Source organism: Zeus faber (assembly GCF_960531495.2).
Source record: "Zeus faber genome assembly, chromosome: 1".
Lineage (NCBI taxonomy): Eukaryota > Metazoa > Chordata > Actinopteri > Zeiformes > Zeidae > Zeus > Zeus faber.
In genome coordinates this window covers 34,285,455-34,421,876 of record NC_137193.1, presented here as the reverse complement: position 1 = coordinate 34,421,876, position 136,422 = coordinate 34,285,455, and the positions used below count along the sequence as shown (strand labels likewise).

The following is a 136,422-nucleotide window of genomic DNA, read 5'->3' as shown; positions in this document are numbered from 1 at the left end:
TTATGAATAACTCCTCTTGCAGACCTCGGAAAAGCACATCGATCATCGGGATTGAAGACGAAAACACAAAGTAATCAGACACTGCCTGTTGAAGGGTTTATTCACCAAATAATTTATGTACATTGTACAAACATTGAATATGTGAAATGTAATGGCTAGTTGCACAAAAGAGCATTTAATTGTATTTTCAGTGTGTGTTTTATGTTTGTTTATGTTAATTGCCTGCACCTGTGTACTGTACAAGCATATATGACTCCAGGCAAAGCAATGTACTGCTGGATCAACCCTGATGAAGAACGCTTTGCTGTCAAAGGATGTTTTTTTGTTTCATATCTCTATCAAAGCGTTTTTTACATTTTGCATTATTTAACAGCTTAGCTTGCGGTGTAGGGTTTGTTTTACCTGCAATTGCACTTTGCTTTATATCCAGACAGTTTCCTATTTTTTGTCCATGTATGGAATTGGGGTGCATGTGATTATATTGTATGATATGTATTGGATTGCATCCCAAGAGTCAAAATGTTCAATGTGTTTCCTTGTCGTGCTTGTTCTTTATCGATGCCAAGGCCATTCCATTGCAAGGATGTACCATCCTCCAACATGTTTTAGTATGCAAGTAAAGATAACAATGGCTTCTTGGGCATAACTACATTGTAATAACTACTACTACATTGTAAATGTATTTTATTGATTTATTTAGCATCGTTTCAGTTTGGGCATCTGGACTCTACTGCTCAACACTCCCGGTGAGGTGTACGGGAAACATAGGCAAACAAAGGCAAAGGTGGATGCAGGGGAGGTGAAGGGAGCGCAGCAACACAGCAAGCAGGCAGCAAAGCAGGTACTGTAGGGCAAGAGGGATTGGCTGCTTAAATAGGCCGGCCCAGGAGGGCGTGGAGGTGTGTGGCACCGTCGAGCTGTCTGACAGAACTAGCTGCCCCTCATTTCTTACCTTTGGGACTTCAAACAAAATGCAGCTATTTTACCGTAGGCCAAATATGTTGTGTGGACTTTTGGACAACAACAAAAACTGCATAGGCAGTTTGGGAGTTGGGAAACCTAGTATGGCCTAAATAAAAGCATAAAAATGATTTTGTCTCCTTACTGCTAAAGATGGCCAGCCCGCTCTCAAATAGAGGAAACAATAATGAGTGAGAGCTTTAGAACAGGTGACAAGACGGGAGTGCAGTGGAGCAGCAGCTTTGTGGGATTCGGTTGCCAGAGTAGTGTTTGCACTGGATATAGTATGTCATACTATAACTTTTCACATAATATTTTAGCATGCTATTGTTTTGAACATACTGTACTAAACACACTCATTTGTCATCTTCCAATAATATCGTATTATCCTAAATGAGAGAAAATTTACCTATCAATGACATAATTATTATTTTGCAATTATTAAACAATTACATATCACACAATCACGTATGATTTTGTCTTTGGTACAAAGTTTCTCCAACATTGACAGCAACTTGTGCAAACTTCAAAAAGAACATTGTAATGGCACAAAATTACAGGCTGCCTAGAAGAAGGAACAAAACCCCACTGGAGAAGAAAAGTGGTGGCACCTCGAAAGCAATTTAATGCAGTGTAACAACGAGAATGATAAAAATCCATCAGACACACAGGGTGAGGAAGAAAGATAGTGGTAGAGATGGAGACGGAAACGGAGAGTGAGAAGTGGCAGAATCGCTTAATTAATGCAAACACCTGCAAGGTTGGAGCTGTGACTGCCTTTACGTCCTGTTTTGTCAGTAAGCACATTATGCGTACAACCACCATGCCTGTGAGAACTCAAATGCCCTGTTCAGACTACACAATATTTGACCCCATCTGGGGGGTTAGGGTTAGGATTAGAGCCGTTCGTTAAATTTGAAAGGCTCAGCAACATGCTGTGAGCTGTCCCAGATGGTTTTTTTAGTCGTGGCCAATATCTAGACATCAGCTGCACAAGATCATGTAGGAAACCAGGGGGAGGTTCTCCTCCCCCTGGTTTCCTACGTAATATAGAAGTGTATATGGAATGCATGGAATTCATTATTTAGGACTTAATTTATAATAATAGTGCTCGCATCTGACTTAAGCCCACTAACAGTGACAAAAAGGAAACGTGAGTTTTAACAATTGTAACTGATCACCTCGTATTCAAGCATGATCCTACCAAAGAGGAACTTAGAATTACAATAAAGAGTGACTGCGAGGTTAGCTGGCAGGCATGGCAGCTCCAATGTGGATTTTTTTTTTTTTGAGACCAGTCATTTTGAGGCAGAACAGTTTCCTGGGGGGTGGGATAGGATGGGGGCTCCAGGGCCGGAGGACCACACAAAGTGCCTCTGACAGGAACAGTTCATTGAGCGTGACACTGCACCCGATGGTACCGCAAAGAGCATGACGAGAACAAATTCAACTCTCGTAGCAACGTTGCACGTGAAGCGCGTCGACCCCTGGGGTTCGTCATTTAAACACAAGCTTTACGACGCAGAGAAGTAAAACAAACATTCTCTTTTTTTTTTAATAAACCAATAGACATGTGAGTATTAAGACCTTGAACGGATATGAGACGGTTTCCCAGGCCTTGGAAAGAAGGAGGTCTAGTGCAGGTTGAAGGGGAATACCACAAAATCTCTGCACATACCCTCCACCATGACCTCGAGAATAATTGGCGCCTTTGGTTAAAAAAAAAAAAGGTCACATGGAGATTAATGAGAGTAACGATCAGCATCGGCAAACACCGTTAAGTTTTCACTCTCACAAACATCTAGTAGTCAAGTCAAAGGAAGTCACACAATGCAAGAAATTAACAACTTTGGTAATGGTTAAATTACCTGCTGCAACACAGGAAATATAATACAGGTATATGTATATGTAGCCATAGGAGTGGTTCTCAAACACTTTATCATATTAACCGTCTTACCTTACTCAAGTAATGCATTGTCAGCCTTGCTTGGTGACAGTTGTGACGCCAACAGGCCAGCGACAAACTAGCCAAGCCCCATCAGTAGGGCCTACCGAGCATAGACCAAGGGATTTTGTAAATTATTTTCGAGACCCAGGAAAACTTTCAAGATCTTAGGAGAGTCAAAAAAAATCTCTTGTCTTAAGTAGGGATGTGCGCAATTAGTCAACTAGTCGATTAAACTTTGCTACCTTTGCTAGTTGCACCAGAAATAGTCGGTAACACTTATTAGGCCCCATTATATTTTATTATTGTAAACATTTAAATTACATATTGTGAATGTAATGTAAAACAAGGCTGCGATTAAAAAAAATTGGGGTTTCTTTTAAGCAGCGCTATGTAGCTTTTGGCATTTGGGATTTGGCCCCCCTACAGTTTCTGAGTGCAACTGCACTGTTACACCACTGTCGTAAGAATCGGTACGGTGTCCAAAAATAATTTATTTCACCGAACAAATTTGAGCCTTATCGGTCACATTTCAGTAACAGTCCATGTTACAATGTACACCAATGTATGTACACCTAGGTTACAGCGCCCCTTGCACAGACCTCACTGCTTCGGCGAGCTGTGATCGGCCCACAGGGATCGGCCCCCTGCTACTGGTGTAGGTACCAGATGAGCTCGGCCTGGCAGATCAGCGCACGTGCGTGAGGGTGAAACAAACCCTGGGGCTCTTTTATATGGCTCTTTAAAGTGTTATTTAAAATTAAATAAAAACATTTCTAAAAGACTATTTAAATGAATTTTTGTCTGAGACATTGTCTGCAGTATTTAAAACTGAATTTCCCACATGACACATCAGCCTATGACGGCTTGGCGAGAGAGCAATGATCTTATTAACTGAGTGATCAATGGTTGATCACCTAGTTTCAACTGCCAATTTACTATTAATTATTCATATTTAATTATATTATTATTATTATTATATATAAGTAATAAGCAGGAGCTGCGCTAAGCAAGACAACCGTGTCCGACTCCTCTAACACAGCCTACATGCAATTAATAAATAGAAAAAACAACTTTTATATCAATCTACAGTTTTTGTTTAAGCTTTTGTTTAAGCTTTTGTTTAAGCCATTTAATCGAATTTAAGTACGACATTCCAGAACACAGCATCTACCGCTGCAGCGCAAAAACCCGGCAGGCACAGCAGACATGCGCAGTGGAGTCGGCTCATCGCTTTCTCTATGAAACTTCCAGGTTGCCGTCTGCCTGTACACATTTTAAAGTAATTTTTGTATAATTATACATAATACATTTGTGGTTGCAATAATAATAATAATAATGATAATAGTAAGAATAAATGGCAAATATTGCATACATCATACTTTCCATTCCTTGATAACATATCACCAGTAGCCTTATTGTAAAATACATAATGGTCTGATGGAGGAAAGGGACGTTTCCTGAAATTTGGCTCTTCCGAAAATATATATTTTTAATGTGGTTCCTAAACTGGGAATGGTTGAGTACCACTATTATAGAATAATTTATTTGTATTTAAGCTATTTTGCTTGTATTTATTGAATAATACAGAAGATAAGGAACTGATAAGGAAAAAATGCATACTAAATCGCAATTGCAATGTTGGTCAAAGAAAAACAAACGTAATTCGATTATTTTAGATTATTAGATTAAGTCTTGGCTCCTATAGTGTGTGCACTAAAGGCTTGTAACATGTGTGATGGTGGTAATGTTCAATTAATAAAGTCACTTTTGTACTCACACTTTATCTTTTGGAACAGCCCGTCGATTATCATAGTTCATTATGCCTCTCAGGAGCCGCATGGTGTGTCAACAATGTGATTTTACTCCAGCAGAGTAAAAGTAATATGACAGCTCATACGCGGAATGGATAATACTGATGCAATTTTGTGTGATGCAGGGGCCGAAAGTAAAATTCTCTGATTGAACTCAAAGGATTTGTGATGACATAAGAACACATTTGCATATTAACGAGTCAACAACATAAGCATATTTCAACCAATACAATGGTCTTGATGTGTATAAGCGGACATTACATTACATTTAGTCATTTAGCAGACGCTTTTATCCAAAGCGACTTACAATTGTTCAAACACCGACGGACGCAGCCATCAGGAGCAATTAGGGGTTAAGTGTCTTGCTCAAGGACACTACAGCATGCTAGCAGGAGGAGCCTGGGATCGAACCAGCAACCTTTAGATCACTAGACCACCAGCTCTACCGCCTGAGCTACCATCCCCCGGACTACACTATCAAGCATTCTATAGGGGAAAATCCATGCGACATAGGTTTTGTATGTACTGTAAGCATGTATAGACTTCTCAGCAATTTTCGTATTCAAACTGTATTTTATCAAAAGGAGGGGGCAGCGAATTTGAGCCTCTGACACATAAATCTTCTGCGCTTGTTGTGTTTCATGTTGCCGCTGAGTTGCTCATGAGGCTCAGAAAGCAAATAATTGTCTGAGAGAAAAACCCCGAACAGTAGTTTCCTCCCATTAGTCTGATAAGTGTGAGCTCTGTCTCATGGCCAGCCAACCCAGACTGGGTACATTTGAACTTGAAATAATAAACAGTGACCAGCGAGTTATTGTCTTCAGAGTCACTGAAATGACAGGGTCTCTTTTTAAGACTCCCCCCCCAATCTTCCACTTCACGACCCACAACCTACTTTCCTTAGTTCTATGGTACAGCAAGTTCTACAGCATGTAGAGAGTATTGAAATTGGTTAATGAAATTAAACATTGCCCAAATATCATTAAGATACATATAAACTATATTTATTAATATTAGGTACTTCAAAAACTCACTTTGTCTTGGGATGACACAAATGAATCCTGAACTCACTGCCCATGGTCATGACCTATTCAAGATTCAAGATTCAAGATTCAAGAGGTTTATTTGTCACATACATATACATACTTTCATACATACATGCAGTGAAATGTAATGCAATGGTGGTAATACGGTGATAACACACAATATGTCCTAGGAAAAAAATTATTTCTAAGAGACCAACTAACTGATTCCTAAAACCTAATACAGTAAGTCGAATACTTATAGAGTATAGTAAAAATATATAGAATAAAATAAAATACAATAAAATAAAATGAGATAAAATGGAATAGATGGAAGGAATATGCGTATGTATACGGAATAGGCAATTATGTATACACAGATATGTGCATTAAAGTGGCATGTGAATAGACCTTGACTATTTTATTTAATGGAAGCTTTCTACAAAGCGCATCAAAATAAAGGTCTGTAGGAGAAAAATATAAACAATTTCAAATGTGACAACTTTTAACATTATATTGATTAGCTGACATTTTGATGCTAATATATTTTGTGGCTCACTCAAGTGTTACATGCCGTTTTTTTTTTTAATTTTGATAACTGTAACTAATAAATATGTTAACAGAAATCTCTTTAGACTCCAAAGGAATTAGAAAAAATTGTGAGAATTGTGGATTATGAGTGACGGACATGTGGGTCATGACTGCTGGAAGACAACAGTGTTGTCATGAGCTGTCGAATGAGCCTTTCAATTCACAACAGCTGTGAATGTGTACGTCATGGTGCCCTAAACGTGTTGGTAGTGATGGAGCATCAGACCAGTAGATTGCGATGTTGCTGGGACCTGTTAACAAAAGAGGTACACCAGGACCATAGGTGTGTAGTTTGCATTTACAAATAAGGCGAGAGAGAGCTACGTCACAGTCAACATCCCAAACTGCCAGCCATGGCTGCAGGCTAGTCGTGTTTCCCAACATGTGCTTTATTTAAATGGGACCTATTATGGGAAAACTCACTTTTTAGTGCTTGGGAACATACATTTGGGTCTCTGACGGTCATACAAACACACAAACTGTGAAATAAGACCACCCAGCCAGTTTTGAGGGTTTTCTGTCTGTTTCATGAAACATAATTTCATTCACATCAAACGAGCCGTTCACATTTGTCAGGGTAGGCTTCAGAAGAATTAGAATGCCCTCCATATGAGTAAATCCACAAACAAATCTTTTAAAACAAATAAGAATTAATACCGACTGGCCGTGAAGAAACTGCAGACGATGGAAATGTAAGTATTTAAGTAAATAATTCTGCCGTGTGTTTCTTTCTAAAAAGAAAAAAAAACGTTGGCGGTAAATAGAATGTAGGCTGCCACGCGCGACCTGCGTTGCCTTTCTCCAAACAAAAGCAATAAAAAATGTGTGTTTTTATTGTAGATCTATTTATGCATTTAATTTATTTTATTTTATTTTGTTTTCTGATGCATACATGAAACAAAAAATTCCTGTGTTGCGATGCAGTGGTCCGTGTCTCCCACAAGCCTGGAGCGCGGCAACCAAAGTTGGAATCAACTTCCAGATGAGGCCTTGTGGATCTAATATGAGTGAAGATTCAGCAACTGGATTGCTTATTTTTCGCCTACAATTTGATAAGGTGACATCAGTGAAAGTGAGAGAGTAAATACAACGATACCTGGAAGCCATGCTCAAATACCCTTAGCTCACAGAACCCGGAACTTGTGCTCAAACCCCATTGGCTCACAGCGGCTCCTCCCACAAAAACGTTTTGTAACAAGAGTATTATAGAGGAATGTTAGAAAGGCTAGAATGCATAATCTGAGCGGTATTTTCAGCAAAAAAGATCAAAAACATGTTTTGGGGACCTCAGAGACCTACAGTATTAACTTGTTGAAAAGGAGCATAATAGGTCCCCTTTTAATAAAGGTCTTTGAAATGAGCCAGCAGTCTGAGTAATAATAATCATCATAATAATAATAATAACTTAAATTTGTATAGCGCCTTTCAAAGAACCCAAGGTCGCTTTAAAGTAAAGTATAGAGTATAATTGCTTTCATATGATTGATGTCAAAGTAAACACCGGCAATGGTAGTATAAACATAAATTTTCTGAATATTATATAACTAACAGCTCTGCTAATTATTGGTCACTGCAGTTTGGATTGTTACTGCGGATAAGGTGGCCTATGAATAATGTGGCCGGTGACAGTTTATGGGTGAAGAAATTAGGGAAGTTGATAGTCAGGTCAGTAAGGAAATGGTTGGGAGTGCCACCTTGTGCAAAGTATGACGGTAAAGGGATTTTAGAGCTGCCAGGGACTAGTCTGCCAGTGGAAATCAAGTGAGCCAAAGTAATGTTCGAGATGACATTGTTTAAACACATTTTGTGAGGTTGCAAGCTTAGTCTATCTCATGGGCGCTACATTAGCCGTCAAAACCAAGTTCTTACGTGTTTAAAAGAAAATAGAAAATTTGGCTTCCTACAAGAGGGAGAAAATGTCACAGTACAGCTTGTAGTCATAACTTTGGAAAATTGTGTGAAGCCAGGAATAAATTGTTGTCAGGTGTAAATTGGCGTGTTGCAACACAACTCCAAGTTCCACATATTACTGTGTCCACCATCTTGGGACCTGGCATTGGTACTGTATTCGGAGAGGGAGAGAATTGTGAATTTCATTGAGTTAACCGTGCTGTTTGAGGATGTAAGGGAAGAAGAATTTGAGGGGAAGGATGTCGATTTAGCCTCTGAAGCAAGTGATCTGTGTTGGCAGGCGCACATAAGACCAGTGGAGATAGGTGTTTGAAGGTTCATAGCCAAATCAACTAGTCATTCCTTTCACAGTTTTGGTATTCGAGCTTGTTCTCTGGGTTCAGCCCTAAATTATGTGGCTGAAACAGCTGTGAGGGCTACTCAATGGCCGTGGATGTGAAGAAAACAGATCAGTTGGGGGGGTAGCTCCATGGTAAGGATAGTAAGGGCCGGATGTCAGCGAGGAGACCCGTACAGAACCGGTGACACTAAGCGTGCACTTACACTGCCACTGGGTAGACCCAAACCCATGGACTGCAATTAAAAATTGGCCAGCTTTCTAACACTGGCACATATAGAAATTTTGATTAATGTGTGTTGTCCTTATGATAAATAAATGAAATACGGTACTGGTGGTGGTAGTCTGGAATGGAAAGTCTTGCGCACTGCCAGTGGCCGTAGTTAAGGATCATTACTATGTATGTATACATGGAATACTGGTAGGGGAAGAATCACTTCATTGATCCCTGTGGTGAAATTTTTCCTCTGCATTTAAGCCATCCTCACTATTTGGGAGCAGTGGGCAGCCACAGCTAACACAAGCTCTAGAGCCAAAGGATTTCGGCAGGCGTATGAACCTCATGTGCATGGTCCTGGGATGCTACAACCCACTGTTGAGTCTTCTGAAGGCATTTAAACCCTATTTGACATTTGTATTTTATTTGTGAAAACAGGGAAAGGTGGACATCTGTTTTTTCCTACATACAGGCCATTTAAGACCAGGTCTAGATAAAAAACAAATATACTTACTGTATACAGCAGAAGTCAAATCTGGACTACATTACAATAAAAAGTCTAAAAAGCATTTCAAACCCTATTTCAGATTTGTGAAACCTTTATTCTATTTATGAAAACAAGAAAAAAGGTGGATTTTACCATCTACTTATGGAACTTAACTAACGGAAGCATCATAACTGAGTATATAAATAGGTTAATAAGGCATTATAAATAAGTTATTATAAGCCAGGTTTAAAATGCAACATACAAACTTAAAAACATACAAACAACAACATTTTATTTAAGAAACTCTAGGGCTTTGTTTCTCTATCCACCAAGGGGGCCTTGGGCTGAAATAGAGAAAAAGACCCCTGGTCTAATCATCATTCTTAAACAAGCTTTGTAATGTGGCAATGAGAGTAATTACACAGTATCATATGTTTTGTATAATTACTTCTCCGGGGAAATGGGTTTTGGGAGTATAAATAAGCCTAATTGTAGCCGTCTAATAAGGGCCCCCAAGTCTACCGGACTGGATAATGCATCCATGAAGGCTGAGACATCTGTATGACACTGGATAAGAGTTGCAGGCTTTATTTTCTGCACAGGCAGCGTTATTACGATGGTCCACCTCGCACGTCACTCTCAAAGATGCATTTCGGAGATTTACAATGGAACAACAAAGAGACCGTGCCCCCCTAAACCCCCATCACCACTAATCATCTCATCACAAATAGCCTCCTCTACCTCTCTCTTAGTGGCCATTTCTCTCTTTTTGACATGATTTGCTGTATGCAGATAGGTGAACCGAGGCCATATGATGATGTATTTTTCTCTTTCTCTCTCTCTCACACACAAATACATGCCCTACGTCACAGAATAATGTCAGACGGATAAAGCTAGAAGTCATATGCTGCCGGCATTGCTCTCATTATTTTGTCATATCTAGAAGGTTGCTAGGCACACAGGTAGATGAATGAGCGTAAACACATCAGCAAGTTTATTGTCCGGGTAAGGGAGCCTATCTCATGTGGAGATTATGGGCAATATCAAGCTACAGATCATTTAAATTATGATGAGGAGGTTGCCTCTGTAGACAAGGTCATTTAAAATGTAGTCAGCAACTAGAGCTTAAAATGTTTTAACGGACAAAAACCCTCTGGGTTTTTTAACGTGTAATTATAAAATGTAATTATTCATGAAGCATCGCGTGATGCTTCATGAGTAAGGCTCTCCCAGATTAATTTGGTTGTACTGTACAATAGGGCTGAAGGTCAGACTGATTTATGTAGTTTTGACCAGAATTCTATTTGAAACTGCAATGGGTTTTTTTCCCTTGCAACAATATGGTTTACAATAACCTTCCAAATATTTCCTCCAAAGTATGCCTTCTTCTGCTCATCAGTTTGTTTTTGTTAACTTGGTCACTTGAGGCGGTGGGGATACTGTTTATCCGAGTGTGCTGTTCTTGTGTGTGAATGCTCATCCATCCATCGACAGTTTTCTGACCACAACTAAGCGGGTTTATCAAATTCATGCTGCCTCTCATTTCTTGCGCGTGTCCGTCCGATAAGTTCTCACCATGGAAAGGCGGACCCCGCCACCAACAATGGAAACAGCAAAAATAACACATAAAAAACGTGTATACATTTAATGGCCATTTCTTACAAGACGCCAGCTAAATGAAGTTCAAGTATACAAAATGGAACAAGAAAGTATACAATGCGGGACAAATACTGTACTCTGCTGCTACGGTGTTGGTTATCTACATATTCATATGCATACACATATTTTTTGTTCATACTTTTGCTTTGTTGCATATATTTGATTTGGATTTCTCTACCTACTTTGTTTTGCACATCCTTTGGAGTTGGCCCCTTTTATCGCAGTATGTGATAACAACCAAAAAAACGGATTACCACTTTAACAACATGGATCGTAAATCTGGATAAATGGGCATTTGGCATTATGCCTGAAACAAATGCAGAACGCAAGTACCGCCTCTCCCTAAAGTCAAATGTTTTCTGTCGGGAGAACATTGCATCGCCAGCGAGAGAAACTAACACCACTACTGTTCCAATCGTATTGGGTCTGTCGCGCCACACACGCAAAAAGGATCCTGTTGACAACACTTACCCGACGTGTTTCAGTCTTTATCCATCCGAGCAGCACCCCCCAAAAAAAAAACCTTTTACGTGACAGGTTCTACAGTAACGTCCAACGCCCCGAGTCTTCAAGGTTTGATTAAAAAAAAAAAAAAAAAAAAAAGTTGTGCCGTCAACACAACGCCGCGACGAACCAGACGATAGATTTGTCCAACACGCCACCCTCCCCGCCCCCCAAGAGAAGAAAAATATATATCTTCCACATCAAATTAGAAGGCGGAATCAATGAAAACACGCTATCTTTGCTTCGTTTTGGGGTTTTTTTGTTTTTTTTTTTACAGCCTCTTGCGCATGAAGAGGCTGTAGAAAGTACCCGGAGTGACCGGCCACACGCGCCTGGGAGCTGCGCGCCGCGCGTCTCCTGGAGAAGCGCGGCGCGTTAAAGTGGTATAAACCACGCCATCCTCAGTGTTGGGCTACACTACAAATCCCAGAACTCCATTGGAAACGGCAACGTTGTTGTTGTTTTTTAATGTACGTTTCGCAACGTGTCTTTGCTCTGGACGGTCACTTTCTTTTTCCCCCAAAGTGTGCCTTCTTCTGATGGATTGATTGGATTCAGGATTCATGTACGCAAAGTAAAGGGCTCTCTCAGTCAGTTGAAGTGGTCCAGAAATGTGACGCCGACAATGGAAGCTGCATATGGAGGAGCACAGGCATAAGCCAAACACATTGAATGCCAGCAAAATAAATATGTCATATATAAAATACTGTACAATTGTCGTTGTACGATTGTCCCATCAACTGAATGTTGCTCGAGTCATTCAAATTGGTGTGAGCATACAGATACGCAACATGCGTTTGATCACACATATTTTGGAATTCATTTATTATAATGGCTTATGTTTGATTGATCTCAAAGTGAACACCGGCAATGTTGGTACGAATATATTATAATAATATCATACGTGATCAGGATCTTATGTAACAGAGAGCTCTGTTCACAGTCTAGGGTTTAAGGAATGGGAATGCAGTAGCAATGAAAATGAAGAACCACACTTGGTCAAAGCTTAAAAATGGCTGATAAAAAAATAGATTATTGAAATTGGGTCATGAGTATAGCCACTCAATTGATAGGGGTGGGTGTGAAATAAATCCAATTATAGAACCTCAGCAACCTTTGGAACACAATAAGCTCATATCGTCAGTACAATTGGATGTGGTTTCGCCCTATACCTTAGACCTAATCTCACAATAAATACAATTTAAAAAAGACTTAGTACATTTGTAAAATTGTCCTCTCAGCGGTCACACCACGAGGGGGCAGCAAAGAAACCATGGTCACCCGGTCATCTCCAACAGTGCTGTAATTAGCCTTTAATTGAGAAACACACCCTAATTAGTCTCTGGGAGGGTTTTTTGGGTTGTGGTAGTGGTGGTGATGGGGGGGTCACCGTTGAATGACCTTTCAGAGAATCAAGCTGGGAAAATGTGGGTTGTATAATTTTCCGCCGTTCCAAGAGGCCAGAAAGAAAGAAAGAGAGAAGAAAGAAAGATCTGTGCTTTCCTATCCTCCTATGTATAGCTTGTATATAATGTGTAGTCTGTATATAATGTGTTGCCTTTAGCCTATATATAATGTGTAGTCTATGTAGCCTGTAGCCTATGTTCAATCAACATCTTTAGATAAATGAGTAGCGGTTGTAATGTGTGGCGCGCACGAGTTTCTGCTGCATGAATGCTGAAACGAAAGACCCAAAGAGCACAGATTCATCACGAAAAATACATATATCCCTTTGTTGTTCATTTTCATACTTTAATGGCTCACAAGAATAGCAGCTAGTTTTTTTTCTAGAGATGATGGATAATAGTCCTCAGAAACATGTGTGTACGCCTGGCTACCACATACCACAAACATATTGGTATTCAATAACCATTTTCGGCTTGCCGGAATTTGTTCATTGGTACAATCAAAATATTGGTATAATGATAATAACAGGGATTGCAATGGTAATGCTATTTCCTTATTGATGGAGTCAAGCAGATATACAGGGCTATTGACCTATGAGGAAACGAGCCATTTCAGGCCACGTGCACGTTGAAAAATAGAACAGCGAAGTAACTACCCAACGTGATTTTTCTCCCCATTTAGACCTGGAACGAGGAAGATGAGAACGTCCCCAATGAACCCAAGAAGTCATAACCAGTAGATAAAAGGAGTGACATCGCACCCTATCATTACATAGATGAGTACAATTTAATGAGATGTCATATTGGGGGGAAGATACGATATGTTACTAATTACGATTTCACGCAGCATCTGGGGGTGTCACGTTTGCATAACACGGAGGTAACATCCATGCACTCAAATCACTATGTCCGTATCCAAACGGGAACAAATAAAGGTGGGTAGCAGTAGACCATTAAAGCAATTAATCTCCTCACTTATCCAATAAAAAAAAGTTACCCACATGCAAACTTAATGCCGAATTTGGTAGAATGGTAGATGAGCATGAGCCGTTCCCTGACCTTTGCCGCATTCGCCACACTGAGAAAGGTATTATGTTTGATGTCATTATTTTCTCCTTGCATCCAGACAACACAGAGGGCGTCAGGTATAAGCTTACTTACTACCACCGCTGTGTTGTGTTGCTTTCTGGGATGAGCGTCCGGGCAACAGTTTGGAAGGTTCTCCCTTCTGATTAGCATAATTGCTCAGGACTCTGAAACAGTAATGGGATTTGGGGTTTACATCCACCCCCCTCCTCTACCTTGTTTGATTTCTCCTTCTCCGTTGATTACACACTGTATGAATTTTCTCTTACATGTATATGGGTGTTTTCCTGATATGGGAGTAACACCCAACAGCACACATACACGCTCATCCTCCCGAATTACTATTAGTGATGGGCGGTTATTTGGGTTTAACGTTTGGACAGCCCCAAGGGTATTCATTTTGATGATGGATGCTTTAAAAAAGAAACACCACTCCTCCCTGCGACTTTCAGAGTCTGATTTGTTGGGTGTGAACAAAGATTTAGGCATGGCCCCCCCACAGTTTTTCTTCCTAGTTGAAATGCTCTGTTAGTTGACATTTAAAATGTACCGCCATTGTAAATGTACACACAACCTCGCCACAGCTCAGATCTTTAGAGTGACTTTGGAAAGAGCTCTGAACTAGGTGTGTGTGTGTGACTTTCCCTGGCCCAGTATCTATCCCTTGCTCATCTTTCCTCCCCCTCTCATGCCAGACCCACAGAAATGATATGTTGTGAAATACACATACAGTATAAGAGACAACATCTTACCTTTAATTGTCACTCTGACGAGCAGGGAACTTCTCTCCCTCTCGTGCCTCGCTTCCATCTCTGACTATGCACTTGTCAAACTAATATAGGCTGATAGAGAGAGCGAAAGAGAGAGAGAGAGAGAGCGGTCTGCAGGATGCCTGCCATCATTATATATTTACTCTCTTCTCTTACACCGTATACACTTTCATGCCACATGCTACTTCTGACGGTAACAAAACGCACCAGAGGGTTTTTGTCTATTCATGGGTTTAGTCTATACATCCATCTATCTATCCCTCTAATTACAGTGTGTTTCTCAACGATGTATGCTAAAAGGCGTTTAGAAATAACGTTAATTCCTTCTAGTTTTCGAGCAGGTGTAATCATAGCTATTGCACCCTGACTATATTCTGTCAGCCTTGGGAAACAGTAAATGATTGTTAATTAATCACCCGGGTCCAGTGAAGAGCCCTCACCCTCCGTAGGCTCCGACCCAACTCCAAAGCTCTATGTTCTAAGGGTGACATCTCCATTGAGAGTATGCAAAAAGGTCATGATTCATACTTGAGCAATTTACTCTTGTATCTAAATGGATTAAGCTATCATTGTTCATTATCTCGGGAGAACTGAACGTCCAGCCCTCTTGCCTCCCCTAAGATCCATATTCTCTCCTGTGGGAAGTGCAATTAGCCTGGGAAAAATGGATGGCAGTAAACGTCATTGTCCATGTTCTGTAAGACATGTGGGTGTCTATCTATTCTATGACTGTTATACCTTGTATGTGCAGATGTGGTTATGTGTGTGTTGGTGTATTACTGACCTTTCCTGCAACAATAATTACATTTTGTTTGATCAATTATTTCTGCATGTGTAGTGTCTGTGTGTGAGAGGGAGAGAAAGAGAAAGAGAGAGGGAGAGAGAGAGAGAGAGAGAGAGAGCATATCTATATCTATCTATATCTTGTGTGTATGTAGTTATGCGTGGTTATTTTTTGTCTGATTGAGACATAAGTTAGCACAATAAATCTACCCTAAAAAGCTTTGGATATTGATCTCATAACAAAAGGGCTAATGGGTTCGACCTGGCCAACCCCGCTTGTGATCTGAAGTGGAAAGGAAGCTAATGATCTCTAACGAGTACATGAAAAGCCTTTTGTTTCTCTACATTTGCAAGCATCATTAACCCCTCACAAACGCTGTCTTCCAAGTTTTAAGTCCCGGTACTAAGTTAGAAGAAAAATGAGGCCTCTTGCTTTCACCCACCAGATAGGATAGGGTCACAGGTGGTCTTTCCATATGGCATAGTTAGACAATTGCCTGGATCCTCAAGTCCTTCAGCACCAAAGTTCTCATCCAGTGACTTTGTGCTTTCACCCACTGGGCCACTTATGGAGCGTGGCTGTCTCTGCCAATCATTTGATTCAAGGAACAGGGCTTGGATGGCAAAATCAAGACTTAAACCTGTGACATGCTCAGCTCTCTGGGTGCCTTTAAACACACCTTTGGGACTCTGCCTTTCAGAAGCGCTCTATATTTACATCCCCCAAATCTTCCTACAGTGACTTGTCACTCCAAGCTAGAGAGACTTACTGACATTGTCTCCTCCAGTCATCCAATTTACAAAACAATGGAAGTGACTTAGATGGTAAATTCTGGACTTGAACCCAGTATAGGAGAACTGATTGGCAGCATCTCAACCCATCATACCACAGAGTCCTGCAAAGCTGCTGCTTCTCTGAGATGATGAATTTTATCCCCTGACCCTAGACTGCTCTTTGCACCCCACTGCACTTGAGTTACCTTAAAGCCCATTGGGGAGCGAAGTCTAGCCCGTCTGGTCTGATGCCACAGAAGAGCTACTGTAGCCCAAATTGATGAAAAGTTCATGCTGGCTATGATAGCAAGGTGTCAGAACACACAGTGCCTCGCAGCTTGCTGTGTATGGGGCTCCGTAGCAGACTGCGCAGACTGGTCAGAGTGCCCATGCTGACCCCTGTCCACCGCCAAAAGCGCCTACAATGAGCATGTGAGCGTCAGAACTGGTCCATGGAGCAATGGAAGAAGGTGGCCTGGTCTGATGAATCATGTTTTCTTCAAAATCATGTGGATGGACGGGGTTAGGGTCAGATCCGATTGAGCATCTGTGAGATGTGCTGGAGCAACAAGCCCAATCCATGGGGGCCCCACCTCACAACTTACAGGACTTGAAAGATCTGCTGCTAACGTCTTGGTGCCTGATACCACAGGACACCTTCAGGGGTCTTGTGGAGTCCATGCCTCCACGGGTCAGAGCTGTTTTGGTGGCACGACGGGGAGCTACATAATGTCCGTAGTTATTAGTGGTGGTTTAATGTTCCCCGTAACATATTTAAATATAAAATACTGGCCTAATTGTGGCCATACTTATACAGGAATTTGAAATGGTAATCCGCATGATTTTGTTCAAATAGAGCTTTGTTGTTTCTGCTGTTATTCTATTAGCTTATGAGCTGTTTTGATAAACCTGGCCGACTTAATATCAACGGCAAGGATACTCTCAGCACGGCTGAAATAAACCCCCTCTAAAATAGCCTGGCTAACACCAGAGCCTTAGAGCTTCTTGATTCAAATCAGTGTTATTAGGTTTTTAAAACATCCGACAATTTCAACAGGCTGGTCAGAGAGAGAAAGAGAGAGGGAGAGAGAGAGAGAGAGAGAGAGAGGGAGAGAGAGAGAGAGAGCTGGGGGTTCACGACTGTTATAAATCACTTTCTTTGTTCTATCGGTATTGATTGTCACAGAGTTTGATTTACACCTCTCCAGTAAATCAAATTCTCCATCTCACCAGCCTTGAGAGACCTCATTAAAAATGAAGAAAAGGATGGACCTGGTCATCTCTTGTCAGGTCACCATAAAACAATCCAACAAGGGCCATGTCATCATAATTTCTAGACAAATGCACAGTGTTGTCCTGCACGCTCATCTTGTTAGTGTAGATAGAGAATTACAAAGGCTATATAGCTCAGCACAGCGGAGCTCCAGTACTTACAATGATCTGCTCAGAGAGCGGTTTGTGTGTGCAAGCAAGCAAAGGAAAATTCTAGAATGATTGGGATAATGAATTAAAATCTACTCAAAGTGTGCAGTATTTACCCCGGCATAAAATCAAAACCGGGTTCTTTCACAACCCCGTCATTGAAATATGGATACATTTTAACAAAACATTTGTTTTTATTATTGAAACAGGATATTGGCACTGGAGTAACAAAGATATTAATTTTATGTATGGTACTGATTTATTGTAATTACTGTGAACACAATTAGTTCACTGGAATGACTACTTCTGTGACTAACCCAGTCCATAAAGGTCTTATGATCTTCAAATTCTCAATACTTTACAACTTTTAGAAATTATACATCAATTTGGTTGTTTTTTTCTAGGTGGAACTGTTTTGTTAAGCCATGAAGAACCCTCCAAAAATGTAGGACATTAGATGTGGGGATATACTAGAATAGTACAATTATTTATCATGAGGTATAGAGGGTGTGAATATATACTGTGTGTGTGTGTGTGTGTGTGTGTGTGTATATATATATATATATATATATACAGTGGGGCAAAAAAGTATTTAGTCAGCCACCAATTGTGCAAGTTCTCCCACTTAAAAAGATGAGAGAGGCCTGTAATTTTCATCATAGGTACACTTGGACTATGAGAGATAGAATGGGGGGAAAGAATCCAGGAAATCACATTGTAGGATTTTTAATTAATTAATTGGTAAATTCCTCGGTAAAATAAGTATTTGGTCACCTACAAACAAGCAAGATTTCTGGCTTTCACAGACCTGTAACTTTTTCTTTAAGAGGCTCCTCTGTCCTCCACCCGTTACCTGTATTAATGGCACCTGTTTGAACTCGTTATCAGTATAAAAGACACCTGTCCACAACCTCAAACAGTCACACTCCAAACTCCACTATGGCCAAGACCAAAGAGCTGTCAAAGGACACCAGAAACAAAATTGTAGACCTGCACCAGGCTGGGAAGACTGAATCTGCAATAGGTAAGCAGCTTGTTGTGAAGAAATCAACTGTGGGAGCAATTATTAGAAAATGGAAGACATACAAGACCACTGATAATCTCCCTCGATCTGGGGCTCCACGCAAGATCTCACCCCGTGGGGTCAAGATGATCACAAGATGGGTGAGCAAACATCCCAGAACCACACGGGGGGACCTAGTGAATGACCTGCAGAGAGCTGGGACCAAAGTAACAAAGGCTACCATCAGTAACACACTACGCCGCCAGGGACTCAAATCCTGCAGTGCCAGACGTGTCCCCCTGCTTAAGCCAGTACATGTCCAGGCCCATCTGAAGTTTGCTAGAGAGCATTTGGGTGATCCAGAAGAGGACTGGGAGAATGTCATCTGGTCAGATGAAACCAAAATATAACTTTTTGGTAAAAACTCAACTGGTCGTGTTTGGAGGAGAAAGAAAACTGAATGGCATCCAAAGGACACCATACCTACTGTGAAGCATGGGGGTGGAAACATCATGCTTTGGGGCTGTTTTTCTGCAAAGGGACCAGGAAAACTGATCCGTGTAAAGGAAAGAATGAATGGGGCCATGTATCGTGAGATTTTGAGTGAAAACCTCCTTCCATCAGCAAGGGCTTTGAAGATGAAATGTGGCTGGGTCTTTCAGCATGACAATGATCCCAAACACACCGCCTGGGCAACGAAGGAGTGGCTTCGTAAGAAGCATTTCAAGGTCCTGGAGTGGCCTAGCCAGTCTCCAGATCTCAACCCCATAGAAAATCTTTGGAGGGAGTTGAAAGTCCGTGTTGCCCAGCGACAGCCCCAAAACATCACTGCTCTAGAGGAGATCTGCATGGAGGAATGGGCCAAAATACCAGCAACAGTGTGTGAAAACCTGGTGAAGACTTACAGAAAACGTTTCACCTCTGTCATTGCAAACAAAGGGAATATAACAAAGTATTGAGATGAACTTTTGTTATTGACCAAATACTTATTTTCCACCATAATTTGCAAATAAATTCTTTAAAAATCAGACAATGTGATTTTCTGGATTTTTTTTTTTTCTCATTTTGTCTCTCATAGTTGAGGTGAACCTATGATGAAAATAACAGGCCTCTCTCATCTTTTTAAGTGGGAGAACTTGCACAATTGGTGGCTGACTAAATACTTTTTTGCCCCACTGTGTGTGTGTGTGTGTATATATATATATATATATATATATATATATATATATATATATATATATACACACACACACACACACCGATCAGCCACAACAATAAAGCCAACACTAATAACAACTAATATTGTGTAGCTCCCCATCATGCCGCCAAAACAGCTCTGACCCATCGAGGCATGGACTCCACAAGACCTCTGAAGGTGTCCTGTGGTATCTGGCACCAAGACATTAGCAGCAGATCCTTCAAGTCCTGTAAATTGTGAGGTGCGGCACTCATGGATCGGGCTTGTTGTTCCAGCACATCCCAGAGATGCTCGATTGGATCAGGCCCAAACCCCGTCCATCCACAATGTAGAAGAAAACATGATTCATCAGACCAGGCCACCTTCTTCCATTGCTCCATGATCCAGTTCCCAGGCTCATGAGCCCATTGTAGATGCTTTTGGCGGTGGACAGGGGTCAGCATGGGCACTCTGAACGATTTGTGGCTACCCAGCCCCATGCGCAGCAAGCTGTGAGGCACTGTGTGTTCTGACACCTTTCTATCATAGCCAGCATGAACTTTTTCATCAATTTGGGCTACAGTAGCTCTTCTGTGGGATCGGCCCAGACGGACTAGACTTCGCCCCCCATGCGCATCAATGAGCCTTGGGCGCCAATGACCGTGTCGCCTGTTCACTGGTTGTCCTTCCTTGGACCACTTTTGGTAGGTATTAATCACTGCATATCAGGAACACCCCACAAGACCTGCCGTTTTGGAGATGCTCTGACCCAGTTGTCCAGCCATCACAATTTGGTCCTTGTCAAAGTTGCTCAGATCCTTACACTTGCCCATTTTCCCTGCTTTCAACTCATCAACTTCAAGAACTGACTGTTCACTTGCTGCCATATATATCCCACTCAATATATCCCATATGTATATATACAGTATATACTGTATATATACATATACATATATATCCACACGGTATGTACTGTATATATTAAAGCAAGATGGTTCAGGGACAGGGGGCCCTGGTCTCTTTGAATGCCTCATGATTTTTATTTTATTATTTATTTTATTTACCTGTGCTGTCAGCATGCTGGGCATACAACACAGAGTATTTGTATATCATTGCATCGAGGACAGAGTTAGTCTGCAAGTGGAGTTCAAGTTCTCAACCTGCAATGAAACTCTTTATTCATTCTTAAATCATCAAGAACTGCTGCAATAACTCTGTCAAGTGGACGACCTGTACGATGACAAGAGCACAGTTCTTTGTTATACAGAGCCGCCACCAAGCCCCCTCATTGGAGAACTATTTCACCATGTTTGGGTATATAAACAACTAATGACTAATCCAAGAGTGGGTGATTCACCACAGGTGAGACAATTAGACATAGAACCAAATAACATGTACACATCGAAAGACACCATGTATCGAAAAACAGAGTTAAGGAAAACTGGAACAGCATTGGGCACGTGGCCTCTTCCTGTCATAGTTCTGGCAGTAAATGAGGACGAAAAGGAGAAGAATGCAACCAGGAGGGTGTTGGGGTGCGTTCAAAGCAGGTGGTGTGTGGGTGTGTGTGATGTGACCGCCTGTATGTGTGTATGCGTGTGTGTGTGTATGTGTGTGTGTGTGTGTGTGTGTGTGTGTGAGTGAGGTGTCCACCGGTGAGTGTACAGGACTTATCCAAATTAGTTCTGATGTATAAGGTCGGTACTATGTCGTGGCGTGTCCAAGCAGCAGAAAGGGCCCAGAAGCCCACCCTAGCTCCGCAGCTGCATAGACACCCCAGGGCTGCAGTAAAGCCCCGAGCACCCCGCCCCGCAGCCACAGAAGACCCCTGGGCCTCCAGAGAAACCGGAAGTCCGTAGAGCAACACGCACGCTTCGTCCCGAGGAGCATAACCCAATCCCAGGGAGCACAAGATCCCCTGCACCCCTGGGGGATACACAGACAACCCACTTCCAAGTGCAGGCACTTGACACAGCCGTAGGTGCAGAACCCAGGCCGCGGGCGCCAGGCATGGATCGCAAGCACGGAGCCAGGACCAGCTCCGATAGACCGACCCCCCACCTGACCGCCCACCCCGCAGGCGAGCCGGCGGGACCCCCATGCCCACCCACACCCCGTGCATGGGCGAGGCCCATCCCACCATAGCGAAGCAGATGCCTCACCGGGTCGCGAGCCATGAGCGCCCATCCACGTAGCAGAGTATGCTCAGCGCAGGGCACCCGGATTTTAGCCCCCCCTGCTGACGGCAGCAGGCCGCCAGATATATGGGCACTCCACCAGAACCGGCATTCGCCACAGAGAAGCCGCGCAGCGGGAGAAAAGGCCGACCGCCGCCCCCCGCACCCCAACCCACACCCACAACAGCAAGCAGTCCCGCAGGGGCCCGGGAAGGCACCCGGCAGGGCTCTCCGCAGCCTCGCCAGGTTGCAGCACACCATAAACCACTAGGTGCAAGCCGCCAGGACTCCAGCCCAGCCGGCAGGGGGCTCACCCGACCAACCACGCCCCCACACCGCCCCACCAGCGACCCGCCACCCTGGAAAACTCCAGTGCTCAATGTGTGCTGTTGGCAATTGCAGTTAAAATTACAGGGTGTGCGCTTGTGAGTCCCCCAAGCAAGTCAAACCTGAATCACTCGCACCCCTCCTGCCCCGCAGATCCTGCTCTGGTGGTGCGGAGTAGGATTGGTGTGCGAGTGCATGTGTTCTAGGCTAATATTAGTGGGATTCAAATTTCAGGATGGACGAGAAGCACGTCGCAGCAGGAGCGTGACGGGCAAGATAGCAGCTGCCCGCCACATCCTCACCCACATACTGTAGCTTGCACCTCAACCATCCCACAAGCCCTTGAGCTATTGTGTGGTGTATGTATTGAGTATGAGGTTTGGCATTGGGAGAGATAGGCGAAGCGCAACCAGATCAACGCAGGGGTGCAGCAAGCCGATGAGTGGTCACGTGGACCCAACCGAGCCATAGCACGGCCACCTCCCATACTTGGAGGCACCCAACATACAGCGAGCAGCCACAGGTGCAGAGCAACCCATCATGTGCCTCTGCCATGCTGGGCAGCTCCACACCCCCAACTGGTCACCCTCCGGCTGCTGAACATCGGACGGCCCCCCAGCGACAAGCGCCCCGCTCACCCAGAGTGCCAGAGGACAGGTACCCCGGCAGCCCGGTGCGACAACAGGTGTCCACCCCCCACCTTAGGGGGCCACATGGTGAGCCTCGCGCCAAGCACACCTGGCCAGGCTCAGGCCCCTGGGTCACAGGACCAGACAGAACGCCTAACCAGCCCTGGCACGACAGGCCACCTCCCCCCCACGCAGAAGAACCCACAATCGCACCCTCTGCCAACCCGAGGCCCAAACCCTCAACTACGCCTCAAACCAACACACGGAGCCAGCTGCAGGCACTCCCCATGAGAATTATAAAATGCACTGTAATACAGTTAAACGGCGTACCTGGTACACTGAAGACTTAAAGCGGTTACCATTTCGCATTCTTAAAAACTTCTGTATTATAATAAATATCCAAGGCGACACCTTGAAGACCTTCAACATTGAATGACTCCATAAATATGCTTCATCTGGAGAATGTATGGTTGATATGACAGGATTTACTGGGAAAGTTAGGTTACCGATGTTATGGTTAAGAGATTAATTCATCATGACCCTGCTGATGAGATCATAACTAAATAAAGGCAGGCTTAAAACCATGGTGGGATTTACAGTGCTAAGTGACAGTAGAAAATAAAGACGAATGATGCTCTGAGTATATGGTGAAGACTGCCTCCTTTATTTCCACAGCAAGTGCCACCTGCAAACGGATTGAAGCAATAACCTTTGCTTGGTGATCAGCTTCTCTTTATTTTAAATCAGTAGAAGCTCCCAGGAGTTAGACCCCACAATTTACAACCGTTTCCTCGTTCTTACCTTGCAAGGGCCCTCAGCTCTAGGATTCCCTCTGGGGAGAGTCAGAGGCGGGTGGTGACTAGAATGGCATTTATAAATTTTTTAAACTAGATTCAATCATGATTGAACTAGATGTAAATATAAACTTTGATATAAAAAAACACATGGTTGATTTCAAAAACAGACATCAACATTTAAATTGTTGATATCAAGAAACGGCATTCTTGATATCAAGAGTTGATACTTGATCAGAAAATTGAAACCGCTTCCCATTTCTTTCAATGCAGAATCACAATTGTGACATCAAGAATGTGAATTGTTGATATGATTTTGTTTTATTACTGATATCACAAATTGTAATTGTTGATATCAGAAATGTACTACTGGATATCAAGAAGTAAATTGCATCTTTTTATGTCAAAACTTGAAATATTGATATAATCAATTACGTTTCTGATATCAACAATTCAAATTGTTGATCACTACGATACCAATTTTTTTAAATCAAAATTCTTGATATCACAACTGCAATTCTGCACTGAAAGAAATGGGAAGAGGTTTTACATTTTTGTTATGAAGAATGTCTGTTTTTGATATCAACAATACATTTTTTGATATCAAAGTGTACATTTACAACTAGTTCAATGAGAACTGCCACTACAGTAGTTTGAAATGATGAATAAATGCTCAACGACTTGTCATTGACCAGTTACATGTACTTTGAAACACGTAATTAAGTAATCTGTTCAAGAAATATTTCTTATTAAATACATTTTTTTACTTGTTTTTTACTTGACTCCTCTTGTGATATTTTAGTGACACTTGTTATTTATTGGGTCCCATCTGTCTCTCTCCTTGATGTTCACAATGTTGCTTTTATTTCTCCATTTATCAAATCAGTAACGTCACAAATTTACTGTAATCCAATAGTAATAAAACACAATAATAGTTTGAAATGTAGAAGTGTAGTTTACAAACACAGAGTACTCTGAATTATGAATATTGTTATACTTTCACCATGTGGATTTCTCACGACGAGGCAGCATGTTGGCAGCGGCTTTGAGGTTTTACATGGAGTAAGAGACTGAAACCGCTGTGCTTGCTGTGTTGTACTGTTGTAGACTGTACTGTTTATCTCCATACATACTATATTCACATGCACTTTACTGCACATACAAATAGCCTATCCCATGTACATAACTCTATTCCCTTTACTTTTATTTTGTATCCCCACTCTGTGTTACCGGAGTTTTATTTTATTTTTATTTAATTTATATTTCTTCTATTCACTAACTGCATTACGTTTTAGAAACCAGTTAGTTTCAGTTAGTTAGCTAGGTAGAATTAGGTTAGGTATTATGTTTGGTTTAGTAACTATTGTGTATAATCTCCAGGGGGCGTTGCAAAGACATTGCACTGCATATACAGTACTCACAAAAAGTTAGGGATATTTGGCTTTCGGGTGAAATTGATGGAAAATGTAAAAAGTTCACGTGACAGTGATATTATATCATGAAAGTAGAGCATTTAAGTAGAAGCATGCAATGGTGATTTCCTCATCTCAAACTATTTATTGAAACAAAAGCCAACAACAGTGGTGGGTTTACCACAACAAAAAATGTCAATGTTTCAATAACTTGTCATGTGCCCTTGAGCATCAATTACAGCTTGACAAGCACGTCTCATGCTGTTCACAAGTCGACTTATTGTCTGCTGAGGCATGGCCCCCCACTCTTCTTGAAGTGCGGCCCTCAGGTCATTAAGGTTCCGCGGTACGGAGTTACGAGCCTCTACACGGCCACTCAGCTGATCCCATAGGTTGGTCCCTCGTCCAGCCTAAATGCTCCCTGGCCCGTGCAAGACGCTAGCACGCAGATCACGCTGATGTAAATGGTTCACTTCTATGCCTTTCTGTGACTCTTCCAGTCTCTGTATCTCTGTTGCAACCTGTTGATGACACTCTGTGACACTCTAAGCTCAGTGGCCACTTCCCTCTGAGAACATCCTGTTTGAAGCTTCTCAATGGCGAGGTACTGTTGATCAGTTGTTAGGTGTCGTCTTGGTCTCATGATGTCAAAATGTGAACAGCATGATGAAGAGAACTGTTTAAATACCAATTCTAATTGAACCAGGAAATGTATTGGTAGATTCATGGATCAAACACCTGTTGTGAATTTTGCTGTTCAGCTCCTTGTTAGAGAACAGCAAGTTGTGCAAAAAGTACTGAAACATTGAACAGTTGGACATGTGCATTCAAAAGTTTAGAGGAGGTCAAATTAAGGTTTTAGGCATTTTAGGTTCATCCTGAAATTTCACCCGAAAGCCAAAATATCCCTAACGTTTTGTGAGTAGTGTATGTATGAACATAGCTATATGTATGTGACAAATAAACCTCTTGAATCTTGAAACCCCTTTAAACTTGAAGACACACCAGTCAGAACAAGGAGGGGATACCTTTGAGGAAAAGACAAAGGAGGTATAGCAGCCTTGAAAGAACAAAGGCAATAATGCAGAGGTTTCCTTGGGGAAAAAGTGCCGGAGGGGCCCTGGCGTCACTCATCAGTGATGGAAGCATATCTTATCCATTCTGTCCCATTATTTAGGGTGGGACAGCCAGGGGAAAGCATTGTAAAGCCACACTCCAGAGCGAGGGAGATGTTTCTGGATGCTTCCCCCCATCCCTCTGGTATTCCCAGAATCGCAAGGAAGCAGGATGTTTTGTAGGTAAATCAGGAATTTAATGGATCACAGCTGTGTCAGTGGGGGTGTCAGGGAAGCTCTGTATAAAGCTGGAAAAACAATGCTGCCACCGCCATATTGCCCTGGATCCTTCCACATCCACAACACAGGCATTAGAGCAGAGCATGTTGAGGACTTAAAAAGCGTTTGTCACATGGGAGGCCTTGCCGTCTTTAAATGTCTCTTGGACATTTAGACTGTGAATTTCAACTTTTGACCTTGGAAATGCATATGCTTCCACTGTTCCACACAAGGTGACCAAGATGATTCAAAAATTGGATGTTCAAGATACAGTGTACGGTTGAGGGTATCCATCGAAAATGGAGGCGGAATTGATATGTGAGGTTCATGGACAGCAATCAATGCAACATTCCTCCGCAAAGCCTCTGCTCATTTTGTGATTTAGGATCATTTTTCTCTCTCCATGTAACAAACCTGACTGCACCACTCCTGCCTAATGCAGAGGAACCTCTGAACACAATAAATGTCAAATTGAAAAATATTTCATTTGAAATATTCCTCTGAATGTCTCTTCCTTTCGTTATAACCTAGATGAAGAACAAAGACTATTGTTTGATAACAATTGAACAAATTGGATGTTAACAAGCATCCTTTTCCCTTCCTCGTTCAACGAGACCCTGGCCAATCGTGAAATGAATTTGATTCCATAAAGTCTGATACACACCAAGATAACAAGGCCCTCTGTCTCAGTTGTAATGAGTGCAAATAAGAGAGGTTCCTCTCAAGTTGCGTGCATTTGCTGCACATTAATCAATCCAGTGAACGGGACTGATTTGCATCGCACAAGGCCGTTAACGGCCGGGGGTATTCATTTTGTGAGTGACCACGTTGCATATTAACTGAGCGAAGCAGCCCCTCTTGCCCCTCGAGTATTGTTAAAAAACGTCCTAATTGTATTCAAGTAGCGTATGCCATTATGATGAAAATATAGGTAGCAATGAGCAATTAATGTGGGGTATCATTTAAAAGGACACAACTGGATTATGTCAAGCACATTAAAGGGATATGGGATTCAGTAACAGGAACTTGAGGCATTGACATGATGGGGAAACACTGATGCAAGATTCTCTGAAGGTAGGTGAAGGTACTGTATTGGTCTTGTTCAGGGCTTCTCAAGAACAAAAATGCAGCCAAGTGCCAGACCCCAATCTTAAAAAAAAAGAAAATCTTTATTATTATACGGAAAGTATCGTCTCTCTCAGGGTCAAGTAGGAAATATATTTGACAAATACTTTACACACTATTTTCTCTGTATTACAAAAACAAAATACAATAACAAAACAGAAAAAAAACATGGTTTTGATAGAACATTTTTTGGAGCGACAGTGGCCGAGGTGTGATATTGAAGAGCAATGTTTCATGTTGTGGACCAAGTGGACGTCTGATTTTAATTGCCTAAGGAAGGCAGTGTTTCCCAATCTTTCTTCTGCCAAGGCACACTTTGTACGATAAAATAACCCCACAGCACACAACTATCCCGTTAACCACTACAAACGTCAGAAATGTATATGTGCTTATTATTACAGCCCACTACCAACTTGGTGTAAAACTTGAGCTTGTTTTGATGAACATAATGCTATACTGGATGGAACCGATGAATTAGTACAGCCTTAGAATTTTGATGTTGCAACACAAGCTAATGCCCATTCTTTTTTTTTTTCCTTAAGTAAAGTTTTCATGGCACCCCCCCGGGAGCTCTCAGGGCCCACAAGCGTCTTGTGGTACAGCGGTTGAAAAACACTGGCCAAAGGCATTTTATGACCTTGAGTTTAGACCGTAGAAGTGGAGGAAGTGAGATGTTTCAAATTTAACAGGGCGCTAAAGACAACAAGACAGACTGAAGACATATAAGTGGCTACCTCACCTACATGACATCCAAATACTCAAATACTCAAGAGTATCATAATCAGGAGTTTGGGTCTACTGAAAAGGGGGGCGGCGGACTTCAATTATTGTGAATTATGACATTGATTTTACTGTCGAGACACTGTAGGATCAATTTAAAAGAACTACACATAGTATCCACAAGCTTCATGCCGTTCAGGACTAGTTGAAAACTTAACCAATGAACACACGGGAAAAAAATAAAAAACGAGAAAGTATGTTGCCAGTTCCAGTGTAAGCACATCGACCACTTAAAACAATGTTTTGTGACTCAATTCATCACCATATGGAAAACGGACATTAAATGAGTCACAGTGGTGTTTCTTACCTCATAAAACAGTTTCAAACATTACAAATACCGCGTTGGAACAGACTATGTGGTCCAGGCAAAGACATTCAGAAGCCTCAGAGTTGCTGGTTGGAATTTTGCCCTGTCTTCAAAAAAACGTTGAGAACAGGAGACAAAAATGAATCAAGTCTAAAGTAGACATTACAGACTAAGAGTCTTGACACCCCATCCAAACTCTTTGGCATGAAAAGACCAGCGGATTCAAATTCTCTCTCTCTCTCTCCCTCCCTCTTCCCCTCTCTCAAAAAAATCAAAGTAGAAAAAAAACGTATAAAAAAAGTATCAAACGTCATGATAAAATGTTAAGTTTTTGTCAATTTTTGAAACCCCCTTCTGTATCAACGCTGATAAAAAAAAGAAAGATCTGCAAGTCTTTATTATATTTACACTGCGGCGCATCGTAAAGAGAGTTGCTCTTTGTACAGTGCGTTCAGACGTCTCCGCAGCGCCTGTTTGCAGTTCCATCGCCGTCCCAATTACATACACAGGTTACAAAAGCCAATTAAAAAATAAAAAGGTACCGAGTGTAGGGGTGGGTGTATACAGAGGAGGGCCGGGACTGGCGGAGTTTGAGTTTATATGAGGAACTTTGAGGAGTTGAATGTCTCATTTCCAAGTCCTGGCGTCACATGAAGTCATTAAGCTCAGCCTCCAGGGCAGCGGCCATCTCATCTGCTTCCGAGCTGCTAACTTCCTCTTCCTCCTCCTCCTCCTCCTCCTCCTCTTCTTCCTCCTCCTCCTTGTCCTCTCTGTCGCCCTTCTCTCGACCAACTGAGGCATCTGTGACCACGTCACCTTCCCCTGTGACTTCCTCTTCCTCAGCCTTTGCTTCCTCCAGCTTCCGTTTATGTCCCCTGGAAAAAGGAAAAACAAAAGAAGAGAAAATTGAGGATAGGGAGATTTAGAAATATGATGCCATGACGCTTTTGTTTGTAGGACTTCTTATCTAGATTTGTAGAATTGGTTATGTCTGTGCGCAAAGTGGGTTGTGCACAAATCAATCTAAAACTAGATGACCCATTATTTGGTTGTTTCGCTGAGATAAATTTTCAGGGAGAAAGCTGAGAACAAATGACATTACAGTATGTATACTAATGCAATTCAGTTGCACATTACAGCATCGCGATGCATTAGCTGAAAAAAAAAAAAAGGGTGTACCACCATTTCTTCTACATACACACATGCCAACTATTATAATTTTAAAATTAGGGGGATAAGATAAACCTGCTAAAAATAGGCGATTGACACCTTTCCCATTGCCAGGAGAATTATTTTTTTTTTCCCCTAGTGTGTCACGTTCAACGTCATGAACATGTCGGAAAAGGGCCGTGTCATGGTTCCAGTGTGAACAGTGGCGGAGACAGCAACTTAAACAAACAACATAAAACTGTAAAACTTTGGATCGTTCATGAACGACCCAACACTACAATAGAAGCAGCATGGAGCACCAGCAGCACCGACACTCCATGCTGCCGGTGCATGCACCCGTCCCCTTTGGCGGCGGGGAATGGGGACCGGCTTGGGGTGATGCTGGAGCTTCCGGCGGGGAGCATGGAAGTTCTCCGCTGTGGTCCCCATGGTGCGATCCCCACACTCACAACATTTCACAGTCCCCCATGAGGAAAACTATTTTGATTTTGGATTCTAAACAGAATATGAAATGATGGAAAGATACATGGATATTCCTATTAACGCGGCAACGTCAGGATTCGCATCGTAAAGGGGCAATAATTTGCCGGTCAACCTGAGTTGACCTGTTCTCAGAGAGCCCATCGGAAGTGGAGCAAATTAAACCCTGTGTCTATTGCACTGGTACTGAAACCCAGGTTTTTCCTTACCCACTGATGACAAATGCCGGATGTTAGTGGGTGTTAGCGGGTTTTTGCTACAGTGGGAAAGGGGTATATTCCAACTTTTTGACCCTCCTCTGCTATGATCTCCAAAGCAAACCAACAACTCCTGCTAAACATTAGGTCAGTGATCTTCGACCGGGGGTCCGTGGCGGTTGGAATTTTCAGACCTTGCTATGTTGAACTTCAATAATAACACATGGTAAATGGTTTGTATTACTGTATTGATATTAAACAGCATGTAAAACACTATTTCAGATTCGGGAAAACTTGGATGGATTTGAGAGGTTTATTTTTCCCCCTCACACAGACCAGTCACGCTCCGTGACTGGTCCACTTAGGGAACAAAACTAACGGAAATAATAATAAATCAAAATCTAAAATAAAAACACACAGGAAACGTAAGCATCATTACGGAGTATATAAATAAGGAATTATAAATGCCATTATAGGGCAGGTTCAAAATCCAACACAACATTTCATCCGCAACTGCTCTGTTTCTCTATCGACCAAGGGGTCCTCAGACTGAAAAAGGTTGACGACCCCTGTATTAGACTGTTTGAGTGTTTCTGAATATTCCCCAACATGTGAGCAGACAGCAATCACACAAATTTGGGGATTTTTCTCCCCATCTTGAAAAAGAAACGGCAGAGGAAATAAAACACTAGTTGTTGATTATTGCAAACAAAATATTAACCATCACTGAACCACAACAAAACCAGAAATGGTAAAAGAATAATTTACCATTGCATACCAAAGCCTGGCCCCTGGGGAACGACATGATGCAATTCAGACGAAAGTAACTAGTAGCGCTGTGCATGTAAACGGTACTGACTGCACAGTCAGTAGCATCCCCCCAACCCCCCACCAACCCTGACATTCATAAAGGACTCCATACTCCCATGGAGGCTGCTGGGAGATGTTATGGCTCTGTGGTGTTAAATAGAGTCAAAGAGAGTAAAACAGAGAAGGGGTCCACAACAATAGTTTTATGAAGACGAGGGGAAGATGAGGGTATGGGATAGGGATGAAAGGGTGAGTTCAATCACTGTTTATAAAGCACTTGGGATGCTGGGTAAAGAGATCAGACCAAGCCAAATGGAAAATAAATGGCCTTGCAAATGAGAAAAGTGCTCCATGCTAAGTGCCTCCACTCTGACTCACTGACACCTCCTTGGTGAGGCCCCTGTTAGCATGATGCTAATGAGACAGGTAGGGGCATTTATATGGCTTCTTGCTATGTGTGGAATGGGACCAACACCCCGACACCCAGGAGTCCCCGCTTCTCTCGTTAGACCTGCACCGCCCACCTCTTGCTCCCCCATCCCCCAGCTCCCCAATCAGAACAGCAGCGCTCTGATCTGTGTTTGTTAAAGGTCAGATGTCGGCAAGTATTTGGCGAGGAGATGACAGTTAAGAGCTGGACCCCTTATGGCTCGCTGTGCAAGTGTGTATACTCTAGGCTGGTGTATCGCTCACCCCTCACTGCCTGTACAGTAAGGTGAGTGGTCAGTGAGTGGTTTCATCAAACTGAGGCCGGGGTTCTCAATATGCTAATGGTTATTGTTTAGTATTGACTCAGTACAACACTATTTGTTCAGCTGCGGGTGAAGAGAATGTTTGGTAAACTGATTACAGCAGTTATGTGAATGGCTGTTTGGAAGAGCAGGATATTTGTGTTAACAGGCAGGTGTGTATCTAATAGACTGGCCTTTGAGTCCAGTTCTGAGTGCTTCAGTATGTGCCACCCACCCTCCAAATCTCCCACTATAAACAGTGTTCCAGTAGACGGCGAGTTCTGTCATTGCTCTCTGCAGCACATCATTAAATTCCAATCTGAAGGCTTGTCTATTAATCCAACCACACACCCCTGCACTGAGTCTCAACCCTCCAGGAAAGCCTGAAACATTACAGTGGTAGCATTAATCTGCTATATTAGATTTCAACAGCCATTACAGGTACTCCAAATTGTTGTAATTGCACCTGTGGGGAAAGGATCAAATCTTGACAAAATATAAAGTCCATTGCCAGACATATTTGTCAAGAGCTGGGATCAAGTCTCTGATTTCTGGGTAGCCAGCCACCAAAAAAAAAAAAAAAAATACATTTTACTTGGCTTTACCTCACAGTAAAATATTTATAATAAATCTTGAAAAAAGTAAAACAAACGAAATAATGACCATAAATAAACAACCTGTGGCTGGGGCTCTGGCTTACACGTTTGATTTCTCCAGTGACATCACCTCCATCCGTACATTGGTTTTGCCTTCTATTGCCCTGATGGGGGACATAGGGTTTCTTCGCTTAAAAGTCACCAGTGTCTGCCACAGGGTGTGGCGCCCCAGGTGGTACCGTGTTCCCAGTGTGCCCAGGGGAAAGAAACTAGTCCATTTTAAAATAGCGCTTCAGGGAAGCGTGAGGAATTCCGTGCTTGGGGAACCCACTGCCAGCCTCCTGGCATAATTTGAAACCTTCCTCCCTACAAAATTTAACACGACTGAGAGTCGGATCAAGATGTACCAAAAAGACTTCGGAAGACAAGAATGAGGTGGAGGGCGGGGATAACCCTGTCTCAGACACTCACATACAAACCCACATACAAAGACTCGTGACAGACACAAAGTTTCAAAGGAAGCTTCCTGACTTCATTTCCTCAGGATTAGCAGAGATTGATCAAGATAAGAGCCATAGGCAGAAAAAAAAAATGATGTGTGATGAAGGTGCGTAGGCTGGCTCTGCTGGGGAGACGACAACTCTGGGAGGAGGAAAGCGTGTGGGGCTCCAAAGTGTCAGACTCTTTCCTTAATTGAGAGTCTCGTTACCTCACTTTTGCACAGAGTGCCTGAAAGTTAGGACTTAGTGAAACATTTTTGTTCAAAATTTACCTCATTTCCATTCTGACATCAGCCAATGGAGCCCTAATAAAAATGTGCCACCTGGTGAGCTCTACCGTGGAAGTGGATGAGAGAGGGACCTAAAAAGGGACAACCCAGAGGATGTCAAGTGATTCTTTAACTATTGACATTTATCTAAATTAGGTGAACGGGTTAGTGCCACAAAACTTCTCACTTCAAGCGGGTCGGTTTCTCTCAAGCAGAATCCATTACAGGTTGCTGACTGTAGGTAGCTGGAAGCTTCAGGGAGAGCCCTTTATATGGAGTAAACAATAAATTGATGTCCAGGGTAGGGAGAAGTTTAGATGAGCCTGTGGGTGGAGAAATTATCAGGTAAAGCTTTTTTCATTGTCAAACTACTTGTTCCAAAATCTGTCTCCAAATTGGGGAATGAGATAAGATAACACTACACAGCAGCAGAGAGATTGAGACAAGTACTGTAAATAGATGATTGGCATAGATCAACACAATGAGGTTAATCTAAGGTTAAGAAGTTAGCTTGCATGTTTGGTCAGTTTCAAAGGAGCGTGTGAGCACCGTATGCTGTTGGATGATCAAGCTGGGGAAATTCTAGATGGGTTTCTGGGATCCTAGCTGCAAGATTCATTAACTGAGTTGTGACATTATTGCTCTCGCAGACATGCTCCGTCACGAAAGTGTGTTGGCAAAGTGGTTGGCCAATTACATAAGTTAAAAAAGGTTGAAAATATCCAACTTTGAGTCTATATTTTAGCGAGACGATATGCTACACATGCTAAACAGCAACAAAAAGTAGCTCATGGTTGTTGATGTGTTTAAAACAACCACAACCTACTTGTGGGTGTAAAATATTTTGTCAATATAAAAAGGACTCTAATAGCAGATATCCAGTGTCGTGTCTAAAAGTTATGCCCAGAGGAGCTTTGCAAGCTGCCTCTCAACTCTACACTTATAAATGTATTATCTGCATTTCTAATTGCCTGCAAAATGAACAAATTCCTTTCTAATTCAGTTATCTCAGGGTACTGTGGGGAATCACAAATTGTGATTGAGTTAGGGTGTCAAGAGAAACGTAACAAAAAGTGTCTGCTATGAACCAACAGCCTGGAGCTAGCACCGGCGTTCAGCCAGTCATAGGAATATACAGTGACATAGTCATAGGAATATACAGTGTTCTACAATGACTGAATACTGCTCAGGAGGGTTCAGAAAGAATTACATTTTGCCACTGTACCCGCAACAGCATCTCGTGAAACTAGCTACATTGTTAAAACTATTATTTGCCTTGGATTCAGATGTTACTCTCAGCATTAGTACCTGGGTTCATTTTGTTACATTTCATTTTTGCTAGGGCTCTACCCCCTCAGAATTTTGTCAGTTTAATCGGATTTTGGTGCGAGTATTGGGCGAGGGGGCAGGGCAGGCTCTTCCTATAGACGAGATAGGTGGCCTCCTAGGGCGCATCCTGGGGGGGGGGGGGGCATTTTGCGCACCAAACAGTGTGTTTTTATATTAGATGTAGGTTAATTTATTTTACATCTCCTTATGGAATGAAACAAATGCTTATGGAACGAAACCGTGCGTAGTGGGGACACTTTCTCCAGGGCTCTCCAATCACTCTATCCATGCGTTATGCATGGAAAATAATCTTAACAAGTCTACAAGTCGGGTCCCGTTCCTCCATACCCCATCCCCACACTGTTTTTAGTTGTTTTATTTGGACAAACGAGCCATGGTGATGGGAGCGCACGGAAAGCTGTGTTCGCATACATTTTACAGACGCGAACACAGCTCTCCATGCGCGATTTGATTTCTCAAAGTTTGCGTACACATGAGGGCAGAATGGGAGTATAGAAATGCCTGGCACTGATGTCCCAGAAGCTCACAGAATAATAAGGACATGAGGCAGTGCGTCAACAGTGAGTGTCACTCTGTCGCTTATATCCACCATCACTGGTCCTCTGTGTATCTTCCTCCTTTCTCTCGGCCATCCATTGCTGGCTCAGTCTCTGGTGGCAGTCAGATTAAAGTGTCTACTTTCACACCAGCTGTTTCATCTCTGTCAGGCGCTGGCTTTCACCGGCCTGTGCGATTCGCAGAGGAGAACTCTGTAGGAGAAGTCCTGTAGGGTTTTTTTGCACTGCAGTTTGGTCAACAGTGAGGCAAAAAATATTCTCACATCCCCCATAGAGTATGTGTTTGAGTAGCAATTATCAATCTATTGATTTAGCCCGGACCTACAGCTGTGTTCTAAATCGTTAAATTCTCATATCTATGTTCACTAGGTTACATCCAAATGCTTCCAAATGTCACCAGGCAATATCTTTGGCATGCAGACGAGAAGAAGAAATTACGTCAAAACAATTATGGATAAGTTACCAATCAATCGTTAAACACCTTGATATCCCAAATCAAAGAAGAAGCGACAAGAGCTATTGGATCTCATGGGGAACGCAGTGTGCAGGGAAATTCTAGAGCTCAAAATGCATGGTAACATGTAAATAAACAATGACACTGATGTCAGATCATTAGATGAAATAAGATTACGTAGGCATTGTAGTAGGCATGTAGCTGCTGTTGCGTTGGCTGATCTTTGCTGCATTGACACTTGCTTAAAGAAGTGTTAAACCAAGTGACAGGCTGTCAGGTCCTTTGTTATTTAAATCCCTCACATGTGCACACTGTCCGATACACTTGAATGGATTGCTCAACCCTGCTGCTGGTGCATTTGTCCCAAATACTCAGCAGGCCACAGAGCTGGCATCATGTACAGGTACTAGGAGTTTCAACATTAAAATGCCATCCACTGTCAGGAACGGGCATTGCTTTTCATGTTTAAGGCTTAAAATCTAAAAGCAGCACATTATGTGCGAAAGGTTTTACAGAAATTGGTGTAGCCATAGTTGGAATGGGATCTTGTACATCCCGTCTTCCACTGCCCCCCCTTCCAAATCGTAGCCCTTCAATTTATCACCAAATGAGAGATCACATGAAAAGTGAGTAGGGTGCAAGCTCAATCAATGTCCAATACCAACCATACACACGTAAGTTGAGATAGTATTGGACTCTTTAATGCTAAAACTCAGCTTTGCATAGCAACAGAAAAAATAAAATTACACACACACACACACACACACACACACACACACACACACACACACACACACACACACACACACACACACACACACACACACACACACACACACACACACACACACACACACTTAGGGATATTCGGCTTTCGGGCGAAATTTCAGGATGAACCTAAAATGCACTATAACCTTTACAGGTGAACTTAATTTGACCTTCTCTAAACTTTTGAATGCACATGTCCAACTGTTCAATGTGTCAGTACTTTTTGCACAACTTGCTGTTCTCTAACAAGGAGCTGAACAGCAAAATTCACAAAAGGTGTTTGATCCATGAATCGACCAATACATTTCCTGGTTCAATTAGAGTTGGTATTTAAACAGTCCTCTTCATCATGCTGTTCACATTTTGACATCATGAGACCAAGACGACACCTAACAACTGATCAACAGTACCTCGCCATTGCGAGGCTTCAAACAGGATGTTCTCAGAGGGAAGTGGCCACTGAGCTTAGAGTGTCACAGAGTGTCATCAGCAGCTTGCAACAGATATACAGAGCGACTTGAAGAGTCACAGAAAGGCATAGAAGTGGACGTCCTTTGGCCACATCCCACACTGATGAGCGCTTCATTGTGAACAGTGCCCTGCGCAACCGGATGATGAATACCACTCAACTCCAGGCACATTTAAGCGAGGTGAGAGGCACCCAAGTGTCAAGTCAGACCATTCAAAACCGTTTACATCAGCGTGGTCTACATGCTAGACGACCTGCAAGGGTACCTGACCACACCACCAAGCACAGGCATCATCGTCTTGCACGGGCCAGGGAGTATTTACGCTGGATGGGGGACCAGTCGGCCTCAGTGCTGTTCTCTGATGAAAGTCGATTCACATTGAGCAGAAATGATGGCCGCCAACGATGTTGGAGACATCAAGGAGAGCGCTATGCATCAGCCACTGTTGTCACCAGACGAGCCTTTGGTGGTGGTGGTGTTACAGTGTGGGCAGGTGTGTTTAGTCAATACAGAACTGCCCTACACTTTGTGAATGGTGCAGTGACAAGCCCATACTACCTGAATAACATCATTAATCCAGTCATTGTGGCCCTGCATGAACAAAACAGGCCTCATTTCATCTTCATGGACGACAATGCTCCAGCTCATCGAGGTCGCATCATTAGGGAACGGCTGCTATACCTCAAATGGAGTGGCCTGCACTTTCCCATAGAAAACCTATGGGATCAGCTGAGTCTCCGTGTAGAGGCTCGTAACTCTGTACCCCAGAACCTCAATGACCTGAGGGCCGCCCTTCAAGAAGAGTGGGGTGCCATGCCTCAGCACACAATAAGTCGACTTGTGAACAGCATGAGACGTGGTTGTCAAGCTGTAATTGATGCTCAAGGGCACATGACAAGTTATTGAGACATTGCCATTTTTGTTGTGGTATACCCACCACTGTTGTTGGCTTTTGTTTCAATAAATAGTTTGAGATGAGGAAATCACCACTGCATGCATGTACTTAAATGCCCTACTTTTATGATATGATATCACTGTAGCGTGAATTTTTTCCATTTTCCATAAACGTCACCCGAAAGCCAAATATCCCTAACTTTTTTTGTGTGTGTGTATATATATATATATATATCTCGGCCTACAGTATATATACAGTATACACTGATCAGCCACAACATTAAAGCTCTGACAGCTGCCATCAGAACAATCTTTTCTCCAAACGAAGAAAATAAAAACTTTAGATGTGTTTAATTTACTCCGTCTCCTGGTTCAGTGTTGCTCCCGAAAAATCCCGCCCATGTTCTCTTGCGAAGCATTTCTGTGGCGGGCCGCAAATGCCTCCCAAGCCCAATCCATGGGGGCCCCACCTCGCAACACACAGGACTTCAAGGATCTGCTGCTAATGTCTTGGTGCCAGATATCACAGGACACCTTCAGAGGTCTTGTGGAGTCCATGCCTGATGGGTCAGAGCTGTTTTGGCAGCACGAGGTGGAGCTACACAATATTAGGCAGATGGTTGTAATGTTGTGGCTGATCGGTGTATATCCGTGTCACAAGCTTGGAAACTGAATGCTTGGAGGGAGAAAACTAGGTCACATTAACTTGCAGTTCCATTCTCCCTCTTCAAATATGCCCGGTCCTTTCCCACTTCCTTCATACCATGCAAAAGCCCTGAGTAAGCACTCCTATTCTGCAAACTATGCCGACTCCCATGTATGCTGGAGCTCTGTTTATCATAGATATGAGTAAGTAGGGATTGTTGCTCAATCTCCCTGCTGCGCTTGAGACAAAACAACAAAAAACAAAATAATTTTATATGTGCAGGCACACACACACACAACTGATTCAGTCCCTCCACAGGGGACACCTAATCAAGACCTAAGAAATTCAATGTTCCCTTGATGTTAAATCGCTTTTTTTATTGTCTTCCTCAGCCGTGCATGAAACTTCTCCACTGGGTTTCAGGATTTGAATGGCAGCTGTGGCTCTGAGATGTCAGTGTGTCGCATGTCTGAACTTCCCTCTGCGCCACCAAAAGACGTCAATGCTAATGAAAACCTAATTCATGCGTGCCTGAAGACCATCTCAACAAGCACGACTCTGCATTTTAGACAGCCAAACTCACGCTGACCACTGACCTATCCAGCTGGTGTGAACAACAGACCTCTGAAAAAAACATTCACGAACAGTAATAAAATAGAAAAATAGTTTAAAAAGAAATCACATTATCCTGGTGCCTTACCTTAAAGTAATTGCTACATGTCACAAAATAGCCTTGGATGTTGCCAGTTGCAAGGCAACCCCCCGCCGCCTTTATCTGTAAGGTACTGGGTTAAATCGGTTTTATGCAACACTCAATTCGATCAGTGCTCTAGCTTTCTCATGTCTCTCCTTCTACAGTTAAGACACCTGCAAGAAATGCTAGTTTAACGCCAGGCGTTTAATTAATCTTCCGGGCATCCCTGCACCCCACAGCAAGGTCTTTCTACGAAAGTCAGCGCCATGAGAGACAGAAAAAAGAAAACACAATGTAGCCTTGGAAAAAAAACAACAAAGCAACAAAAAACAACCCCCACCCAAAAACAACTGTGCCCTGTTTATCTATGGGTAGAAAACAACAGCTTTTATTGATGCTAATAAGAGTAATTTCAGTACCTGTTGGAGAATTACAGTGGCTTTTATAAGTCTTCCGGGTCTCTGCTCATAAAGAAAATACAATTATCTGCGATAGGCAAGAACACACCCTGGTACAAACATCTTAATTGGTAAACACAACAGCAGTCTAACTTACAGTACACACATTTTGACAGCAAATCTTTATTTTTTTATTAAGACTTGTCAAACCTGTTGCTGTACAAATACCATAGGCCTGTATTCATCAGGTATTGCACAGTCAACACAAATGTAATAAACGCCACCATAACATGCTTGTCTTGTTAATGCTAAGAGATGTTTAATATTTGAAATCCAAGGCTGACAAATAAAATTTAAGAATGTATACATAGGGCCTGAGTGGATCTTAGAAGTCAAAATTGAAGTTGTGGCTTTGCCGAGATATCTGTACTGTACACAAAATGTTGCAAAGACAAGATAGCAATAAAGTGTACAAAAGTACACATAGTCTAGCATAGATGAGTAGCATAATATATTAAAGCAGCACTGTACTCCTTTAATAGTGTAGTACAATATAGTACTACAATGAGTTTTATGGAATGGCTGTTCATTTATGATGATTTATCAAGACATTGTTGACTTGACCACTCGGGAGGTCACTTATCCCATCATGCTAGTCAACACTTACTGTATGTTAGAGAAGAGATGTTACCATCCTCCCAAATAAATTTGCATCAATGTTAAAGCGACCAAACACAATCTTTAAAGTACTATTATGTAACTTTGGGTAGTTGCACCCCTATAGTTTTTGAGTGCAATTACACCCTTGTCGTAAAACTCAGTGCAGTGTGAGTAAAGAATTTATTTTACAGACAAATTTAAACCTTATCGGTCACATTTCAATAACAGTCTGATACAAATGCAAATATATGTATATCTCGGTTACAGCACCCCTTGGATAGACCTCAGGAGAGAGGCCCCTGCTACTGGTGTAGATACCAGATGTGCTCGGCCTGGCAGATCAGAGGGTGAACCAAACACTGTGACGCATTGAAAGTGAGGGCTGGCACGTGCTGGCAGAGGTACAGGTGGCGCGCACATCACTGGCCCATCTCATCCGCACCGTTGGGGAGGTGGAGCAGCTACATTTCGCATGAGCATTATTACAAGATATACAAACCAGCAGGTTTGTAATTTAGCGTTTTTTATTTTTTATTTTTAATAAGCTTTACGAGGCAAAAAAAATTATTACTGGAGGCAAACATCAAGGAAGTGACGTAGTGCCGTAAAGCGTAATAATGAGCTTTTCCTGCAGTTTGGAACCTGAACACAGAAGTTACATAGCGCAAGAATAGGCGTTTCGAGGGGGGGTACCATCAAAATGATTTTTAAGCTGTTATTTAAGGTAAAAAGTTGCATAGTGTTGCTTTAAATCAAACCAAAATGTTGGATATTACTATGTTGCAATCACTATATTGGAGCGTGGAGGTAAATCTCTTGGAAGTTCAGGGACTGCTTCGTCCCAGTGACCATTCTGGCATGTCTTGGGCAAGCCAGTCACTACAGCATCCTCAGGGCCATCTAGGAAGTACTCCAGAACAGTAACAAGACAAACCTTCTGTATCATTGAATGGAGGAGTCAACTATTATGCTACAAGTTTTATACCGCACATTTCCATTGCCTGCGATAATCGTAAACAAATAATTCATAAATAAAAAAAATGTTAAAATATTGTTCTGGAGGACCAGGTTGTCACAGCTTAACACATGCCATCCCCAACACAACGGGTGCAGCGAATGACCAACTTCGCTGACACGGTCTAACACAACTGAGTGCTGCTTCTCCTCACTGATAACATTATAGTCCTGACTGAAATGGGTACTTTTTTGAACATCAAGTCTACAAACACGATTGTGTATTAAACCCCCCTGCAAGTGGGGAAGGCTGCCAGACTAGACTCACCAGCAGGACTGCAGCTTGGACAACAATTACACTGGGTGAGAGACAGATCATACAAATACCTTCACACACTCGCCCCCCAATACCAACAAACAAACAAACCAAATTTCAGGAAAATCGGTTCCGAATTAAGCGAGTTACCGGCGATTTGTTGAGAAGTCGGCATCTCTCAATTCACATCGGATTTGTTTACTACTGGCTCTTGATCGCTCCAATATGGCGGACATGCAGACCTGTTGCGACGACATACAGCAGCTCATTCACAGTATGTCATGAAGTAACAGCAACATAGCACGCAGTCTCTTCTTTTGGCTGCAACACCCATCGAGATTTATGGAATAATTATTTTAAAAAGTAACAGTGGCAGTAAAACTATTTCACTATGATAGTTACATTTTGCAATTGACAGTCCAGCAGCATTCACATGAGCCGAAACATGGGAGGTGATCCGTACGGATCACGGATCAACTACGTTCCGTTACACCACGAGCAAATAGTGTAGTTTGAACAGGGTATTAGGAGAATAGATACAAATCTAACACTTCTGTCGGTGGTAATGTTTGCATGTGGCTGTGATTGTTTTTGAGAACACAATATTCTCTGAAATCTCACCTTTTACGACCGTGTTGAACTTATAACTATATTCACGGTTAGAAACATGTTACTCTTTACACAACAAAAAACCTATATCCTTTTAGTCCTACATTTCTGGCCCACCGCAGCAAAACCCGCACTGTCACGCATTTCTAAAATCGCCAGAAGCAGTCAAATAAGTTGAAAAACCCTTTCGAAAAGGACAATTCGATTTTTCCAGATTTGTGTTCCTTTTTTTTTTTTTTTTTAACCTGTGCTGTCACCATTCATGGGCCTGTAGTCTTTTTCCCGAGTTATCTGAGAAACAAGAGCTTATACGGTGCTCTTCCGCCAGAAAAAATTGGTGGTGGCGAGTAATGGTGTTAGAGAAATTAAAGGGTCACTTTGATCTGCAGTTTGTCCGCCTGAGGTTTTAAATAAAGAGGCAGACAGACGCTGGTTTTTACTTGTACAAGGGTCGGGTCAGAGATGTGCTCTTGTGCAGCTCTCTGAGTCAACCTGTTTATTTTCAGGGAGTCAGAGAATATATGGTCAGTTTGGCGTCACAGATTTATAGGTGTTCCAGATAAGGTCTTGACACACCAAGGACAATGAGGTGCTGTTCTTGTTCTTGCAGCTGCATCGAAGGGAAGAGGCCAAAAAGGCTATACGTAAAGACACTTAGACGTTTTGGAAAAACATGGGAAAATAAGAAATATGTGACTGAGGACATATGAGGTTGTGTACTTCATTATGTGTGCGCATATATGTTTATGTGATTACACAGATTAAGAAATATTGTTACAATCTCCCCGCTGGGCGCAACCAGTCAGACTCTTATTCACTGCGCTTATTTGGCTCCAAGTCTCAGCAGGTGAGACCTAGATAGTGGCAAGCTTCTTTTTGTGTGAAAACCCTTTTCTTCTGCCTGCTCAACTACAGCTAAACCAGAGCAAAATACTTACCTTAATACTTTAACCTCAAAATTCTTGGTCTTTGAGTATTTCACGATAACGTTGGTTCTAGAAACAAAGTGTTTGTGGTCGCATTCCTCTGCACCTTTTTACAGTACAGAGTGTAGTTAATGGGGTCACAATCTCACTAGAAGAGGCGAACCTCTAACTCTTAAAATGACTGGCAAAAATTTCCCACTGACGCATATTTGTATTCATATCATAGAGACAAAGAAACCTGAGGGCTAATGTGGAGGAACAAACCACAGAATCAAATGTTTTTTGCATTGCAATAGCATAAGCTCTCTTCCACAAAAGTAAGGAAGTGATGTTTTTCCTCAGAGTTTTGCCATTAGTCCATAAAGTTCCGTACAGTCTACTAATTGCTAACACGAGACAGACAGACGAGAAAAAAAAATCGACAAGAGGGAAAATGTGACATGGATAGAAGACAGAAGATGGTTTGCCAGAGGCTTGCTCCTGCTGTCTGGTCTACAAATGTGTTTGAGGACAGCTTTAAGTTCAAGCAGCCACTTATTCACGTGCTTAATGAACACAGAACTTAGCACTGTTGTGATTACCAAGGCAGTAACCTTCTGTTCTACTCAGTGGAGTGACCATGGTTCTCTTGCACAATATGCCAACAAAACTTGTCTGGGTTAATATCGAAGGTATCTTTGAAAAGTTGTGTATCTTGTTTGCGTGAAGATGTTGCATTTAGAAAAAGCAATGAGTGAGAAACAAAGGTCAGAAAATACTAAGACCCAATGACTGAGAAAGAAAACCACACATTATGGTGTTTTTCCTATTCAAAGATATAACAAACAAGGGTGGAAATGCCCCTCCCCCCAGACCTGTCAGGGGCTGTTAGCATGTGGCTATTAGCGCAGGTGTTTGTGCAACTAAGTTATTTTGCAACAAGGCTCATTTACATAGAAAGGGACCAATTTTGCACCCAATGTATGCATAATATCTCATTTAAATATGCGCAAATAGCACCGGCATACTGAAACGCTATTTGTGTGGCAACAGTTAGCGGTACATTTCACCATTTTAGACGCTCCCCTATTTATTGCCGTTTGCTGCGCGTTCTGTCGCAATGAAGTGCAAACGTACGGTTGAAGACATCAACTCCCATGACCCCACACTACTTCACCACATCATCAAACTTCGTCTTTTGTTATTGTTTTTATTGAGAGACTCCTAGCGGAAGAAAATACATATTGTACCTTTAACGTTTGTGCATAATTAAATGATTTTGTTTACAATGAGAAAAATCTAAGTGTAGGAATCTCCACATCCACAGAAACTTAGGGCAGTGCTCAAACTCTGCCTGCACCTCTGTGGCATCCCCAGGTGCTATAGCAGGCCTAGGCAGGTACACATACGTACACTGAACAATGATGCGCTCAATCACAATGTGCTGCTTTAATTTCCACTCTCAGATGAGATGCACTACAGAAATACACAGCACGCCGAAAAGCAAGTAAATGTCAGCGTGGACCCCAGTGAGTCAGCCCCCCCAGTGAGAAGGGAAATTGACAGTGCTGTGAACAGACGATTGCAAGATGTGAATCTTGCTTGCTGCAACGATCAATGAGGCAAAACTGTGAGAAACGTAACATGTTTGGTGGTAAGAAAAGAAAACATTAGATTCAAAAGCAAGAGATAGAATGAGGGGGGTAATGAGGCATTGACGGCCAACACAGTATGATGCAGTATGATTAGAAAACCGTGTTAGTGGTTGTTGGGATTTTACAATAACCAGGTGAAATGTGAATGGAGTGGAAAAAAAAAATATATATTTTTTTTTGGGGGGCAATTCTACTATTGCCAGCCTGAATCCTTCAATTGAAGGTGATCCTAAACTGTTCAAAATCTCAATGCTAATTTTATTTTATTATACTATAGACGAAAGACTATGGAGCTATAAAACACAAATCATAGCAGACACCTGCAGCGCGAAAATATTAAGTGGGAATTGGATTTCAATATTGAGCTAGCAGTATCACAAAGCCTTGTGCAAACTGTGTCATGGCAAAGTTACTGTGGTGATACAATTACTATGCATATCAATCTGGCTCGTAGATTTGGTAGATGTGTATCTTGAGAATGTTGCACTATTATTATTGTAGGACTGTCACAATAATGATACTTGTAATACTTAACTGCAATGAAATGAATTTGATAGTATTTTTTTTTGTCAATTTTACACAAATATCTGTCCCTAACTTACCTCTTTTGCTAACTTTTTTTTGTCTATTTCGGCCAGTGATTTGGGACAGTTTCTCTCCTATATCCCAAAGACCTTGCTGACCTACTGTGCAGCATGAAACCTTCTTCAGTACGGGCATGGGCATATCACCAGAGACACGCTGAAGGGGGGGTATGGATGGCTCTGCTAAGCCTGAAAAAGTGGCTGAGTAAAGCTGCTTTCACACATCCGGACATTGTCCCAAGTTACCCTTTCACACGTAGCAAATAAACAGAGATTGTCCGTGGCCACGGGGCAGGCTGCAGCACTGCTTAACAACATCTGCCTGCTGCAGGCCTAGCAGATCAGGCTCCATTACATTATTACATTTCATTTAGCAGACGCTTTTATCCAAAGCGACTTACAATTGTTCAAACACCGACGGACTACAGCATGCTAGCAGGAGGAGCCTGGGATCAAACCAGCAACCTTTAGATCACTAGAACACCAGCTCTACCGCCTGAGCTACCATCCCCTGGCTCCAACAGGACTTGGAGAAGAGGTCACCCCCGAGACCTACGTGGAATTGCGCAAGCCACCGACACCTGCCTCACGATGGCCAAGGGTGCAGCGCAGACACCAGGTCGTGTGATGGGGTTTTCGGTCGTGACCCAGCCCCACCTATGGCTGAACCTTTCTCAGATATCTGAGAAGGAGAAGACCAGGTTCCTGGATGCTCTAGTGAAGGTGTCAGGCCTGTCCGGGCCCACTATGGATTCCATGACCCACAAGTTTGAGCAGCAGCAGAAGAAGGCAGTGGCTTTGAAGAGCATTCTCTGGCCCAGGAGAAGTCCCAGCCTCCCCCGGCTGACAGGATGAGGGGCTGGAACAAGAACCTTTCTGGTGTGGAGGACCTGAACCCCCATGGAGAGGGGACTCATGCTGCTGGACTGTCAGCTCGAAAATAGGGAAATTGGCACTGTTGATAAAACTAATCAGCCACTTAAGCACTACTGCTAAAACAGATGTCAGAAAATAAATGTATATTATAACGAATACTCGTTTTGCAGTTGTTTACCGAGCATGGAGGATGCATGGACTTACAACAAAATGTTTGCCCACCCCTGTTCTTGTTCTTTCGTTTGTTGCTATATATTTTAAACAAGATCGGTTCAGCCTCTCCTCAAAATAAAACTAAAACAAACTATTAGTTTCCCTGCCTTAAAACAATAGGACTATATGAGGCCCAAATAATTTGACATGCTAAGTATATTACTCGATATTTTACACTCCATTAAGGACTGGATGGCAAACAATATTTTGAGGTTAACTTTGCACCAGACTTGTCAGTATTGTCCAACAGATTAAACAGCATATCGGCTCCATTTCCCCTTCTGAAAGTAATTTGTTTTTCTCCTGCCTCAGTAAGCCCTACCAAGACCGTACAAGTAGTCCAAAACGTTGCTGCCAGGCTTCTGACTAGGTCGATTCACAGGTCCCGTATTTCTCCTATTCTGGCTTCCCCACATTGGCTTCCTGTGAAATGTAGAATTCAATACAAAATAATTGTTTTCAAATATTGACACATCTTATGAACACTTTTATAAATTAGGGATTACCATAAAATACCTACATTGTGATTAATTTACTCTGTACTACACAATACGTTTTCATTGTTCAGTGAGCAGTGTGTGAGTCAGCCCCTCATCATCTTGTACCTTCGACCAGGCAGACGTCTCATTATAAAGAATATCTCCCTGCATTGTGAGTTACCAAAAACAAACGTGAAGCACTTCAGTTACTGCCAGTAACAAAAATCGAATACTCAAGACTAAATCGTGGCGTAAATGTCAACAAAAAAAGAGAGGAGCTCAAGTTATCTGCTCTAGCTGAGTATGTGAGCTTAAGTGACATTTTAAACCATTTTAAGATTAATAAGATGAAGTGATCATGAATGTTGTCAAATAATCTCAATTGTAGTATTCAGCATGGCAACAGAGATTTAGATAAAAAAAAAACAAAAAAACTATTGTTTACTTCTCTCTCACACACACAAAATAAATCTTGCCTTTCATTGGTAGTCGTGGGCCTGAAGGAAAGGAGGGAGAAGTTGCCACAGCCAAATCAGTTGAACTACGGAGTGATTTAGCATCTGCAACTGAAGATACTAGGCTAGTAGCTTCTAGACTTCTCTGAGCCCATTAAAACAGGGCTCGTTTTATACACTCATTAGACTCAGCCATAAACGTTACAATGTGAAACTCTAAGGAGCTCAGCACAGATCTGAAAAAGCAGATAATTGACTTGAACAAGTCACGAAAGTCACTTGGAGCCATTTCAAAGGAGCTACAGGTCCCAAGATCAAACAATTGTTTGTAAGTAAAATGTGCATGGCATAGTTATGTCACTGCCACAATCAGGACGAAAACACAAGCTATCCCCTGCTGCTGAGAGAAAATTGGTCAGGATGGTCAAGAGTCAGCCAAGAACCACCAAAAAGCAGATCTGCGATTAAATAGAAGCTGATGGAACACAGGTGTCTGCGTCCACAGTCGAGTGTGTTTTTCATAGCCATGAGCTGAGGCTGCCGTGCAAGAAGGAAGCCCTTGCTCTAGAAGCGGCACCTTAAGGATCAAAGGAAGTATTTGTTGTATTATAGTCGGGGCCAGTGGTACTGGTGTTTTACAGAAAGTAAATGGAATAATGAAGGAGGAGGATAACCTCCAAATTCTTCAAGAAAACCTTAAATCCTCAGCCAGGAGGTTGGGTCGTGGACGCAGTTGGGTGTTCCAACAGGACAATGATCCCAAACACACATCAAAAGTGGTAAAGGAATGGCTAAATCAAGCTAGAATGAAGGTTTTAGAATGGCCGTCCCAAAGTCCTGACCCCATCAAGAACATGTGGACTGTGCTGAAGAAACAAGTTTGTGTCAGAAAGCCAACAAATTTAGTTCACCTGCACCAATTTTGTCAAGAGGAGTGGCCAAAGATTCAACCAGAAGCTCACCAGAAGCTTGTCGATGGCTACCAAAAGCACCTAATTGAGGTGAAAATGGCCAAGGGACATGAAACCAAATATTAGCATTGCTTTATGTTTATTTTTGGCCGAGCTGATTGTCACATCTTCAGAAGACCCATAATAAATTCATAAAAGAACCAAAATTCATGAACGTTTTTTGTGACAGAAGTATGTGCTCCCATCATTCCATCACAGAGAAATAAGAGTTGTAGAAATGATTGGAAACCCAAGACTGCCATCACATGTACTTTAAAAATGTATGTACATTTTTGGCCACAACTGTATGTTTTATTCAATGGGAAAAACTAAAAAACATAACAAAGAATGCTTGACCAAAAGAATATCAGTCGACTGATGGTATTTTGACCGAATATTCAAATAGTTAAATTTCAGGGGGCAGCACGAGAACATACAATTGCAGTCAATTCAGGCTCTATAATTTTTGGTTATACATGATTTTGAATTGCACACAGTATTGGAAATCCTCCATCAGCCAAAGATGGAGAGTCATACTGTAATAAATCTGCAAATAATACAAAGATGGTTAATTATTAATCCCCACATGAAAATAATTGATAACATGTTATACGAAACCACAAATATTCAAGGTTTATGAAAACCTTTTAAAATATATGCTATAAAACCTAAAAAGGGGAAGTCATGAAATAACAGAAATGACTTAGGTCTTCTAAAAAAACAGGCACAAAAAGGGAAAATCCAAATAGAGTTGAGACAAAGAAAATAGGCTAAGGTCATATGCCCATATATGGTGCAGGAGTTAGAGTAACCATAGAAGAAACCCTCTTCCAGGAAAAAAGGTGATGCATAGTAACAGGGCTGCAACTGGTTCACACCCCACAAAGACTGCGATTGGTTCTTTAAGAACCACCCCCAAAAGGAGAAGCTGCCTGGTAACAGGACTGAGATTGCTTAGTGTGATTGGTTCACATCCCACAAGACGGATTGGTTGTTTGGAAAACCACCTCAAAAAAAGAGAAAATCCCTGGTAACAGGACTATGATTGGTTCACGGTGCTGAAAGGGGAAGGACATGTAATGGGAGGAGATAACTTTATTGCTGTACTTGACGCTCAGCTACACAAACTTTTTGCATCAGACTTCCAGTTCAGTTACAGTGTTTTTTCTTTCAAGTTTTTTGAGGCCAGAATAGATAGAAATGTCGTTTAGAGATCCAGACTTCTTTCAAGGCCAGGTCTGGACCTTTTTTGGTCACGACAATATGGTGAGCTAGCCAGGAGAGAACGACGACCAGGACCGAGACCGAAGACCTGGGAGGGACCAACCTGCACCTTAGAGACACTACTGACCACAAAATTTGAAGGTAAATTTGAAGCTTTGTTCTGCAAATTCGGTTTTGTCTGAGTGCAAGACTCCAGCCAGGTTGCAGGTATTGGTAAAGTCTCTTCTCCAACAAACCTAAAATATTGACCTAGTTAAAAATTACTGTAATTATAAATTGAATCAAATAAAGGAACTTGAACAGAGGCTGATGTGAATAATCTATGTGCATGTGTGTTTATGAAAAATCATGTTGTGGAAAGTATGAGTGATCCTTTGTTGAATGTTGCTATAATGGGTTGGTGCTTGGTTTGTCTTGTGTATTCTAGGAGGATTGGTTTGGCTAACACTAACTTAGCACTGAGAGGAAAAGTTTGTTGTGTAAAAATATAGTCGTATACAGATGTTTGTTATAAAAAGATCAAGAGGAATTTAAGTCGACATAACTACAGTGGATACCGCTCTTCGTCCTGTATTGTTGCAGTCATAAGCGGAAACTTCCTCTGAAGGAAAGGACTGTACGAGCAGTGTGTTTAAATTTCCCTAAGGGATAGGCAATCGCGTGCTTCCCTAGAGAGCCTTAAAGGTGGTGACACTTGGCCAAGAAAGTGTATATAAGTGCTTGTAAATATTGCTATTATAACTGTAAAATAAGTTGTGTGTCTGTAATTTAGCTAGAATATTATCCATGAACCACCTGGAGTGGGTGAAGGGTCTGGAAGAACACGCAGAGATAATTAGAACAACCAACACAGGAAGGGATTCCTGGTGTTATTTGGATTAGCATTGTTCACACTGTGGACCGCAGCACTGCACCTGTCACTGAGGGAAAAAGGGGGATTGTAGACGCCGTCCCACCCTATTGTTGGGAGAAGTATCAATAAAAGGTCTGCGTATGCACGATTATTCCTTAATCAGAGTGGCTGTCTAATTTACAAGTTGAAAGATAGTTAATGGACAAAGAACACATTAGCACTGACAAAGTCTTTACACCAGAACACTATAACAAGGAGGGGGACACACACTTTTGGCTTGAACAAACATACAGAGGAGAGCGCGGAGCATTGCCAAGACACACAGATGATCAATCTAAAACTTGGACAGAACACCAAATTTGTTAATTTAACTCAAGAAAAAGAGGATTTCCGAAATGTTACCTGGGAGCAGGCGTTGCGTAACTGGTGGACCCTAAGAACACTCGCAAAAGTATTAGAACAGTTGTGCAACAATCTGAGTGCGGTAGCCACCATCCCGTTAAACCCAATATTTAGGGTACCGGAGGGGTTTGCTAAAGATGGCCGTGACAGACATACCCCAAATCCACGACTGGGTATCACCGTCAGTCCTAGGCGAGTGAGGTGGAAGACTGTCAGACATAGTCAGAAATCCCGAAGGAGACGGCTCAGTAAGGTTGGAATATAACCCCGCGGGAAGGAATGAATTCAAAGCTGGAGTCACCGCAGGGAAAATAATTGTACTAACTAGAACAAGGGAGCTAGACGAGGAACCAGAAATACTTCAAGCAGCGGACGAAAAGGATATGGGGGGTCGACGGACGGCAGGGGTCCCCAGCAGAGCTCATCATAAGGCGGATCTGGATCACAAAAAACTAATTCAAAACCGCATGGAGACTAACATTTGAAGCATTATGACATGCCAGGACTTCTACTATGTGAGGTAAGTATTGGAGGTAAGCAAAGGTAAGTTAAATTTCAGAGGATTTAAATGTATAGTTAATACAACACAGACAATTAATTCTATTATATAATTATAGAACCCAGAATCACGATTGTGGCGCCGCCCCTTGCAGCCCGCCTGCACGAGCACCTCGTATGTATATGTATCTGACAAATAATCTTTTGAACTTGAACATAAAACATCACAAAGCCAAAGACACGGGTGACAGGAGGGCAGAGAAAAGAGCAAAAGAAAGGGAAGTGCTAAGTTGGTTCAGATAAGAGGAAAGCAATCACCAACAATCTGTTGGAGCAATATGAAAGATAGTGATGGAGGATAATAATGAGCCAAGTAAAGGAGACAAATGAAAAGGGAAAGAAATAGAAGGTCAGAGGCCCCACCCCATAGACCCCCTTAATCAACTGACCATACCCATGTGATAAAAACCTGTTTAGAATAGGACAGTACCTACTGAGCCTTAGCAAAGACAAAACATTATAAGTAACAGGCAAGTTACAGGGAGATTTCACCCTAATACTAAGGGAGGGACAAATAGGCCAAAGAAGAAAATACAAGTAAGGGAATGGAAAACAACCTCCCCTGGAGCACAATACAGATGCTCCCAATCCAACCCAAACCTACATGACAGCTTCCAACCAAATAACGCGTGCTGGGGATGTGGGCAAACCGGCCACCTAAGAAGGGAAGGCATTATTAAATTGGTAATTCTAAATTAAAGGATATGATAAATAAGTAAACATTTTAGATTAGACCCTATACATTAAAATGTTATATTGCATGAGTGAATTGTCAGCTTTGGCATGATATACAGTAGTGTTTGTGTGTTCAAATCCTTACCGGTTACTTTTTTCGGTAAGGCTGGTAACCGTTTAACTATGATCGAACAGCATTATTTTTTACTCTAGAAGTTATCTTGGTTTGAGTTTGAATAAGGTAGCTGTTGATATACAGTATAAAACTTAGCAAGTAGGTTAACAAAGAGGGATTTGTTCTGTACTCTGGAGGTTAATGGATTGTGTGCGTTCGATTACTAAAAATTGAAACACTAAAATGAATGTGAAATACGTTTTAAAGTTAAATTTAAAGTTAAATTTTTTAAATATCTTGTGAATCGATTAATGTTGTAATTGTGTATTGATGAATATTAACCAGTCTATTCAGTGCTTTATTTCCGCAGTTTTAAGCATTTGAACAGGAATCCACTGGGCTGCAGTTTGACTTAACTGCGTCTGATTGGGAAGACCTAAAGGATTGACAACAGGACAATTTACCTAGTTGTCGAAGCAATGTTCAGAATTTGATTTAATGATTACTGTGATATCACCTAGAAACATTGTTGTCAGAGAACCCTGGAGTGGTTTTCTTTATGATACTGCCTGTTACTGTGGTAGAACTCTTCCTTCATCTTCTAACAATGCCTGTAACAAGCACATTATGCGCCCCGGGGCTTCAACGAGGCCCAAAGGACATTCCCATTTGCCTGATATTCTGCTAGGAGACACTCTACTCCTGCATTGCCGAGAAGGTCTGTGAAGACCTTGTGTACAGAGATATCATTGTTTATTGCATATTTAATATAAATCAGACTTTGCTTTTGATTTTTGATTCAATAGAATATTTTACATTATAAAACAAATGAAAATGGTGGGACCCTTAACCTAATATTTTGTCGCACAACCTTTAGAGGCAATCACTGCAATCAATTGATCGATATCTGCACCTGTAAACAGGTAGTTTGGCCCACTCTTTCTGAGCAAACTGCTCCAGCTGTCTCAGATTTAGAGGGTGCCATCTCCAGACTGTATGTTTCAGCTCTTTCCATAGATGTTTGATGGGATTCAGATCAGGGCTCAGAGGCCACTTCAAAATAGTCCAATGTCCATTATTGAGTGCTTTTAGCTGTGTGTTTTGGGTCATTAACGCTAACCTGTGGCTGAAACAGGTTTCTGACATGCAGTACGTTTCAGTCCAGAATGTCTTGATAGTCTTGAGATTTCATTGTGCCCTGCACAGATTCAAGGCACCCCCTGCCAGAGGCAGCAAAGCCTCCATGTTTCACAGTAGGTATGGTGTTCTTTTCTTTGAAAGCTTCATTTTTTCGTCTGTGAACATAGAGCTCATCAATCTGTCTGTCCGGATAGTACACAGATTATTAAATGTTGAGTATTAGTGAATTCAAATTAAATTATTTACTTAATTTTAGGAAATGGTTCAAATAGTTAGTAAATTAAATCATTAAGTAGAAACAGGATTAGGCACTGATTATAGACAAAAGGGATTGCTTCATTGATTGTGTTTACCAGGTTAATAATAGCCCTTCTAGAGTTTTACATGGTCTCAATTTGAATGCTGGCTATGTTGTTTTTCAAGTAAAGGTGTAAAATTGATTGGAAAGGCAAAATAATCACTTAAATATGACTTTCTCTCATCAAACTGCAGGATGATGTGACTTATAGTTGAATACTCCCTGGCCAAAAAGTAAGACTAGCAGTTCAAAGCTTAATGCATAATTCATGTGATTTCTTAGAAGTTAGGTGACATAAATTGACAATGAGATAATGGATAGTTGACCAAATGTTATTGATCAACGCCAGTCAAGCTTCTATTAGCTTGATGACTGCTCAGATCTCAGGTTTATTGTTTGCAGTTTTTAGTTGAACCTACAGACGTGGACACATTTGTTGGTATCCTTACAGCTCATTGAAACAATGCTTCATTTATCCTGAAAAGTGATGAAATTAAAAGCAATTTTCTCAATTATACCTGCATGCCTTTGGTATGTCATAGAGTTAAGCAAAGAAACTGTGAAAAGAGATTAATTATTGCGAAAGAGATCAATTATATTCTAAAATGGCTTGGACAGATTTGTTGGTACGCCTTAGAAAAGATTATAAATAATTGGATTATAGTGATATTTCAAACAAACTGTTTTCTTTGATTGGTATCACACATTTCTTCAATTTTATAATTAGTCATTCAGCCTATTTAAATGGAGAAAAGTAGTCACTGCTGTTTGGTATCGTGTGCACCACACTGAACATGGACCAGAGAAAGCAAATGAGAGAGTTGTCTGAGGAGATCAGAAAGAAAATTATAGACAAGCATGTTGAAGGTAAAGGCTATTAGAACATCTCCAAGCAGCTTGATGTTCCTGTGACTACAGTTGCAAATATTATTAAGATGTTTAAGGTCCATGGGACTGTAGCCAACATCCCTGGATGTGGCCGCAAGAAAAAAAATCGGCCCCAGATTGAACAGAAGGATAGTGCGAATGGTAGAAAAAAAGCCAAGGACAACTTCCAAGGGGGTACAAACTCAACTCCAAGGTCAAGGTACATCAGTGTCTGATCGGACCATCCGTCACTTTTTGAGTGACAGTGGGCTCCATGGAAGAAGACCCAGGAGGACTCCACTTTTGAAAGGAAACCAAAGCCAGAATGGAATTTTCTAAAATACATGTTGACAAGCCACAAGGCTTCTGGGAGAATGTCCTTTTGACAGATGAGTCAAAACTGGGGCTTTTTGGCAAGTCACATCAGCTCTACGTTCAGAGACGAAAAAATTAAGCTTTCAAAGAAAAGAACACCATACCTACCATATCATAGCCTGTGAAACATGGAGGAGGCTCTGTCATGTTTTAGGACTATCGAAGCATTCTGGAGTGAAACGTACTGCCAAGTGTCAGAAACCTTTCTTAGCCGCAAGTTAGGGTTAATGACCCAAAACATACAGCTAAAAGCACCCAAGAATGGATAAGAACAAAACATTGGACTATTATTAAGTGGCCTTCTCTGAGCCCTGATCTGAATCTTCTCGAACATCTATAAAAAGAGCTGAAACATGCAGTCTGGAGAAGGCACCCTTCAAACCTGAGACAGCTGGAGCAGTTTTCTCAGGAGGAGTGGGCCAAAATACATGTTTACAGGTGCAGAAGTCTCATTGAGAGCTACAGAAATCAATTGATTGCAGTGATTGCCTCTAAAGGTTGTGCAACAAAATATTAGGTTACGGGTCCCATCATTTTTGTCCATGCCATTTTCATTTGTTTTATAATGTAAAATATTCTGTTGAATCAAAAATCAAAAGCAAAGTCTGATTTCTAAATATGGAATAAACAATGATGGATGCCAATTACTTTTGTGAGTTTTAAGTTATTTCAGAGAAAATTGTGGTTTAAGGTTTAAAAGGTTTACGGAAGTTTATTTTGGCTGATTTTGAGGACTTCCTAAAATACTTAGAACAGGATGGTCACAGTTTATTTTTTCCTTAGAACTCTAGCCGGCACAAAAGAATGTTCACTATTTGAGTCATGACATTTATTTTATTATTTATTTTCTCCTCAGATCCGCACCCTGTCATGGCCTTTCTGGGCTGTTGTGGTTATTGTTGTTTTCCGATCGAGGAATGAGGCAACGTTTGCCGAGCCATTAGATGGGAGAACGTTTTTGTTGCTTTCAAACAAGCTTTTGCACCTGCTCCATGTTGGGTTTGCTGGATTACTTTGACTGTGGATGTGGTAGATGGGTTTATGTAAGCTGTGATGTTGCAATCTTATGGAGATGAAACACATCTTGTTACATACTACGCTCTGAAAACTTGGAGCCGGGGTTATTGGGTTGATTACATGCTGTAGCCTTTATCTTGCTACAGAGGAAATTGGCTCATTTCTCTCCGACAAGACCTCTCCATCATCAACATCTGCAACTTTCTTTGCTGATGTCACGTTAAGGTGGTGCACCACTTTTCTCCAGCTACTCTTCCTCCATCTTATGGAGATTCACATGACTGCTTGGCATTGTTGTGGCTTCGCCTCACCCAGATCTTTCTACTGAAGCTCTTGAAAAGTTTAACTACGATAATTTAGACTCATAAGTACAACTATTAGGAGGATTTTTGTTTTGTCGGTCTGTCGGTCATTTATTTTGTGCAAAACAGTGTTTGTATATTTTGTACAACGGGTTGTGTTTGTGTTTCTAGCTGTTGTTAAGTGTTTTTTGTTTTAGTTTGATTCCATGAATGTGTACGGGCCAATGTGATATGGTACAGCTGATTTTTCCCTCTACTCACAGGCATTCGGCACTGAGCTATTGTTGTGGCAAATCAAGCTTTTCTCGTGGCAGAGCTACTCGGTACTGTGTGATCCGCATCTCCCCCGCTAGTTTTTCATTGCTTTGCTTGTTTAACACATGTAAGTACCATTTGTCAAAAAGGGGGGATAGTTTGAGAATTAAGTAAAATGAATGATCACGCTAAGAACAGTGCAGGAAGAGGAGGCCAGTTGTCTGCATTCTATTCCAAGTGCTGTTGACAAAAGCCACACACAAATTACATCATGTAAACCAGTAGTGATCAGATTGTCCAGTTACTATTCATCACTTTTAGATTTACTTAATTAATGGATTGTGTAGACGGGATTATGTTCAGGCAATATTTGAGAAATACATTATAGGAAAATTTGAAACCCCTGCATGATTTACACACTAGTCTCTACAGTCTCAGCACCCTAGTGCTGAGACTGTAGTCGGCTATTCAACATAACTGTTTGGGAATCACAGAATAATTCCACGTACCCCACTTTTACAACTGTGGACCAAGATCAAACAATGTTGTCATAATGTGTCTCTCGCCCAAGTGTTTAAGTCTATGTACCAAGGTCAAAGCAACCCTACCCGTCCCACTTGAAGGACCACTACACGACCAGGTGACTGGGTGGTTTGCGACTTCTGGAGTGAAAGCTGTAACCCTGCTAAATTCCTGCGACTGTTCTTGATCCTCCTCACCAACCGTGCGCAGAAAATCTTCCGCCTACGTGAAATACGCATCAGGAAGCGTTGGCGGCTCCAGTCACTAAGGGCCCGCCCAAAAGCTAAGACTTACCGCAATTAGCTGGCAGTATACAAAGATCAAGTGGACATGCTCAATACCGCCAACAACAATCTGTATCAGCAGGTGACCACCCTCAATCAACAACCGCTGCATATTCAGCAGCTGCGAAAAGGAACTTGGTGAACTTCACAGATAAAGGCTAGATGAATGGTTTCTTATGTACCGGTTATATTAAGGTTGTTGTTGTATTAAGGTTGATATTTGGTCATCTTTTTCTGTTTATACCACAGAAAAGATTGGTTTACATATTTTTATCCGGCACAAATATTATCGAGTATAAACCATTTTTTCTGATAACCAAATATGACCACTCTGATGCAAAACTCCATTCCCGTATTTCTCACATAATTCACTGCATATTATTGGACGACATATATCTTTGTAGTATTCGTGCACTCACTACAGTTGTTTTATTATTCACATTTCCCACAGGTACATCTATGTTTTCTGCTTGTTTACGTACAACATACCCAGCATACTCATTGTTACAATCTAAAAGCCATATGTTATCCAGCAAACTCATTGTTATTTTCGAGCATCTTTCGTCTATCCTTGTTATTCTGTTAAAATGTGACTTTAGAAGTCACAGAGGGGCGAATGTTGTGATTAACTATTTACCTAGTGGAAGTCGGCTGCCGAGGCTACACTGGAGCATCCGCCAAGCGATTCCTGAGGTCTCTCGGGATCACGAGCTCCAAACTTAGGAAGGCCACAAAAGACCTGGCAGAGGAAGCTGAACAAGGGAGCTTTTGGCTCTGGTTTCGAAGAAAGAACAAGGCGTGGGGAAAGCAGGGGTCTTAGAGTTGGCTGCAAGGAGATCAGGGAGAAGTCCCTGCTCCACTACCTGGAGCCGTTCTGGGTTTAAAGGAGCAAAACACTACTGAAAGGTGGCCCCCAGCTGACAACCTTGCAGCCACCCCAATGGCACTGTTGGAGGTGCTTCAGGGAGAAATGCTCTACAGCTGAACCCATCTGTGCTCTCATCTAGTTAATCTGGCTTGCCAGTGATTACTGCGAATAGAGCAGTTGACTACCAGGAAAGTCTGGTGGGCTGCCAGGGAAGACTGGCTGGCAGCAGGAAAGACTGCACCAGAGGAGGAGGGGTTAGTTACCCAGCTCTCACACGTGTGAGAGGCAGCTGTTTCTTGGACACCCTCAATCAACTACAGGCAGAATAATAAGAAAGAAACAACCCGACGGTCCACCGAGAGGCGGGATGGAAGATGGACCATCAAGGATAGATAACATGGTAACAACTGGAACGACAACAACGAACCATCAAAAGACCCTGAGAGCATGCAGCTGTGGGTGGTCCAAGGTAACAACATACCAGGCCTCAGAATCCACCAGGGGAAGACTAAATGCGGCGGCAGCACCCAGATGCAAACTTGTACTGCAGCAGCAGATGAGATGAGGAGTCATGGCCAGGTTTATCAGGACAGTGCTACCGATCCCACCATTGCATCTGGACAGAGTAGGACCTTTCGCCCCAGGAGGATGTGCCGCAACATCAGCCTAACCCACAGCATGAGCATCAAAGAGTACCCACAAGAGAAACATCTGAGAAGCCAACCCGTAAACCCAAAGTCAATTGGCCAAACGCCAATGACAAGGATGCATGAGGAAACTTCAACCATCAACTCAGCACCATTCAGAACACCCTAAAAGGCAACATAACCGCCAAGCTGAACATCTCTGGTCACATATTCTATGAGGAAGGCAAAGGAAGATTCGGAGAGATGCACCGGAGGAGGGTTACTCCTAACCAGATTGGGAGATGAGCGAGCTGGTAAAGGAACGACGCCTGCTGCGGAAGTCATGGAGGAAAGCCACAGACGCGAAGGAGGGGTGGAAAAACTTGTGGAATCAGATCAGAGCCAGGCTTGCACACCTGAGAAGAGCTGAAAGGATCAGGAAATGCAGAAGTCGCCAGGAGAAGGCATGGACAAGTTTTCTCCAGGACCCATTCAAGTACGCCCGAGGCATCCTTGAGGAAAAGAAGTCGGGGACTCTGCAAGCCTCCGAGCAAGAACTGTAGGATTACATCAGAGACCACCTCGGCGACAACCAAAGGGAGTGTCCCCTTGGTTAACCCGGGCACGTACCCCACCCACCAGAGCCTTCGTCACTGTTTGACACCAGCCCCCCCAAATGGACTGAAGTCAAACAGGTGGTAGAGCGAGCGAGAGCTGCATCAGCCCCTGGACCAAACGGTGTACTCTACAGAGTGTACAAGAGCTGTCCAGATCTCCTCAGGCTTTTGTGGAAGCTGATGACAGCGCATGGAAAACCCAAGCCATTCCATCAGCATGGAGCAGAGCCATCACCACTTTCATCCCGAAGGAGAAGAATTCCTCTGACATCAGCCAGTTCAGAGGCATTGCCCTGCTGAATGTGGAGGGGAAGATCTTCTTTTTGATGCTGTCAAAGCGGATGATCTACTACCTTCTGGCAAATAATTTCATTGACCCCACTTGCCAAAAGGCAGGCGTTCCAGGTTTTCCCAGCGGTGTGGAACACTCTGCCATGATTTGGGAGCAAATCCAAACAGCCAAGAGCCACAAATCAGATCTCCACATGGTTTGGCTGGATCTTGCAAACGCCTACAGGTCGGTTCCTCACCAGCTCATCAACTTCGCCCTCGACTTCTTTCACATACCACCATGCATCCCGAGCCTTGGAGCAAAGTACTTTGACAACTTCCACATCTGCTACTCCACCCAGACGGGCTCAACTGGTTGGCACCAGCTGGAGAAAGGGATAGCAATGGGCTGCTCCATCTCGTCAATCCTCTTCACAGCAGCCTTTGAGATCATCCTGATTAGAGGTAGACAGATGGTCCGAGGATTTTACATTACATTACATTTAGCAGACGCTTTTATCCAAAGCGACTTACAATTGTTCAAACACCGACGGACGCAGCCATCAGGAGCAATTAGGGGTTAAGTGTCTTGCTCAAGGACACTACAGCATGCTAGCAGGAGGAGCCTGGGATCGAACCAGCAAACTTTAGATCACTAGACCACCAGCTCTACCGCCTGAGCTACCATCCCCCAGGATCTGAAAAAGATTTGAGGAACTGCTCTCTTGGGCATGGATAAAGATCAAACCTGCCAAGTTTTGCAGTCTCTCATTTAGGAAAGCAGTAAGGAGCCACAACATCTCCTACTCTGTCGAGGGTGAGAAGAATTGTTCTTGGCGGACCAGCTTGTGCGGAGCCTCGAAAGGCTCTACACAGCCGACCTTTCCGACAGGCACATGGCAGCACGTGTCACATCCCAGCTCTTGGAGGGTCTGAGCAAGATCGACCACAGCTTCCTGCCAGGAGATTCAAGGTCTGGAGTTACCAGTTCACCTTGTACCAACGCCGCTGAAGCTGTGTGGCATCACTCATCTACAGCCAAGAAGTTGGATGCCAAAGCCAACAACTACATCAGAAAGTGGCTGGGCCTCCCCTGTTGCTTGACCACCATGGTACTGTTTGGGAGAAACATCTTGAAGCTTCCACTGAAATCCATCAGCTTGGGCTACAAGCTGGAGAAGGTGAGGCTCGTGTTCGAGCTGAGAGACTCACGGGATCCTGGCGTCCGTAACGCCAATGCCCAGGTTCGCACCAGTCGTAAGTGGAGCACAACCCAATCAGGTGACCAGGCCATCAATCGTCTAAAGCACCGAGAGATTGTTGGAGGGCAGCAGCCGGGGAGGGCACGTACCCAGTGGAAATCGGCTGCCGATACTACACTGGAGCATCCGCCCAGCGATTCCTGAGGTCTCTCGGATCACGGGCTCTAAACTCAGGAAGGCCACACAAGACCTGGCAGAGGGGGCTAAAAAAAACTTTTGGCTCTGGCTCTGAAGAAAGGACAAGAAAGCAGGCGTCTAAGGGTTGGCTGCAAGGAGCGTCAGGGAGACGTCCTGTAGCTGCTCCACCACCTAGAGGTGTTCTGGGTTTAAAGGAGCGAAACACCAGTGAACGGTGGCCCCCAAGTGACAACCTTGCAGCCAACCCAATAGCATTGTCGGGGGTGCTTCAGGTAGAAATGCCCTGCAGTCGAACCCATCTGTGCTCTCATCTACCCCCACATGAAAAGAAAATGATTATGTGTTATACTAAACCACAAGTATTCAAGGTATCTGAAAACCTTTTCAAATATATACTATAAAACCCCAAAAAAGGGAAGTCATGAAATAACAGAAATAACTTAAGTTTTCTACAAAAACAGGCCCAAAAAAGGGCAAAATCGAAATAGAGTTGAGACAAAGAAAAAAGGCCAAGGTCATAAGCCCATATATGGCACAGGAGTTTTAGTAACCATAAAAAAACCTTTTCCCCCAGGAAAAAAGAAAGATTCACAGTAACGGGGCTGTGACTGGTTCACACCACACAAAGACTGTGATTGGTTCTTTCAGAGACACCCTCAAAAGGAGAAGCTGCCCGGTAACAGGACTGTGATTGGATACTGTGATTGGTTCACACACACAAGACTGTGATTGGTTGTTTGGAAAACCAACCCAAAAAAAGAGAAAATCCCTGTTAATAGGACTATGATTGGTTCCTGGCGCCGAAAGGGGCAGGACATGTAATAGGAAGAGAGAACTTATTTGGTATATAAGGATGTCCAAGGGATCAGTTTGTTAGTTGGACTCCGGAGTCCCTCTCACTGTTTATAGCTGTACTTGACGCTTAGATACACAATAAACTTTTTCGCATCAGACTTTGTTCTGTTCCAGTGTTTTTTCCAAGTTTTTTGAGGCCAGAATAGATAGGAACTTGTCCAGAGATCCAGATTTCTTACTAGACCAGGTCTGGACCTTTTTTGGTCATGACAATAACAAAAAGAACAATGTCTCCTTGGAGAGCCCATCAGTGTGAGAAGTCAAACAGCCTCATTCTAGCACAGGGAACACAAGAAATAATCTCAGACTGCAATAATGTTGTGAGATATACAACCCACCCACTTCTCATTTCAAACCTTCAACCTGTCTCTTCAACATGTCCGTTAAGGAGTGGGCTGAAAGATCGGTTTAAAGATTTTCTATAAGATCTAATTCTGGAGCATCAAGCCACAAGACCAACTGCCACAAATGGACTTGTCAGGCCAAGATCTCAGATGGAGCACAGGGAAAATCAGTTCAAGGGCAGTTTTGATAAGAGGTCATTGTTCTTATTTTCACTTAAAGGTAAATTATAGGGTAAACGTAATGGAAGGGTTTTGTCAGCACAGGTGGTTACCACAGAAACAGAATGGAACACTTCTCAGAAGGAAATGAATTTGATGAGGACTGATGAATGGTCTGTCAAGGGCTGTCACGTGTAGGATGTGGCAAAGTTATATAATCTATCCATGATTGTAATTATGCTTCAATCCCCAAAAAAGACAATGTTCAACACATAGGCCAGTGTGCTCCAAAACTGACCCCTAACAGTAACAATTTAAAAGTAGAGCTTTTTGTATAAAAGTGATTATAATGAGAAACAGAAGAGTAGAAAGGAACCAGAGTCTTAGTAACAGTAAGAACACAGACATTCACATCATTACTGTATCTTGGCAACAGTTCCATGTGTATTTTCTGGCCAAGTATAAGAGAGTGGTGAAGTGGTCCTGAGCGACAGGATGGCAGCTATTGTTTGACGAGTCAATACGATAAAACGGTACAAATTGCACATTGAGTAATAACACATGGGAAGACGGAAAGCAACATGTGAAATTAAATCCACCCATTAGCAGACCCTGTGAGCTTAAATTTATGAAAGACTGTTCAAAATACTATTTCAGTTGAGACCAATGACTGTGTTATAATTGCTATTATTATTATCTATCTACCTATCTGTGGAAATGATGGTTGAGTTAACTCGATAGGTAAATTACTTCACCAGACAACTCCTCTTCCACCCTGGGTTTACCAAAATCTTCACAAAATGGGAAGTTGTTATCCAGCAGAAGGAGCAAAAGCAATGGAAAATAACTAGAAAAACTTTCTGTTTGACCAGAACAAGATGAACCATTCTTTTTTGTGTAGTTTGATAATCAGCAAGTGTGCCTGGAAGTGGGTATAAAGGAGATGCTTGTGTCTTCAAAGAATGGCGCTGAATTAGATTCTTTCATGGAAAAACCAAACAATCGACTCAAACTACTAATATTTACTCAAACTTGTCCTTGCACCTAACCCTACATTCGTATATCTTCATTTCTAAACAATAACCCGATGTCATATTAACCTGGTTCAAGTTAAAGATGAAAGAGCTGCGTGTTTTTAACTAGACTTTTATTTAATTGAAGTACCCAATCCAGTGCCATTAATCCTCTTTTGTCCACTGTGATAGAAAATGCAAATGATTAATGCTTCTTTCATTCATTGTTGTTTCATACGTCTTACATAACGAAATAGCCTTTTATAACTTTTGCAGCTCTTTAGATACATCCCTTTGTTAAACTAAGCTCTTATGTCAAAGCACTGTCCTCTGAGTAAATGATTTTCGTTGTTTTCCATCTTGTGGCGGTCAGACCCATTCTATAGTTACTCATCTGTGTGTTAAGATCAGAAAGTATGCCAGGAGGTCTTCAAGGATTTTGCTGCATCTAGGAAAGAGGGTTGTAATGTGAGTGGTAAAAGTATTGCATCCTGCTCCTGAACAAGAACATTGTAAACTAACCAAAACAGGGTCTAAGGTCACTGTGTGCTTGTTACTCCACACCATAAGGTCCAGGCCTGTAGAGCAGCGTAGGCTGGCAGGCCAGCCACATGTTAATTATGGAAGTATGAAAAAAAAGGCAGCACTCTCACAGTCTGCCAGTGTAGCGCAAACACATTCCCTAGCAGGAGGCTCTCACGTGTCTCAAGTCTTCCAGCCTTCAGTGTACCTTGGATGGGTCTCCATAGAAACCAGCCAAACACTCTGTGCTCGGCGCAATGTCATAGGCTAAACGTTGTGAAGAGGTATTGTGATAACAGGAAAACTATGAATGGAAATAAACATTATCCTTCGTTTACATTTAGGTGGACACCCTACGGTTGATATTGTTGAAATTAGAAGAGTCAAACTTTAAAGCTTTAGGTCAAAAGACTCACTTTAAAGAGCTAATCAATCTCAAGGTTCAAATTAAAGCTTTGGAGTTACACCGATACCAAAATGATAGCCCAGAGAAACACAAGGTTCTCCTTTTGTTGAAAGCTAAGTATAATGAGCTTTATAGTAGTAAATTTGCCGCAAATCTCCATTGTTTGAAACAGTCTTATTATGACCAAGGTGACAAAGCTGGCAAGCTTCTTTCAGGGGGAAAAAATGCAATCAGACAGAGCTATAAATCAAATAAAATTAGAAAATGGGAACAACACAATAGCTCCAGTTGCAATAAACTCCTCCTTTGGAACATTCTATGAATTCATTTATCGATCAGAATATCCAGATAAAACACAGTTTCAGTCTGAATTCCTAGACCAGTTAGACATCCAAACTATGAGGGACCAAGATAAGAGTGAACTGGATTAACAGTAAACTGTTGAGGAAATGTCAGAAGTGTATGACTCCAGAATTGGATGGATGCCTATGGAAGTTTTTTAATTGTTTTCGGATAAATTGCTCCCACCCCTATGCTGTGGTTAATTAGTAACCCCACATGAAAGTAACCTATTACATGTTATACTAAACCACCAATACTCAACATATAGGTATAAAAATGTAAAAAAAAAAAAGGGGGAAATAATGAAATAAATAAAATAACCCAAGTCTTCTACAAAAATGTATAAAAAAAAACTTTTAAAAATATATGCTATAAAACCTAATTCTTCTACAAAACAGGAGGGAAAAAATGCAGCTGAAACAAAGAGGACTGAGCTCAAGGTCATGTCCCACAGTAGGAAAAGGAAATATGCCCATATTTGATAAAAAACGGTGCAAGTGTTCCAGGAACCGTGAAAAGGACACTTTCCGGGAACGGAGACTGCCCAGTAACCAGGCTGTGATTGGTTGTCTGGAAGACCACCCCAAAACGCCTTGTGACAGGACTGCGAGCTGGGATTGGCTCAACCGAACAAAGAATGCGGTTAATAAACTCCCCCAAAAAATAGAAAAACACTGGTAACAGGATTATGAATGGTTTGTGGCGATGAAAGGGGCAGAACATGTAATAGGAGAAGGGTGCTTTTCGGATATAGAGAAGCATGAAAGATTTGGTTAGTCAGTCGGTTCCGCAAAGCCTACTCCAAGTTTATTGCTGTATTAAGACTCTCTGATATAAAATAAACTTTTCCGCAACAGACTGTGGTCGGCTCCAGTGTTTTTTCTTCTAAGTTTTTGAGGCCAGAACAGATAGAAACGTCGTCCAGAGATGAAGACTTTTCACGAGCCAAGGTCTGAACCTTTTTTAACCATGGCACCTACTAGACATGCTTTACGAGGCATATGCCCCCACCCTTAAGGTCCGCACTAATCAGCTTGGTCCCAAAGCCTGACAAGCCACCTACAGAAAGGGGGTCCTATCGCCTCATATCCTTAATGTGCTGTGACACTAAAATACATTGTAAGGCTTCAGCAAAGAGGCTAGAGACATACACCAATGAACCACAACATTAAAACCACTGACAGCTGAAGTGAGTGGCCTCTTTCAGCAGGATAATGCACCCTGCTACACTGCAAAAAATGTTCAGGAATGGTTTGAGTAACATGACAAAGAGTTCAAGGTATTAACTTAGCCTCCAAATTACCCAGATCGCAATCCGATCAAGCTACTGTGGATCGTGCTCGAACAACAAGCCCGATTCATGGGGGCCCCACCTTGCAACTTACAGGACTTAAGGGATCTGCTTCTGGCAGCTTGGTGCCAGATACCACAGGACATCTTCAGAGGTCTTGTGGAGTCCATTCCTCGACAGTTCAGAACTGTTTTGAAGGCACGAGGGAGACCTACACGATATTAAGCAGGTGGTTTTAATGCTGTAGCTCATGTAATGTATAATGTATGTTCCGTCCCTCATTTCTAACGATTCAGAATGGCTTTGTTCTAGGGCTTTTCATAATAAAGATGACGAAATCCATCCAGTCATTGGATGCCGAAAATGCCCTAGACAGGATTGAAGTGAAATACCTAATGGAAGTCTTGGATTTGGGGTGGGTGGAAAAAAGGTCAAATGGTTGAAACTCCTGTGTTGAGATCTGACAGCTGAGATAATAACAAATAACCTGATAACCCAACCTTTCAGTCTACACAGAGGCATGCAACAAGGCTGCCCCCTATCCCCGCTCTTATTTTTGTTTGCTATTGAACCACTGGCTTTGGCTATCCGGCAGCATCCAACAATCTTGAGTGTGAATATAGATGAATCGGAGAATATTATTTCTCTCTTTGCTCTCTGCATCTCTGAATAGATGGAAGCCAATGACATTTTCTTTCTTTCTCTCTTTTCTGAGTGTCAACTACGCAATTACGTTACATTACGTTGGTATCAGGTTTGAGTATCGGAGCATTTTTACATGAGTACATGAGCACAGGTGTGTAAATTTGACCAGTACAGAATCAGAAAATATATCTGATCGGCTGGTCACGGTCGATCAAGCTGAAAACCGGCCGATTGATCGGTGCATCTCTATTACCGATGAACACTTTATAAGTTAACATTAGAGTCACATTTTTTGCTAATTACTCCCGCACTTTACATTTTACCTCTGCAATGCAGTGTCGGTGGATAATAAAGTACCACTGCGCTCAGTGGATGTTGAGTGAGAGGAGAGGGAGGGCAAGGCTTACAGAACCACAGGTCAAATCATCTGGTCCAATCCCAGGGATGTAGTTTAAATACCCAATAAATGTACAGTATAGTTTTGTATTGATTCATTTATTGTTTTCCATAACAAAATTACAATAACTATATATAACTATATATAACTATATATATATATAACTATATATATATATAACTATATATAACTATATATATATAACTATATAACTATATATATATATATAACTATATAACTATATATATATATAACTATATATATATATAACTATATAACTATATATATATATAACTATATATATATAACTATATAACTATATATATATATATATATATATAACTATATAACTATATAACTATATAACTATATATATATATAACTATATATATATATATATATATATATAACTATATATATATATAACTATATATATATATATATATATAACTATATATATATATATATATAACTATATATATAACTATATATATATATATATATATAACTATATATAACTATATATATATATATATAACTATATATATAACTATATATATATATATATATATAACTATATATATAACTATATATAACTATATATATATAACTATATATATATAACTATATATAACTATATATATATATATATATATATATATATATATATATATATATATATATATATATATATATACATACATACATACACACACACACACATACACACACACATACACACACACACACTTTTTTTTCTTTAATCAAATTAAAATATATATCTTTTGCTTATTTTCAGCTGGAATTTTGTACGTGTGTATTTTAAAGAAGAATTGCGTGGTTGGTACACAAAATGCATGCAGGTTGGCAGGTCTGCATTTGCTCTACAGAATAGGTCTGGCTTACTTCCCATTCAAACAGATTTCCACCCAACTTTCCAGGATTGGGCCAATAACAACCTTTTATCTAATATGGGGCATGTTTGATATGATATAGATGCAGAGGAGAGCCGTTGAGACATTTTTGTTAACAACCAAATGGCTGATGTAGAAGGGTCTGTTGAATCCACTATTGCGACAATATTAAATGAACTGGACGGTATATTTTTTCTAAAAAGCTTTTGTTGATAAGAAGGGTGTATTTTCCGTACCTCCGAAAGGATTTGGTAAAAGTTAAATTTGCCCACCTGGTTGATCACCATTTTTCCGTCGCTCAGTGCTACGTCCCACATTTTGTTGCTCTGATTGGTTGTAGGTTTGTCTAATTGCTTCCAGAGACATTTTGCTCTGTCCCCATTGGTAACACCATTGGAAATTGTTTTAGTTTGAAACCTCTAAACTCATATTCAGACACTTGAGATGTTTTATGTAAAGATGTTTAAGTTTTTAATAAAATTTGATGACTGTTATTCTAAACAAAAAATACACTAGTAAACCTGTGACTAAAACGTGAGTTCCCTATTGTGGAATTTAACAGGCGGAAATATTTGCCCTACAGGACTGCATTTAGGCACAGTGAGAAGCAGCAGTTCCTCAATAGTAAGAATCCAGTGAGGATGTGCTATGAACAGTTTTAAATGATGGAAACCAACATTTTAATAACGCCAGGATTGAAAATAGTGAACCTATTCCTTAATGGAGCTCTGAGTCTCACCTTTGGACACTAGCTGTCAGGATGGCCTCACTGGCTGGTGTTGGGATCCTTGCCTCCATGATGGCACATGACACCTGAGGACTGTGCCCTGCTCCTGTGCTCTGCCTGGCTCCCTGCTGCTCCTCCTCCTCTTGCTCTTCATCCTCCACCTCCTCGTCCCCCGGTTTCTCTTTTCCTCGCCCCTCACTTTCGTTGTCGCTCTCCTCACCAAGGATATCATCCACCTTAAAGGAAAAGAGCCTCCATGAGCTGCTATTGTGCTTTTGATAATTTTTTGTCAGGGAGGGGTCATCAGGCTTCATTGTCTTGCTTTCATTTCTTCCTTGAATAACTTAAACATACACATTACATGAAGTAAAGGTACACCCTAAAAATTTATCTTTGTGTTCTAGAGAGAAAAGCCTAATATATAAATGCACAAAAACAAACCACCTTTGTTCAGTCAGACTGCCGGCTGTTGGAATACCTGCCTTGTCAGTGCTTGGGTGTGTATGATTTCTTCATTACTATATCAGGGATCTCAGTTTTTGTTTGTGATTATTGTTGCCAAAAATGACTGAATTTGCAGCGGCCTATCTAATAAAAACTGCAGTACAGTAGTGTTGCATTATAAATATACAATCACCGGCCACTTTATCACATACACCTTGCTAGTACGGGGTTGGACCCCCTTTGCCTTCAGAACTGCCTTAATTCTTCAAAGCATAGAGTCAACAAGGTGTTGGAAACATTCCTCTGAGATTTTGGTCTATATTGACATGATAGCATCACGTAGTTGCTGCAGATTTGTCAGCTGCACATCCATGATGCCAATCTCCCGTTCCACCACATCCCAAAGGTGCTCTATTGGATTGAATCTGGTGACTGTGGAGGCCATTGGAGTACAGTGAAAATTGTCATCATTGTCATGTTCAAGAAACCAGTTTGAGATGATCTGAGCTTTGTGACATGGTGCATTATCCTGCTGGAAGTAGCCATCAGAAGATGGGTACACTGTGGTCATTAAGGGATGGACATGGTCAGCAACAATACTCAGGTATGCTGTGGCGTTTAAACCATGCTCAATTGGTACTAAGGGGCCCAAAGTGTGCCAAGAAAATATCCCCCACACCATTATACCACCACCAGCAGCCATGCTTTCATGCTGTTTACACCAAATTCTGACCCTACCATCTAAATGTCGCAGCTGAAATTGAGACTCATCAGACCAGGCAACATTTTTCCAATCTTCTATTGTCCATTTTTGGTGAGCCTGTGCAAATTGCAGCCTCAGTTTCCTGTTCTTAGCTGACAGCTGACAACTGAGTGGCACCTGGTGTGCTCTTCTTCTGCTGTAGCCAATCTGCTTTAAGGTTCGACGTGTTGTGTTTTCAGAGATGGTATTCTGAATACCTTGGTTGTAACGAGTGGTTATTTGAGTTACTGTTGCCTTTCTATCGCCTCAAACGAGTCTGCCCATTCTCCTCTGACATCAACAAGGCATTTTCGTCCACACAACTGCCGCTCACTGGATATTTTCTCTTTTTCGGACCAGTCTCTGTAAACAGTACAGTTAGTTTAAAAAAAAGATTTTCGATTTTACTGTTGACATGGAACCAGTTGGTTGTTTAGTCGGCACATTTTAACATCCCTAGTTTGTACATGTGTTTAAAAAGCATAAATGGAATTTCAATACAAAAATACTGTAATTTGTTTTTTTTTGAGGGGGGGGGCAGTCTCATTATATTAGGAATATCCAAAGACTTGTCATAGTTGGTTCAGTGCCCATTCATCTTTTATGCCATAATTATTGCTAAAAAACTAAAATATGTGCTGGAAGAAGGAAGAGGTACAATCAGGGAAACAGTGGTTTACAGAACTAACAAATACATTACACCTGGAGAGAATTAGGTATGTTCTGAAGGATAGGATTGAGGAATTTGAAAAGATTTGGCACCGTTTATATCCTATCTTGAGAGAGATTGTGACTGATCTTAATAATAAATTCCCCATCCGCAATTTGCCGTGCTCTTAGGGAGGGTTAGGGATGGAAAGGGTCTGTGTGTATGAGGTTTCTGAGGTTGCAGATTTCTTTTAAATATTTATTTTCCATTTTTTCCTTATGTTTATATTTACAATAAAATGGGGACATTTTGTTTAATTTTGTTTAGAAGCAGTGAAACCTTCAGAATGTCTGTAAAATACGATGCTTCTTATCAATAAAAACATTAAACATAAAAAGCTGCAGTGGATGGATTTGTGTGCATATTTTTGATGTGACAATTTTATGTGGAAATATTGGTAAGATTGGGCATAATTGCAAGCTCTCCCAGTCTTTGAGAGCACATGAATAAGAGTCAACCCTTGGAAGCATGAATGGTGTGTGCTGTAGAATTGCCATGGTGACCCAATTCTAATTGAGTGGTTCAAAGGTTGGACACTGCTGGGGCACAGCAGGTGACAGCCATTCTAAGATTCAAAGATGTAAGAGTAGGCGAGCTGAGGGTAGCTACATCTGAGATGAGTGCGTCGAGCATAAGAGAATTACACCTTGCTAGACATCTTTGGAAGACCTGACCTTAAATAGTCTCTCTACGTCAAATAATCTCCCTGAGGTTATCAAGCTTTGTTGTCAAGCTTCTACGGCCACGCATGGCTTGCCAGACCAATGAATGCTCAGTATACTTTAGTTGACACGACAGACATGTGGTCAGGATTGTGCCACATGTTTCGTCACACATAAAAAGGGAAGCACAGAACATCAGTAAGTATGATCTTTTTTGACTTTGAACAATGATAGAGCTGACCGATCTTCTGGGGTGTTTTCTCAGCAGCATATGGAACAAAAACAGCTCCTTATAAAAACATTTCTGTAGTATTGTTCAAAAATAATAATTAATTAAAAATAATTTAACAAATACAAACAAAATAAACAATCAACTCAATTTAAAATATATATATATATATATATATATATATATATATATATATATATATATATATATATATATAAAGTTAACAATACTTAAATGACGGAATTTTGCACGACAGCGCAATAAACTGTAGACACAGCTATCAGGATGTGTGAGCCAAAAATACATGTTCAAGTTAAAACAATATTAATAAAACAAATAATTATTTAAATATTAATTTAAGAAAGAAGGTAAAATATTTGGATAACGAAAATATCTTTATTATTTTAAACGTCACTTAAAATTCGCAAAGTAAATAGTATTAACTAAAGGCAAGCAAGAAGACAGCCCCAGGGTCCTTTCCCCAACCCGGAAGTGTCAGTTGCGGTAAGCAAAGCTGTAAATGACAATGCTATATCAATAATAAACGGTTTAAAATGAATTAACGGTGTGACTGGATTATATACTGTATCATTTAAAGTAATGCGATTCAAAAAATAAAATGGTCCCTGTATTATCGTGAACGGATCAGTCCAATGAATTGCTCGGTTTGCAATGCGTACTGGACCGAAATCCTCGTATTGAACAGTTCAATACAAATGTGTATCGTAACAACCCTACAAACTATTAGCAAAAGTCAGATAAATCTTTTTCCAGCTATCCATCATCTATCTATTCAACTATCCATCCAGCCATCTGTCTGTCAATCTTTTCACAGGACCTGTGAGAACCTCACTATAGAATGAGTGATGGTATATTAATTACGTGGGGGGACTGTAGCTCAGGCGGTAGAGCTGGTGGTCTAGTGATCCTAAGGTTGCTGGTTCGATCCCAGGCTTCTCCTGCTAGCATGCTGTAGTGTCCTTGAGCAAGACACTTAACCCCTAATTGCTCCTGATGGCTGCGTCCGTCGGTGTTTGAACAATTGTAAGTCGCTTTGGATAAAAGCGTCTGCTAAATGACTAAATGTAAATGTAAATGTAAATTACAAAAATACTCGCACAACAATAATTCAACAGCAGCTGGTAGAACTTCATGGTGGCTAACTATGGCTTAATTCACCACAGTACATCAAAGCGCTTGGCAGCTCTGACAATGGGAATTTCATGGAAGTCCTCATTGAAGTTATGAGTGGGCTTGATCGCTCCTGGAAGGCCCATATAAAAAAATATGCTGGGAAGGTAACACTTTCAATATCTTCTATATCTTACTTATTTACCAAAGGTAGGTGGAAAACGTCCAGCCTCAATTTAAACCCTGGAGAAGACTGTCAGGGAGATGATGCCAACACCATAGATGTCATTGTCCCATTCTCTTGAATAAAGAGGAGGGAAATACAAATTATTAACTTAGCTTATGAAAAAAAATTCATTACAAACTCCTACTATTCTTGATCTTGCATTTTCTTTTTAAAACACAACAGTAAAAATAAAAAATAAATGACTAAACTTAAACTTTGTCCTCAAAAGCCGACAGTAATGCATTAAAATAGCAGATCAATGCAGATGGTAAGGGAAGCAGTGGTGAATCTGAGCCGAGCAACCATGCAGTCTCTCATCCATTAACTCATTCAAAGCACATGCCCCCTTGCTAATGGCCATGGGGAACCGGTGATAAATGCTCTTAAGACACTTTCTGCTTGGGGGCTGTGTCAGGCTCGTTGTTGGTGTCAAGCTTAGCTCATTAAAAGCATGTATTTGTCAATTTGGACATGCAAAGAATGCCTTTGTGGTAGCAACAATGCCAGAGATACAGGAAGAAAACACAGGGGTGAATACAAAAATGTCAAGCGCCTCCAACTCAACACCTAATTTGAATTGGATTGGATTGACCCCCATGGGCACCTGGTGCTAGTAGGCGAGGAACAAATATGAATAAAAAGATGGTGTTCAGTACTGTTGTACTGGGTGGTCAATACCAGAAAAAAAGACACTTAGGTAGTAGTATTTGAAACAAGTTGTTTTCCCTTGTACAAAATTTGTTTTCATATTGCACCCCTTATTAACCCTGAAATCCTAGCAGCCATTGTGAAAATGTGGACTATTTGTGCAAATAGACTATTGTACGTTTAACAAATGGATTACTATACTATGAAAATGGTGTTTGTCTAGACTTAACAGGTTAACTGGATCAACCCTACTACTAGCGGCCAACAATATAGAGGTTTAATGATATATTGGGTAGATATAGTGCTACAAACTTTCACAGTACAAAAACATACCGATGGGCATAGTGGTACTGAAAAAACACAGTATCAACTTTATGTACACATTGTTCATCTATATAATTCAAACACCAGGAGGAAGAATCACCATATAGGAATCAAAACCATAGGCTGGCTCTGATGTTCCAGTCCAAGTAACACATATCAGCCATAGGAAGATGGACAGCAGAGAAATTGAAATCGGTGGCGGCTGTTAAATTGGCAAAACCAAACAACTTTGGCAAATACATATGCAGCTCCATTTCTTGCAATGACTCAGTCAAAACTATAAAATAAACTAATAGAATAACCTAGAAGAAAAATCCAAACTTCAAATTGTTATGCTTCGATGAATTCAATTGTTTTTGCACATTTGGTGCTAAGGAAATAAAGAAGGAATCTTCTAGTTATAATGTCCATAGTTGCTGTTTCCAAATTAAAAAATATGTTCTTGTTTAAAATTGTTGTCAAACAATCAAACTGTGCCCTGCACCGTATATTGTATTCAACCATAAGCGGAATGTATTGTTGCACCCCTAGAACAGCGTGACTACTCAGACAAAATACATTGTTTTCTTTCACTGTGAGTGCATGTACCACTACAATAAATCACATTTGGCAAGGTACCATTTTACCAAGAGGTGGAGATATTGTAGATGTGCAGCTAGAATAAAAACCCCATTAAATTGCAAAAATGTATGAAACACAAATATCCTTAAAATAACTCTTAAGCCGAGCTTCATAAAAATCAACAAGCAATTCATTGCTTCTTTGATGTGAATGGGGTTGGCTGAGAAAATGCCGGCTAAACATGGCCTGTTCGGAAAAATAACAAAATATAATGCAAATTGAGGTGGGCCTATTGTATTACGAAAGAGGCCTGCCTGAAGGTTGAACAGGGAGAGAAAATACACATTGTTGAGCATTGAAAATGGAAAGCTATTCAATAGAGAGCCAAGGGTAAACTTGTTTTGCTGCTGGCATAAATCAAACCGTCTTCTTCATGTCTACCATAAGACAAGTATCCTTGCCTACAGAAACTGACCCAAAGCGATGCGATGCTCATCTCATTACTCAGCAATGAAGTCCAATTCCACAAAGTGAGAAAGGGTTTTGTGCAACGTTCATCAGAATATGATGGTTATCTTTACACATTGTCCTTTTCTTGCCTATACTTAAGAGACCAAACTGAGAGAACCTTCCACTACTAAAAATAAATAAACAAAAAATAAAATACCAACAGAGCACTGAAAGCTTATTCACAGTCGGGTCTTGCAAAAACTTTAGTTTCTTCAGGTGTCAGATGCGAAACCTTTCCAATACATTCTTCAGCCGCAACTTAGTAACGGAGTGAAGCTACAGCAAACGTGTTATATGGGGCTTCTTTACTCAAACTGTGAGCGATCCTAATTTTCACCTTAAAACAACAATCAACAATTGTCAACAATTTGTCAACTGCTCCACCAGGGAAAATAAACCACTGAACATACTTTATGCAAATTTGAGGGATGCATACAGCTCCACTGCCCTCCCCCCCATGGCAAATCAGATCACAATCTGGTATTTCTCAGCCCCACCTACACACCCATTGATCAGCAGCAACCTGTGACCACAAAGATTGCGAGGTGGTAACAGGAAGCAAATGAGAGTCTTCAGGGGTGTTTTGAGGCCACAGACTGGGAGGTACTCTGTGAGTCCCACAGTGATGACATCAACTTCATGACTGACTGTATAACAGAGTAAATCAACTTTCGTGTGGATAAAACCATCCCCTCCAGGACAGTGCCATGTTTCCACAATAACAAATCCTGAATCTTTAACATCAGCCTAAGCCATGGGATGGTTCCAGTCCTGTGAAAGACATCCTGCCTTGTTCTGGTACCTAAGAAGCCTAAGAAGTCCTCTCCATCAGCCCTCAATGAGGACAGACCAGTTGCTTTAACATCACACATCATGAAAGTCCTGGTCCTATCACTGGTGGACAGGAGAATGAGTACAGGGAAATGGTGGACCGCTTTGTGGCATGGTGTGGAAACAACCACCTCCTCTTAAATGCGACCAAGACAAAGGAGATGGTTGTGGATTTCAGGAGGACAAGAACTAAGCCAAACACTATTTCCATCCTGGGAGAAGAGGTGGAGGTAGTGGAGGGTTACAAGTACCTGGGCGTTCACCTGGACAACACACTGGACTGGAAATGCAGCACTGAGGCTGTCTACAGGAAGGGACAGAGCAGACTCTCTCTTGAGGAAGCTCATGTCCTTTAATGTGTGCAGCAAGATGTTGCATATCTTCTACCAGTCTGTTGTGGCTGGCACAATTTTCTTTGGAGTCATCTGTTTGGGCCACAGTATTAGACTTAGAGATTCCAAGAAACTGAACAAAATGAGAAAGAAGGCTGGCTCTGTGCTAGGGACTGCTCTAAAGCCCCTAGAGCGGGTGTGGAGAGAAGGAGGTTGCATAAGCTGCTCAGCATAATGGACGACACTGCACAACCCCTACACAACCTACTGGTCAGACAACAGAGTGTCTCCAGCCAGAGGCTCCTTCAGCTCTGCAATAATGACTGTTACAGAAGGTCAATCCTGCCCACAGCAACAGCCACCTACAATGACTCCCTCTGTGCCAGGAGAGGAAACCCCTCCTCTGAATGGCAATGCACAAGGCACATTTTCACTTTACATTAACTTCTAAACTTTACTTTTCACTCGGTTAAATTCAATTTTACTCTATTTATATATATATATATATATATATATATATATATATATATATATATATATATATATATATATATATATATATATATATATATAGTAATTGATTCAGAAACAATGTGTGTTTGTCACGTATGTCATTGCTGCTGCTACTCTAGAATTTGCCTTTGGGGATTAATAAAGTACCTTACCTTATCTTTAAAAAGCCAAACATAGTACGCAATAACAGTTACTTTAGACACCCCACCCCAAAAAAACTGTAGTGTAATGCATTTAGAAAGTTAACAGCTGTATCTTTGAGAGTGCATTTATTCATAAATTCTGGGGCTGCCCCCTACTAAAGATTTTCCTCGTCGACTCTTAGTCAGTTCAAGCAATTAGTCGACTAATCGTCGCACTTTTATGATATTTATGTAAATATTTAAATATAGCGTTTTGGGGCATCAGAAAATGGTTTGAGTTCCAGGACTGAGAAAGAATCTTATAACTAACAATGTTAACACATTGCTACATTACAGACACAAAACCTAATAACCAGCCTTTAAAATGTAAATTTAATTTACAAGTGCTGCTTGCACGAATCGAGCCGCCTGTGAATTACACTGGTTAAACATTACATCGGTTAAACTTATTAGGCCCTATTATTATTAATATTATTAGGCCCTATTATTAATAATGTACACATTTAAATAACATATTGACATAATTTGCACTGAAATATGGCGGACAGAAGATCATTTTCCCAGTGTCGGCGTCCCCTCACGGATGCCCTGCTAGTAAATCCCCACTGTAAAACCTGCACCTTTCAAGGATCCCGCTGGACACCGGCATCGCTGCACCTTCTCAGTCCCCGCTCCCCCGGGTCTCATTTTAGATACGTTTTGGTTATTGAAGAGTATAGTTAACAGTTTAAAATGGCTCTTATAATATTTCTTTTGAATTTTAGACTAGTCAACATCATGCAGCAAGCTGCCTGTAAATTACCGGCAAGAGGAGACTGGAGAATATTTGGAGGACAATAATTTTTAACATTTAACATTTATTTTTGTTAAAATTTGTTTCAATTAAAAGCCCTTTCGCATTTCACACACAGGTCCAGCCATATACTATAGGTTTTAAGGTTAATTTTGAAAATGCGCAGCTGCTGAATGGAGTGATTTTTTTCCTGTGACTAACTGAAAAAAAGTGTGAGTCAGTCAAAGCTAGAGTACTGGCCCGCCGCTGTTTGTTTCGGATCATTTGAGAGAGCTCCTGTCTTTAGAAGGATTGTGATTGACACTATACTGTATATGGAAAGCATTATGACTCGGCAACATGACAAAATATCACATCAGACCAAGGAAAGTGTGGTAGATCGATTGGCTGTCAATCCATTCAAAACGTACATGATAAATTGAATTAAATTACATGATCTGTAATTAATTAATCCAATCATTCTCAAATGTAATCGCTTATATCAATATTCGCTGGGAAAAACCCACAAATGAAGATATTTCAATTCAAATACATTACTGCGGCTTTAGAAGTCAATATATTGTTTTATTTCAATATCTTAAGAGGTTAAACGAATACGTGTTCTTTTTTTTTTTTTTTTCCTCTCTCTCATTTGCAGTTTCATTTTAGAAAATCTTGCAATGAGGGAGAGTAATAACAGATTCGACGTTTTCACTTCGCAGGAATTTTTTCATGGTTCTAAGAACTTTTGGAGGAAACTCTTTTTTTGTGTCCGCACTGCAAGAACTAGGAACGATCGTAGTTGTTGGAATACTGTTTTGAGGGACTGTTAGCTCCTACTCCAGGGCAGGGACTAACCGGCACAAGAGCAACCTTTAGCATTTATTTAAAGGTTCAACCCAAGTTGACTGGCAAGGTGAAATTTAGATAGGTGGTAGGAAGTTAAGCTGGCAACCTGCCATGAATGCTCAACCAGGCAGCAGAGACTTTCTAATGCCAATCCTCTGTTTTTCATGTGGTTGTTGTTCACCAGGCCAGGCTCACATTAAAGGATGCCATATGTAGCCCGACTTTTAAAAGCAAGGGGCAAGCCTCATTCTGAAAGGAGCAATTATTACAGCAAATTATGTGAAATTCATCATTAAAGCTTTAAAGGTTCTCTTGAGTCATTCACATACCCTGCATCAGGGATAGTTTCTTCTGGAATGTTTAGAGATACGTCTAAATGTCAAAGGACGTGTAACGCCGCTTCCCTGACTTCTCTTTCTTGCGAGACTAGCTAAACAGAAACACTGAACCCAACCCAAAATGTTTCAGCAAGTCATGGCAACGCAACCAAGGTAAGCCTGAGAGTTATTGTTTATAAGACTTAATGAATACTAATTTTAAAAGGAATCGCTTCTAAAATTCAATGACAGGAGAATTGAATAAGCACTCAAACTTTCAAAATGAACACCTCTGAAGCCCTCCTTTGAATAACCAAGACTCAGAGAACCCAAAAGTAGGATAATACAAGGGCAATTCATTCCCCTGACGAAGTTACTCTCAGTAAAGTGTATCCTAATGTGAGAACGAGCGAGACAAAGAGGGGTAAAAAACCCAGTCAGTCATCTCTATGCTGCCAAGCTACCAGTCAGTTGGCTGAAGGTATTTCTGTCAGGCTGCCAGGTAATGTGTGCAAATTGGAAGCTGATCAGAGAGGAATATTCAGTAAACTCCAGGTTTTGCGGCTGATGATGAAGTTAAGTCTGCAAAGGGACTAGCTTGCCCAGGTTCACTGGCTATGTCACAGCGTTACATGTGGTCATTTCTGACCCGTGCATTGCAGGCACGAGCCCTCATAATGAAGTCATAGAGAAAAAATGAAGTAACCTATGACGAACTCAAAACCCATGGACAGCAGAATGTATCTTGTTACACTATTCTCTGTCGCAATGTAGCTTGAATGTTATTCTCCCTTGTAAGTCACTTTGGATAAAAGCGTCTGCTAAATGACTAAATGTAATGTATCTTGTCGTCTTGCAGACATTGTTAACAGCTAAAATAATATTGGCTTCCAACTGCTTATACAACCCTATTCTAATGACACAGTATCTATATCCATGGTACTCTTTAGATAGCAACAGGTAAATTGATAGTTTGTCAAAAAGCAAAAATATGCAACGTTTTGCCATTGGTGGTAAATCATTTAGGCAGGTAACAGATATAGAGCTGCACTCAAATGATCAAATCCAATTTGCCTGGTGTGAATCGCCTTGATGTTGGTTGTAGATCTGAGTGAAATACAAGGCAGGAAGCTGCTTAGTTTGTGTGACTTTTGACCAACACTATTTCAAACTGTCGGAATTTCATTCAGCAATCTCACAACATCTACAGTCAACGTCTATAAACTACAACTCATATCTTTATAGCGCTGCATATAAATCTGGCTAGTGGCTTTGGACTTCATACTGAATGAATATCTTGGTAGCTTCTGGGCCTGTTGCCTACCATAAATAGCCCATTCAACAAACTCTCTGGACTTTATTTATAATGAAGCCTTTGAAATTATAAGTTAACGAGAACTCTTATCGGAGCAGGGCAGCTGGGTCACTACAGGAGGATGCTTTGATGGTCTGAAAAAGGAAAGTTAAGGCTGTTATAATGAGAAGGCTGATCAAATGTTTCAACTAATTTAACTGCAACAACAAGGAACACCATCAGCAAAGGGCACTTCTTTGGACCATCTGTCATTTTGGAAGACAGCAACTGGAAATTTTGTCCGTTGCCCCTGGAATGCACAGCATGAGCAGCAATCTCACTCTTGCGTCCAGTGTGTGTGTGTGTCTGTGTGTGTGTGTGTGTGTGTGTGTGTGTGTGTGTGTGTGTGTGTGTGTGTGTGTGCGCAAACCTCTTGTTCCAAAGAAAGACCAGGATCGAACGGCAATGATATGTTTTAATGTTTGGAGTATAGGGCCAGACAGATGTTAATCATGTCGTCATCTGAACAGCCCTCATCCCCGTTTCAAGATATGCTTTTCTTGTCAATCTCTCCCATAGAAATCTCTCTGAACAGAGGAAGAATAGTCGGTGCATATAAATACATTTAACTTTCCCCTGCTGGGCATTGCAAGCACACACACTATTAGTTATTCCCATGTTGCTACTGCTGTTCTCCAGTATTCAGTGTAAGGCCATTGCAAAGACAGTTTGCCTTCACAGGGGTAAGATAAAAACACACAAATAAGCTCTGGTGTCACAAGTTGCTCTTTTGCTTTGAAAATAATTGTCAGAGACAATCCTATATTTAAGGGTTTCTACAGTAATGAGAGATGACAGAGGAGAAAGGTGAATGGATGACTTGAAGCGCAACTTATATAGACACAACATTTGAGAACAGAAAAACCAAATAACCTTTTTTTTTTTTTTTTTTTCCCCATAGCATTTTCTGAGCAGCCTTTTTTATTGTAGAGAGCAGTGCAGAGAGACAGGAAACGGGGGGGGGGGGGGTCACGCAGCAAGGGAGGGACACAAATGCAGGTCGCTGCAGGCGTTTTGCATATATGCAGGCGTGCGCTTATCCGGTTGAGCCACCAGGGGGAACCCCAGAAAAACAAAAAAAAAAAATCTTCATCAAAATCTATTTAATGGCATTACAAGTACTACTCCCTTAACAACCAAGTTCCGTTCCTTGGACCAGGACATTAAGTAAATTGTGGCCCACCACGTACTTAAGGGTCTTCGAGATTTTTTTTCCCCCGCATCATTTGAAAGTGGAGAATCAGAGCTTCCAAACAAGGTGTCACTTGTGCAAATCAAGAAAATATTTTTAAAGCTATGACTTGTTAATGACAAGGGTGTGGTAAACTGTGATTCTGAGATAATCACCTCCAAAGTTTCCCCCACACCAGGTTCATTCAGCCAGCTCCCAGAATGCAAATGGTGTTGGCGGACAAACAAAGCCTCATGGCTAATTGACATACTGCTGAATGGGCCAATCACGAACAGCTCAACAACACAACTCATTTTGCTTTTTAAAAAAAAAAAGCTTTTATTTAACAGTAAGAATATACATGTTTTATAAAAGTGCAATTGTTTTAGTGTTTGAAAGTACGGACAACACAACAAAATGTTGAGTCTATCAATATTATGAGTCTCAGAAAATCTGAAAATCTGTCACCAACCTCAACGGACTTCATTACGTCATCAACTTCGTCGGTCTCAACGACCTCTTCTTCTTGAAAATATTTTGTTTCATTGTCACATTAAGTTTGAAATCTGCTGTTTGAAATGTTCTCCAAGTCCGGAGTAATATCAGATTCAGCATCGCTGTCGATCTCTGTGTTGCTGTGGGAGAACTGACTATCATAGTGGAAAATGAAGTCTAGTACGCGCCGCTCACACTGACTTGGATCTATCGCACTGGTCAGATTAAGGTCCGAAATATGATTCAGAGCTTCCGCCACCTGCTTCGCATAATCCATAACGATACGGAGAAGAAAGTTTTAAGAATATTTAACTCCACGGTTTAACATATTTCTACTATTTATATATCAAACTCGGTTTTGAAAATACGTTGAGAGATAAAAAAAAGAAAAACACAAAGGAACACGAAAAACCTCATTTTCCTTCAAGAAAGGTTTTTTCAACTTATTTGGCTGCTCCTGGCGATTTTAGAAATGCGTGAGATGGCGAGTTTTGCTGTGGTGGGACAAAACTGGTCGATAAGCAAGGACCCGCATTATTTCACGGTAAGGTGGCGTGGCGATTGCTAACGCTAGTGTAGTGAATACTGACAGACTGTGGGAACGAGACTGACTGAGAGCGGTGATGCGCGATGAGATGCTTGACGCTGAGACACCGCGCACACAGCACGCACGCCGTGGTATTGTACGCAGCACACAATACCGTCCGAATGGTCGTTAAAAAGGTAGGTCGTTAAGTGAGGAGTACCTGTATTTACATCAACAAGCCACCATCATTTTACAAAAGATAAAAAAGAAAAAAAAAATTATATATAGTATTATAAATATAATATGATAAACATATAAATATTAAATAACAATTTTGCTGCAGACACCCTGCAATTCCTTTGGGACTGACAGGGGGCAGCAGACTGGTGTAACGTGAAGGCTTTCGTATTAAAACATTTGTAATTTGATTGTTGGTTTAAATGTATTGTAGTCAGAGTTATTGTATATTGAAAACTGTGTCTTGTAAAACTAACAAGCCATCGAAACAGTGACGCTGCTGCTGTCCGTATAGCAGCAGTGCATTCAGCAGCAGTACAGGGTAAGTGAGCAGCCACTCTCGCTTGCGAGTTAGGTGTGTAAATAGGAATAATCGTTGAATATTTGTAAAAATCTGGAGTTTATCTGGAAATGTGAGCACGACAGTAAAGCTTTGAAAAACGAAAGGAAAATAGAGAATTTGCAGCAGGTTGCAGCTGCTTTCTCTGGCATTCAAACATAGAAGGTTTAAATAAAAAAAGGGTGCGCAAGCGTTTGGTTTAAGAACTACAGAAGGTTAAATCTACTGTGGGAAAATGCAGTAATGGTATCAAAAAATGAAGAATGTTAAAAAAGCATCGCAACAGCCCTGATACAGGTAATGTGGGGTCAGTCCCAAGGAGTGTACTTCAGCAGGAATGTTGTGGGCGGATCAATAGCTTGGGGCGTAGCGAGATCTTGGGATCAGTTTGACTGATGGCTTATCCATATCCCTGGTGATCCCGGGCCTAACAAGCTAGTTCTCTGGGGGAATGGTGTGGCCACACACACTTTTTGCACTGGGAACTTCTGGTGTCTTAATCATGACCTTATTCGCGTCAGTTGTCAATCGTTCCATTAGACAAAACAATAAAGAAGGGTCTTTGAAGCTGCTGAGATCCTGCCGAGGCAGCAAAAACACAGGCTCCCATGGGTTGACTTTACAGTCCTCTTGCGCTCCAACAAATGTATTTATGGCAAATCACACAAGTCAACAAACTCTAGACCGTGACCTACCAACAGCAGACTAAAGCTCTGCACCATTAGGACTATGAGTTTATTTTTTTATTCGGGTGCAGCTAGTCTTTGGAAATGTGAATGAACTATAGACTTTCAGTGCTTCAAATGCAAACGTGTATGTGCTTTGCTTTGATTTAATTTTTAATTCCATAAAACTGTGGCTATTATGATGAGTATAATCTGATGCTCGTCATGTAATGGTTTCTATTCCAATAAGCTTAAAGTACTTACAGTGCCTGTGTTATACAGTTCATATAATTACAGTAATTATATGCAGAAATGTCACCTACGTCTGAAGTGAACCAGTGTCCAAACCTATCTAATTCAATTTTAAGTATCTGTCAAGGAGAGTAAGATGGCCCCGCAAGACAGTTAAATAATCTATAGATGTGGGTAGAAGGCAAAGAACACGCGATAATATACAGAGTTCTGTTGAACTTAGGTATAAAATCTTAAGAGCAACAAGAAACAGTTAACACACCTAGAATGATTCATCATTGGGTTCAGAACTATAAAAAAAAAACAAAAAAAACAAAACTGAGCACATATAGTATCGGGGGAAGTATGTCCATTAGCAGTGGAGATAAACATGGATGCTGACTGTTGTTATCGCACAACCGTCAATGGAAAATTGGATTTCAAAGAAAGGTCACCCAGTTAATGCGCAAGCTGTGTAAGTCTGTTACTTCTTTGCTGGGTTAGCTCTGCACATGTTGCTCCTGGAAAATCGCCACATTCCCCAATGTAACCGTTTGACATTTACAATGTCGGCCGTCTACCTGACTAAGTACTCGGCTGCAGCCAGTTAAGGCTGTTTCTTTTCGCTTTGGCCTAGAGATCTGCAATGTTTTATAATGTCACCCGGCAGCTCTTTAGACTGCAGAGGGTGAAATTTCAAATACCTCGCCTCTTAATGCTTTTGATGGTACTTCAGTAAAAAGAATGTCAATCACAATTTTTTGAGGTTTGCAAGAAGATAGCTGCCTAATTTCCTACTTCAAATTTGACGCAGCTTCACAGAATTGACAGTTCACAGGGATTTGCTTAAATTACTTTGCTCAAGAAAATTCAACGCAACTAAGCATTTCAAGTTCCCATTTACCCAAGGAACCTATTTGAAGCAAGTAGATAAGCTCAACACATGTGCACATGCACAGCAAATAGATAGGGTCTACCTAAATCAAGTAAAGATACCGTAGAATGTTCTGAATTCCACAGATTAACACAACAATGCTCATTATGAGTGCTCCATGTCAGATCGTGAGCCATCACTGGTTGGATGGAAAACGTAGACCTACAAGCCACACTCTGGCCTTTGAAAAAAGAATGAAAGTAAATGGAATGTCTACGCCTCCATGTGGCTGTATAAAGGCACAAGCATATTAATTAGTTTAAAACCGTTTAAACAAATTTATGGGCGGGAAGCTTAGTGACCCTAAGAATGCTGAGAAAAAAATAGAGAAAAGAAGGGAAGTCATTGTACCCCCAAAATGAACTACAGAATTAGCAATAATGCATTACCAATAGCGATCATACTATTGTTAAAGTACCTGTTAAGTGAAAATAATATTGTGTTCCGAGTTTGTCACACCACAGAATGTGGAGGAGGAGGAGGAGGAGGCGAAGGGGCGGAGGAAACCTGGCCTGTAATGTAACCAATTCTTATGCGGTCAAACCAACAGGACGGTTCTTTATTGTTTCGGGTCATAGGGGCGGATTTGTTTCTGACGGTTTGGGGGGGGTCAGCGGCGTGGAGAATCTCCACTGTGCGTCTTGCTGTGCTGGGTGTGAGTGCTGGGGAAACACCCGGAGGTACCCACGGGATCAGCGCCATGACTTGGCATGAGTTCACGGTCTCCCTGGACAGGCCTTTTACTCCAGGTGTTTATTCCCAAAACAGCATTTTATCCTAAACTCCGGGCTGTTAGCTTTGATTATTTAATTACTGATGCTCTGTTTCCGACGGTCCAACCTGGTGTTTATATAGTGTTAGGGGCCAATCCGAGTATGACCGATTTACGTCATCGAGTCATGATTTAGCTTACTCTAACTCCACAATTCAGTACTACATCATTCAGTCTTTTCACATGTTTTCAGCAATTACTTCTAACATGTATAATGTGTTTAGGAAACAATATCACCGAATTCCCTTTACAGAGAAATTTAATGTGTTAATATAGATACGAGATGCCCCCATGCCATAGACCTGCAACCTTCCAGTGTGTGAAGTGACTGATGATGGTTCAATTGATGGATCATCTCTCTCTCTGTAGGAGCCCACTGAGGATGGGTAATTACCCCATTAGGAGGTTAATTTCTCAGCTTGTCTGCAGACATACCTCGGCTTCCGAGGTATGTCTGCAGAGCAGGCTATTAAAGCAATGTAACCTCAACACTGTTGACATCCACAAGTGCGTGCGACATGCTCCGATTGCTTTGAAAAGTGGCGACAAAGTTGTGAGTAATCCACTTGTGTAATAGTTTACAGGCCTCCTGGCTGGTAATCATTTAAAACAAAGGGTGAATAACTCCCCACATCATTCCATCCATACCGTACAGTAAACTTAAGTGTTCTCACAGTTTCTAGGTATGGCTTTAGTGATGCATTGACAGTGACGTATCTTTTGTATTCACCAATTATTTCCCCTGCCTTTGGCATGAACAACCTATCGTACACGAGGCACTTACACAATCAAATGACGACAGAAAACCCATTTCTTGCCCAACAACTCTCTCCTGTGCCACACAACACGTTATTTCGAGATTAATAATAGAAACAAAATTTCCTGCCTGCTTCCTGCTGCAGTCATGATGACGTCTAATGGACGCAAAAAGGGAGTGATCTGGCCAACTATGAGTTGTGAGAGAAAGGGCAATATTTGCATTTCAGGATCACACTTTGAGCTGACTACAGTTTGAGTGATTGTCCGAGGATGGATCCTATAGGATCCTGTATTAGACAGTCTAAATTACCAAAATTTCTATGAAAATGAACTGCAACAGGAGGAGGTCAAATAGTAAACAGCAACTCTGCTTTAAATTCTGAGTCAAACAGTCACCTTTGTACAACATTTAATTTGTGTATTACGAGGTCTTGATCCCCAACATCCCAACATGCGAGTAAAAGAATGTGATGAAAGATATTGATGATAATATAAATAATTTGCTTGGGTAGACTCAAACCAACCAAATGACAACAAGAAAGCAACATTGTCTTTTACTTTAACAATTTGCCTCACAAGAATTTACAGCTGCTGCAATTTCAACACACTTAAAAGGCAAAGAGGCTAAAATTAGACAAAAATTCACACAGCATTTATAGGTCAGTTATTCTTTTTTTTTTTAAGTGGGAATGTGCAGCAGCCTCACTCCTTTTTCACAAGACAAAGAAAGAGGATAGAAGGTCTATTTACAGAAAACACGGCACAGCACTTTCTGAGGGAGCCACAGATATAAACCTGTTTCCACAGGATCGAGAAAAGTTGCTTTTCCACTAGACCTGTATATCGGGGTCTAAAAGCCCCCCTCTTAATAGCAGCACTCAGTCAGTCAGTGAAGGCGTAGCCAATCGTACCGATACCCGACTCATTCAATCAACAACTGACCTGACCCAATGCGCTTGCAGGCTCTATGACCTTTAGTGGACTGTCAAGGTTACTTAAGAAAAGATTTCTGCACCCTTACTTCCATGTAGAAATCAGGAAACTGAATAGGGATACTGAAGCGATAATGACGTCTTCAAACAGAAATGTGATTAAAAGGAAAAAATGGCTCCAGCTGTGTGCATGAATGGCTAAACAGCGTTTGTATAATTTCTGGACAAAAAAAATAAATAAACAAACAAAAAACAAAAAACCCTTTCAAATGAAGAAAAATAAAATACATGACCATGACTGTCCTCTCTAATGTTTATCTACAACTTTACTCTAGATATTAATAATTAGACTGGGGAGAGCATGCCGACCCTTTTGTCTGAGAGGGGTAATAATATACCAGCAGTCCCAAAAACAGCTGAGGCTGCATTACAAATGCTCGTATAATTATCCCATCTCAGTTTAAAGCTTCATGGCAACAATATCTAACAAGGAACAAGATACCAGTCAACATGGAGCTCCCAACATGGGAGAAATGAAAGAAATGTGATCACTACATTTAATTCCAGAAGCACACGTCAGCATGTGTATTTGTAGGTGTGGACTGAATTGATACAGTAACAAGTAGTGTCGAGTCAAAAGAATTCCAGCTTAAGGGTTTCCTTTGAGCGACCTATCTCCCTTTTCCATTAGTGCTGGTACAGCTGCTGTAGAATCTGAGCCGCGCGCATCCGTGTTCAGAGTACGGGTTGTGGGCACTTTTCGGACTGCTTTCCCATGACTTTGGGCAGCACATGGAGCAGCACAGGTCCTTTTTCTTCTTAATGTTAAGTGCATATCCTACTTAGAATTTACAATAAGAATAGTATAGGCAGTGTCATTGATTCACTCTAATTTCAAGAAGCTACTGTATCTGTATTCAAACGGGTATTGGAAGATGATACCCAGCTCCAGCTCAGTGGTAGGAAATGTTGACAGTTATTTATCAATGCAAATGCATTTACTGGAGCGAACTGTATATCTTGTTAGTCGGCCAGTAATTGAAACATAAATATCTTCTAACGTCACTTATCACTCATCAAGATTTTCAAGCCAGCATGCAGTCTTTCAATTGGTCCCTTTGAAAAGTTACTTTTAGAAAAAGGTAGAAATTCGTATTCATCTATTTCTCTGACACTCATGATGTCATCGGATATACTAATTTACATACACCGATCAGCCACAACATTAAAACAACTGACAGTTGAAGTGTCAATAAAATTGCTAATTTAATTAAAATGGCACTTGCCAAGGGGTGTGATATATTAGGCAGCAAGTAAACAGTCAGTTCTCGAGGCAATGTGTTGAAAGCAGAAAAAATGGGCAAGCGTAAGGATCTGAGCAACTTTAACAAAGGACCAAATTGTGATGGCCAGACGACTGGGTCAGAGCATCTCTAGAACGGCAGGTCTTGTGGGGTGTGCCGGGTATGCATTAGTTAGTACCAACCAAAGTGGTCCAAGGAAGGACAACTGGTGAACTGGCGACAGGGAAGCGGGTGTCCACGGGCTCATTGATGCACATGTTGAGTGAAGAAGTCCATCTGGTCCAATGCCACAGAACAGCTACTGTAGCACAAATTGCTGCAAAAGTTAAAGGTGGCTATGATAGGTGTCATAGCAGTGCATTGCAGCTTGCTCTATATGGGGCTGCTTAACCACAGACCGGTCATGTTCTTTTACATCATGCAGATGGCCAGGTACATGTGCAGCGTATACCTGGGAAAGAGATGGCTCCAGGATGCACTGTGGGAAGAAGGCAAGCCGGCGGAGGCAGTGTGATGCTCTGGCCAATGGTCTGCTGGGAAACCTTGGGTCCTGGCATTCATGTGGCTGTTACTTTGAAACGTACCACCTCACTAAACATTGTGACAGACCAAGTACAGCCCTTCATGGCAATGGTATTCCCTGATGGCAGTGGCCTCTTTCGGCAGGATAATGGGCCCTGCCACATTGCAAAAAGATATATTCAGGAATGGTTTGAGGAGCATGACAAAGTTCAAGGTGTTGACAAGACCTCCTTATTCCCCAGATATCAATCCAATTGAGCATCTGTGGGATGTGCTGGAACAACAAGCACGATCCATGGGCGCCCAACCTCACAACTTACTGAACTTCAGGATCTGCTGCTAAAGTCTTGGGGCCAGATACCACAGGACACCTTCAGAGGTCTTGTGGAGTGCATGCCTCAACAGGTCAGAGCTGTTTTGGCGGCACAAGGGGGACCTACACAATATTAAGCAGGTGGTTTTAACGTTGTGGCTGATCGGTGTATGTCCAATTAGAACAAACTTTAAATTTAGTAAGACATGCCCAGCGTTGAAGCTGGTTCTTCACACGCTGTTTTTAATATGCTAGTGAGCAAGTTTGCAAACATCAGTCAAGTACAATTTAAGATTTATGACTTTGGTCCATCTTTAGGAATAGTAACAATTAGCCATCTTTCCAACTAACAATCTCTGTCTAAACATACATTACCTACCTATCTAACCATCACAAACCATAAACAAACTTCACAAACAATGCACAATCACAATAAAAATGCACAGTATAAAACATACAAAAAAATATATATATAATATAAAATATATATTCCACACATGGATGGACGTCATAGTTGGTAACATCAAATTGAGATATATCTTTACCCCTCTTTTTATTAAGCCAAATATGTTGGGGCAACACCTACAGTATGCTGAGGCTCTAGATGGACCCTGCTCTGCATTAACCAACCAAACTCCCCCCCCCCCCCCCGTAGCTGGAGGCGCACAGCCTTTAGGCAGTAGCGAAATATTTCACCAAAAACACCAACAATGTGTGGGCGCTTCATAATGAACGGGTTGAAATGGCAGCGTGTTAAGAGATGTGAATATTCAAATGATACGTCTTGGATCAAAGAGTAGACCTCAAAAAGGATGTGATGTACTGATGTTTTCCGTTCAGTTTATGGGGCTTTGTATGCTTCTATGCCAGCCTCTCTGTATGTCTCTCTGGCACTGCCACATTTAGAGCCCTGGGTGATGTATAAAAAATTCACAGACAGGGTGAGCCCTGTCTGTGGACCTGTCTGTATGAGCATGTGAATGCATGGGTGTGACAATGTACAGTACAGTACAGCACATGCTCCATGTTAGTGACTGCATCTATGTGTGTGTGTGTGTGTGCATGCGTGCAATGGAACAACATAAAGTAACCAAAGAAAATAAGCCTTGGTATTCTTAAAGAACACACAAAATACTACTAATATTGTAATACGAATATACATTTTGGAATACCAATCAAGGGGGTTGCCTTTGTCCGTTTTTTGAACATGGCACAAGAAAACCATTAAGTGAAATATTACCAGTTTTACTTTGGTAATAATTATGTTTCTAAAAAGAGCGGCGGTTATTGATTAAATTAAAATAGTTTTCTCACCCCAAAACGAAACCTTTCAACACGCTGGAAGTTTCAACTATGTGGAATGTAAATCTTTAGGGAAAATGAATCGTGAAGATCGCTGAAACTCTTGTGGATAAATACATAAGGATGGGGGGGGGGGGGGGGGGGGGGGGGGAGTTTGTAGACAAAGTAATATACAATTCTTGCCAAACCTGTGATTCTATGCTACCGAATAGTGACCTTTGTGGCGCATATGCCTTTTTATACTTTCTCAAATTCCACTCAGACTGTGCTCATTTGGCAGCCCTACTCCCCTTACCTCTTTGTCCATGCTTTCCAAGTCCTCTTTGCACAGCATGTAAAGCGGCATGGTCTCCGACATGCTAGGCTGCCGCTTCCTGCGTGACGGCCCAGGCTGCTCCTCATCCTGAGTGGACCCTGTAGCCTCGTCCGGCTGACTTTTTGGAAGGGTTACCCTGGGTGCATCGACAAAACAAGTAAGTTAGGTCGAGGCAGAATTTTTCTGAAGTGCTTTATCACAAAAAGGGGTGAATTTACAAAGCTATTGCGTGGCTTTTGCAGATGGTACACCGGAGCAAATAACAGAAAAGGCAAACGTCTTATTCACAAAGTACCTGCAAACGGTGAAATGCGTAATAGCCAAACACAGTTAGAGCAACTATTACCGTCTGCAGAAACCTGATGGTAATTGCACCAGACCGAAAAAAAAAGGCAAAAAAAAAAAGCAGCAATGCGCTATCGTCTGCAGAGAGCTGGTGCAACTGAAGCGCATTTATAAGGTTTGTCAGGCCCAGATTTTCCAGTGATCTGTAAATTATATTTTGACATTATCATTATTAAAATTAAATAACGTAATCTCTAGGTAGCGGAACGCCCGGCAGTCTGTGGTTTTCACAATGCACTCCAAAAGCAACTTGTTGAAATTTTGAATATTATATTGTACAAGTAAGGCGCTACAAACGCTGACAAAACGGTTCTATAATTCCTATAAAAATGAAAAGATAACAGAAATACGATAGGAAATAGTGATAAAGTAGTCAAAACTGGCATTGAACCCCAGATGGCATCGAACCTCAGGATTATAGACAGATCCAAAATATAATAAATTAACCGTCATGATTTTTACATTGTTATGTTAAGATTCAGTTATAACTAGAATCTCACACACACACACACACACACACACACACACACACACACACACACACACACACACACACACACACACACACACACACACACACACACACACACACACACACACACACACACACACACACACACACACACACACCATAGATTTACTCATACTACTTAAATGTTTTACAGTCACTGCACATAAACCTAAGAATACTAAGTACAACCCAGGGTTCCCACCAGGTTAGACCACCATTCATGAACTTGGGGATTGATACCATCCGGCTATCCAGGGTGTGTGCCTGAGCATAAGGTGGTGTTTGATCGGTCAAGTGTATGCCAGATCATTCAGCGCCTTGTAGGTAGCATTATTTGATCAAATTTGCCTCGATAACAATAAGACAGCTATTTATCGGAGGCATAGGTACTCCTCACTTAACAGCCAAGTTCCGTTCCTAGGATCAGGTCGTTAAGCAAATTGGTCAATAAGCGAGGACCCATGATATTTCACGGTAAGGGGGCGTGGCAATTGCGAACGCTAGTGTAGTGAATACTGAAAGACTGCGAGAACGAGACAGACTGAGAACAGTGATGCGCGATGAGATGCTTGACGATGAGACGCCACTCACGCCACAGTATTGTACGCAGCTCACAATACCGACTGGTCGGAGAGCTGGTCGTAAGTCCCAATGGTCGTTAAACAGATAGGTGGTTAAATGAGGAGTACCTGTATTGAAATGAAAGGGCTGCCAAATGCTTTGCGAAATTCTGAGTTTTTAGTTTGAATGGTAAACAGTTAATAATGAATACCAACAAACGCTTATGAATCAAGCAGCATTTCTCTCGTGCATAATTTCTTTACAAGCAAGTCACAGTTGGGGAGAGAGTCTTTTAAGAATTTAGTGAGGAGGGCACTTATCCTGGAAGGGAAAAAAAAGATCTGTCTCTTGAATGGCCAGCTTCCCTGTGGAGACTGATGTGCGGCTTTGCACCCCTGACATAAAAGTAAGTCAACCAGAGAAGATAAGCTTTTCAAAATTGTTGAGTGGCTGCTGAAGTTAAAAGTCAAGGAGAATATTTAAAAAAAAGGCCCAATCAGGAGGACAACATACCATGAGTACCATTAGAACATGTTAGTTTATGACTCAGTTCTGATCAAACAGAGACTTCAGTTCTTTGGGAATAACTTATTCTTACCCAAATTCAGATGAGTAGAGCAGACACCAAATACCAATGAAATGAGATCTTAGTGATTTTGCAGCTACATTATTAACAATTATTGACGCCTAACCATTTATCCATCTGCTGAGCGCGATTATCATCTCTGCCCTGCTTGTGAAACCCAATATATTGGTGCTGTATGGTTGCCAGTTCAGTCGGCTGAGTTTTGTTTACGTTAATGTCCTAGTGCCAGGCATGGCAGTTTGTACCTGGCAACCCCCAACTCACTGAGGCAGCACTTCATAGCTAATAATTAGTTGCCCAACAGAAGGACAAATGGTTATGCATAGTGCTTGTTGATATACTGTATATTGTGAACCTCAATTAGATCGATATTTTATTAATGTTCGATATGGAAAGGTAAACATCGTTTTATTTATTTTCTAAACTACTTCAAAGTTTTCGCACAAGATTTTGTTGCTCTTTCTCTTCATTTTCTGCGGCAGCGCTCCTTCCTTGTTGTGTGAAGAGGATAATGTAGGAGCAGAGACTCCACTACTGCCGCTGAGTAGATGGCAGAGAAAGATGTGAGCAGGATCGAATTAGGTCCAAAAAGAGGACACTTCACGTCTCTCATTTGGAAATGGTTCAGTTACACAGACAGACAGACAGACAGACAGACAGACAGACAGACAGAGTCCAAGCCCCCGCGCACCCGACACACTCAGCCAACGCCGCCGCTCGCTTCCCTCTGGCCCCGAAAGGAAAAATGCTGAGATGGCGAAACAGCAGTCGCCGGGCAGACTCTCTAAAATAAGGTGGCTTTCACATCTATAGTGAGCTAAATTTGGTCTGATTCAAGAGCAACTTACTACTTTGTTGCATTTTTCATTAGGTCAGGTTAGGGTTCACATGGTTCTGTGTTAAGCGAACAAAAATGTGTAAACAAATGACACATGGTTGTGCAGGTCGTTCATCTTTCGGACAGAAAATTTCCAAGGGAAGATTAATCTTATCAGAGGTGAAGTCACCGTTTGCACTTTGCTGCACACACTAGCTGTCATCTTCCATTGTACCAGCGTCAATCACAAACACTTAAAAGCAATAACACAAGCAGCACTCTAAAAGTCCGCGCAAAACTGGAAATTAAAATTGTATAGACAGCTGTTCAACTCAGTGCAGTAAGGCTGATCAGGTGCACTGACAGCCTTTTTCCACTGTCTTCACAGACTGATCGTCCAATGGCTGGGATCTTAACTCACGACCGCCGGTCTGTTCCACGGGCGGAGTCCCGTGTGTCTGTAGAGGTGCATGGCTTTTCATTCATAAATAATTCGGCAGTCACCAGGAGTGCGTGAAATCCGTATCAGTTTTCAATTTATGTAGTGGCATATATCTGTTTTAACATGAAGCCTCGTAATACCACTGGGGTGCTGAGGAGGGACAATTTCAACACCTAATTCAGGAAAAGAAAAGAAAAACATGAATGAGGGAAAATCACTGTCACGGGGTGGTGGGTCATCTAAAGTGCCGGTTTGATCCCCGGCTCCTCCAGGTAGCCTGTTGAAGTGTCCTTGAGCAAGAAACCTAATCCCTAACTACTCCCCAGGAGCCTTGCATGGTCGCCGCCTCCATCGGTGTAGGAACTGTCAGAACTATTTCTCTTTATTTCTTTTTGAACTTTGGTATTTGAGATTTTTCTTATTTATTTTAGTTTAATGATAACTTTTTCACTGTATTATCAATTTTGGTGAATAAAGAAGAGCAAATCTTCAAGAGTTGTTTTGCAATTTTAAATATTGTAAGTTCAAATAATATGGCCCCTATCCTGCTTGCCACAGAGGCTTCTTTTATTTTTTGAGATTATTATATATTTTTAAATACCTCCAGGCAAAAAGTCTTTATTTCTTTGTGATGATTTAAATTCCTAAATAAACATTCTGGTTTATAAAATAAATCAATTTGGTCTGGTTCAGTTTTATACAGTAATATAATTTCTGAACTTTAATACGATAAATATCAAGTCTTATCGAATATCGACATAAGGCAAAAACATATTGTGACATCAAATTTAGGCAGTACTTATGCATCAAAAATAGTTCTGAGTTTAGCGTCCCTCTGCAGCCTTGCATTGAAAGCTGTTATGTTGGTACTGGACACACAGGGATGAAATTGATACTGAACTTCTTGTCTGAATTTCACCCAAAAACTTGAGTATACCCTTAAAATGTGGGCAACCTTTCGCATGACTAAACACATTGGTGGGTAATAATTGAACAAAACAGACTTCCTGATCAAATCAAGACAAACTTTAAGAATGTCCAATTATTATTATTATGTCCAACTTTCTCTGAAGCCGTTTAACATGTTTAAAACGTATCTTGTTAATGAGCGCACATGCAAAACCATCTATATCGGCTTGTTTAAAGTGTGCCGAATTTTAACATTGTTATGATTTGGAACCAAACATTGAAGAAAAGACTGTTGTCAACAAAACAAAACTTTTACAAACTACATGCACCGTAATCTAATTTCAGAATTAAAAAAGACCCACGGCATGTCCACCAAAGCGTCTCAGGCAATTATGAAGTGGTCACAATGATAGAGTAGGTGCTTTGTAACGCTGGGATTTGCTCGCCATGTGGGCTTCCAGGAGGCTTGGGCAGGTGTAAACACCGGAACCTTATGCCAAATTTTACCACTAGGTGATGGAAAATCAAATTTCACATGCGCGAGTTCCACCAGGAAGCTGTAAGCAACATGCTAAACTTTGCTCAAGCCGTCTGAGTCAGCCACACTATGGCGAGAGCAAAGGAGTGACACACAGGAGCGAGAAGACCCGTCTGCTTCTTTTAAATCAGCTGTGGGAAAATGTTGGGTTCCTGGTGAACTACGACAGCAATGGAGAGTGAGTGGTGTGTCGGCATTGTAGGGTACTATATGCATGCAGAAACAGATTGAAACACTCCTAATGCACACGTTTTGTTTTTTTTGTTGTTTTTTTTAACTATTCTACCGTATAATGACATTTAAAAGCCTAGACTTCCAGGAAAAAAACCCTGTCTTATATTCGGGTCAATATGGTTATTTGCCAGAAGGTCAAATAATGACAAATGCAGGTTACTGTAGGTTGGTTTGCATAAATCAAACCGGTAAAGGCTTGTACACCGGACCAGACTGGAAAAAACTGAAATGGACCCAACTCTAGCTCCCAGCAGGTAATATTTTTACATTTCTCTGTCTCTCTATCGCTTTAAGAGATCTAAACAACGAATGGACCAGAGGAGGTGGACTGGGAGCTAGAGGCTAATTGTACACACCTGACAGTTAGACAGGCCCCCGGTGCGGTTCAACGGAACAGTATGAACAACGCAGAGGGAAGGCTGTGGCATTTTCACTGTGTTCCATTTGAGACATTTTGTCACTCTTTGGGGAACAATTCCCAGTGCTTAGTCGTTAATGAGGAGAAAGAAAAAAAATAAAATAAAAATTAAAAAAAGGAAAAAGGGATGAGCCAGTGTCCAATCTGGTCATCTGGGATGAATAAAATTACTATTTACGCATTTAATACGAAACATAAAGAAATGTCAACGGTGCAAGCTACACTTGAATGTTGAAGGGTAGCAGCGATGTACAGACGCAGTGTGGGCGGGTGTATGGGAGTGGGAGGGGGCGGGGGTCTTCCGCGATGCCTATCATGTTTAAATTTTCAGGCCTCGAATAGTTAACTACAGTACAGAAAAAAATAAAAATATATATACATATTTGTTTTGACTCCATACCTGAGAGAAGAAGTCTCTCTGTGGTCAGAGAGCGACATGGACCCAGAGGCCTGGAGGTAAGACGGTGGACGAGAGGCATGGGGCCCCCTACGGATCAGCTTCCCTGTGACCGGGTCATAGGTCCGCACCTCCGGGGCAGGAGGTGGGGCTTTGTGGTGGATGGGAGCCAGGTGAAAGACAGGGTTGAGGAAGGCCCCCTGGCTGTCAGGTAAGGTGGCTGGGCTGTTGCTCCTGGGAAAAAAAAAGACAGATGACTTTAGTTTGATGAAGAAGGTGGATGGCTTTGTAAGCACCTGTGTTGACAAGTCAAGGAAGCTGGAACAAAAATATTGATTATATGTAAAGAACAAACTCTGATTGCAAAATATAAAGGCAAACTGGTTTATCCTTTCAGAGACAGAGTTTGTCTATTGTTTTTTTAACTTTCTAATCATGTCTGCTGTATACAGTATAATGTTTACTCTAATATCTGCTGCAACTCCAATGCCATCTGGAAGTGTAATAAAATGTAACTGTAATGTAACAAAATAACTTTTGAGAATAAAACATTTATGCAGGAAAATATGAATATGTAAATGGTTTTGTTCAATTAATTTACACAATGCTTTATACAACCCAAGCAGAAATTGATTGTTTTCCTGGATGAAGAAATATAACAGTCCCAACACACATTTGTGGATGGCAGCCTTGAATTCGTTCTTTTTCTATTTCTATTTATTTAAGTTGAGTTACAACATCGCAATTATTGTAGTTCTTGTGCTTGAGGCAGTTACAAATTTATCTGTGGGTCTCTTACCTGGGGGTTTTGGCATAGTCCTCCTTTAGGGGGTATAGCTGCTCCTCCACCCTCTCCCACCTCTCCAGACAGCTCCACAGCCAATCAGGGTTGACCACGTGAAGGTCCTTGCAGCCCTGCGCTTGGCGTACCTTCTCGGTGCCTGGGAGCGGAAGGAATTAAATGTGCTTAACACATTTTTTCTGTCCAGTCAAAAGGAAAACCAAAAGGAAACCAAACGCAGCTGTCATAGACCCCCTTTTTGATATTGATCTGACTCAGAACAGTGTTCAATCACCCAAATTGAGAATGCATAGCATCTAGACCAGACCTGGGCATTTTACTGCCCGCGGGCCAAATCCAGCCCTTAAGGAGTCGCTGTCCAGCCTGTTTGAGGACAATCATACAATACAACTGTGTTGCTTTCATTTTGAAAAGCGTGTTTTTTTTTTGTTTTTTTAATTTACATAAGTGCACACATGCGTGGGTGAACAGCTACAAGTGATGCTGGCCAACTAGCCCTCAAAATGTCAGCTCAAGCCAAAAAAAGAAAAAAATGATACTGAAAGCTGCGTATTCAACAAGACATGGACTGCTAAAAATGTATTTACAGAAGTCAAAGTTAAAGCCGTGTGCTTAGTTTGTGGTACACAGGTCGCTGTTTGAGGATAACATTTTGAATCGCCACTAGGTGACCAAACACAAGGAGAAATACAATAACTTGTTTGATCAAGAGCGCGCAGGGGAGTCGCATGCTTTGCTAGCTAAGCTGCAAAACCAACAAGGACCTTTTACTAAACTTTGCACATCCAGAGATGCAGCTGTCAAGACAAGTTATGTCATATCCCACAAAATCGTTAGAAAAAGTAAACTGTTTTCTGACGGAGAGTTTATTAAGGAGTGTTTGTTGGACTCTGCCTCACTAATATGCAGAGAGGAGGGTTGAGGACATCGCAGGAAATCTGGAGCTTCAGCTAAAGAGCAGAGCAGTCAACTTTGACTATTTTTCCCTGGCTTTGGATGAGAACTACGATGTACATGACACTGCCCAGCTACTCATCCTCTTACATGGGATAACTACAGACTTTAAAATCACGGAGGAGCTGGCAGCCATGCAGTCAATGAAAGGGACAACAACTGGGAGTGATTTGTTCACGGAGGTAAATGCATGTTTGGACAAGTTGGGACTGAAATGGGACAAGCTGGCAGGTGTGACAACAGATGGCTGTCCAAGTCTGACGGGGAAAAATGTTGGACTTTTAAGGAGAATGCAGGATAAACTGACAGAAATGAATCCTGGGCAGATATTGACATTTTTGCATTGTATTAGGAAGTGTTGTGTAAGTCAGTGTTAAAAATGAACCATGTTGTTGATGTTGTAACTAAAATTGTTAACTTCATCAGGGCAAGAGCATTGAATCACAGACAGTTGGGACTGAACTGAACATGGTGACATAAGCTACCACACAGCTGTCAGGTGGCTCAGCCTGGGCAAAGTGCTGAAAAGTGTCTGGGACCTGAGAGAAGAGATTCACGAGTTCTGTGTAAAGAAAGGAAATGCCATCCCACAGCTTTCAGATGCAGACTGGATGGCAGACCTTGGTTTTTCTGTAGATGTGGCTGAACTAATGAATGAACTAAATGTCAAACTGCAATGCAAGGGCCTTTTTGTGCATGAAATGTACAGCGCAGTGAAGGCTTTCATGACAAAGTTGCAGCTTCTCTCAAGCCAAATGGAGGAAAACATTCTCACCCACTTGCCAACAGTGAAGGAAGCCACAACATCAGCTGATCACCTCCACAGGTACACATCCATGTTAGAAGCACTGCATGGTGATTTTTCAAGGTCATTTCAACACTTTAAAACAGTTGAGAGTGAAATGCACATGGTTTCTTCTCCCTTCACCTGCAGTATGGATAATGCACCCAGTGATGTTCAGATGGAACTCATTGACCTGTAGTCTGACACATTTCTGGCAGAGCACTTTAGATCAGTCTCACTGCTTGGTTTTTACTCTTCCCTTAAAGAGGAGAACTTTCCACACATGAGGAGGCATGCTCAGAAGGTTCTAGTCCTCTTTGGATCTACCTACGTATGTGAACAGACATTCAGTGATGAAGTTCAACAGATCCAGATACAGATCCTCTGTCACTGATGATCACCTCTCAGCTGTCCTTCGCATATCCACCTCAGACATTCAGACCGATTTCAATGCACTTGTTCAATCCCAAGACGGACTTCATTTTACTGAACAAGTAAAATGATCTGAAAAACATTAAAAGCACTTATTGCTTTTTGTATCAAGTTGAACAATTTTCAGTATTTGTGAAGATAAACATGTTAAAAATAAAATGAAACACTGATGTAATGATTGTTTTTACTGTTTATTACTTCTATAGGAGTATTTTCCCATTTGACCTACACCACAATTTCATATATTAAAATAAATATTTACAGAATATCCTTATTCTTCTGATTACCAGTGGCAGCTAATCAAAATATATAATTTACTGCTTTTTACTATGGGAGAAAATTTATATTGAGCAGAATTAAGTTCAAGTTCTTGTTGGTTCGGCCCTCCAACACAGCTCAGGTCTCTCATGTGTAAAAATGAATTGCCCATCCCTGATCTAGACTGACACAAGGCAAAGGGAAATGATTTGTTATCGGGAGTCTTTTAACCTTCATCTTTTAAGACAAGACAATTGTTTCCCTTATACAAAAAAAGAAAAGAAAAAAGAAGAAAGAAGGCTATTATTGACTCAGCGCAGCATTTTCTACTTGAATTAAACTTATTGACGCGAAGACACCAAATTGAGAGCAGTACCTCATTAACCTCGGGGATATTGTACACACCCGGAGCTCAGCAATCAAAATGTTTGCTTAGACATTGACCAAGGGTTCTCCTCCGTAGTTGCGTTCCCTGCTCAATTGGTGTAAATACATGCGCTTGCTCAATACGTTTCTACTTGTCAAGCTAGCCACATCAAAACAAGGGAGGTCTGCCATGTGGCAAAGCATCTGGGCCCATATTTATCGAGCTTATCAGAGTTTGAACCGCCCTTACAGCCCCAAAATTCTGAAAGTTATGCAATATTGTGATCCTATGCTTGCAGGTGATACAAAAATAAATATCAGGATTTTTTGCAATTAAAAGTTAGATCTATATGTGGACTTATGAATGAATAAATATGTAAAGAAATCACAATATTTATGGCTCGTGTGGCATCATTTTTTTCTCCACTTATATCTATTTCCCATTTACACGTATTGAAGAGTTCAAATGTCCAATCAGACATTTGACAAAACAAAGGAAACGGTTTCTCTCAGCAACCCTTTTAAAGCAAGACCTTGCTTGCCTCATCCGGGATGGAATTTTTTTTAATCAATCAATTTATTAGTTAGGGCTGCCCCCTGAAAGAAAACAAGTTGAATCATCAGTTGGGGACCCATCAGTTGACTAAGATTTCTCAAGTCAAGAATTTTTTTTTTTTTTCTTTTCAGTGTGCATTACAATAACAAGATAAAAGAGATAGAAGGTAATCATAAATATATTTTTATATTCGAGCTGCAGACTAAAAAAAAAAAAAAATCCCTGCGATAACATGCGCTGTACGTTAATGGATGAGAGAAGGTGAAACCTCAGGTGGCGTGGTTGGTAAACTAGGCTAGCTTCCATGTCTTAAAAAAGTCTGGCAGCATTTAAAACTTTTGAAGGACCCTAACAGAGTTAAATGCCAACTATGTATGCATGAATTTGCTTATCATTCACCACTTGAAACTGGTACGTTGCATAACTAGGCAGCCATTCTGCAATTATGTGGGCAGATTTAGATTTTCTATACATATAAATTATAATGCAGGCAACAAGTCCATTTACAACTAAATATATATATGTTATGTACAGTGGTGAAGTTGACTGCGGCTCGTCTACTTCATCCTCACGTCCGAGATTAACAAAGAAAACTCCTCTCACGGAGACAAACAATTGCCGAGAGCATCCATTGAGATTCCATTGCACTAGATATGAGGCCTGTAAATATTATTTGGGATGCAGGATTTAAGAAGCTAATGGAAACTCTGCAGCCAGGGTACACTGTCCCTTAAAGAGACACTGTTACGCACGCAGTGATGGCATAATATGACACAATGCAGTGCAGCAGTAAGTTTCACTACCGACACTTGGATGTCACAGCCAGTGGAGGCTTACATGACAGGGACTTCCATTTTATTACAGATGACTGGCGACTGGAGTTGTTGGTTTTAGAAACCAGTGGGAGAGTCACACCGCAGCAAACATTGCTCAAAGACTGAGCGAAGTCATGGATGCATGTGACATTCAAGGAGAAAAGTGAGTACCTGTCGTACATGACAACGCAGCAAACATGATTCGATCGGTCACTTCAAAAAAGTGTTAAAGCCACAGCACCAATTACAGAAAAGCAACTTCTACAGAGAGCAATTGAACACAACTTGCCGGAACTCCAGGTTCTACATGTTTGAACATCTTGTGGAACAGAGACGGTCAGTTACAGCAGTGCGTTCGGACCCTGGTTCCAGCAAGAGGGCCGACCGAGATTTAGACTTAACATCGGCCCAGTTGAGAATCCCAGAGGACACAGTTTCAGTTCTGAAGCCCATGGTCACTCTGGCGGAGTGAGTGTCACAGGACATAAATGCTTCGTTGTCTGCCACTGTCTCTGATCATCAATATGAGGACACGCCTGAAGAGCAAGCTCAGTGCAGAATTTGACAGCAGGTTGGAGCTGACAGGGAGACTTCAAAGCAGTACATGCAAGCTGCAGTTCTCGTATATGCAATCCGCATTTTAAAAACCTCCCACTCAACGGAGCTGGGAATATGAAACAGTGGAAAATATGGCCGAGAGTGTGTCTCAAAACAGTGCGCAGGGCCCAGTGCAAATGAAACCCGAGGACAGCAGCACGGACACTGAGCCCCCTACAAAAAAGAACGACAAGGAGAAGGCGATAAGCCATAATGCCGATGTCAACTTATGAAGAACAAGATCTCTCTCTCTCTCTCTCTCTCCCTCCCTACCTCCCCTCCCGGTGGCCAGTTTGAAAGGCAGCCACAGTGAATTTGATAAACCAGCATGGAATAGCACCCTCAGGTGAAAAACATCTCTGCCAGCTCCAGTGAACAGGAAATCTATTAATCATCAGAAGCCATATTTTCGAGGTAAATAATTTCATCAGAGCGAAGACAGGGTAAACCCGAATGTTGACAAAAATGTGTTGCAGTCCGAACGAAATTCTGGAACTTGCAGTATCATACACTTGACGGATGATTCACTATCCTCCCATCATCCTAATTTTCTTAAAATGATTTCTGGAAACACTCAAAGTAGGCCTTTTAAAATACATTATAGTTTGAATACTAAAAGTCCAATACCAGATCATTTTTATGCACATTGTGGTGTGGGGGTGGTGTGATTAAAGCAGCCACACCTGTCTTGGGTCTAGTTAATTGAGTCTGGAATCGGAGGTGGCTGTACGCCTGTTGCTCGTCAGAGCAATCTACGAGCACAGGTTAAATCACCAATCACCCCACAAACACAGGAGGAGCCCTTGCCATAACACGAGTAAAGTTTTGCAATGAGAAGCTCTCCCTCAAAATCAATCTCCCCCTGCAAAGTGTCAGCAGAAAACGTGTTGCATGCATCACTGTTCAATGGAGCCGTGCTAGCAGCTCCAGTTCCAGCCCAACCACTGTACCGTTGGCTGTCATCTGTCCGACACACTTCTATGCGCCAGCAGCATGCATTGGGATGGATGGAAGCGCGTTAACGCCAAGGCTTGGATATAATGTTAGCGTTAACGGCGACAGATGCACCCCCCCCTCATCCGCATGGGTGTGACCTAGCTCTCAAAAGCAATCAACGACATGGGAGTTCTGGATTCGAGATGGAGGTCTTGGCAGCCAAAATTGCGGTAAAAGTTGTAATTAAATAATCAACCTCCCCCGCGTGAAACGTGACAAAAGCCTGCCCCACGCCGCTTGGGAGGGGCCGACACAACAGGTAATTCTTTCTCCTGGGCAAAGTGGCCTGCTGTTGATTTAATCCCCGAATGCTTTTCCGTGGCTGATTTGCCGAGTGCCATCCTCAACAAGGGAACGAGGTTATTTCCCCTGCTTGATTTCTGAAAGTACTTTGGGAACTGGGAACAACGCGGGGGAGCGCGCACGTGGGGGGGGGGGGCGTCAGTAGTCCCTTTTCAAGAAAAAAATAAGAATATCTATGTCCTACACTGTGTTTGTGCAAGATTGCCAAGTCCTCACGGCATGTGAACCTTCTTACCTCTCTGGGAACTTTTACCTATAGCACTGCAATGGTCATGACATTTAAGTTGACAAATGTTAATTTTTTTTATTACACTACCATTGTATTATATCATAATAATTTAATAATACATGTCTACCTATTGCAGAAAATCCATCTATTGAAATTGAATATTGGAGAATGTATAAAAATGTAGGCAGACCGTTCATTTGATCTGAACTGACCTTATTCGCCCTCTATTTGTTACAACATTTCTAACATTGGTTTAAATGACCCATTATATCTGGATGTAAAAATGATTGTCAGCTAAAACAATTGCGATTAGGCAATTATGTAATAATTGTGACAGCTCTCATCATATGGCCGCAAATTTTGACTATTATATTAATGTTTCAGACCACTTAAGAGTTTCAGTCTTTTGGTAAGAAAAAAAAATTCACGCTTTGTACAGTCTTTTTGGAAAATTATTTAGAGCAAGTGCCACCCTCTGATTTTTGCCCAGAAAATGATGCGCCAAATATTTTGTATATATCGAATCTGACTGTTTCCTACTAAATTTTGTACACAATATCACATCAATAAACATTTTTCATCAGCAAAGTGTATGCCGTTGTAAAACACAACATTATATATGTAATACAAAGGTTGATTCGTTGCTATAAATCCTTCTGGACAAATGCAAATTCAGAGAACCGCAGCATTGCAAAAAAAAAAAAAAAAAAGAAAACACTCTCGAGAGTGAAATTAGTATTGGGAAGTGGTGGGAAACTTCTGATGCTCTGACTAGGCTAATTGCTAATCCCCAAGAGAATTCGGTCACAAGAGTGCTTTATAGTCATCAGTTATAAAATAAAATCTAATACGTGAAATAATGTGGTGATCAGAGGAGCTCAGATGAACATTCAGCGTGACCCTTCCTGACTTAAAATCTGCCGAATCACGATTTGTACTGATCCTTATTTCCAGTAGACGGCCCTCGTGGGCAATCACTGAAACCGTATGGACTGCTATGCAGCCCATGCATAAAATCATTGTAGCAGAGGGTTATATATTAACGTTTTTTAACTAGGCTGATCATGTCTAGTGAGACATCCTAAATAACAATGCTTGACCATAAAGAACTACAGCAGACTTTTTCAAACAAGGCAGCTGTGAAAGTTGAGTCAATGTAAAGGACAGGACAAAAAAATTAAAACACAGATCATAGGCTGTGAGTTGGAGGAACACAAAGACTTGGGCGGCGTAACATCAACAAGGAAAATGATTTTCCTTTGCGGCTCAGTATAATCGAGAAACATAGTGGGCTAAAGTCACGATGGAATGGCAGCACAATGAAAGTTATGATCTGCCTTGTCTGGTTTCATTACTTAAATGCATAACGCTAAAATATTGAAAATATTAAACATTTAAAACAGTTCTTGTATACATAGGCTCTGACTCCTCCGAGACCCTGAACATGAATAAACGTTTAAAAGATGATGGATTACACTGTATACTTTGCCAATGGCGTTGTCGCCTGTTAACGCACCGGCTCTGGCTGCGATGAGATGTGTCGTCCTGCTGGGATCTTTGGAACAGAGCACCAGGCTCCTGCCAATCTTGGCGCCCAGTGCCTTGGCATGGTAGTACTCACGGGTCCTTTCCATGGGGTAGTTGGTGGGATAGAGGCCGCTGAAGACCAGGGTGGTCCCCTGGAGCGCCTTGCTCTTCAACTCTGGCACAATCCTACGGATGTCCGGCATCTCGCCAGCCTCCTTTCTCACGTGGGCCTCGTAACGGCCGTAATACTCGCCGTGGATCCGCTCCAGAACTTCTTCCAGGTAGATCAGATGATCATCCCGGTCAGTGTCTGCCTTCTCTGCCTCCCCCTCCTCATCATCCTCTTCTTCATCCTCCATGCTCTGATCCAACAGCTCCTCTCCCGTGGTGACCCCGGACTGCTCGCTGTTCTGGGACTCCGTCTCAGGTTCCCTCCGGTCCGTGCAGCCGTTGCCCAGCTCCGAGTCTGGGAGGATGACACCCAGCGGCTCCCCTGCCCCCCTGTCGCCACCCCACTGGGCTGGGCCGTCCTGCCCGGAACTCACAGACTGGCTTGCTTTGGTCGCGCCGCGGCTCTCTGCAGCGCAAGGCTTCTCGCTGATGGAGTCGCTGTCACTGTCGCTGGACAGGTCGAAGTCCAGGTTGTTGGCCTCGTGGGCAGGGGTGGACGAACTCTCCCCAACCCGTGGCTCTCCCTCTCCCAGTGTCCGACCGCTATCCTGCTCTTGAGTGTCCCTTCTGTCCCCACTCTCCGTTTGTGGTGACCCCGACCTAGATTCTAATTTGTGGTCCTTTTTGTCCTCACCAGCCCCTGGGGCCTGTGTCCGTTCGTTTGCTGCTGCTCCCTGAGTGGACAAAAGTGCTGTAGGCTCCTCCCTGCCACCGTTGTGCTCCTGTCCTTTTTTCCTGAGGCCATTGTTTTGCTCCTCGGCTCCAGACGTCCCAGATGGTTCTGCACCCTCTGTAGGCTGGTTCGAGCTTGGCAGGTTGCCTGCCAGAGAAAAAAAAAAGTGTGACAATGTAATAGCTACAAGAAACCATTAACAGAGAGAAGCACTACCTCGCTGGTAGTACATTGATACAACGTTAAAGATTTGAGTGGACATAAATATTACATTCTCCATCTCCACCCGTGCAACCGCACGGTTGCATCTTGCTGAAGATTTACAGTATAGAGATACATTATTGATTGTAGTGTTAACTTTTATTCAGATTCCTAAACAATGTATATTTGATAAAGTAAGCTAAGGGGATCCATCACTTTAAAATAAAAATGTATTCCTTAAAGTGACACTATGTAACTTTTTTTTACCTTAAAATAACAGCTTTAAAATCATTTTGATGGTACACTGACTTGTAATATGGAGGAGGACTCCTCTTTCGTTCCCACCCGACCCTCGGAACACCTGTTGTTGCATCTAAATTTTGTGTTCGGGTTCAAAACTGCGGAAAATGTGCATTACGCTTTACGGCACTACGTCACTTGTTGGTGTTTGGCTCAGGGTTTCAGTTAGCCGGTAATTACCGTTTTTTTTCGCTTGGTAGTATTACTTAAAAAAAACCAAAAAACAAAAACTATAAATTATAAAGTTGCCAGTTAAAATGTCCGGTAATAATGCTCATACAAAACATAGCCGCTCCGCCTCCCCGACAACGCGGGCAAAACGGGCCAGTGGTGCGCCCGCCACCTGCAGGGCCGGAATCCCACCTCACCTCAGCTGGCGCATGCCGGCCCTCACTTTCACTGCGCCACGGGGTTTGTTACTCGCACGTGCTGCCCTGGTAGACAGTCGCGCCGGTAGCAGGGGGCCCCGTCCCTGCCCGCAGGGAGAGAGGGCGCAGTCCACGGCTGCGGCAAGATCCGTGCAAGGGGTGCTGTAACCTAGGTATACATTATATTTTCGTTTGTAACATACTGTTATTGAAACGTGACCGATAAGGTTCAAATTTGTCCAGTAAAATAAATTCTTTACGGACACCGGACCGAGTTTTACGACAGTGGTGTAGAAGTACAATTGCACTCATAAACTGAAGGGGTGCAAATACCAAAAGTTACATAATGCGGGTTTAAAAAGAAATAATAATAATAATAATAATAATAATAATAATAATAATTTACATGAACATTTACATTTACTCTTATTGTGCAAAAATAGTTTTTTGATCAAATTTGTTCGGAAATGCACCGTTCTTATGTACTTTTAAACTTAACATTTCAATGAGGAATTATAAATAATCATAATTATATTTTATATGTGTGAATCGTCCGTGTTCGGATATGGACATGGACACGAACACAGCTCTCCATGCGCCCCGATCGAAAGCCATGCCCCTTTCATATTAGCTTTGAACAGCCGAATCCGATTCGACTGACAAAATTCTGAGTCTGGTCCAGCACCAGAAATAATTAATAATAATCGGACACAATCTCCCATATGTTTAATGGGCTGTCTCTCCCCCTCGCGCACAAAGCTGTGAAGTGACATGCAGGAGTGGAGCAAACTGAAAAGTTTCTCCAGAATTCCCTGAACATAGCATGGAAGACAAGTTCCCTCATTCTACGTAAAGGTACATTAAATAGCGGCATACATCTTGCTTTTCAGGCTCATACACAATCTAAACCCAGTTAATCCTTTTCTTTGGCCGGAGTACGAATAGCATATTTACAAATGGGAAATTGTAGAAGGCGTTGTGTCCGATTGTGCTGCGAGAGACGCAGACACCTCGGAAAAAAAGACAAAACAGCCACATGATTAAAGTGTGGGTTGAAAATGTTATCATATTTGGACAGATTGTGTGCCTGTGTAAGCTCTATAATTAATTTTGTCATGAGTGCTAAGCCCAAGATGAGGGTTGTATGTTGTCACGCCATCCTTTTTTTATTTGTTTATAAATGTATGACATTTTCAATTAACACTTTAAAGCATTGCAATAAGACATATTTATCGCATATAGCATTTTACCTCTTTATAAAGTAAGTTGTATTTTATATTGTTTTTTTACCCTGGGCAGATAATTCTGTTGATAACGAATAATAAATTTGACCAAATACGACCTTGTGGGAATCATGATTAAAACCGTGTCTCACCTATATCAGTCTCCCTTAAAGCTGATATAAAGTAAATTAAGTGAATGAATTGTTCGGGGTTTCCTTTTGTAATAGTCAAGGAATCAATATAGCATCTCTGAGAGGATTTCCCTCATGAAGGTGGCCATTGATGACTGGTTATAGCCAGAATTTGCTTGTGTCTTCCAAATGAAGGACCCTTTGTTTACAGGATGCTGTGCTACGAATTATTTTTATTCTTCTTCTACACACGTGCTCACATAGAAAATCTATATGTAAGTACACATTGATTTAGTGTCTTTGAATGTGTGCCCTCGATAATGCATGCACTTTACCTTTCTTGGCCATCTGGGCTTCCCTGGACCCTGGCGGAGCGTTGATGTCCCCCGTGCCCTGGAAGTAGATGTATTTCTTCACAGTGATGAGGTTGGGTGCGAACTTCCACACGTCTTCCCGGTCATCGATTATGCAGACCATCGAATCCCCACAAGGGAAAAGATTTCTGTCAGCCAAAATCGTGCACAGGGTTATGCAAGCAAGCGGCCAGAATTATTTTCAGATATTATTGATCCATCTAAGGTCATCGAGAGTCAGCAACAGGGTTCATTCATAAAAGCAAATACAGCATTGCTGACAATCATTAATAATTCATCATTATTAATTAAGCTTTGTAAATATGGTTACAGTCAGTAGCCTATATGTCTACTACTGTAGCCTACCTTATTGACATGTTATGGTTAAAATGAGGTATGGTACAACCGTAGTGGATTTCTCATAAAGAATCAGACATTCAAAGTAGAATTCCATGTCCGCTTAATGCTGTGGTGATTGCGAACGCTAGTTTAGTGAATACTGACAGACTGTGGGAACGAGACTGAGACTGAGAACGGTGATGCGATGAGATGGTTGACGCTGAGACACCGGAAATGCACGCAGTGTACAATACCGACTGGTCGGAGAGCTGGTTGTAAGACTAAACGGTCGAACAGGTGGGTCATTAAGTGAGGAGTACCTAGGTAAATATAATATAATAATATTTATTAACTGGTGGGTGGTATGAGTGAATGGCTTATTCCAATGTGCTGACAGAATCTGACATTAACACCTGCCAAGTGCCAAATATGGTCGTTTTTCCCTATTGACACGGTAAACAGTCTGAAGCGGCTACACTCTGAATCAAAGGTTTTCAAATTTGTCCCAAGATCCAACTGGGAAAAACAATACATAAATAAATCTAATTATCCAAGCCTTACCAGTTTTTATATATATATATATATATATATATATATATATATATCTTGACATATAGTGAGAGGCGGTGAATGCACCTTGGCTGCTTTTAATATTTGTTTTCTTGTAATCTGACTCTTGACTCTGGGCGACTGATCCTTCCAACTCTCGTTCATTGTTCAGGAAGTCCTCTATCATTCACCTTCCTTTACAACTCCTTTTATGCAGTCAATCATCAAGAAGCGAATCTAAAAAAGAAGTCGTTCTCACAAACTGCACAATCAGTTCTGCTGAATTGTAAGTAGTTATTTATCGCCAAAATAATTTTTACACAAAAAACAAATGATTTTTGCCATCATGAACAAATGATCAACTAATTTTGATCATACCGAAGAACAAATTGAGGCGAGATAGTTTGTGGAAACCTTGACCTGTCATCACGCTTCCTCCTTTGATTTAGCTACAGTAGACCTGGATGTCACTGCATCCGTTGGAGAGAGTTAAGAGAGCCTGATAATCATCCTGAATTTAGATTTCCTTTCACTTCATAATTCAGTCTGAAGTTCCCTTCCTCCCTGAGCCGTTTTCAGAGAGTGGGCGGTGGAAATTGAGTCCATGTGATTTGACAACCGAATCTAATCAGTTAGCGTATGACGTTGCTGCAAGTGACGTCACTGTTGTTGGAACACGCATTCATGACAACATGCCAGCTCACCGAGATGCTCTTAACTAGCGAGCTATGTCGCTCAATGACGACCATATGTTTCATTTGTGCAATACAAATGTGGTAATAAGGGGGAAAGTATCGTGCACAGGAATTTGATTTGGCAAATTAATATATCCAAACTAAAATTCTGTGTGTGAAAGATTCCTGTGATGTGGGAATACAGCTGAAACCTCTTATAGTGATCACGTCTGTCCAGGTCAAAATCACTTTATGCGGATGATTATGAGAACCAAAATATTTTTCTTTACCACCTGACAGTATCAATGGCTCTGCAGAGCCTGACAGGGGGTTCACAGGGATTTTTTGTTTCTTTCAATTCAGAAACTGAGGAAACTAACAACATCTACAGTTGAAAAAAATAAAAAATAAAAAAATGTTTTTTTTTTAAGAAACCGGACATTGTGACGCGCAGTGGAGTGGAGACCGCTCCCTCTCATTACGCATTTAAGCCACTGCTCTTTCAGCTTTCAAGCTTAAAGAGAGAGCAGCTCTTTTCATTTAAGCCTGTAAAACAGGCAGGTTTTTCACCTGCCTGTTTTACGAATTATTAAATACATTTTTAACTTAAAATAATTGTTGGACAGGATTTAAAGTGTTTAATGAAAATGTAAAATTGTAAGTAAATCCTTGGGGGTGTTGCATCGATCCTATGCAAAATCCTGACGGGGCTATAGCACCGGCAAGCCCCGATGTAAGGCAACCGTGAGGCAAAGGGAGTATCAGGGGAGTACATTTAAAAAAAATTGTTAAAAATATATATATAAAAATTCCTATATGCCTATGTTGTCCAATATGAAAAAACCCAAAATGAACACTGTACGATAGGCAAATGATTTAAACAGCATTAGTATAGGAATGATTCTGTCTCAAGCTTTTAGATCCATATAAACGGTTGATCACTGTAACCGTGATCATTATAAATGATTTCCCAGTAATACTAACATCCAAAAAATCATGTAGGATCTGCACCAAATGTTATTCACAGCTCAACGTGATTAACATAATTTATTCACGTTGACAACAATTATTAGTCACCTCTCTTAACCCATTTCCTCCAGTACCAGAGGGACAAACTAATAGATAAAATAATTTTTCCCAAATCCTGTAGGGAGAACACCGAAAACATCTCCGCCTTCAAGAAATGCTTTCAATAAAGAAAAGTGTTCCGATTTTAGAGCCAATATTTCTGCTTCTATAAGAGAATCCAAGCTTTTAGCTAGTGGAGTCACCATTTTGTTTTCTGTTGGTCACAGCTTGATTCCGTCATCACATTTTCAAATCCCGTCTACAATTGATTGGCGCAATGAAAATTCTTGTCTCGGAAAGTAAACCTGAAGCTACCGATGCCAGACCCTGAATCGCAGACAAATTCTCAAACGTTGACGGGGGCTGGCAATTCAGGGGCTGGAACCAGGCAAGGAGAGAGTAACTGCTTTGAAGGAATATTAGATCTCCACCGCCCTTGCACCATTACTAACTGACGCCAACTCTGAAGGTGGGGACAGATGTTGTACATTGGGTAATTGGCAACCAATGCCATGGGGGGGCCATGGATGAATTCCTCAGGGTCAGAACTTCTGATCAAATCTGACAGTTATCTCATTAATCTCTCTCATTTTAATTGAATCAAGAGAACTAAACATCTTATTAACATATTAAGATAAAAATAGGCCAATGTGTGAGCAAGTGTTGCATATGTTGGGCCATTTTTGATAGCAAACAATTGCCCACCTTAGGTTCCCCGTCTTGGAAAACGGATCGATGCACTCATCTCTGGAAAGAATCCGGTGAGAGAACAGCTTCTTTTCAGGATCCAGAAAGCCTGTGAAGACAAATTTAAAGAAGTTAAAAATGTCCAGCCCCATTATAGTAGGGCTAAGGCAGAATTACCAAAGTACATAGCATGGTAAATATAGATATGAGAAAATGTATCCTGATAATAACTTTTGCCATATCGGTCAGCACTACCTTATAGAAAGGGCAAAAGCCAAAAGAACTGCTCTGAAAGTTGCTGACCTCGACCAGCCAGTGCCAGAGGTAAATTATAAACTGCAATTCCAACTGCATTAAACATTAATTATGCAGAGGTGGACTGGTTCCGGACCGGGGGCTTTGTCTTTTGCGCGTGCTGAAAATCTGCAGTCAGAATAGCAATAGCAATTGCTTGGCACGTAAACACAACTTTGCACAAAGGGTTCATTATTGTTTTTTTTCTCTCTACCGCTGTCTCCCACTGCCTCTGTCTCATTCCCTTTCTCAGACACAAAAACATCTACTGGAAACTTATACAAAAGGTAAATAAATGAAGAAGTAATGAAGCTAAAGGTAAGATAATCAAACGGCCATTTTTTTAGGTCATTTTTATTCTAGACAATGGTCAAGCTTGACCAGGGGTTCCCAAACAGTCTTCCCAAAAGACCATCAAAATGTGCTTGCCACATGCTGCCACCCTCCCCAAACAGTAACAATGCATATGCAATTACATATGCATGTTAGAGAGAGCAATTTAAATGTGATTTTTTTCTTCTGTAATGTTCCACCTCCAATATGAATAAAGTATTCATCTATCTATCTATCAATCTACAGCCTTTGTTTAAACACTACCATGACTGTTATTGGTTTCATTTTAAATAGAAGTAAATCATTGAAACGTGTACCCCCCTTCAACCACCCCGTTAAAATCCATTAGACAACAAAAGACTCTTCTGCCCCCTTGTGGTCACAAATAAGCAGTACAAAAACAAAGCCATGCGCTACCTCCCATGCCAGACAACTCTAGACAGGGCAGGCTTTCTAATTACATGCGTTTGTTGACACATACACATGTGATATTTATTTAATGATTATATTTCCCTAAAGCAAAATATTATAACAAAAAAAAAAAAGACACTATAAAAGAGTCCAGGGCTCAACATTAACATTTGTCTGCTTGCCCGGGGAAAGTGAGACTCTGTGTTCAGGCAATTGGAATGCCTCATGCAGTTGTCCTATTGGCAAGTGGAAAAAGAAATGTGATCCCTAAAGTAAGGTTATCTGTAAATAAACTGCGTACTCCATCGCTGAAACGGAGCTTTTCCAGCTGAGCTCCGTGTGCGAGTCTGTCTCACAGTCTCGGGCATGGAGCCAATTTTTTTTTAAAGATTTTTTTAGATTTTAATACTTAAAATAAAATGTTCACACTGTTTGATGAATGTTAATTCACATAACTTCAACTATATTCCTTGCAGAAAGCTTTAAGATTAGATTATTTCAAAGCTCCGGACGCTGAGCCGCTCTTGAATAATCACAATGATTATTCAAAATCTTAAATCCAAATCAAACTCTTACATCAATAATAATTTTAAAAAATGCTAAACAGAGAATAAATTATACAATAAAAACATCTAAATATCTATTTCCACATCGTCCCTGCTGCCATTTCACTGAGGTGCTGTGACATAACCCCCACCACCACCCCCTATTGCCGCCACCGCCAGCGATCGGATCACATATCGGCAATCTCAAGTAGCCACTGTGTATATATACACCTTATTTATTGCAATTTTTACCTTACCCTAACCCTTAATTGTATGTTTTGTTAATAAATGATAATAAATGTCCAAATCCCTGTTGTTTTTTTTGTTGTTTTTTAATTAGGCCTACATTTTCCATTTCAGACAAGTACGTTTGGCTATCGGCCAAGTGGCTGAAAAAGCTTAATGTCAAGCCCTGGAGTCAGTCAAATACCTGCGATCGTGTGTGCGTAAAGGCGGCTCCCGAATGTGAAGACATGCAACTCGTAGAGCTTGGCGATTTTCTCCAGGAATTCCTTGCAGTGCGGGCGTAATCGCGTGTGGAGCATCGGCTCGCCGCGTCCAAGCTGGAAGTGGAAAATCCCCTGGGGAAAAGTAGCAAACGCTTTCAGTATGACACCCTCACAGTTAAAGATCATTTTAAAAAAAAAACAAAAAAAAAAAAACATTGTCAGATATATAAAACTTCTATTTAAAGACAACAGGGATAATTCTATTCTGTCGTTCACTTACAAAGAGAAGGTAAACCATAGAAAAATGGCGTAGAACTGCACATTGAAAGAGTAAGAAAGACTGTGCTACATAGTTTAACACAAGCTGTTGGTTTTGATAGAGGCACCTTTCCAGATCAAAAAAAAGCTGACTCTTCAGTAACTGAATTGGTGGCCCACCTTAGAATAATTGTCTTTGCTACCTTTGATGGAAAAAGTACAAAAAAATATCATAATAATGTATACTTTATTAATCCCTGTGGGGAAACTGGTTCTCTGCATTTACCCATCCTAGTATATCTCGTATCTGGAAGCAGTTGGCTGCACCCGTGGGTTAGGTGTCTTGCTCAAGGACACTTCAGCACGCTACGCACGCAACACAAACATGTACTTGATTTTTATGCGAGTATGAATTCATTTCATTACATTTACAGAACAGTGTAAACTTGGACCGTTAGTTCAGGATCAAAAGAACAAAATGATTCACATCCACATTAAAAGACAACTACATACAATTATATGTATTACACACAGGATCTGGTGTTAAATCCTTTGGGGTGATGATTAGGATGCTACAAACAAAAGCCCATCTAGAAACACCATCAATAACCACGTCCGGCATGCAGAGATTATCACAGAGCATACATGTAGAGCGATAATCTTTATCTGCCACTGCTGGAACTGCACAGACAGGGCCAGAGTCTACCCTCCAAGCCCTAATTACCAGCACCAGTACCATATGGGCCTCTAGCATGTATCGAAAGCAGAAAACCATTTCATTTTCTATAATATTCAGGGTTCATTCTGGCATTACAAAATGAAATTCATTTACAAGTTCTTAATTTTCAAGGCTTTTTACTTTTATTTCAAATATTATATAATCTTAGTGTCACTGTCTATTATTTATATATACACACACTGAGTGTGTGTGTGTGTGTGTGTTTATACTGTATATATGCATGATTGTCCATAGGTAATTGCGATAAATCGTAAATTGTTTGATCTGTTTAGAACAGGGGTGCCCACACGTTTTCGGCTTGCGAGCTACTTTTAAAATGACCAGGTCAAAATGATCTACCTGCACTAAAAAATGCTAAATATATTTATTTATATATATACACTGAGTATACCACCGGGAGCAGCGGAAGGAAGAAGATGATACTGAGTATACTTTATATATACAATATATGTTGGCGTACCTTGCATCACTGCATGAACCTTCATGGCACAATACAATTAAATACACTTATAGTCACTACCTTACTCTGATGACTTGCACTGAATGGAGTCGGCCAGGGTTGCATAGCCTGGACAGTAGCTGCTGGTAGCCAGCCTCAAGCAGGCTTCCAAATGATCATCAGTTATGGTGGAACAGTATTTGGACTTAATAATCTTCATGTGGGAAAAGGCTGACTCACATAAATAAGTACAGCCGAATAATGCAGTCAAGGAGGTAGCACATTTCCTCATGTTTGGGTACTTTTCCTCCGTGAGTAAGTTCCAAAACTGTCCATGAGCCCTGGACTTCAGCTGAATGTCAGCCTGTAGTGTCAACATCTCATCTTCCACTGCAGACCAGTTCAGGTGAAACAGTGCTGCAATTTTTGATGCAAGTGAATCAACCTCAATATCTTCCCTAAATGGGCAGCACATAAATGTCGCAATTGGCTCGAGTAAACCAAAGCCTTGAAACCGTTTGTCAAAATCTGACAGACAGTTTTCAATCTGCTCTGTGTAGCACGCACCGTCAAGTTGTGCACACACCTTTCCTTGGACCTCTAGCTCTGATGCCAGGTTTTGAAAGTTCCCCAAATCCCCAAAAGCATTAACTGAACAGATCGTGTTGACCAGGGTTTTGTGTTTTGCTTGCAGCTCTAAATTAAGCTCATTCAATGTTGGTCAGATCAGCTAAAAATGCCAAGTCTAGCAGCCACCGATCGTCAATAAGTTGCTTGTATTCTGCATTTTTACTGGCAAGGAGAAACTCCTTTATCTCCGGGCAGAGCTCTCGAACTCTCTGCAGGAATTTCCCCCTACTAAGCCACAACACGTCAGTGTGTAGCAAGAGGTCAGAGTAGTTGCAGTCAGCCTCCTCCAGATATGTACGGAACAGCCGTCTTTGAAGAGATCTCGCTTGAATAGAACAGGTGATTTTCGTTGCCACATCCATTATCCCTTTCATGTTTAGCATTTTTGCACATAATGCTTGTTGGTGTATTATCCAGTGGTAGTTAAGAAAGTCGGGCAAAGCATCATCCTCCCTGCACTTGGTAATAAATCCATTTAAGCGGCCCGCCATTGTGGGCGCACCATCCGTGGTGGTTGACATCAATTTACACACTGGGAGCTGGGTTCTCGGTAAAAGTTTTTGAGAAACTGAAAAACTACCTCGCGTGTGTTCTTTCATGGGCAGTATTATTAACAGCTCCTCTTTTGCAGTCATATCTGTAAACACCATCCGAATAAAAATGCACAATTGTGCTGTCTCACTTATGTCCGTAGACTCGTCTAATTGCAATGAGAAACACTCACATTCCACGATGTCCTTCCAAAGCTGCAGTGTAAAATCATCGCCCATTACTTCACAGCGCCGTGTAACTGTACTTCTTGATAGCTGAAGAGCTTTGATTGAAGATAATATTTCTGGTTTAAGTCCCGAAACAACGAGTCAGCTGCTTCAAAGAAGGCCTCTTTTACAATCTCTCCATCTTGGAAGGACTTCTTACGCTTAATGATGGAGTGACTCACCCGGAACGATGCTTCAGTGGCTGCCTTTGCTTTTGGATGCAGCTGTGTGAAAAATGACTGCTGTCCGTTTAACTGCGATTTCAGTTCATTCACCTTTCACTTTCTCAGCTCGCTTTTTGGAAGGAAATCAGTGCCGTAGTTTTTATGAACAGTTAGAAGGTGCATTTCCACATTCCCCTTTCTCCTCCTCCCATTCTGCATGGAAGTGGTTAGCTTTTGGTTTCTAACTTGGTCCGGCTCCCCCACTCATTTTTTATATCCTTTCTTTAGTAGATATAAATTGGAAGGCTAACTAGCTCGCTATACTTTTGCAGTAGCTAACGCGTTTCCTGTGTGTTAGAAGAGAGGAGATCTAAGTAGTTGTGATTGTAACCCAATGAACAAAGTTTTAAGCAACATTAGACTGGCCGCCATGTACGTCAATCAAGTGGCAAAAGCCAAATGGAGGATAGATGATAGGCTAACATCAAAAAAAAAAATATTTGAATGGCACGCAATCTACCCGCACTACCTTTGAGATCTACCGATCGACTTATTGGGCACCCCTGGTTTGGAATATACCTTAAAAGGGATATTTTCCAAGTGTTTAGAACTTTCATCAACATGGGAGTGGACAAATATGCTTGCATTATGCAAATGCATGTTTATTGGAAATCAATTAACAGCCAAAAAAAATGACAAATATCGTCTAGAAACCCTCAAAAGATTGCATTTAGCATAAAAAAAATGTGCTCAAACTCAAGCCCAGCAAATATCTGTACACTAAAATATCCCAGTTTTCCACATTCACAACGAAATTGTCCCGTTTCCACCAAAATTAAAATAATAACATTATACTTGTTGCAGTATCTTTTCAGCACTTATGTAGACAGTTTATCATGTTCTGTCTCACTCACAATTAACAAAATAAAAATCAAAAAACATAGACAATGCAGAACGCATTTAAATTGAACACTGATTGGTCTGTATGTGTCAATCACTGTGTCATTGTCAAGACCGTTGCTAGCCCATCATAGGTGCTATGAGCCACAAGGATGTCAAAGGCTGTGAGAGAGAGAGAAATATATATATATATATATATATATATATATATATATATATATATATAAAAACCTACAACTTTTTGTTTCCAGGGTGGTAATCAAAATGTCAAGTACTCAATCTGGTTGGCTTCAGCAGACATTCGGCCTGCACTGTCATTTAAACATTTAAATGGGTTTAAAGAATTTAGTCGTGAGGTTGGAGATCTAGCGGTGAGGTTGCAGTTCGCAACCAACTGAATACCCCTTACACATGGCGAGCAATATGCAGCCTCCGTGGGAGAGATGGTGGCCACAAAACTCACGAAAGTCCCTCTCTAGAGCCAGTGTTTGGTTTGTCCATTCTGGGCGACTGTAGTAACATGGCGGTGCAACATGGCGGTCTCCGTGGAAGGGGACCCGCTATCTACAGTATGTCGATAAAAACAGCTCATTCTAAGGTAACACTAAACAAATCAATTCTTATTTTCATGGGATTATACACTAATAAATACATACTTAAGAATATTATATTCAATATCTGACAAATCTGTCCCATAAATTCTACACACTGCACCTTTAAAGGGTTAAAAAAGTTTATGCCTATCTTCGCAAATGCGCGATTTGGCCTCAGCACTGGGAAGCAAGTACCTTATTGGACATGCGCTGGCAGTGCTGCTCTGTGGTGTGGATCAGTGTCTGGTCCAGGTCCACCATCAGCACCAGCTTCTTGTTGCGGTGGAGCCTCTGCTGGTCCTCTCTGCCAAGCTGTTCGGCTTGCTGCAAGAGCGAGGGGGGGCGGCGTATCAGAAACCATGAATATCGAGCAAATCATTTATCTGCCATCTTGAAAAGTATCATAAAGGGGAAGTAGGTAGTGAGCGTGAGCACAAGAGGCATTGTAACAACGATGATGTTCTGGAGTAGACTCCGAGGCAGCCACGACTCATGACTCACTTCTGAGCTGACCATCAACTCTGGAACGCTGTGCACCATGGAGACTGTTGCAGTAGAAATGGGCACTTGCTGGTTTCCGTTTGTGCCCTGTAGCCTGAAAGGGGAGAAAAAGAAGGTGAGAGAGAAGAAGAAGAAAAAAAACAAAACAAAAAAAAAAAAACGGGTGTGGGAGTAATGCAGTTAACGGTTGGTGTATCTCTCCAGTCCTTGAACATATTGTGCCCAAGGTTGAAAGTGGATCTGAATATGGAGGCGAAACAAACACAGCAATTTGTTTGCCACTGTGTTTTCAGTGAAAACTGCCTGGTCGGTTTTTGTATTTTGTTCACAGAAAACATTCATTCAGGCAGGCCCATCCAAATTGTGATCTTGAAGCATGGCCTAGCAGTCGGCACATAATGCAATCAAGTATATTCTATTCTATTCCCTGATGTTCAAGGATTGTGTTAGATGTTCTGTTGCATCATTCATGAAGAAAAAAAACATAATATGGAGCTACAAGATGCGTGAATTGACTCGTTTCTCGCAGTGGTTTCATTCCATACACAGCGGGGTTGATCTAGTCTAGGTTTCTTATCAAATGTTCAACGCAGGTATTTGTGAGCTTTGTGTGTGTAAACTGGCTGTAACATTAGAACGGTTTCCAGACACTTAGTCGCCAAAGGAGGCTTCGGAAAACAACTAAATTTAGTCTGCTCAATCTCTGGCGCCACCTGCTGATTTTAAAGAGATGCACACTCTGCCACATAAAAAAAGAGGATAAAATTATCACACACACACACACACACACACACACACACACACACACACACACACACACACACACACACACACACACACACACACACACACACACACACACCTAATCTAAGTTAATTTATTAAAAAGGCACAGTGTTGAAATGTATTCACCCTAAAAATTGTTTAGGTCTACTCTGAAAGGGACAGCTTCTTGAAGGGGCACGGATACAGGACAGCTTTACCACGTCCACCTAACACATCGGCGTGTTCCTTTTATGCACTCCGGTCAACAGAACCAAAGAAAGTCAAAGTCCATCGAGCTCAGAGCGTGCCTGAAAGTGAAGGCTGAAAAAGAGTGTGAATTCCCCCCTTACTGTGTCAGGTCCTGGCCACATTCGGCGCACAGTCCCTTCATCACGATGGGATGGCTGCATTCTTCTACTCGGACAATGACTCCCCTATAACAGAAGGTATAATGAGGTCAACTGCATTTCCATCCACTCAAGTCAGTCGATGCCAAAGTGCTTCACAAAACAGACAACTCAGGATGGACCTGCTAGCATCTTTCCAAAAACCTGAACTTTACAGAGCAGTACTGGAGTTAGGTTTGAGGAAATTAGAATGCAATTATCCCCCATTAGAGACATCTGAAACACTAAAACTTAAACAAATAAACTCCATCCCTACAAATACAACTCCCAAAATACAAGGCAGAGGGGAAAAATTGGATCTAAAATAACTTCTACAAAGACAGGCCAATGACTAGGCGAGGGTTTAGAAGTTGTTCGAAAAAATATTTGTCAAATTGTTCTGTAAACATTGTTCTATAAAACCCTTTGTGAAGGTAAACACGACTAAATTTGGCTGATTTATTTAATTTTGATGTTTGAAAATAAGGCGGGTCTGTGGTCTTGGGGAAAGAAAATCCTTAACTGATACCACAGGCCAGGCAGGGAGATGAGGACACGGACTATTATTGATGGAAATATAATTCTGATGACTTGTGGAGCAAACGGGGTCCGATATAAAGAAACACACCAATGGCAATGTGAATTAAAACGAATAACGAGTGGAAGAATTTTGCACTTGGAGTAAGGTTGCAAAGACGCTCTGCCACACATGCAGAGGTACATGTCACTGTACCTCGCGTAGGGTTAGTGACTTTCAGGAAAATGAAGGTGCAACTTGCAGCACAATTCCATCGGTTATTAAAGAATGATAAGTTGCTTATTTGAACATAGCCATAAAACGTCCACGCGCCAATAACATTATATTTGTGCTACGTGATTTTATACGTCGATACATTGTACTTTGCTTGTTTACTTTTTTTATGACCATTTATAGATCGCCTTCGATTGGTGTAAAGCCCAACGAGCTGCATGTTGTGTATGGCGTGTGCTTGTTAAGGTTATCTAAATCATTACTCGAGACAGCTAACGGTGACAGCTAACAACAATCGTGAGTGTGACGTTTGGATCCCACCGGTTGGATTCCACACTGGTCCAATATTTACCAAAGTCAAAAAATAAAAAGACGAGCTCAACAGCACGTGGATAGGAAAGTCCGGTCGGCACCGCTCGCTTCTCGTCGCATCCTCAACTTTTGTAGATCGGCGCTTGGAGTCACGCATGCAAGCAGCGGCTAACGCTGCTAGCTTGCTAGTAAGCTAGCCTACACCCGTTGGTGGGTTGCAAGTTTAAATTTTAAACCGGCGTCAGTCGACTGCTGTGGGTTTAGGTGGGTTGGCCACCGCCGAGCAGGCTCACTCACCCGGGCGGCAGGACTTGTCCGAGCTGACAGCACAGCTCCCTGACCACTCCGGCGCGGTCCGACTTCACCTTCTCTGGAAGCCTACCGGCCTCCTTTTCCAGAGGCACGGGGGCGCACAACGCGAGCACGGAGTCCACGTTGACGAGGGACCCGGGCTTGACTCTCCACTCCACCAGCCGCAAGGGGAGAGCGCCGCTCGGGCAGCGGATCTCCGCCACCTGCGCCGTGGGGCCCTCTGCCGCTGCTGCACCGCCGCCGCCACAATCCGAGGGGTCCTCCATCTGTTTGGCACTCTTTAAATCCGCTCAAAATATCTGGCACCCTTTCGCGACCCTTCCCTGTCATAAAAGAAAGGCTAACCCACGGGGTTTCCCCCAAAGTTGGACCAAAAGAACCAAACACGCTGCCGCCTCGGGAGGAACGGACGCGATGCGGCGGCGCTACTGCGGCCAGCTCCGTTCGCTCTTCCCGCCCGTAAACAGGAAAGCAGCGAGACTGCAGCGACGGGATCCGACAGCATCCGGTAGAAGGAGGATGAGGGCGGCGAAGAGGAAGATGACGGGCCAGGGTGTCTGGTCCACTGGAACTGGAACTGGAACTGTTTCTTATCCTGGACGAGTTGTTGAATTACGCACCAAGAAGCATAATTACTGTCGCGGAGTTACATCGACTTAATGCGTCTGCTAATTGCTTCCCCCCCCCCCATCGCTTGCCAACAACCTGCCGCTGGGGATTTCTGACGTAAGATGATGAAACACGTAAATAATACCTCTTTTTAAATACCATTTTATAAAAAAGAAAATCAACTGCTTTCTGCGTGTGTTCGAGTCGTTATTTGTATGTGTTAGGGCGGTGCAAAATCAAGGCGACAACTTATGAACAAATTGTCGTGTTTGTTTTCTGTTTATCTTTATATTCTCAACAAATGTGTCTTTTCTGTGCCCATTTATCTTCACTACGTTTGACCCTGTTTATGTGTTCCAAACCCTCTGCCCTCTGCCTTTTAATTTCATTTCATTTAAGTCAATTTCACACCAATGAATGGCCGATTGTTTTCCGTGGTCATTACTCCGATAAAAAAAAAAAAATATGAACACAGTGGATAAATGGACAAAGTTGCTGGCAAAGTTGTTCTTTTTTGGGGGAAGGAGACACAAGATCAAGTACAACGAGTTTTAATACGAGCAGCCCCCTGTGTTAATGCTGCCTTCACGCCATGGAAATTATGGGAATTCCAGTGCATTGTTTGTGGCTACCTCATTCACACTTTTTGTACTGTAAAATAATAGGCGATTAGATGTATGACTGTCTACTTGTTTTGGTTGTATTGTATTTTTTTTTTTCTACGTCATACGTAAATAATAAAATAAAACAAAACTCAATGACTTGCTTGCTCGTAAGAGAAGGTTTTATGGACGTGGGGAGGGAGGACGTGCAGGCGGTTTGGCGTAAGGCAGGGAGGCGCGCGGAACAGAAGGCGTTGGGGGCAGATGATCCCGCTGCGGCGACCCCTGACGGGAGCGGCCCAGAGGAGGAGGAGGAGGAGAAGGAGGAGGAGGAGAAGGAGGAGAAGGAGGAGGAGGAGAAGGAGGAGGAGGAGAAGAAGGAGGAGGAGGAGAAGGAGGAGAAAAGAAGACTTGCTCGCTCGTAACAAGGGAGCGTTCCCTAAGAAGCCTGATTGACGTCGAACGCGTCCATCCGACAGTCGGAAGAACTGCGTTTGAGTTTCGCGTCACAAAAAAAAAAAAATATATATGCAGTATACTGTGTGTGTGTGTGTGTGTGTATAACTGTATATATATAACTATAACTATAACTATATATTTATTTATTATTATTTTTATTGTTATTTAATATATACACACACACACGAAGGTTGGCCCGTTTCTCAATACCAAGTACGCGAAGTCCGGACTTGCGGACTTGGGAGTTCAGATTTGGCAAGTTCGACCCGGGGACACGGGCTCCCGGGGACGGGACGGCACATTCTGCGAAATGCATCCTGGGATACTTGTCGGTCCCAAAGTCCACACGAGTCAGCGCCGACGCGTCCTCCGTAAAACGGGCGGAGCGGGTCCACATCCGGGCGTTTGGACCGGACGCGGCTCGACGCGGCCTCTGGAGCGGAACAGCGCTTGGGCCGCGACTGATGACGTTTCACAAGTTCCCAAGAACACAGGCGCGGACGAGAACGCGAGGCCCCGTGTTATTTGACGGGAAGGGGGCGTGGCGATTGCGAACGCCAGCGTAGTGAATACTGACAGACTGCGAGAACGAGACAGACGGAGAACGGCGATGAGACGAGATGTATACAGTGTATATATATATATATATATATATATATATATATATATATATATATATATATATATATATATATATATATATATAGTGTATATAGTATATCCGACATACTGTGTATATATATATTGTAGCGTTCCACTCAACGCTTCGAATAAACACAGGGGGGGGGTGAGAATGCTGTAGTCCAGTGCATTTATTTATCTATCAACTATTTTGGCTATGTTGGCCGTAGCCACGCCGAAAACAAGACCTGCCCCTACACTGGAACCCGGCTCTCCTTCCCGACCTCCAGCCAACTCGCCCGGGAGCCCGCCCTCCAGTCTCTCCGGCCCACCTCCGGGACCCAAATTTGAGGCGAGAAATAAGCCTCCCAGTGGCTGAATCTTCACTCATATCAGATCCACGAGGTCTTGTTTTTTTTTTTAAGTTTGTTCCCCAACTTGCGTGGCCGTGCTTCCATCTTGTGCGGGGCACCAGGAGCAGCAAAGCCCTAAACGACTCCACGTGTAAGAAACGGAGGTCTAGTACTTCATGTCATCAAGTATTACAATAACGCTGATAATGTATTCATATTTATATTCAGAATAAACGCTTGGTTGTTGAAAATCCATTTATGGATCCGACTGCTATCCTGGCTTACTACTATCATTCCCACCCAAATTACATAGTTTCAGCCCTGATGGGATGCTCATGATAAATCAATAATTGATTGTTCTCTAATGTTCTATCATGTTGATCAAGCTTAACAAATTAAAAAATATTTTGTCAGTGCTGGGAGTGTGAAAATGTAATAATTGTACTTGTCTACTAGAGGGAGCTATACAACCTACAACAGGCTATCTAATCTTATTCTAAGTTTAGTGTTAAATGCTTTACTGTATGAGGGAAACGCAGTGCATCGACTGGACATTGACCGTTGTCCAACATTCTTTTGCCATAGCTATAATGGAATTTATCTTAAAGACTCCATTATTCAATAATTCGAAAGACAGGGTAATTTATTTTGGGCACCCTATTTTTCGCTTATTTTATGAAAATGTAAAAAGGTCTAACCAGTTTGGTGCAAAAAAACAAACAAACAAATAACACCTCTGCGTCTGTGAGAGACAATCCAAATCATTTTGGCAAACTGTGTGATCCACTGTAAAGATGCACTGTAATTTTAAATGCTCTTTCTTTCTGTAGACATAAGAATTTACAAATGCCCCCAAGGTTGCAGGACAGACAGTCATTTCCATTGCCCTGACTCTCATGTCACAATAATAAGGAAGGATGTTCTGTGCAGGCATTTGCAATTCTGCAATGGGGCAGCCCCTCTGTCTGTGGTAACTTCGAGCCACACTGCAGCCCCTCTGTCTGTGGTAACATCCAGCAAGACTGTAGCACCTCTCTGTCTGTGGTAACGTCCAGCAACACTGCAGCACCTCTGTCTTTGTCAACGTCCAGCCACCGTCTCTTTGACTTTGGGCATCAAGATTACTGCGATTTGTTCATATTGGAATATTATATATATTGGAATTCCCATGTGTGCAAGCTTTAAAAGGCCATAGAATAAAATTGTTGGGAACCACTTGCCTAACTACTGTGTTGTGAATGTTTTCCTTTTGGACCCCTACAATCACCGCCTGCAGCTACACTGAAATTTGTAATTACATAACTGGGTGACAATCATTAACGTAAGGGAAGTTTATGGAGCTTCAGAGCTCATACTTATCCTTGTACTTTGCAATAATTGAAAAGGCATGTTGTGTTTTGATGCAAAGGATTATGGGTCTGTCGATGTTACGGGTCTCCATTGTGTTTTATTATGTGTTTCCAGTTGTTCAGAATTTTCTGTTGGTGTTAGGCTGTGTTGTTTGCGTTGGGGGGTGACCTGGACTGCGTTGACTGTTGTTGCTGACTAGGATAGGACCGTAAAGTGGACTTATGTAGCCGGTTGTGGCCTCAGGGATTCTGATGTGTGTTGTCTGTCTCTAAAAATAAATGGAAGCTGCCCCTGCTGGTCGTGCAGTGTATGGGACGTAGGCAATGGATTATAAAATAATGCTCTGTCTTGACGAATTAATTAGTTTCAGGGCGTAAGCTCGCCACATTTGTGTCAGAAGTGGGATGGAACTAATGAATCAGGAGCTCCACCAAATAGCCGAGTCTATACGGGAGATGCACCAGGTGAAAGGTCGCCCCGCCTGACCCGATGACGCCAGTGCATCGCAAATGAGAAAAGAGGGAGTTTCTGGCACAAGATGGAAGCCAACCCGAGATGAGTCACCACCCGGTGGCCAGGGGAAAACTGCAACGCCGTCAGCTGCCTTTGAAAATCCACCAGCCACACACAGCAGAATCCAGATGGGCTAGTCTCACCCACTGCTCGTCCGGTGTGTGGATGAAATCCACAGACCGGACAAGCCACAGACGACGTAAACGCCACCCCAGTGATACCACCAGCGACACCTATGCCTGGTTTTCCGTCAACCATGGATGCGCCTCCAAAGCCTGCTGAGCTGGCAAGGTACGGTGGGGGGGCCACCATGGGAGCCCTATCTCGCCAAGGTACGGCTTGCAGCACGGCACAGTCGATGGGGAGCAGAGAGGCTGCTGTCCACCTGGTCCTGGAAAGGAACTGCAGGTTCTGCTAGACGTCGCATCAGCAGAGCAGTGCAACTTCCAGGCCCTTGTCACAGCGCTGGAGAGACATTTCAGTGTCTCAGTGTCTCAGCACGTTTGCGGTCAAACGCAAGGAGCAGCTGGCCAGCTCCAATCGGCAGGAAGGAGAGAGCCTGGGAACCCTCGTGGCAGATGTGCGGCTCCATGCTCAACACGGCTACCCACAGTTCGCCACAGCAGACCAGGAGAACCTCACCCTGCACGCCTTCCTGCGGGCACTGTCACCACAACACCTACACCAGCATGTATGCCTAAATGCACCCTGTTCACTAGAGGAGTCAATTCAGGAGGCAGAGCGGGCTGACTCGATCTTCGGGGGACAAGCCACCCCACCAAAGGCACCCTCGTCCTGACCCCTTTTCAGAGCGGCAGACTGCAAGGGCAACAAGCAAGAGGATGACAACGGAGAGCCTGTCTGCCGGGTGCTACCCCCAGTGCCCCAGCTCTGGCAACTACCACCATGGGCCACCAACTGTTGCTATAGCTGTGATGAGGCTGGTAAAATAGCCCGTGACTGCTGACCAGACTGACTCCGTCCAGGAATCTTGCAGGCCGCCAGCGGGGTACCCTCTTCAGCCTGGACCCCTACTGTTGTCCAGTTGAGGATGTTGACGGGGGAAAAAGCCACATCCAGGACCCATGCATCATCGGTCCGGACCTGCTGGGGCGCCCAGGTCAACCTGTCTTGGGCCATGCTCACCATCTGCTTGGAGACCGTAGCGCTCCACCCAGGCTGGAGGAGGACTGCTCGGCGCGACCACCAGCGGACAGCTGCTGCCTGAGCCACACCAGCCTCCAGAGGATCCTCTAGAGCCCCGCCAGCAACCAAGGGGCCCACTATTTCACTGCCAGCAGCTGGGGGGTCCCCTACGCTGCCTACCTTGCTTCCCTCTACTGAGATCTGCGCGGCAGTCCAGGAGCTGTGGGAACATTCCCGTGAGGGACTCGATCACCATCAGCGTCGGAAACTGAAGGAGCTCCTCTACGACAATGTCGACCTCTACGCCGCCAAGGACGAGGACTCCATGCAGATGGGGTTGGTCCAGCATGCCATTTACACTGGCTCATCCCCACCCATTTGCCTGCGGCCCCACTGTCTGGCCCTGGCCAAGCTTAGCGTAGCCTAAGAAAAGATCCGGGAAATGGCTGCTGCAGGAGTGATCGAGCCTTCAGATAGCCCGTGGGCAGCACCGGCTGTTCTGGAGCGAAAGAAGGATGACAGCTGGAGGTTCTGCATTAACTACAGGTGTCTGAATGCTGTAACCACTAAGGACTCCTACCGACTACCCCGCATCGACGGCACCCATGACTACTATTGCAGGTTCCAGCTGGTTCAGCTCCTTGGATTTTTTTCGCAGTGGCTACTGGCAGGTGGAGGTGGCGGCGGTGGCCCGGCCAAAGATGGCGTTGACCATCGGGCAAGGGCTGTGGCAGTGCAGAGTCCTGCCTTTTGGGCTCTGTTACAAACCAGCCACGGTCGAGAGGTTGATGGAGCGGGTTCAGGCAGCCAATCCCCGCGATCGCTGTGTGGTGTACCTGGACGACCTCCTTGTACACGGCAACAGCTTGGAGGGATCCTGCGGGAGGATTTTGGCGCCTTTCGACAGCTTGGGTTGAGGCTTCATCCAAAATTTTCCCCAAGGAAAAGGGGGTGAGGAGCAGGCGGTGGCATACTATAGGTGTGGATTGAGCTGGGCCGAAAGGAACCATTGCGCCACTCGGCGGGAGCTGTTGGCAGTCGTTCAGGCATTGAGGCACTTCTGACCTTCCCTGCTCCTACCTGAGGGCCAGGTAGCCTGGAGGTCAGACAGGAATATGACCTTGAGGTGCAGCATCGGCCGGGACGTCAGCATGGTAATGCCAATGCCCTCTCCCGCCGCCCCTGTACGACGGTGGAGTACCATAACTCTCGGCTTCAGAAGGAGCAGGACCGTGGGACGCCGATGGTGGCGTCCATCCAGACCAGCAGAGATGAGGGCGGTAGGTGCTCCCTACTCTTGCTACAGATCACAATGTCAACGAACATCATAGTCCACGGAGACTCCTGCCTGATTTCATCTGTTAACCTGTCCATCACTATTGCAAACAAGTAAGGGCTCAGAGCTGATCCCTGATGCAATCCCACCTCCACTTTGAATGCCTTCGTCACACCTACTGCACACCTTACTACTGTCTGACTGCCCTCATACATACGCTGTACCACTCTTACGTACTTCTCTGCTGCACCCGGCTTCCTCATGCAATACCACACTTCCTCTCTCAGCACCCTATCATATGCTTTCTCTAAATCCACAAAGACACAGTGCAACTCCCTCTGGCCTTCCCCGTACTTTTCCATCAACATTCTTAAAGCAAACATTGCATCTGTAGTACTCTTTGCTGGCATGAAACCACACTGCTGCTCGCTGATCCCCAACTCTCCTCTTGACCTAGCTTCCACTACCCTTTTCCATAGCTTCATGCTTTGGCCGATCAACTTTATTCCCCTGTAATTACGACAGCTCTGTATGTCTCCCTTATTCTTGAAGATGGTTACCAGTACACTTCTTCTCCACTCCTCCGGCATCCTCTTCCTTTCCAGGATGGTGCTAAACAGTCTTGTTAGGAACGCCCCTGCCATCTCACCTAGACATTCTATGCTTCCACAGGTATGTTATCTGGGCCAACTGCCTTTCCACTTTTCATCTTCTTTAATGCTGTTCTCACCTCATCCTTGCTAATTTGCTGCACTTCTTGATCCACTATCCCCACATCATCCACCCTTCTCTCCCTCTCATTTTCTTAAAGTACTCCTTCCACCTTCTCAACACACTCTCCTCACTAGTCAGCACATTCCCATCATTATCCTTCATCACTCTAACCTGCTGTACACCCTTCCCAGCTTGATCCCTTTGTGTTGACAATCGGTACAAGTCTTTTTCTCCTTCCTTACTGTCCAACCTCCTATACAACTCATCGTATGCCCTTTCCTTTGCCTTTGCCACTTCTCTCTTTGCCTTGCGCCGCATCAGCTTGTACTCCTGTCTACTTTCTTCATCTCTCTGACTATCCCATTTCTTCTTCGCCAACCTCTTTTTCTCTATGCTCTCCTGTACTTCCTCATTCCACTACCAAGAGTCCTTGTCTTCCTTCCTCTTCCCACATGATACACAGAGTATCTTCTTGGCCGCCTCCATCACCACTTCTGCAGTTGTTTCCCAGTCATCTGGTAACCGTTCATTCCCACCTATTGCCTGCATTACCGCTTCCCTAAATTGCATGCAACACTCCTCCTTTTTCAATTTCCCCCATTTTATCTGTGGCTCTTCTTTCACTCTCTTCCTCTTCTTGGCCTCCAGAGTCCTCGTACAGACCACCATCCGATGCTACCTAGCAACACACTCCCCCACAACCACTTTGCAGTCACTAATATCTTTCAGATTGCACCTCCTGCATAAGATGTAGTCCACCTGTGTGCACCTTCCTCCATACTTGTATGTCACTCTGTGTTCCTCCCTCTTCTTGAAATATGTATTCACAACAGCCAATTCCATCCTTTTGGCGAAAACCACCACCATCTGTCCTTCCACATTCCTCTCCTTGACACCATACCTACCCATACCCATTCACGCTCATCATTCGATCATTCGGTCCGACACTCTCGTCACCTCCAAAACACTCTTAACATATTGTTCCTTCAAGACTTTCCCTACCCCATTTCTCCTGCCATCCATTCCATGGTAGAACAGTTTGTACCCGGCTCCGATACTCCAGGCCTTACTCCCCTTCCACCTGGTCTCTTGTACACATAGTACATCTACCTTCCTTCTCTCCATCATGTCCCACTCTTTACCCTTCGTAGTGCCAACGTTCAAAGTTCCTACTCTCAACTGACCGCAGCAGCTGAAACAGTCCGTTGTTGGGGTTGTGAGGATCCTTCATGAGCCTACGGGCTCTGCTACTACACCTCCTGGTGTATAACTCCTGCAAGGGGGGGAGGGTAGTTCCAGTGGTACGTTCAGCTGAACGCACCACCCTCTGCAGGGCCCGCCTGTCCACGCCTAAAGTCCACAATCAGCTCCTTGGTTTTGCTGACGTTCAGGTGTAGGCTGTTGTCCTGGCACCAGAGTGACAGGTCAGCCACCTGCTCGCGGTAGGCCTTCTCATCGCAGTCGGTGATCAAAAGTGTGACGCCCAACGTGGGGCTCGAACCCACGACCCTGAGATTAAGAGTCTCATGCTCTACCGACTGAGCTAGCCGGGCTGAAATAAGCAATCCAGTTGCTGAATCTTCAGTCATATTACGCCTCATATAGAAGTTAGTCAAATTTAGCTAGAACATTTAGCTCTAGATTGAATATATGCTCCATTTGCTTCACCATGTACATCTCACCCAACTGGGACAGCAATGATTGTAATTCTGTAATGTTTTCTCCCGATAGTTGCGTGTTATTTGCCAATTAATTAACTCGATCAATCAATTCCTGGTTTTTGTTTCCGTATAAGTGATATTTTAGAATTTTTTAATCTAGCCACTGTGGTACACAAGCCAGTGTATCATCAGTGCCGGTCCCAAGCCCAGATGAATAGAGAGGGTTGCATCAGGAAGGGCATCCGGCGTTGATAACCATGCCAAATCAAACATGCCGACAACAAATCTGATTTCCATACCGGATCGGTTGAGGCCCGGGTTAACAACGACCGCCACTGGTGCCGTTAGCCAACAGGGTGCCAGTGGAAATTGTGCTACAGTCGGCTGAAGAAGAAGAGGGGGAAGGCGTGTCCAGAGACACCACGAGAGGAAGAAGGGTAGGAGAGTAGAGGCAAGCGCCTCCGCAGTCACACAGCGAGAACAGAGAGACTGAGACGGAGTTTTTTCCCGCAAATCATTAGAACTGTCAACGCTGACCTCACCAGGGGTCCTAACCGAGCCATACACTAGGCTCCACTACCTACTGTACTGTATGTAGCATACTGTACCGCATACTGTGTCACTGTTCAGGGTTGTTCGTGATGCCGTATTGCTGCGCCGTACTGTTGTATACTGTGCTGTATTATCCCAAACACTACCTCACTCTATTCACATTCACATGCCACTTTCATTCACATGCCACTTTAATTGCACATATCTGTATATACATAGGCATATTCCCTCTATCTATTCCATTTTATTTCATTTTATTTTTATTGTATTTTATTCTATATATTTTTATCTTATTCTATAAGTATTCAACTTACTGTATTACGTTTTAGGAGTCAGTAAGTCGGTCTATTAGAAAGGAATTTTTTACTTTTATCTTTTTCCTAGGACATATTGTGTGCTATCACCGGGTGCGTTACATTACATTTCACTGCATATATGTATGAAGGTATGTATATGTATGTGACAAAAAAATCTTGAATCTTGATCTTGAATCTTCTCGCCTCAAATTTGTTCAGAAACAGATTTTGGTGTACTGATAAGTTTACGGACTAACGGTTCCCTTTTCCCACGGCCACCAAGCTGCCTCGAATCGTCCCAACTCGGTCCAATTGGTCTGACTCTGGGCAGGGAGTTTTCTTAATGTTTGTTTGTCTTACAGAGGAGGGCGACGCCCAGGCTCGTGAGCAGCCCAGCAGAGGAACGCCATTCCTCCTGCGCCCGAGAGGACTATTATTATTATTATTATCCACAATTATTATATGACCTTTCAGTGATATGTATAACTGTGGCCTGCGTGCCACATATTGAAATGAAAAATAAAACTCTCGCCATGCCGGTACACCGCAGCCAGAAAGACTCCGCCTCCCTCCCTTAACCCTTACCTGTGGGAAGAGACCCCCACAAGTGGCATAGTTGACAGGATCTGGGAGGGACAGGGCACCAAGTAAAAGGCACCCGGAGTCGAACCGTGGGCTGCGGAAATGCCCCGCGGAACTGGAGGAAGAGCAGAACTACCTCCACTGGCAGCTAGGGTGTGTCCTTTTCCTGCATGAGCTCCCTGGAGCACGCCGTGACCGGCTGCCGGCCTGCAGCCGCCGACCGGGAGCCGGCCAGGGACCAAAACCCGCGTCTGTTCCCAGGAAATTTGTTACAAGGGAAAAAACGCATAGGGTACAGGCTGCGGTTAGTTCCCGCCTGTCGCACTCACTGATTTTAGGCACGGATTGGCCAGGGTTTGACACGTTGATAAGAGAAGCTGGTGAAGTGCATTCACGGCCGGTAGGCAAGTGTAAGTGTTGCGTGGCGCACGGTGACGCGGAGGGGTTGTCGGTGTGTGGGGGCGGCGGGATCCCAAGTAAGAAGAAGAAGAAGAATCTTTAATTATCACATAACACACCACACTACAACACACGCACATGCTTTTGGATGGTGGCCGGTGAAATGAGGCCTCTGCATTTAACCCATCCTGGCTTGTCCTTCCTCGGCGGGGGCAGCGGGCAGCATTCGTCGACGCGCCCGGGGACCTGGTAACAAGTGTCCATCGCTGGTCAGATGATGATGTGTGCATGTTTTTGGTGAGGGTCCTTACTGACGTTAGGTGGAGGAAACCCCATGTGAGCATGGGGAGAACATCCAAACTCCACACAGAAAGGCTCCTATTTGGGAGAAAACCTGCCCGGAGCACGGTGCCAACAGCGCCCCAGACAGGAATCGAACCCAGGACCTTCTTGCTCTGAGGCAGCTGTGCAATGCACTGCGACGATTTTCCGCTGGAGCAGTCATGAGACGACACCCTATGCGGGGCCTTTGAGGGGGTAGTTAAAATTGATGGCGTATTGACGCGCCCAGATGCTGTGCTCACTGACCCGACTCACCATAACCCGATGGCCGGTCACCTCGTTCAAGAGAAATCTCGACAGCGGATAATGGCCTGCTTCTATTGGCCGGGCATTTAGGAAGATGTGCGTAAATGGTGCGCGGCATGTCCTGAGTGCCAGTTAGTCAACCCTTCGGCTACGGCAAGAGCGCCGTTGAGACCCCTCCATACCTTCGAAAGACTCGGTATGGACCTCATTGGGCCATTAGGCCGCAGTGTCCGCGGGCACTATTTTGTGTTAGTCCTAGTGGATTATGCAACTTGGTACCCAGAAGCAGTGCCCCTTCGCAGTATTATGGCCAAAAGTGTGGCGCAGGCACTGTTTCAGGTCATCTCCCGAATTATTATATAAAGCATTTTTAGAATGTATTCAGAAAGGGTTTATAGCACCTACTGTGAAAACAGGTTTATTAACATTGCTACATAAACTTAAGAAAGAATTGTTGTTGCTTGACAGTTGGAGACCAGTAACCTTACAATTCAAGGATTATAAATTATTTGTCTTAGTAATTGCTAATCATCTTAAACTGGTTCTTGGGAAACTTGTAGAGGAATATCAATCAGCATTTATTAAGGTAAGATATATTCATAACCATGCTAGATTGTTTTTGGATATGACTGACTATCAATCATTTATTCAGTCAGAGAGCCTTATTTTATTTATAGACTTTTTCAAAGTATTTGACACCATTGAACATGGCTTTATGTTTACAACACTCAGAAAACTTGGTTTTGGAGAGGGTTTTTTTCAAGTTTATTAAAATGCTCTAATTATGTTTTTAGATTGTAGTTTGTTTTTGTATTTATATCTCCCTCAACCCTGGGAGACACCAAGATCAGACAAGGTTGCCCAATTTCACCAAAATGATTTATATTATGTACGCAAATGCTAGCTTACTTATTTGTGAACCATCCCCAAATAAAAGGAATTTGCATTTTTGATTATGAATATCGAATAAGTCAATTTGGAGATGACACTAATCTTTATAAAAGACAAATCTATAATTGGAAAAGCCCTGTACATAATTTAAATCTCCTCTAGAGCATCTGTTCTGTATTTTAATTTGAAAAATATGTAAATTGTCACCTCTATCCATGTGTTCCATGAATCGGTTCCTGTTAAACCTGAAATACAATACCTAGGTATTAAAATGTCTAAAGATAGAAATTAAAGAGAACAAATAAACATAGAAGAAAAAATAGATAGCATGATAAAATCTCTTAATCATTGGCTTACAAGAGATCTTTCTATTTTGGGCAGAATTCTATTGACATTCTATTGATTCTATTGGACTACATCCTTGAGCGTGGCAAATGGAGGCACAGCATCCTTAATGCTGAGCCCTACACCTCATTTAATACAGTCAGCCCAGATCACAGGTGAGTTTCCATGGTGATCCTAAGGTTTCCTAAGGTGCGCTTAGCCGCCAAGTTGTTCTCAACTCGTCCAGACCTCCAGGGGCATTACACGTCGTGGTACGCAACTGCTTCCGGTTGCTATAGGAGGAAGAAGACCCCATAGAGAGATATAAGCCGTTCATTTAAGCAAACAAAGTAGCAAGGAAGGAGTGTGTTCCAGAAAAGGAGCGACTCAAGCGGAACACGGCACCCAGACTTTGTGAAGGCAAGGGAAGTAGTCAAGGGGGCATTGCCAGATCTTGGACAGCAACCTGTTTGAGGAGAACAAGAGTGCATGGAAGGAGACTTGGCAGCAGCAAGTTCTTTAAGTTTACATTTTGTAATTGTCAACCCCTAAAGTGTTAACATTTTTTTTTTTCCCATTTTCTTTTGTTTAGTTTGCAAATGCATATGTAAATGTGTGTATATATACATACTAACCATATTATGACTGGGGGTATACTATGTATGTGTGTATATATATATACTGTGTGTGTGTGTGTGTGTGTGTGTATATATATATATATATTTATATATAATATATATTATTATTATTTTATTTCTTTTCTGATTTGTATTTATTGTTTGTATGCAAGCAACTGTTCCCTTCTTCAGTGTGTAAAAATAGCCACGCGCGTTCTAGCCCTGTGATTTGCGCTACATGACATCAGGTAATCCTGGACATGGACAAGGCTTGTAATCAAACTATACGAGACATGTCATCCAACTATACGAGACATGTCATCCAACTATACGAGACACGTCATCCAACTATACGAGACATGTAATCAAACTATACGAGACATGTAATCAAACCATACGAGACATGTCATCCAACTATACGAGACATGTCATCCAACTATACGAGACATGTAATCAAACTATACGAGACATGTAATCAAACTATACGAGACATGTCATCCAACTATACGAGACATGTAATCAAACTATACGAGACACGTCATCCAACTATACGAGACACGTCATCCAACTATACGAGACACGTCATCCAACTATACGAGACATGTCATCCAACTATACGAGACATGTAATCAAACTATACGAGACACGTCATCCAACTATACGAGACACGTCATCCAACTATACGAGACACGTCATCCAACTATACGAGACACGTCATCCAACTATACGAGACATGTAATCAAACTATACGAGACATGTCATCCAACTATACGAGACATGTCATCCAACTATACGAGACACGTCATCCAACTATACGAGACATGTAATCAAACTATACGAGACACGTCATCCAACTATACGAGACATGTAATCAAACTATACGAGACATGTAATCAAACTATACGAGACACGTCATCCAACTATACGAGACATGTAATCAAACTATACGAGACACGTCATCCAACTATACGAGACATGTAATCAAACTATACGAGACATGTAATCAAACCATACGAGACATGTCATCCAACTATACGAGACATGTCATCCAACTATACGAGACATGTAATCAAACTATACGAGACATGTAATCAAACTATACGAGACATGTCATCCAACTATACGAGACATGTAATCAAACTATACGAGACACGTCATCCAACTATACGAGACACGTCATCCAACTATACGAGACACGTAATCAAACTATACGAGACATGTCATCCAACTATACGAGACATGTCATCCAACTATACGAGACACGTCATCCAACTATACGAGACACGTCATCCAACTATAAGAGACACGTCATCCAACTATACGAGACATGTCATCCAACTATACGAGACACGTCATCCAACTATAAGAGACACGTCATCCAACTATACAAGACACGTCATCCAACTTTACGAGACACGTCATCC

The 136,422-nt window shown here is 42.1% G+C and overlaps 1 protein-coding gene across 1 annotated transcript; it reads right to left on the bottom strand.

The window, feature by feature from the left end:
- Positions 1 to 29,399: 29,399 nt before the first annotated feature.
- On the bottom strand, positions 29,400 to 121,764 carry ctdp1 (CTD (carboxy-terminal domain, RNA polymerase II, polypeptide A) phosphatase, subunit 1; the record flags this gene model as incomplete). The annotated part of the gene is made up of 13 exons (XM_080023917.1): positions 121,431 to 121,764; positions 120,035 to 120,118; positions 118,921 to 119,014; positions 118,615 to 118,743; positions 113,920 to 114,070; positions 111,925 to 112,015; positions 108,572 to 108,738; positions 105,159 to 106,160; positions 97,350 to 97,491; positions 96,554 to 96,784; positions 90,772 to 90,928; positions 68,689 to 68,912; positions 29,400 to 29,628 (listed from the first exon to the last, which is right to left on the bottom strand). The coding sequence occupies exons 1-13, from the start codon at positions 121,709 to 121,711 to the stop codon at positions 29,400 to 29,402; spliced, it is 2,982 nt and encodes a 993-aa protein (XP_079880043.1). The 5' UTR covers positions 121,712 to 121,764.
- Positions 121,765 to 136,422: the final 14,658 nt, after the last annotated feature.